This window comes from Aythya marila (genome assembly GCF_965140915.1).
Source record: "Aythya marila genome assembly, chromosome: 5".
Lineage (NCBI taxonomy): Eukaryota > Metazoa > Chordata > Aves > Anseriformes > Anatidae > Aythya > Aythya marila.
The window spans coordinates 39,594,628-39,738,806 of NC_139046.1; the positions used below are offsets into that span (position 1 = coordinate 39,594,628).

General features: G+C 37.6%; 1 protein-coding gene across 7 annotated transcripts; it reads right to left on the reverse strand.

Moving 5' to 3' along the window:
• Positions 1–1,472: 1,472 nt before the first annotated feature.
• Positions 1,473–61,669, reverse strand: SPRED1 (sprouty related EVH1 domain containing 1). 7 transcript variants are annotated; one of them, XM_082762693.1, is made up of 9 exons: positions 60,779–60,870; positions 33,621–33,777; positions 32,333–32,367; positions 26,060–26,234; positions 18,365–18,533; positions 16,998–17,047; positions 8,726–8,884; positions 6,826–7,022; positions 3,994–4,199 (listed from the first exon to the last, which is right to left on the reverse strand). In XM_082762693.1, exons 1-9 carry the CDS (start codon positions 60,808–60,810, stop codon positions 4,145–4,147), a joined length of 1,029 nt encoding a protein of 342 aa, XP_082618819.1. In that variant the 5' UTR covers positions 60,811–60,870; the 3' UTR covers positions 3,994–4,144. The 7 variants fall into 7 exon arrangements, with proteins under 7 accessions (XP_082618813.1, XP_082618814.1, XP_082618816.1 ...); XM_082762692.1 differs by lacking the exon at positions 3,994–4,199 and adding an exon at positions 6,178–6,539; XM_082762687.1 differs by lacking the exon at positions 6,826–7,022 and having other exon boundaries at positions 1,473–4,199.
• Positions 61,670–144,179: the final 82,510 nt, after the last annotated feature.

Sequence of the window (144,179 nt, forward strand, 5' to 3'; positions counted from 1 at the left end):
TACTAAGTGGTTACCATAGTAATTGTAGATTATTTTCAGAATATTGCTTTAATCTTGCACACAGCTGTAGATGCACCCTCGTAACTACTAAATTGCATGTGCAAGTGCACAGACACACCTGTGCATATTCAAACTTAATTCACATCACAAAGCAAAAAGCCAGATTTCTTCTGCATGAATATCCATATGCCTTCACTTGCTACTGGAAAGAACTCTAGGAGAAAGTAAAACTCTTACATCTACTGACAGAACCCAAAGAATTTTCGTTTCATTCCTGATTTTTAGGCTCTTATGTAATAGATTTAAAATAGTTACAACAGCCTAACAAGACATATTAAGTAATTTTTACTTCCAATTAAAACTATTAGTAAAATTTCAGAGGAAATTTAATAGGAACGATGAAATAAAGAATCCCCGTAAGATTCCAGGATACTATTTTGTAAATTCATAGTTATAAACTCAAAAATAAGTTGAGTGCTGCACCAACAGCCCGTTAAATTACCTCACAATCAGAGCTTGTGCCTGGATAAAGCCTGAATGTTTCTCCACCAGTAGATGGTGCACGAGTGCCGCTGTCATTTGGCTTCTTCCTTCACTTCCTTCCACGGGGAAATATTTAATTTTCATGGTAACTGAGGCTTCAGTAAGCGAGGGACTTAATATGCAATGATGGTTTCCCAAGGCTTAGGTCTCCCTTCTAAGCAACACAATGCTCTGCTACTACACGCCTGACAAGCTACAGCTCTGATACCCAGGGAGAGGAGAGAAGTAAAGGTTGGGGAAGGCAGTTCTCTTTTCCCAAATGCTTAATAAAGTAGTTCATAAGAGGAAAAATAAATTTTACTTGCTGTCAAAAACAAAAGATGCATGGATTTAAGAGCCAGTTCTGGACTGGGTTTGCTGTATTACACCTTTCATTACCCTTTGCATACCTGCAAACATGGATAAGATTCCTAATACCAGAAAAAGAAGAAAGTATATGTGAATCATTTTAAAACCAACCCTTCCGTAACTGTATTTTTGCACTGTTTTTCATTGATCTTAAAAACTGGCAGACTGCATATTCCACCACAAGAAGGAAAAGTGACCATGACATTTAATATATTTTTTTTTTTTTTTAGATGGATCAAGCCTTTAAAGAGGAAAACAAAAGATGAAAACATTTTAGCAGTGAAGTGGTTAAAAATGCAAGATGAAAATACTAAAGCACACACTAAAAAAATATTAAAGCATATATGTCATATAAAGTACAGTACAGGACTAGGAGTTACACTATGTTGTATAGTGCTCAGAGGAAATTGTTAAACTCATTTCTTTCTGAAGTATATACAGAACAGGATTCTACAGCATTTACCTATATACAGCCAGCAAGTTCTTTTCTTAGGTTGTTCATACCTCTCTTCACCTTGAGTTAGGAACCTATCACTTAAGGACTTACAAATATTCAATTTCTCTCATTCACAAGAAAGACATTTTACTTTTTTTTTTTTTAAAGTTAACAGTCTATTCCAGGCAACCAAGTTAAGCTGAAAATGTGTGAAGCATGAAAATCAAACAGAGTAGCAGCTTTCAAATATATAAACAGTAAAAACCAAGACTGCTGCTAGTGTCATATTCTTGGACTTAATTCATGCAGTCTTAATACAAAACTAGAAGCTCTTTCTTAACTTCTACAGTTATCAATATATGTTTCTTCTTTTCAATGTGAAATAATACTTTGAGATGATCTATGTACACAACGTGGTCAATTCAAGCTGTAATATAAATATAAATGTTTTCTTTTAAAAAGTATCTTACAGACAGATGATACACATTTGCTTCTTTTACTTCTGGGCTACAAAGGAAAATTCAGGGCACTGATATATGCAGAACAAAAAGCTACGGAAAATATACTGAAAATGCATAGGAAGGGAGAAAAGTAAGTCATGTGAATTTTTTTTTTTTTTTTTTTTTTTTTTTATAGTTTAACAAGAAGGGTACTCTGAGGACAATCTGTCCACTCCAGCCATGATAGCAAATAGGCACTTTCCCCAATGAACTATTTTTAGTGTTTCCCATATCTTCAATGAGAAGTAACTGTTTCTTACTTCATGACAGCAAAACATGAAATGTTCTTAAAAAAATCTCTAAAGGGCTAATTAGTTAATTCTTACTTGAAAGTTAAAAACTTAGTAAATACAAAGCCATAACAAACGTTGTGCTCAATATCACATGTGCATACATACACGTGCACGCGCACACACACACTTCTCACCCTCTTCCCATTCCCCGGCCTCCCTCCAAATTCACTCAATTAAGTTCACTCCAATTTTGCCTGGGCTGTAAGTTATTTTCAAGTCTTCTGTTGTCTTTTGTTGTTGTTCAAATAAACAGTAGTTTTGTTCAAGTAAGGAAAAGTTGCAGTTCAAAATAATGAAAACAATTTCAATTTTGTTATTAATCTTGTTTTAATCATAGTACTTGATAAACAGCTGAACAGGATCCTAGTTTAACAGAAGGATAAACAAGAACACTGATGACAACTCGTTACAACTGTCTTAATGTACCTTTTGCTTAATGAACACCTGCATATGTAAATAAAAGTATTTTTGGAGGATACCCCAAAAGAAAACAACTTGCTGGTTGAGCAACAGAAACAACTTCCTTTTTGCTATTATGTTGAAATCAAAGTCATTTATATATAAAAATAAATGTTATGTTCTAACAAGAACATTTTAGACAATTACATCTGTGCTTAACAAAAAATATTGGTCACTCGAGACTAGAATAATTAATATTTTAAAGGTTTTTAGATTATCAGAATGTATGGATACAACTCAACACAAACTGTAGCTGAAGGGAAACAGGACTGAACATATCAATTTGTCCATCTGGAATAAAAATGCAACTAAATTAACTAATTAAATATTTAAAATACTACCATGGAATGTGACAGTAGATATGGTCCATACCTACTAGATCAGAGGGGAGGGAAGTATAACATGTAATAATTCGTACCTTACACATTTAGTTAAATATAAACATTTGTTATTTATACATAAAGTCGCTTCCAAAAAACTATTAATAAGTGATTTAGTTGCACTTAAAATCAGTTTCATTTCTCATTTGCTGAGTATTAACTTTTCTTAATCTTAAATCAACTGTCACTAGTGCACTTTTAGTTAAAATTTCCCCTCAGATAAGTTTTAATCCTTTTAAAAGAGCCCCCTCACCTAAACCATGAATGTACAAAGTGGCAAAAGTTAATCCCTTTTAGTATAATCATAGTTTATATACTCATTTTATAGCCAATAATAAGAACAGGCTTTCCTTTGCAAAATCTCCTTCACAACTTGCAACAAATGCCACGCGCTTAAAGGAAATAGGCATGGCTAGCACTTGTAAAATGCCAAGGTCTGACAAGTCTCCTTGCTTCTTCCACATCAAGCATCTCTTATATGAAAGAAGATTCCCTTCAGCTTGCCAAAAAGCTTCTACAAATCCAAGTTAGATGCTTCCTGGAAACAAAGATTTTCAGCTCTGTTTGGCACAAGACTGATTCATCCTGCAGCTTTATGCTTCCCTCCACAGCACCCACATACCTCACCGCAGTGATGGCATGCTCTCAAGGGGAGGTAGCAGCACATACACGGAGCAATGAATGACAGCGCTACCAGTGCTAACCAGCGTAAGCAGAACTTGTCATCACTAGTGTCACATGAGCAAGGATCAGAGAAATCTCCTTCAGAGTCTGACATGCAGTGATACAGCATGCTCTCTGCGCAAAGCATGCAACTAACTTGGTAGATACATCTTTTAATAGGATCTGGAGCATCTTGACATTTTCCTCTGCCGTTATCTTCATGATTAAACCTTTCCTGGCAGTATATACAGCGGGAGCGCTCACCATCCTCTTTTCTTCTTTTAGAGTTTTTAAATTTTGATGAGGAAGGCTGAGTTTTAAATACCACAGAACTCTTTGAGTCTTTCAGGGAATTCAGCTTAGTTCCATCCCCACATGGGTATAAATAGTCAGATTTTTTACTGTCTGATTTAGAAAATGGTATATTTGAGTCTACATCATCCCTCTCCAGGTCGTTCTTCCACATGTCAGGATGCCTGTAGTCTGCATAACGACGTATCAAAATATCACGAGGGTTTATTCTTACGATTTCATCTTCATCCTGAAAGCTAACGTGTCTGATGGATTTCGGTGGGACCTGAAACGGCAAAGGCAAGATCAGTTTACTATAGAGAAGTTCTAGATTCATGTCCACCTACAATGTAAAAATTAGAGTGCAGGATTTCTTCCTTGCCTCATGAACATAAGTGTTTAACAACAGTGGCTTCTAAATGCCTCACCCTTACATACAAATACATACAATACTTTACTGAGATTGGTTAGGTTAGGATACCGGTGGACAAAGGAGTAAGAATTTTAAAATTCTCAACTTGTAAGGAACTGACCGTAATTTAAGGCTTTTTACCTTAATGGACAAGTAACAAGGAATGCGCTGAACACATACAAAGCAAACAACAGAGGTAAGAGCGTTCTTGTTTATTCTGTCTCAATGAAAGGGCAAGGGGGTATGAAAAAGTTTTTGAAGGTGATAAATTTGAAACATCAGAATTGAAATACTGCAGATCTTCGATACAAATGTAAGATAGCAGACTGCCATGGAATGTCACTGAAATCACATTACAAGTAGCTTCTAAGAAAATGTGCAAATAACGACAAATAGTGTAAAAATTTAGCACATGTATGGAAGGAGCTTCTGAAAACAGCAGATAATCCAGCAAAACAGCAAAAGTCTCAGTATGTCCCAGTATGCCTGCCTTACAGACAGGCAATTATTTTCCTACACTGTAGGGCTATTATAATCAGAGCCAGAATATAACTGAGCTTCAAGTCTAATTCCGCCTTTTTTTTCCCTCCTGTCAAGTGCACAGTCTGCAAAACATCTCACAGAAAAGACTGAAAAGCACTCCCTAACCTATTAGCCTGAAAAATTCTCCCAGATTCAGGAATTACTTGGGAACACATCTTTGGCATCCATATCATAGCTTTATTAGTACTGATGAACTTCATGAGAATTAGCATGTCCCTAATCCGCTGCAGTGTGAAACAAAGCGTTACTGAAGATGATGTTTTAAGTTTACACTTCAGTTTCACTTTGCATGTGTCCATGCTCCTACTACATGGAAGGTTGCATGTCTCAATATTGCGGTAGAAGGCAGAAGAGGATGGAATAGCTTCTTAAAATATTCTTACATAAACAGAAGTTGGCATATCTGTAGCCTGCTCTAATCACCACTTCCCTGCTTGGTAATCCTTGGGTGATATACATTAATTACAGAATTGTGATTAGAGCTGCTTTGCCCTCTGAGCTTCGACTGCAGTATGCTAACAAGAACAATTTTTATCTTGGCTCCAAGCCACTTGGTTGGATTTCCATGAGATCTAGAGGATATGGTGTGAAGAAAGGCCATATCCTACTCAGCTGACATCACTGCTCATCCTTATTTTCCCAGGCTCTGATACAAGCCGGCCAACCCTTTACTTATAAAAACAGACTGCTTCCAAACTCAACTTTGTTTTCAAAAACAAGAAAGAGTTATTGATGCTAAAACAATAGGCTATGGATAATTGTCTTTTTTTGAACCATTAACAGCATAAATTTAAGGGGAAAAAAATACCAAAAATGTCATTGCATATGTTACAACACAAAAGATCCTTACCCCACTACTCAAACAGAGCACTAAGCATGCATGTAAGATAGTAAATGAATTGTTTATATGAAAAAACAAACAAACAAAAAAACACTCAAATAAAGAAATCCACCCTAGACCTCCCATTTCCTGGACATTAAATAGCTGTTAAAGATCACTACAAATACCAACTACTCTAAAGTCTGATTTCTCCTCAGTCTTTTTTATTTGTTTGAGCATAACACATAACCAGAACTTATTTCTTTTAAATCTCCAGCCAAACACCTACTAAAATGCTTAAGGTTTGACATATTACAACTGTATGTAGGCAACTGATAACAAGAAATCATTAATTAAGAAAGGAAGTGACAAATTATGGAAAAATTGTGATAAATGCAGGAAAAATTTTGGAAGAGCTTTATTTATAAAATACTTACATATTGGGTATTTAATGTGATCTGTCTGAAAGCATAAGATACATAAACTTACAAACTACATGAAGCCCAGACTTCGTTTGGCATAACTACCAGCAAAATTCAATGAAAATAACAAACCTAGTCCTCTAGATGTTCACAATAATATCTCAGTGCAGGTCAAAACTCTCTGTAAGAGCTGAAGCAGGAAGGAAGGAAGAATATTACAGCCAAACTCCACAGAGAAGCTCATTATGAACATAATTAGCCAGCTGGAAATCAGGGAGAAAATTGTTGTTGACATGGCTGAACTTACTAGTACTACACCTTACTTGAAGGGTTTCACCTTTACACAAGGCATAGACACTTTCTCAGTACTGCAGCCTTCCCTGAGTTCCCTCAAACAAATGGATGCATGTGACTTCTCTAGTTGAAACTCTACGATACAAGGACAACACCAGCTGAATATAACATAGCAAAGCACAAAATTTAACTGAAACACACACCCAAAGATGAGAAACTGCAGGACTTAGGTATTACTATTTTTTTTAAATAACATCACTACAAGAAGGACATTGGAGTGCTGGAGTGTGTCCAAAGAAGGGCAATGAAGCTGGTGAAAGGTCTAGAGAACAAGTTTTATGAGGAGCAGCTGAGGAAGCTGGGGTTGTTTAGCTTGGAGAAGAGAAGGCCCAAAGGAGACCTTATTGTACTTTAGAATTACCTTAAAGGCAGTTGTAGCGAGGTGGGGAAATCAGGCTCTTCTCCCAAGCACCAAGTGATAAGATGAGGGGAAATGGCCTCAGGTTGTGCCAGGGGAGGTTTAGGCTGGATGTTAGAAGAAATTCCTTTACAGAAAGGGTTGTGTGGCATCGGAATAGGCTGCCCAGGGTAGTGGCTTGAGTCACCATCCCTGGAGGTCTTCAAGAAACGCGTAGATGTAAAACTTAATAACATGGTTTAGTGATGGACTTGTCAGTACTAGGTTAAAGGTTGGACTAGAGGATCTCAGAGGTCTTTTCCAACCTGACTGATTCTATGATTCTTACAGTATTATAGGAAAGGATTAATGGTCATTAATCACTTCTTTAGTTTCAGCATGTACTAGTTGACTTACAAGCACAGTAAGTGTTCAGATCTATTTATAGCTAATTGAAACAAAATTGGTATTTACCTCAAAATCTGCTGTGCCACATGGTCACATGCACGGAGCTCAGCAGAGAGCGCAGTGTGTGCACGTACAGACTGTGAGGTTTTGTTGACTTGTCTATGTTCTAATGTGCACTACATAGCTATCCAAAAAGCATGGTATATTTTATATCACAGCTTAAATTATTTCCTTACTAGCCTATTCTATATGTGCTCTTAGAGCATACATGCTGTTTAAACTAATGTACTTTTCTTTACAATGCAATGAAGACTAACTGCATATACATCACTAGTTAGCACAGCCAAAAAGTATTAGTTATCATAACCTCATCACCCATCTTGCTCAAATAAATTCTTAAATTCTCTTTGCAAGTAAATGGGAAGAGGGAGGAATACTTATCTTGACAAACAGAACAAGCAAACATATGAAGCGACTTATACAAGATGATAATTGGCACAGATCAACAATAAAAATTCTTAATTTTAAACTTTCATTAGTTCTCCAGATAGGACTGTTTCTTCTGCATAATAAGGCAGTTAGAAAGCAGAATGACCCAGCACACAAGTGTTTTTTCAAGGTGCAGAAATATTTTCTGATGAAGTGCTCACAACTACTTGAACTTTCATTGTACTTTGATGTGATATTGGGAAGCTTTTAGAAGAAGCTTAATTTGTTTGCTTCTAGGTATTAGACCCTCAAATTACTTGTTATCCCTCTCACTAATAAGTCTACCTCTACACTCCACCAAAACAATCAGTTCTGTGAGAGAAAAAAGCAAAATGTGTATTGTTAAAAAAAAAAAAAAAGCTGCAACATGCCTTTCTGAACTCATGTCATATAAACATGACTTCTTTTCAAAAATGTCAGTACTTCAGCCTTCTTCAAGTTAGTGATCTTTCCTCTTTTAAGAATGTCTGCTAAATGCTTAATACCTTTCATGCATAACGAATCTACAGTTTTTCCTTCTGTACCAATGCTGAATATTTCAGTTTAATAATCAGTTAGAGAGCATAAACAAAGTTTCAACTAAAAATATGCAGCAGAAGTGCCCCACTGTGTAATGCATCCTAAATACCCGTTTTCAAGATACTTTACAATATTTCTAATCAAATCACTATCATTAGTATACACATAACTGAGATTGAGTCCATGGCCAGTTTACATTTTCTAAACAAATTTAAATAACTGTTCAAAGCTGCAAATACAGAGGTCTGTAATACAGAAATTTGACTTTGAATAAAGTGGAGGACTTTTTCATGTAGTCTGCTACAAGTAAATACTTTTGCAATGCATTACCTCTGCCATAATAATGCTGTCATATTTCAGCTGCAAAGCTTATATTGATCACTTTGAGAAGTCCAGAGTATAATACTACAAACAGGGATTAGAATAAAAATGCTTTCCTGTCAGAAACTGCATCCTGTGCCAGTAGTGCAGCAAGCAAAGTAAGAATTGCTTTTGGTGGTGGTCTTACCTGGTTAGGTTGGCTAGGAAAACAGGCTCTCCTCGTGTTGAAATCCTCAAATGCTGAAGGCCTTAAATTTGAACTGTTGTAAGGTTCACTGGTTACTACAGTTTCATGTTGGAAAAGGTGATCTTTCATTAATGAACCTGATGTGTTTTCTTGAGTACTCTAGAATAAACAAGAACACTGCTGGAATACTTTTGCATTTACACAAAAACTGTACCAAACCCACCAAGTTCATGCATAAATGCATTAATACGCCACACAGTTAGAAGCATTTTAACAGATTTTTTTTAAATACATTTTTAAGTACATATAAATGTGCAAGTACTTTCTTAATGATGAGTCAGCCTTGGAAGCTGAGAGCTGACTCTCTGCAGAGCATACACAGCTTGGGTGTTAAAGACACAGGCCTTTAACTCGCTTGCCAAATCAGACATGAAGAATGTCTTGTAAGGTAGGAGGGGTTAAGCCTAGGCCCTGAGATGATGCTTTCTCTAGCTACCCACCCGGCTGACAATATTTACAAATACAGAACTGGAGGAAAACAATTCTGAGACTAATGTGGCTAAAGTTAATCAGACCTTTTAATAAATTAAAAAGCAATACTGCTTAAAAGATCAGCTGGAAAGGAACAGAAAGTCAATTTTAGCATATACTGGCTCAATTAAAATATCTAATTACAGCAAGTGTGTATTAAACAACTAATGGCTGTCTCTTTGAAATTAAGGTTACATCAGGCAGTTTGATACAAACATGCAACCATGTGGCAGTGTATAATGAGATATGTACAGGACGTATGCCACTCAGAATGAGGAAGAAGTATGTTTGGGTGGAACACAGGCTTGTAAGATGATCCAATTTTCTGAAAAGAATGGAAAAACAAACACTTCTCATTCTTTAAGCTAGCTGACTGGGGTATACTCAGGATACAGTGGAGCATATTGATATAAACCCCATTAGGTTGCCAAAAATGTTTTGTTGTACAACGTTTTGTTTGCATTGAAAGACACTGTAAAGTTAACTGGCTGTCATCATCTGATAGCACTGAGAAAAGTGGCATCATCCCACTTCCAGCAATAAGTGTTTCAGTTTTAGTATAAAGATTTCTTAATAAGGAATTGCACACATCAAGAAAACATGAATGGTGAAAACAACAAAACAAATACTGCAGAAAACTACTGAGGAATAGGCAAACCTGAAATTTTGGCAGGTTTAAGTACTAATACTGAATTGTTAGTCTTCGTTTATCAAAATACGTAAGAACTTATTCCGAGATTGCATTAGCACCTGATGTAGATAAAAGCCCCATGCATCAAATAATACATCTGGATTTAGTTGAAGCAGCTGCTCTGCTGCTAATGCTTAGAAGAAAATCATCTCATCACTAAGAATGTATATAATATTCAGAAGCACTGAGTGGAAAAAATTAAAATTGAGTACTTAATTAATGATCAGCTTTAATTAATACCAGCGAACATCCAGCCCATGAAAGGAAAGACAGTAGTTCAATGAGGTCAAAGTTCAGCTGAAAAATGATGAAGACTGAAAACCCTAAAAAAGAAGCACATTTTGCAGGTCCTTCAGCATGACAGCACTACTAAGCAATCAACCCTGTCTTTTCTGGTCAAATACTGCTGGGAAAGGAGTACAAAACAATGTTAAAATGACTGGCAAGAGTTAGATTTCAAGGAAGTATACTTATTTTAAGAGCAAAAAAGCATCAAATATTAGTGCAATATCAAGCATCTTGCCAGCAGGATGTACTCCTGCAGGTACATTGCCCAATGACATAAAAAGCTTGCAAAACATTGTTTCGAACCACAGGAGACCTGCATTCAGAACGAAGAAGAAATGCCTACAACTATTTTTGGTTTAAGCAATGTTATAAATGCTTACAAGCAGAAACTATTTAAGCTAGAAACACACTTAACAGCTAGAAGGCATTTTACAGAAACCACAGTAAAAAGCACTACCTAACCTACAAGTTGAGGTTCCTTAGAGCTACTATCAATTTGAGTGGTCTAGTGTGAAGGATGAAGGAGATGCAAAAACTGCTACTCCTTCCTTCCCAGGGAAAAACAGATACTTGCTCACATGCCAATCATTATTCCTGGGTAAGCTGTGCAATGAACAATTCAATTCATTGTTCAAAAAATAACAATGCTCAGCTTACCAACCTGGACACTGCAGGTAAGTAGATACAGCCTAACTTCTACTACAACCTAAAAGTGAGTAGGTCATTAACCATCTTTAGCCTATAAATATTCATTATGCAGAACTACAGAAATGCTAGATGAATATCCCGAACTCTGTGTTTTTAATCAAAGTGATAGTTTAGTCACAGCTAAAGCACATTTACTAGTATCAAAAAGGCTTTCTTTGGACAAAGACACTTTCTGCTCCAATATAATGTTTTATGACCAGGTTATAAACACCTGAAAACCCGTATTTATAATGGAAATACTGATGACCTGACAGAAGAGGCCCTAGAAACAAAAATGCTATTGTATTGGAAATGCATTCAAGTGAAAAGCAAATGTGAAGTTTTCCACAAGAACTAAACTTGGTACATTAAATATACAGAATATTACACACAAACACAGATGCACACATTCCCTTTTTCTACTGTCCAAAGCAATTACACCGCCCACATTCAATATCCTTTAACCACAGTCTGCAAAGTACAGTACTGGCATAGGTTATTCAGTATCATCTGTAAAGTAACCTACGCCAGTTTTTAATGCACAACGGAAATCTGGTTTGCTCCCAGCTGCTGGTATAATAATTACTGTCCTATGGTTGCTAAGAGATACACTGATTTTTTTTTCCAAGACTACTAAAACATTTCTGTGCGCACAGGCAAAAGGATGCTGGGTAAAGCAATAAAATGACTCCAGCTGTAGCTCTCCAGCAGAATTCAAAGCCAGATGACAGCTGTAGAGAAAATGAAAACCAGACTGAGCTTCTCTTCTTCTTCAAATTCTCTCTCCTTACTTCTCCCAGTTTGCCAGAGTTAAGTCTGGGAGAGAATTCAACATTGTTCTGCAAACATTGTTAAAAATGTTCTGCTCTAAGTAAGTTTAATGATTACACAGAAGGATGTATGAGACCACATTTCCGCTGCATCCCAGCTCTTGTTTTTACTTCCCATGAGGCCTGAAAATCTGCTGTTTGATGCTAACCAACACAAAAAGAGTTTAGATTTTTGTCTGTAACTTTTAATTGTGAATAAATGATACAGGTTTCAAAGACATTTGAATAATGTCTTTCTGTTTTAGCTACTTCTAAGATGGAGCAATTACTTCTATAGTTGGCAAAGAAATTCTATTACAAGCAGGTATGTATTTCTGACATGGACTGAGATATTACATAGATTAATCTGAATGTTTTATGCAGTTTAAAGTTAAAAATATATATATATATATATACGTCAAATACCATATATATATATATATATTATATATTATATATATAATAGAATATATATATGTCAAATACCATATATATATATATATGGTATTTGACATATTTCTTCCAAGGCTGTTCTACCTGAACATATAAAGCATACTAGAGGTTATTAGGGATTCCAAGGAAGAAGCTAGTAAATTAAGACACAAAGTGTAACTCTGAGGAAATAACAGGGATGGAGATGTAAACAGGCTGTTATTTCTTTTTTTTCTTGCCAGTATCTATACCTTTTCTTTGAACACTACACCACAAAAAGGTCTAATAAACCTAAATAATTTTAGCTCCTATATTATTAGGTATTTAGCTTCTATATTAAGTTAACATTACTTTTATTTCCAGGAATTACACCTAGTAAAATAACGTACACTGAATATTGCTAATCTTTAGTGCTCAATCATGTAGTAAATTTTTCTCCATACAAACAATAATGTCAAGTGTAAGTTATTTCAGATTTCCTTACAAATTATAGCGTCAAATTATATTTGTAAAATAAAACTTATTCAAACATTTGTTTACAGACAGAATAAAGCAAATGCTCACTAAAATAGCTTATTTGCAAAGAGGCACAGGAACCATTTAGGTCTTTTTTGACTGTACCAAAACCACTGAAGTTGTGTTTAATTTACAGGACTTTTCCCATTTGTATTTGCAAAAACATCAATGTACATATTTCTGAAAGACAATATTTTTTTTTTTTTTTTTTTTTAAATAACCCACAAGCTTAAAATTTATAAGCCTTCAGTTTTCTTCTGCCAGTAGTAAGAAACATGAGCTTAAGTGCTTCATTTCATTTTTATTACTTCAGAACTGTTAAAACGTTGATAGCCTCTAAATAACACCAATGTCTGAATCAACAAACTGACAAGACTCAAAATTTTTCAGTTCTCAAAAGACTTCTGCATTCTGGTTTCCGAAACCTACAGAAAAATATTTTTAAATGCAAGAACTCTATATTTAATTTAGTAGGATTTACTTCTAAGAAAAAAAACACCAATCCTGATTTTTTGTTTTGTTTTGTTAAGCTAGATCAGATTTAGAGTGAGAAGTTTGTATTTGGTAGAGGACAAGAATCTGAGCCAATCTCTAAGCAAACAAGCAAACTGACTTCAACAAGCTGCTTGCCTACTGCATTCAAAATAGCTGGTTTTATACCAAAAAAATCCAAGCCTCCTACCAAAACAAATTCCCAGTGTATGCTTCCATATAAATACATATACATTTGCAGTACTTATTTACAAACACTGCAGGAAGTCAGACAGCTCTGCATTAGCTCGCGTGTATATTTCTACTTCAAAATTAATCTAGTAGAACTATGAAAGGCTTATTTAATGATATGAACAATTCTTACATAGTATGTTCATTAAATAACTAAGAGTAATTTTCATCATTTAAGCAATCTTTAAAAGCAAGTATGAACACCTTAAATGATTTTTTTTTTTTAATACCAAGCTTTTAACATTATTTGTTAACATCTCTATGAAGCTACAATGAAACTATGTCTTCTTAAAAGACAGATTTGATCTTCATTAAAAAGGATGCCTTCTCTGTGAGACTGTACTTCAAGTACATAAAGTCTAGTAAGCCAAGATCCAACAACATGAGCAAAACACTATCCTAGAAAGTGCAATACAGGAGTTCAATCTTTTGATATACATTTAAGAGTTGCACGTACAAGTTTTGAGCAACCTGTATTTGTACCTGCTATATCTACAAGATGTGAAAATACCTACTACAGGTAGGTATCGAGGTAACAGCAATTTGCCTGACTAGATCAGAAGGCTATGTGTTTTGATAGTATTTAGATTTCCTTTCCTTTCTGTAGCACAGATTACAACTGGCCAGTAAAATAGTTAATGAAGTCTGTTTTGCTTTATTCATCACTAATCATTTTGATTTTTAAAAAATAAAGCCAACAAAATACAAGTAAAAAACACAAACCACTGCTAATGAAATTTATGTACAGAGTTAATACTATATTCATATTTCAAACGCATGCACTAAATATGGGATTCCTGGAACAGCATAGGCAAAACACCTTGACAGCAGATGATCTAACTGTTTAAGGATCTATTAAAAATCAAGCTTTCAAACATACCTCAATGACATACTGGGGACTTTATTTACCACACTAACTAATGATGTACAAATGAAACTGAAGAATACCAATAGATATGCCAGTTACTACAGGGCATAAACAGAAATAAATCCATAAACCAAGATGCTATGAAAAGTAAGCATGAAATAACCCTTTTCTCTTTCTGAGAAAAATATTTTCTGATATTTTAAAAACATTAAGTAGTCGTAAGTTCAACTGTTTGATCTTTTGTACTTCATTCCTCAGAGGTTACAAATGGCAGTTCTGGAATATTGTACTGATGGAACATTAGTGTACGAGGGCAGCTGAGATGCTTATATTCAGGTGTAAACCTCTATCCTTCTGCCCTCACTCTAAAACGTCCTTCCATAAATATACTTCAAAACTTTTAATATTTTAATTAAAACTACTATTAGATACTTGAGAGAACAGCTCATAGAATAAAAGAGAAAAAAAAGAAATCATTATGCCTTTAAACTATTTGTGTGTGTATGTACGTGTGTAGGGATTGAACATGTCAGGCTCTCCAATATGTAAGTTAAACCAAATGGTCTTACCAGTCTTTCAAGTAAACAAATATTTATTTATACACATGCACACATACAGTGGAGTAAATTCCACTTGCAAGAGAATCATTCTTGGAAGAAAGAAGGAATTAATCATTGAGCAGAATATGTCCACTATTTAGTATTTCCCAGGATTTTGTTCTCAATGACTAGACCTGTATTTTGTAACCAAAATTCTATGCTGACATTCATAACCCTGTAATTATGGATTAGTTATCGATACATAAAATTTATTTAGATGAGGCATAGCGAAACCAGGGATTATTCAGCCTCCCCTGTATTTATCCCTTTCCATCCCCCTTCTTTCCCCCTACCCTTCTGGTAGGGTAGTAGAAAAGCAATTCTGGTATTGTTCGTTTCACTTTGGTATGCAGAGAGATATGGTAAAAGAAATTGGCTGGCTAGCTTTATTGACTCTAGAAAACAGGTAATTCTTATCTACCCAGAGCATGAATCCACAATTAGGTAAAGTCTTGAAATTTGAAATATGTTTTGGTAAAGTCTTTGTTGTGGTGAAGTCTTGAAATATGTTTTCCTGTATAAAATGTGGCAGTGATAGTTTTACCAGCAGTTTGCACCAAACTGGACTGTACCCACAAGTACATATAAAAGATCTTGTAAATTATCTTTTTTCCACTTTTCTGAAACCAAACTTTGTAAACATGTGAAATCACAGATACTTGCTTCAATTTTGGCATCCTTATATAGAAACATTGTAACTAGGCAGCATAATCAAGAGGTAATTAGTTGCCTCTAATCTCATTAGGCCTGTAGAAATTGCTCAATGATTAATCTTTGCAATAAAGCATGTTTAAACAAGTCTTCTAAAGCTTATTAAGGATAGCATTAACTTTGGCCCACATTCCTCCACCCTGTCAAGAACTCATTCTTACTGTAAATCCAAAACATCCAATTTTAAAGCAATTTTAAACGCCGTAAGACAAAGCACTGCAAATAAAGAGGAACAACAGGTGGTTGAGTGGCCAACTCTTACACAAAGAAATTTCTTCCACCATAAAACAGAAGGAAATCAGGAGACACTTCTGCATTGCTACTGCATTGCAGCATTCCTTTCAAAATACTCCACTGCCTTGTTAACAATTTGCTTCTTCAAAATAGGCTGCTAATTTTCTGGATTTTGTGTTGCAGAGGTTCTACACTGCATCTATCCATACCGATAAAGAATTTAATATTACATAAATAACAAAACTCCTTTCCTCAAGAAACCTCTTGGGAATATTACTGGTTTTCTGAAAATTCACTAAGACCCCTGAGCCAACTTGTTTCTCCATCAGCTTCACATTAATTTAAATATCTTCAGTCTGAGAAGTCAGTGCTTGTGTAAATAAAGAAAAGGCTTTCTCTGAAACTATGAACAGGGAATACAAGATTACAGGCACACACAGAAACAAGTAGCTTTTACTCAGTTGAATTACAGCTATTTACTGTATATGTCTACAATATTTGTTTATATTACTAGCTTTTTACTTACACAGATTCTTGCATGTTACCAGGCAGTCCTGCAGTATTTGATATGGTATTTGTGTAAAGTATTTTAACTCTGAAGCATAATGGGTGGTAAGTTATCAACTCTCCTGCTATTATGACCTCTAGAAATCAAATACTGCAAGTAAGGATCTGTACAAAATTTGAATCTCAACAAATGACTACTTTATATTCAGTGATTTTTTTAAAATTATCTGAACTTCTGCCCTTGTTAGACTAGATTCCTCTGCCATTATCTCAGCATCTTTTCAACCCCAATCATTCAGTGTTGGAGGTGTGTATTGCTGCAGAGTGAAATCTAGGAAGACAAACAGCATATTCCTGTAAAAGAAAAAGATGATCCTGATCCCTCAAGCTAGTCTGAATAGAAACAATTTTATCTTTACTCCAAAGATGACATAACCTAGAAGATGCATTTTAAACTGAAACTCATGATGGTTAATTGTTCTATTGATTAAATATTGACTACTTATCTTAGGACAGACAATAACACAAATCTTCTAAATCACTCTTCTGGAACTTATTTCATTAAATTTAATTTTGCTGTGCCTCTTATTTGCTTATTTAGAATAATTAAACAAATTGATCAAACATTTTCTTCAAAAAATAACTGCATGATTAATATAAAAACTAAAGTACTTACTTGAAAGCAGTCTTCTGCCACTTCAACATCATTTTGGGAGGGTGGATAGCCTACAAAAAAGGTTAAAAAAATAAAATAGAAAAAGTTATTCTGAAAGCAGTATACAGTGAATAAAAGAATCAACAACATCCTTCAATATCTAACTATGATAAATAGGTTTGTTTACTTTTTTAACCAGAAGATCACCATATTTCAAGTTGATTTTATTAAGTATTATTAATTACTATTTTCTGAGATTTATTTTTTATTTTTTTACTAAATATTCCTACCCACACTATCTTCTTCACACCATTCTTATGAAGGATTTTCAAAGAGTCATTGTAAGTCTGAAGGAAAAAATTAATCCTTGTTAACGTAGCATTATGAAAATTAAAGACAGATATATTTGGTTATCATGAATGCATGTTGTGCTACGTTCTTTTGCTATAAATCAGAAGAAATAGCAACTGTGAGACCCTAAAACGGAAAAGGAGTCAGTGTCTCATCATTTCTCTTGCAGTGATCAGCACAATTCAAAGTCATTCTAGTATGACAAAAAGCATTTTCCTTCAAAAATATTTCACCCTTTGCTAATACAGTATCACACATTAAAGCCCCCCTAAATCCACAGCACGTTTTTTTTTTTTTTCAATTTTTTTTTTTTTTTTTTTTTTTTTTTTTTAAGCACAAGCCTGAAAGACATGCATTTTCCACTCTGGATACCTGTTCTCTGCCATTCCTCTCTCCCAACATCTAATACTATATATATGTCATATTTTCAAATATATTTTTCATACATCTCAAAATTGAGGTGTTAAAAACTTCAATTTGTTCCCTAGTTTCCATGAGGTCAGTGAAGCTCTAGAGCCAATTAGGCATATCATTATTAGAGAAAATTCTTCTACAGTCCCATCTAAATCTGTCCTCAGAGCTACTGTGTGAACTGTTAGTACACAAATTCAACTATGAACTGAATTTTTCAGTAGATAAAAAGAGATGTCAAAAGGTCTCAAGTCATTGAATTTTATACTTTAAGAACACTGAAGCTGTAACAAGCTTCCGAGAAGATGCAAGTAAGACACTGTAACACTCCAGCTTCCTCCATTTCATCATCTCTAAAAAAAAAAAAAAATAAGGCAATCCTTTTTCATGTAGAGATGTTTTGGGAATTACGTCAGTACTTTTTGTGAAACAATTTAAGATGCTTGGATGAATGGTACTTTCAAAATGCCAGAAATACTATTTTAAAACTGTTACAATCTCAATATGTTATTGATCAATACACATCTTTAAATATTGTTGGCACTGAATCAAAGGACTTTGCACAGTATCATCTCCATTATTAAACACAAGAAAAACCATCAATGCCCCTTCATCTGAATACATGCCTTGAGAAATATCCTCTACCGCTCTCCGAATACCTCTATCAAATGCTCTTGCATCAGCAGGACTCTGAAATGTGAGGCCAAACTTTTTGTCATCAATCTTCCAGTGGTAAAAAGTTGGAGTAACTTTGTTGTAAACGAGGTCCTTCTTCAACGTGCATTCCAAGACCACCTTCCAGAAATAAGACAGAAGGAAAAGGTATCACTAACTAATACAGCAAATTTGAGAACAAAATGTAGCCTTCAAGAATTACCTGAAAACATGCATCAAAAGAGCAGATAAAAGCCTCTGTTTAAATTTCTTCCTATGACAAGGACGTAATTTTAACTTAGTTGCCATTATGGCCAAATTATGCACTAACAGCTACTGATAGGGCAGTATGGTTTAGGGACACTGTGTACTGAGCAAATCGTCCCAGCCTCTGAGGTTTCTCATACCTGCAAGCAAGCACTTGTGTCAGTACACACTTACTAGAAGCTCAGCAAGTGAAATAAGCCACACTTTGAAAAAAAACAGTATGCTAATATCTAGTACTGGGAGTTTTATATGTGTACTTATTCTACACAATTTTTGAGTTTCAGATTTGTTATGTATGCATTTTTTTTTTTGGTGACAGAAAAATGAAAGATTTCTTATGACATGGGAAAATTAAGTTAATTAAAAACATAACAAAAATCTCTAAGTAAAAAAAAAAATCTGTCTGTACTTATTCTTACATATCCTTTGCATTCTTCCTTTCCTTGTCTATTTATTACATAGGCAAGTATTTTTTTTCCTCCTGCTCTTCATTAGTTATTCCCCCTAAACTTCATCCCACTGCTAATCATCTCCTTTCAAGTTTTACTGTCTCTTATCCCTGTCTCTATAAGGATTGCATTCTTTCCACACATACAAACCCTTTCAGCATTAAAATCTTTTTTTTTTTCTCAACTCTGAGTTCTATATATATAATTTTTTTTTTTTTTACTGCCTAAAAATTCCCTACAAGGTACTGCAGCAACAAAAATCATTCTGCAGTTCTACAGTGTAGTAACTGACCATTCTTTGTTATTTTTTGATGATTTTAATCTTGCCTCCTCCAAAAAGAAAAGCAGTTCAAAATGAAGACTTCTCACACCATCACATTTTCTTCATCTGTGATCACTTTGGGGGGATCTCTGCTATATTAGACACCAACTATTTTCACACTATATTTTGTATGCAGTTTCATCCAAAATCAGTAAACAGTATTATAAGGCTGATTTTTTAGTATCTCAATGAACACCTGCTCCTGGAGGAGTTAATACAGATTTCTTTACACTGAAAATACTTATCTGGAAGATAAATATTTTTACAAGATAGTAGCACTGAAGATAAACTAATGGAATAGAACTTCAGAGGGTATGATTTACAAACCAAACAATTCCTGCCACCCCCCAAACAAAAGCCCAACCTACACGACATTCTAGGAAACAATCATTAACAAAACAAGCAAGCATCCTATACACTAGCATAATTATTTTCAGCCTGATTTAAGGAAACAATGGATTTGACAGGACAAGACTGATTCTACAGCACTAGAAACATATGAAAACATACCAGTTAATACAGTAGATGTATGTTGAAAGGGGAAAAAACAGTTGCATCTTTCTGAGTTCTCAAATATCCCAAACTCCGATGAATTTTTACTACACTTTTTTTTTTATGGTTCTTATCTCTCCAGATTGTATGTGCAGAGTATCATAAAGTATCATGCTTTCCCATGTGGCTACTAAAATCTGTTTTCCCAAACTTTTTAAGTAGACCATCTCTAAGATTTCCAGTGATAGGCACAAGGAAAATCTGTGAAATTGTAAATTAAATGAATATGGCTCAAAATAATTGCATTTCTTAATAAACAAGGGCTACGGTTCTGATAGTTCTCTTCACTTGAAGACTTCCATGCCAGTATGAAGCAGACACCTCAGCATTCATTCATGTTGCAGAATTCTCAAACTCATGATAGCAAACTCCAGAAGCACACAGCTGCAGAAAAAAAACACTCGATTCCCAGAGCATATGTAGCACTGTGTACCTATTTACTACTACTTAATGTGAAAATACTTTGTTAATATAGCATCCAGATCTCATTGAGTGCAACACTAATGAGTTCATAATTATTCAAACATACTTGCCTGCTGTATGTTTCTTTCTTCACCTCTACAAGCCACATTCTTCAAAGGTATTAAATCTACTTGACTTGTATGGACAAATTTCTCAAAAATCAGAAATCTTAAAATTCCAAGACAAGTGTTTTCAAACAAATTTGAAATGAATATTCAAGATATTGGCATTTTTATCCTGCTTTGGAAACAAATATGAGAAAAACTTATCATATTTGACAGATATTTCTATTCTGGTAACAGACCCTATAATCAAGCATCTCTATAAACTGGAGCCAGTTACTATTTTACTGGTTTCTAGTGTTCTACACAGCTTACATTACATCCAGATAGTTTCACAGTTTCTCATTTACAGACCAAACTTAGAAACACATAAGCATATCGTTTTTTATCATATTTTTGAATCCTTTTACTGCTACATAGAATTGTTATATATGCAGTGGTAATTAGTGCCGAGAAAATGGTTGATAAAAAGGAGATTTGAGAGTGTGGCCATGGGGGTCGGAAAGCCCCCTGTTTAATGATAACATTAGACTCTTAACGATGAGGCCATCAGGAATGTAAAAGAGTTTAGAAGGAACAATGAAGAGAGACTCCTGTGATTCAGGAGACTCCATGCAGTCTCAGGTTTCTTGTTCTCCAGCCGTTAAGGCATGGAAGTTTCTGGGTGTTTGTTGTTGTTGTATTCAAAGTTGTTTGACCAATGAAAAGTTGTTTTGAGAAGAACTGCTGTGGGGAAAAGGTTATAAGAGGGGAGCCTGTCCTCAAGATATAAAAAAAAAAAAAAAAAAGGCAACCCAATGAAGTTATGTCATCAATAAAGAAGTAGAAAGAAGGAAAGAAAAGGAACAGGCTAGCAGAACGGAGACCAGGACGGGAACAGGCACATTGATTGTCTCATGAAGATAGGCTCGGCAAACTCAGCAAACCGCTCATACGCTGGAAATAGGTGCACCGGAGCTGGGAAGAAGCTCAAGCTGAGAGAAGCGGACCCATGCACACAACTGCCCCTCGCTGGTAAGCAGTTGCGCATTATGGGGAATCACACGTCCTTAGAAACAAAGACTGTCCTGGTAACCTTACAGCTTATTCTCCTTATTAACAATTGGACAGTTTATGAGCCTGAAATATGGGACCAAATTGAGGTCAAGGTGTGGGACTCTGCAATTAAAAACGACAAGGTTGCAGTGGGATTGCTCAGCACCTGGCAAATCTCTTAGGCCTTAAAGAGCCCTGTAGGACCACAGTCAGAAACGTGTGGTTTGCCAGACAGTGAGGGAGCTGCGGGCTCCTTTACTTGTTCAGGCTGGAGAAAAGGAGGCTCAGGGGGTGACCTTACCGCTCTCTACAGGTTCCTTAAAGGAGGCTGTAGCGAGGTGGGTGTTGGTCTATTCTCCCACGTGCCTGGTGACAGGACGAGGGGGAACGGGCTAAAGTTGCGCCAGGGGAGTTTTAGGTTGGATGTTAGGAAGAGGTCTAACAACCCTTTACCGAAAGGGTTGTTAGACATTGGAACGGGCTGCCCAGGGAAGTGGTGGAGTCACCATCCCTGGAGGTCTTTAAAAGATGTTTAGATGTAGAGCTTAGGGATATGGTTTAGTGGAGGACTCTTAGTGTTAGGTCAGAGGTTGGACTCGATGATCTTGAGGTCTCTGCCAACCTAGAAATTCTCTGATTCTGTGATTCTGTGTGACTGCTACGCCATCGCCCCCTCCCCCTCCTGCTACTGCCATCGCAGGCCTTTGCTGTTACGCCCCCTGGTGACCTGGACGTGCCTTTTGACCCAGGCCTTTTGGCCTTGAAAAGGAGATGGATATGCTTTTCTTCGATTCGGGAAGAACGGGATACATAAGGCTCAAAGACCGTATTGCTTGACAACTTAAAGCAAGACGTATTGCTCAAAAGGAATGGAAAACGGAGACTGTTAAGTCATGGAACTTAAAGGATTCTTTGTTACCTTTTCTGATTGTATAGGCATACTCGGGTTTAGTATGTAAAAGCAATGTTCTATATACTTAGAATGTTTGATATTTGTGTGTGCGTGTTGGCGGAGCATAGATTCTCCACACACCCAATGCTGTTTACTTGCCTTTTATACCTTTTATAAATATTCTTTTATAAATATTACTAAATTCAGATTGAGATGAGACTTCATTTATAACAGAATCAAAGACTTTTCTCTAGTCTTGGGACCAAGCAGCATGACCTGACCATATTACTATTACAAAGCATATGTACCTCAGCGCCACCATGACCCCATGACAATTATTTTTCTATGCGTGCTTTTTTCTCCCAATTCAGAAAGATGTGAGGACTATACTACAGCTATCAGAATCAATCTGTTAGTTTTTTAATTGGTATTGAAGTTTGAAATTAAGTAATTCAACAAGCAGATTTTTAGAATAGAGCAACATTTATATTCAGTTTCAGCTTTGCATCTTTCCATTTACACAATTACTTGCTGTTCAAAAGAAAGATTTTAAACTTAGACTTGCCACCCTGACTAGTGATCCAAAATTTATTAGACACATATTTCAGTAAAAGCTTGCAGAGGAAAGGACGGAAGAAGAACATAATGTACAACAAGAAACTCTGTTAGACTTTTCGTTTCAGAACGTAAGATTCTCAAAGTCTAAAAACCTGTAAGTGTAGTATATGTTTAACACTGCTGCCATTAAGATAGAAGAGAGCTACTGTAAACACAGTAAAACAGAGCAGCAGAGTGACCAGGTTAGAAGGGAGTGCAATTGTTCCCAGCAGACTGGCTGGAGCCAGATCTAGGAAGGTGGGTATAATAAAGGAGGAAACGTGTAATTATGTCAAGGGTATTTTGTGAAGACTTTACATTCCAACACAGATCTAAACAACCTGAGTAAACCAGCAGGAAGCATTCCCTCTTCTAAATTAATTCAGTGGTGCCACCACTTTGATTTCCTTCTCGGTTGACAAGAATGCTTTTTGTCAACCCAAGAGATGTTTAAATAGCTACATACTGCACAATATATATATATATTTTATGTTCTACATGCAATCTGAAGTTTGTTCATAGCAGTGCTGATAGTAATCTAACTCTCAGGTATATAAAGAAATGATGAGAAAAACCCCAGGGCAACTGCAATGAGGTACTTCAGTATTTTGATGTTCAATCCCAAATTATATAATTTATATAACGATGACCAAGATCTACAGTCTTAATTAGATGCCCACATATGCTAAAACATATATGAAGAGATTTGGCACTTTAGAATGGAATTGCAATTGTCAGTAGCATAAGATGCAGTAGTTGGAGAGGAAGCAACTAAGGCCAGTTTACAAGAAACAGTAAGAGAAACTCTCATTCTTTTGAATATAAGGGATCTAGCTACTTCTTCAATGGTTAATCTATTATCTTACGTATGGATTTTTTTGCTATGGAATAAATTCTTTCTTCAACATGTAGGCTTGAACAGTAATATTGTTTGTATTACTGTTCATGTTATACTGTTTATATATTGTCCACGTATCTTAGGTAAAAGCCATAGATCTAACTGTATTTGCTGAGGCATTTCAAAACCCATGTTTCCCCATCTCACAGAAAAAGTGCCCACATTTCCATGCTACAGTAGTTTTGTGGTTTATTTTTTTATTATTACCAGGATAAGGGAATTTCTGCACCTTTTCTGGAAGCTGGGGTAGCTCAAAAAAAAAAAAACAACAAACAACCTGCTGGTCAGAGGAAATCAAAATGTAATCCATTTAAAAAGATATTTTAACAGTGTATAATGTGACTGAAGAGGAGAAAAAAGATCATCTGTAAGGATTAGCTTTTTTCCTTTTTTTTGGTGTTAATCCATTGGAGTATTTTCAGAAATGCCTCTGTGTATCTTTAAAAACACATATTGAACAAACAATTACATTTCATCTTCTTGGTGTTTTCCTTGTGTTGCGTAACATAATTGTCTACTGTCAAATCTATTTGGACTAGAAAACCAGTTGTTTGGCTTCATTAAGAAAAGGTTATAAGCTGTGCTTTAAGTGAATCCACAGGAATATCACTAATAACAAACATAGGGCCATTATCTACACAGAAAATAAAGAGCAGAATTTTTTTTAGAATCGATGACCTGATCCTTATCTAACAAAAGTTCTCTTCCTGTCCCTGCTATGGGGGAGGAATCTGCAAACATATTTATACTAATATGGACTGGATTTTGGACAGGAAGATGAGCAGACACATTTAAGCCTTCTGCCAGAAGCGGAAACGAAACAAGGCTTGCCCAGGGGAATTGGGAGAGAGAACACAAACACTCATGCCTGCAACATTTTCATATGCATGCTGGAGAAACTTTAAGTCAGCCTTCAATTCTGAGCATTTTATTACCTTAGATTCTGAAGGCAAACAGTGAATGTTGAAAGTATTAGGAATTAAGAGAAAATTGTCAAGTACTTCTAAATGCAATTAAGCTGCTCAAAAACAGCTTCAGTACGGCTAAAAAAAGTTCTAAAGGGAACTACTGCAAAGTGAGGAAGGAACTGCAGGTGCACATAGCTGTGCGGGAACACAGGGTACTCTGCTAACAGCACTACGCCTCGCTGAAACAACTGAGTCAGCAGAATTTCTATTTATATGCTCTCTTCCTACAGCAGTCACAGTCAAGGCAGAAAACTCAGCAGTCCTGCCTCAAGGAAGAAATTGGTATGCTTGAGAAGAATCAGCAGCATGGCGTAGAGAAGTAATTCTACCTTTTAGGCTTACACAGCTTAAGTTTAGGGAGTTGTAGATTATTGGCAGAAAACAGTAAGCCTTTGATAGCAGTCATTAAGATAGAGATTTTGTGCTTTTCCCACTTTGTTTCCAGTGTAAGACATTCCCTTCAAAAATCGACTGGCATACAAGTAACCCAGCAAACATTAGTAAGCCAATTCCATCTTCCATAGGTCTGCAGGTAACAACAGCTGATACTCTACACCAGTTTTCCTTTTGGGAGGCTGACTTTCATGGTGCTATTTAAGACAAGTTTGTTACAGCTATTTATTGTAGTTGATAAATTAATACTGTCTACATATTTGTTAAACCAGATGAATTTTTGGACCTGCTAATAACTTCATGATTTCTTCCAATAGAGAAGTGGCTTTCATGTAAAAACAGCTACTTTTTAATTACCATAATCAATTACTGAGAAATTCCTTCTGATTTTGTGTTCTTAACAAGTTCTCATTTTCTAAATGCTGACAACACTGCTAATAAACACAGTATCATCAGTGTATAAACAGGTCAACAAACAGATTTTACTTTGACCCTCCATTGGAAAAAAATGACTAGCAAAATGTTTTTGCAAATGGATGAAAATCTACAGTGAAAAATTATGTTTTAAAGTTGCTGAAAGATCAAAATCTTTAATTCTAGAAATGTTTGGTATTACCTAAAATAAATAGTTGGATGTCTCGGTATATAGTCATATGAATAAGCTCAGCAACAGCATTAGATTGAGACTGTAAATTTACTTTCCAGTCTACAAGCAACAATATGCAAGCACTAGGTTCTTTGTTGAACACTAAACAGATCTAAATTGTTACCGTTTTATCCCTGAGTCGCTCTCCATGGATAAGAAAATCAGCACAGCTATTCTCTTCCTGGGGAATGACTTTGAAGACTGTGACACAGCTTAGTCCACCCCCTCCAAGCGGTAACCATCCACCACTTGAGTCATCCCGGGTCATCACCACAGCTCGCACTCGTGCATAACTATTACTGGAAGAGATGCAAAAGAAAAAATTAGTTTTACATAAATGCAAAACAGCTAAGTCTAGTTAAGAAACATGACAAAACAAATAAAGAAGCAAAACAAAACAAACATCACAACAAACCCACAACCAAGATCAAAATAATTCATGTAGTGGAGGTTCACTGCTTTCGTAACTGTCACCTAGGAGAAACCAGTCTAAGATTCTAATAAACATTCCTCCCTAGTTTTATGCCCTCATTAGGACGACTTCACAAGTATCCTCTTTTACTTAGAGTATACATGTGGGTTCCTTGCAAAGAAACTTAACCAGACAGTGCAGTACCTCAGAGTCAAAATTTATATTCTTCTAGAAACTTTGCAGTCAGTGATCTAGCTAGAGAGGGCCAGTGGCAGGAAGAGTACAAATCAGCTCTTGATTTATTTTAGACTAATCATGAACCGAGTCAGCCACCATGAAATCACACAGAAAAGAGAACAAGGAAGCAGAAAGAGGTCAGGCCTTCTGCCACTGAAATCTAAACAAGAACAGGCTTCTAGCCAGAAATGCTGCTCCCTCCTCCCTCCCTCCCACATAGAGAGCCCCTCCTTTGGAAGGGGTAAGTCAGAACACACGTGCTGTGGGGTTTGACAGCAGAATTGGTTATGACTACTTAAAAACTAGTATTTCTATTAGCTGGTTCTCTCCAGTGCTTGCAGCGTGTGGAAAATTACTTGAATTTTTACAATTTAATGGCTTTTTCCATCATCTAGCATTTTTATGAAATAAACAAATAGTTATCACTTCATTCCTTAAAAGCCCGATTTCTTTTGCAGAATCCCAGAAAAATAGTTTGTGGTAATCTTCTCTCTCACCTTTTATTTATTTCAATGACACGTTTTAGTTTTGAGTAGGAATTTGCTGCTACTTGTGTTGGAAAACCCTGTGGTTTGTCATGGAATTTATATGATCCTATCCTACATTTTACATATGGTTTACTGTATGAACAAGTATCCCACCACTTCAAGAAAAATAAGCTTCATGATACCTTGCTTGAGTACTTACACCAGTCAGCATTAGTTATGTAGAATTTAGTATTTCCTGTTCAGTCCTTAAAAGGGAACAAAGCTATTCCTTCTGTACATAAACATGCATTACAGCCATTACCAAACTGTTGTGTTTGAAAAAGACTAAGGTCTTTTCCCAAAATAATAGAAGGTAAGCTCTTTTGCATAATTAATATATTACATTTGCAGACACACGCATGATTCACACATGATTCACATATATATATATCTGTGTATAAATGTGTATGTAAATATAAAATAATTTTGCTGCTCAAATACATAAAGGTCTGCAAAATGGTGAAAAAACAAGACTATCTAATTTTAGCTTATAGGCAAGTGAAGTTGCTTGTAGAGACTTTGTTTACCCCACAAACTAACCTCCTCCTCCTAAACTCAGTTAAAATGACAGTTCAGTCAACATTTTACAGCATTTCTATACCAGTATCTCTTAATAACTTCTCCCATACAGCAGATAAAGGATTGGATTTTTCTTGATTATATTTATTGTATGCATCTATCAATTCTAATGTCTGAAAATAAAAATTGCTGTAATTTTGATGCTTAACAGTATTACCGAAAGTTGAATTGTTCATTGTTTTCAGTCACTACTTAACTCAGAGATAATTTCAGATTGCAACTGGCAAAAGTAATCATTTATCTCTTACTGTCCCAGGTGAAGAGCCTCCCCTGACAGAAACTGAAGACACCAGGACTTTTCTATGAAACAGTAAGAAATAGGATGCACTAACTGGTTAAACTATATTTCCACTATACTTCCTTCAAGCTAACTACAAATTTAGCTAAAAAAGTTATTTACTCTATAAATTTGGCTGTCAATTTAGCTGAATAAGTTTTCTTTGGCATACTAGAACTACTGAAGATGGTATTTAAGATGCAGTAAAGGTTCGGTTTAGTATCTTTTATGGACACTCACAGAACTTCACTTAGGCTAAATGAGAAAAATTAAAACACTACTTTTAAATGGTAGTTTGCACTCTACAACCATTTTCTTTTCAAGAATTGAAGGAGAAGCAAAGGTAGAAGATGCATATAACTTCAATAGATATCTCAGTATCAATATATCAATAGCTACTTCCATTTCCCAGAAGTCTTCCGGAATTTTTTGCCCCCCTTCCCTATTGCAAGAAGCCTATCTGTGTCTAGTTAACAATCTTACATTTCACTTCCATATTTTGTATTCTTTAGACTATTTGAAACAATATGTATCCTTTCAAATATTTTAGAAACTGTCAAATCCACTCCATTAATGCAAGAACAAAAATAAAAGTGCCCAGCAGGCAAATCTGTAGCATTTAATGAAAAACCTTTTAAATAAAAAAAAAAGATTATTTTTTATGACAACTACCTTATAAGTTAAGTAGATGGATTCATTACTGTGCTTGTTTAACAATACCCAAAACAATGAAGAGACTGCTTTATTTAGTTATTTTATTTTAAAGGAACTGACAATTATTAATGATAGCTATTTTTAGTAATGATACAAGCTGGCAAAGCAGCAGAAGGTCTTAAGAGTGATTTAAATTCCTAGAATCCCCTACAAATGAACTGAAGATGCTGAACCAAAGCACACCACTGCTGCTACTGAAGCCACCCAGCTCTCCTGTGTCTTCTTAAGTGAGAGCCCTATCTACATTTCAGAACGTCTATAACAAGTTGCTAAAATGCTGGGATGGTTTAGCTGGGAGAAAGAGCACAGACAGTGCTCCCGTATTTTTCAGCACCAACCCTACAGTATTTTTAAAACCTGAGAGCCTGACATGTTTACCTGCTCTTGCACGTTCAGGTATTGCTGATAGAGCAGCTAAACAAAAGAAAACCAGCCAAACATGGAAATCAATTGAGCACTGCTCTGATTAAACCTTTTATTAGAACTACCACAAATGTGAAGCATAGCATGAAGAGCAGCACTGCAAGAGCAGGTCCAGACCTACTGTATCACATTCAACGTTTACTGAGAAGCTCTGATTTTGGTTGTGGTCACTGGAAACTGTTGAGTCAAGGGCAAGCTTTATGGGAAACGCAAAACAGGATTTTGCCCATAGGAGACAGGTGCTCCTCAATAATAAACCCTGAACAGCAGCGAAGACTGGGGAAACCCAACAGCACATGGAAACCCAACACCAACTCACAGTTAGGGAAATGGGACTTCTCTCTGACAGAAGAGTGCCTCAGGTAAGGAGGTGAGTATTGCATTTTTATGTGATTACAACAAATTAGAAATTGTGATCACACTGATTTTCTCCTCATAGTTAGGTATCACTAAAAGTGCAGCATGTCTGATCTGTACTCCTATTAAACTTGAAAGAAAGTAATTTTAAGACAACACAGTATACTTTCTACTCAGCACTCAGATATTGGATCTGCAAAGTTTGATTTTAAAAATACTATCATAACACAATTACTGAAGATGATTCTTGTATTAAAACCAAATGATGGAAATGGGTGAGCTAAGTAACCTGAGAAAGTATTGGGAGGGCAGAAACAAAGAACTACAAACCGTAAGTGGACTAGGAAGATACCAAAGACACAGTCCTTGCTTGCTAACAACTTTAAGAACATCAAGCATTATGATCTGACCACAGGTTTTAAGGGCTCTCAGCTCCCTCCAAAATCTGTACTGTACATTGTTGTAATGCTCCTGGGCCCAAAGTGACTTATGACCTGAATGAACAAACTGCTGCTCCTTACTGGGAAACACTCCACTGACCCTGACCAGCAGAGATCTTCAGCCTAGCAACTCATGAATAACCCCTTTGGCAGGGGATTGGGTGATGTCAGGGGAAAAGACACACCCTCCCCCCCCCCCCCCCTTTTTTTTTTTTATAATAAAAATAAAGTTATTTTGTTAGTTCAGGGTATTTCTTACTTGTAATATCAAGCCAATTAAAGATACCAAAGCATTATTACAACATTTGTCCTTTCTTCCATTAGCGATCCAAAAGAGAATGAAGGTTAAGAAATTTCTGCCAAAATATTTTTCCCAGAGAAAAAGATGAAGAGATGTTGAAGGGTAGGAACAAAACCAAAAAAGCAGCTATCTTGTTGCATTCCATTTATTTTAACCCACTTTCTAGGAAAGGGAAGGCTTCCATGCTGATTTATATTATGCATTACGTATCTTTTTATATTGCATCTTGCACAGTTCTATTTTAAGGTAGGACTGAAAATTAATAAGTGGTCCCAAAAATGTTTGTAAAGGCAACCGAACTGTAATTGTATTTTTTTTTTTTCCAGTGCTATGAAACTACTACAGTCACCATCAAAAAATGGTTCTGCAACTTAAAAACTGAACCGTACAAGAAACTGACCCTCCTAGCTTAAGGAAAAATATTTAGTGTTATGGTTTCTTTCCAATCTGGAAAGCAGCTTTGCAGAAAAGGACCTCAGAGTCCTAGTAGACACCAAAGTTGAACACGAACCGTGAACGTGGCCTTGTTGCAAAGAAGGCCAGCAGTATCCTGGAGGAGACCTGCCCGCAGGTGGAGGGAGGTGCTCTCCTCTGCTCAGCACTGGTGAGGCTGCACCTGGAGTGCTGGGCTTCCCAGTTCAAGCGACATGGAGCTACTGGCCTACAATGGGTTACTAAGGTAATTCAGGGCCTGGAGCACCCTCATGCAACGCAAGAGGCTGTGGACACAAAGTGAAACACAGAAAGGGTCTAACTGAACATCAGGAAACACTTTCAGTAAAAAACAACAAAAACTCTGCTGAGCAGTGGCATAGGTTGCCCAGAGAGGTGTGGACTCTCCTCAGAGATCTTCAAAAGCCACCTGGACGTGGTCCTGGGCACCCTGCTCTGGGTGGCCTTGCCTGAGCAGCGTGTCGGACCTCCAGAGGTCTCTTCTAACCTCAAGCATTCTGCAATTTGTTTGCTTGTTTATTATAATATTTCAAAGCACAACAACTTCAATGAAACATCTTAAAAAAATAGCTATTATAGGTTAATTTATCATAAATTCACATATTTTGAAGTATGGGTTGTTATTGCACAGAACTACTAGATAAATACTTCTGACAAGGCTAAGGAAAAAAAGTGATTTTGAATTCTGAAAAATCTTGACACACTTCGCTATGAAAATACACTATATTTGCTGGCATACAAACAACAGCTCCAGGCTAATCTCTGTGTGAACTTGTCATGGATCAAGGCTCCTTACCTTTGGTTGGCACTTTACACACGTACTTTAACCCCTCCAGCTTCTGGTGCTTGTATGTTTTTAGCCTCACCCAAAGAGCTTGGCTTTTTATGGTTCTTATTATCTAAGCAGCTTTGCAGATGATTTTACTATTCCCAACTAGAGAAGTGTTCAATGAGTAAGTGCATGCCAGGAATACCAAAAGGTAATACCAAACCACCATAATAAAGTCTATTTGACTTGCAGATAACATTTGTTGAGTATCAATTCAATTTAGAAGAAAGTAAGTAATTTCATCAGTATCACTTGACCATATTGGTAACCTACTGATGATGAAAAGCCTTTTGTTACAAAAGGTTTAGAGAATGACTGCCACCAGCATGAAACATTAATGAATTATCTGCAACAGGAGATGCAAATATAGCACTAGTAGAATGCTGAGCAAAACATAATTTACAACAAGAAAATAAATGACAGCATATCCTGTTATTTTGTGTGTAAAAGAAAAAATGTATTTTTTTGCCCATAATAATAACTATACACGAGGCTTTGCCTGACATGTCTGTTACCATTCTCCTCAACATTATATCAGAACACATACCAAGCTGTCATACTCTTAAAAGGCGAAACTAGATTTTGTAGTATTTCTCTCTCTAGTATTTCTGTAGATTTTCCCTGTTAAGAAAAATCTCCTTTTCTCTTTTAAGAAATGGGAGGTAAAAGGTATGCTATAAGGACAGAAGGTACAGCAACCATGCCTGGTTGCCATGCTTAGGATTTTTTTTTTTTTAATTTATTTATTTTTATTTTTGAGAATCTTAGTAAGAAAAGACATGGAGTTTCAGGAGGAACCATAGACAAATGTTGGTATACTTAGGATGTTGGTACTCACACTAACTTACAAATGAATAGTTGGGTTCCCATCACACTTTGGACTCTGCAAAAAAAAAAAAAATGAATTGGACATTCCTGCTTGAGCAAAAAGATACCTACAGAAGCCTGAGCTACCAAGCAACCTAGCCTGAACCCAATATGGCAGATAGAAAAGGCTACATGGGAAACGATATTACCTAAGGAGGTAATAATTGGTATCCCAGAAGAGACAAAAAAAAAAAAATACATACAGTGCTTATTTAGTAGGAGAGGCAATATAACTTGTAAAACAATGTGTTTGACAGTCAAAAGGGAAAAATGAGACAGATGAAAAAGTGTCCAAAATGGGAAATTGTCTAAACAGTATACTGATGTTAAGTGTTGTCTTGCACATAACACGAGGAAAAAACAAACCAAAAAATGGTAGCACTAGAATCACATTCCTATCTGAATACAGAAAACTCAAGATTTGTGACAGTGCGAAATAACTGAGGCTGCAAGGAAGAATGGCTATTGTTGCAAGAGTTTTTACAAAAAGCAAGAATGCATGACGAACTGAGAAGCTGCTAAAAATTTTGAAAACCATGAAAATTACCAAGTAGAAATTTGACATTTGTGTGAATAATATTTAACCCTGCTTCTCAGCTCTTCTTGTTTAATAATAGTAGATAGTCTCTGTAACTATATATAACTGTATGTCATCCATGATCATAGGTTACATGAAATAACCTTTAAGTAGATTGAAGGAGGTCACATCACAAACCTGGGTTGCACCTCTTTCAAAGGAACTGCCTTCTGTAGGCTGAAGTTTTTGTAATGGTATGGCTTTCGTAACACAGTATGATAATAGCATATTATTTGGAAAATTGCATCTGATATCAAATACACAAGCAAATAAAAACTTTCCCAAATAAGTTAAAAAGAACCAAAGTAACATTCAAACATGGGGTAACATGTTTTAGATAAAGGGCAGAACTAAGAGAAGCAGCAGAAACAGTAAGGAGTACTCCTTCCTTGGAGAAGTGAGTGAAATGAGTGGGACTTCCACGGCTACCTGTTTAACAGAGGAGTGTTGGTACTAGGTGCTCCTGGCCTAAATTCCTTCCAATTTTAGGCAGGTGGGACAACATAATATAAGTGGTTAGATCCTGCTAATCATATGCTTCCCCAGGCCTAACAGACTTCCTGCAGAAAACTGTTACTTCTCCTTCTCTTTACACACTGACAGCCACGAACTCCAGAAATACCCAGTCTCTTCATCCCAGTCCTGCTTCTACTCTCTCTCTCTGTTCTCATTAGTTTCTTCCTCCACCTTACCCTGGAATTCCTGAAGATCCAGAGAAATATCTTCACTGCATTTATAGCACAGAACTGCCAATGACTCTTCAAAATCCACGGAATCACTACTTGTTTCTTACCACATAGCAGTTGAGGTATTGGGTACTGAGGCCATGTATTAATTGCAACTTGCTTACTATTGAAACGTAGAGAAAAAAAAATCCATTAAAAAAAAAAACAACAACAACAACAAACAACAACACAAAACAAGAGTAATTTAAGAAAAGTTTCTGTTCCTTCTCATCCTTGCAGAAGCAGAGGAATGTCTAAAGAAAAGATGGAAGATGAGCTCTGGCACTTCAGTAAACTTAAGACAAGGACAAGGTTGAAGCCTGAGGCAGATTCCACCAAAACTAACACAGCTTGACACTTTTAGTAAATACCCTCAGACAACATCCATCCAGTCAAATTTTTTTATTATTAATTTTTTTTTAAATAAAGCTTACATATTCAGTTGTGACTTATTTTCCTTGGAATAGCAATGCTTACTACAGTTGATAAAAAATAAAGTTCAGAGTCAATGAGTATCTGAAAAACAAGTCCGAATTCTCTCTTCTTGGGACCATTTTCCTCCACTCTTACATACAAAGCCCCTGAGCTTCACTCAAATATGTGAGTACAATTAGATTATGCTTGTAGTCAAAGCTATTAGTCATCTAGCCATCAAGATTAAGGATGACAGGACTCCGGAATCCCTGTTAACAGGAAATATGAATGCATTAATCAACAAGTCACTTTGCAATAACATTCTTGACCAGTAAAATAAGATGAAGGTAACTAATACACTGAAATAAAACCATGGAATTTTTTTATGAGCAGTTTTAGCTACCCTAAGAAGGTGTGACTGCCTGTACTGCATATATGTTATTTTCAAACAAGCATCTATGTAATTTTTATGCTTCTTGCAGTTAAAAATAGTACTCCACAAATGTCCAAAAAACTATTACTTGCCACCTAACACATCTAAGAAATTATTCTGCAAAAATAAGTACAAAAGAGACAAACTATGAACTGCTATACTTTCTCTAACACACTGGAAAACATAGTCTCCTATTTTACGTTCACTATATCTGAATTTATTTCAGCTTATCCTGGACTATGGGACAGCAACTGCCTGTAATAAATTTAATTCAATAAAGCCCTGAATGCATGATGATATTCAGTATATAGTTTAGCTGCTGAACTGCTACATACATCTTTTGCCAAGATATTTAGTGAAGGAAAAAAAAAAAAATACATGTCCCACTCAGTTTATTTTCCTCAAGCAACGCTTCATAGGGAGGGCAACCACAAATTTAAATTTAAACCTTGCAGTGTTAGAACGAATATGTAAAAGGCCTACCTAGATCATTCCTGACATTCATTTCCCATTTAGCCTGCACTGAAAACGTTCAGAATCAAAAATCAAATAAAGCACATCAGCTTATAAAAAAATAACTTTCCTTTAAGTGTCTTGCTGAGCTTTGATGTTACTAATGAATATGGAATAAAATGTTTTAAAACTATATGCTTTAAAACTGTAGTTGATATTGTTAAATCTAAAGCTTGTCTCAACATTTACATTGAAATGACTTTTCAGGGACCTTAACTTGTCCATAGGAAAATGATCCTGGAACACAATTTACTTTGCAAAACAATCACTAATGCTACTTTTTTTTTTTTTTTTTTTTTTTTTTAATGTAAGATGACAAAAAAAACAGGCTTCCAAAATTATGTTTCAAACAGAAACAAAGTGGACAAATCATAAATATCCACATTAACAAATCAGAAAGAAAAGAAGCCAAACTGCAAAATGCTTAACAGGATTTATTTACTCTGGCACCATAGCCAGAGTAAATAAGAAAATCTGAACCCAGTTTAAAGGACCATAACTTGTCAACTTCCAGCTCTATTTTAAGAGTTTCTGTTCAGCCATTGAAAGGAAGTTACCACTCCCCTGTTATGCAGCGCCACATGTTGCAGTCTGAATCATTTTTTTTTGTTGTTTTTTGTTTTTTTTTTTTGTATTTCCCCCCATCAAAAGACACACAAGAGGGAGAGACGAAGAACTGAGACAGATAAGTGAAAGACAAACGCGGAGACTTCTGTTACAATAATCCATCAAAGGAGAGGAAACAAGTTTAACAAGATTATACAAAATGTTTTAACAATGTGCCCTTCACATTTGCAATACTTCAGAATGAACACTGTGATTTACTTAGCCAATATGTAACTGTATGATCTATGTTTGATAATCTCAGTAATAATTAGTATCCTTAGCCAGCAGTCTCAAGCATAGAAGTGATTCACAAGTCCTAAGGTCAGAGAACATCGGAATGTTAACAGAGCATCAGAAAAAAAAATAAAAAATCAAATCCTGTTGTAACTGCATTCCCTACTCCAACTACAGTGTTCATGAGTTTCTACAAAAAGCAATACTTAATGAATACATAGTTCATGCATGAACACAACAAGCAGCAAAATAACTAAAAGGCCTCTCAGTACAAAAGGAAGACTACTTAAATTTTTTATTTGCTGCTATTCCAGAGGTTTAAAAGCTTATAACCAATTACTGAGAAAAAGAATACAAGTCATGCATGTGTTTTCCCCTGAAAATATATAACATCGAAATAAGAATATGTGCAAACTTCATAACTAATATCTAGTCATGAGAACTCCTATAATAATCACTGAATCTCTCAAAGTCTACTCAGCAACTGAAAATGGCTCCCTAAGCTAGTTTTTCCTTGTTTTGGCAACAACAAAGTCCTAAACAAAAAGTTACAACACTGAGATCATGAGATGATTTAGTGTAGTGATAACATCTTGTTGCTTCCTCTTTGAACTTTTCACAACCATTAATGCCATTAGAAGTTATGGGCCTGGGGTAGGACTTCACCATAAGGAGGAAGTGGTGAAAAGGGTGCTGGAGATAGTTAAGGGAAGCTGCACAAAACCTATGATTGGAGTACAGCAGGCCATAATGAAAGCTCAAAGCAATTGTTAGACAGCAGAATCCAGACAAGGAATAAAGAAGTCCTCCTGCTCCAGTCGATCTAAGAGACAAAAATGGCACATCAGAACAATTAGGCAGATTTTTGTGCAGCTGACATCTGTGTTGCACAGTTTTACTGGACAATACATACGGCAATCCACCCTAAAAATGTTTTAAGTACAACTATCTGCCATTTCTGTTACATAAAATACAGTATGATTAAATAACAAAGTAGTATAAAGTATAAATCTGAAAAAAATTACTAGATCAATGTAGTGAGATACATACTGAGCCATTCCACAAATATTTGTGGGCTTGTATTTAACAGAACTGCTAACAGTGAATCCTGACTGCATATCTGAAGAAATACAAACAGAAAATTAAAGACTCCTGCTTAGAGAGACAGAAGAAAAGATTATGTATTTGATAAATATAAGGAGAAAACAGACTGGCAGAATGGACAAAAATGGATGGTGAAGCTCAAATACAAGGAACAGAAATCTGAATTTGGTAAACTACCAATTTCATCTTTATTTTTTGCTACAGACTTCTGCTCTTCTAGCAAGAGAAGGGCCTTCTCTACTTATACCCCAAGCACAAGATCTAATAGGAAAAGTAGTTTGAATTACAAATAATTTTATCTTATTAAAAAATTAGACTGAGTACTTTTATCTGCAATGAGACTGTCTGAATAATCCCAATAAGCCAGGAAAAGTCATTAACTGCTTTACTAGCTAAAGAAAAGTAATCAGCATTTTATTAAGCATCCTGAAAAAATGAGGTCAAACGACCAATAACACATTACAAGTAGTTTTTTCCGTGATGCTAATAAATATATATTTTTTAAAACTACATAGAATTCCCTATTTAGGGATTTGAGCTTAAATGACCAACTGTATTATAAAAGTTCATCTGAGAACTCTCCAGACTTTGTTTACAACCCAAGATTAAGAATGCACTCGTCACATCTGAGCTTGTCATGGTGGATGGGGGTTTTTGAGGAGTCTGCTTCTTGAATTTGGTTGCACAAATGACAAAAAATTACTGTGTTTGAATGGATGAAAGAATACTCCCTGGTCATATAGTAATTCCTAGACAGAATTCATTTGGCTGTAATTTTTTAATAACACTTGCAGGAGAGGTTAAGACTTGTTTTTTATTGTTATTATTTTTAAGCTTATTGACTGCAAGAAAAATCAAGAGAGAAATGCTGGTTTGTGTTTACGGCTTCTAGAACCACCACTCCGCATTGTAACTACCTATGACTAAAGTACCTCTTTCTTACTTTCTTTGTCTGTATGTTGACTGGGAAGCGTTGTGCGACTGGTACTCAATGCAACCATTTATTTGAGGCATTTTCACAGAAGACTTAGTAAAAACCAGTATTGACTATTCCACATGAAAAGCTGATGTTTAAAGAAAAACAGCTGACACAGTTGTTTCTTTAGGAAGCGCAAAAAAGAAAAGATTGCCCAAGAGTTATTTAAGGGGAAGAAAGGGGAGCTAAAAATGCCAGAACTCAAGTAACAAAAATGAAGTAATAGATGTTTCAAAAGTCAGTTACATGAACAGATCAGGGTTGGGGGTGGTGGTAGGGAATACTGCTTGCATAAATTCCTCCCTACCACGTAAATTAAAAAACAAACACAAATAGCATCCCTTTTTCCAAAAAAAAAAAAGAAGCAGATAAATGAGGAAAAACTGGATGCCCTTCTTCAATGTATGCAGCACAAACACTAATTGTGCATCTGTGTATATATGTATGTGTGTATGTATGTATATATGATACAGGTACCTATATCCCTCCCGTGTGTGGGAGAAACATAATCACAAACCATATCCTTGTTCAGCATGCAATTTGTGTGCAGTGACTTTCTATAATATACTGATATCTTCTGCATTAAAAGGGAAGTATAAAATTTGTAGCTAAATCTAAACCAGTAAAAATTGTTTTAAATTGGTTCCAGAAAATAGGGGAAAAAGTGAAGCACTGAAATTTAAATTTGTAAGTGCATATGGATTAAATCCTTTCCAACAAATACAAGCTGCCCTATTACAACGTAGAGCTGTATCATGTTAATCTTTTTAAATAACATAGGTGGAAAACTGCTAGGGATAATGACTGAATGGAAAGAAAGGTTAAGATGCATTTATACAGCAAGTAAGCATGATGATGAAAATGACAGCAGTCAGAATCATCTCTTGCAACCACTTTCTGCATCCTGATTTCAGAAAGTCTTTCAATACTGCTGATAGTTCTCCACTATCTTCTACCAACAGGTCCAGGGCCCCCTTCATACCTGCACTAATGCTGCTGTTATCTCAAGCACTTAAAGTAAAATGACTTAGTACTGTTGCCAGAAGTACCAGCCTCTCTCTACTCCTCTCCTGTCCTAATAGTTTATTCTTGCCATGCGCTTTCTCCACTGCTTCTGCAAGTAGGCAGCAATCAACACCAGGATGCTGATGTGAATCAAAAGGATAACTTCAGTCCAGAACAATTATCCAATCTTAATCAGTAAACGACTGATTTTTGGTATCGAGGCTCTCTTGTAACTGCTCAAAATGGTTCTGGAAACAGAATATATATTCCACACAAGTTCTATGGCAGAGCCTGAACACATGTATGAGAGCTTGCTTCACATTCAGCAACTGCTGCCAAGCTCATTCACATAAACCTGTTTAGCTCAGGAAAGGATGGGGCAGTCACATTAAAGCCCAGTCAGAGCTTGGCTGTTTCTCTGCATTATGTATGGATTTTGAGATTAATCCACAACTAGCAATATGGATATTTAAGATTTAAGTCATAAATTTTGGCACATTCTTTCTGCAGTATCAACATAACTTAAATCTTAAATGTTCCCTTTTCTGGCTTCATACATGTGGAATGATGAGCACCAAACGTGTAAGGCAGTTATGAATAGTTTTCTTCCTCCCAAGAAACATACATTTACTTTCTCTAAATTCTTACTGCTAGAAGTTTTGGCCTTCATTGTATTTAGTAAATCCCAGTTTACATGCTAACAAAATAGACTGAGTTTCCTTTATGTAAGGACTGAATACACAAAGGGAAAGCCCTCTTGATTCCAGATGATGCAAGGGGATTAGCTCTGGTAGCACAGAAAATGGATCTTCTGAACACTGCAAAAAGTTTATCCCACAATGTGGTGAAAACTGAGAGGCAATGAAAACACAATTTTTGGGAAATACAACTGAAAATACATCACAATATGAGAATCAATTACAAGCACATGCTTGTAACTTTAAATTTTGATATAACTGATCCACCTGAAACAGTATAATAAGTACTATCTTGCTGCAGATTAAAACCAAAATTTTACTCTTAATAATATTACAGTAAATTAATACTAAAGTTTGTAGCCTTACTGTACAAATTAGGAAGTCTGGATCCAAACTCCAATGGCTTAGCAAAGCTTAAGAACACCAAATCTGGACCTTTTTAATGGAAAGGAATTATGGCAACCAGCATTTTGAATAAAGTTTAACATACAAATATGATTTGTTTGAAGTGATTCACCAGCTCATCTTCGCTGATACATTTTACAATCATGATCATTAAAGGATATTTCCTTTAAAATAATAATTAAAAAAAAGTTTTAAAATAGAAAAGTAGCTTTTAAGAACAACCTAGAAAATTTGACAGCTGACCTTTTTGCTAGAAAACATTTATTCATTTTAAGGGATAAAAAAAGATAAAGATGACTATACCAGTAGTGAACAATTTGTGGTGTAGATTCTTTACATTTTAATTGAGACTGGTTAATTTAGTGGTACAACATATTTTCCAAACTGCAGTGCTATTGGCATCATGAACCACTGCTGCTTGTTACCACTTCTTTAGTTTGTGCTCCTGCATTATTATGCCAGGCACATAAGGGAGAGGAAATACAAATCTCCTCTCCTCAAAAGAAGAAAAAAGTAGCTGCAAAACTTGAAGGGTTTTCATGTATTCATCCTTTAATAAGGATCATTATTTACAGAAGGTTATTCAGTATTTGTTGAGAATGCAAGGAAATACAAACCTCATGAATTTCAAGCTTTCAACACTGAGTTCCAGTACACTGGCACTCAGAAGAAAAGCAGCTTCCAGATTATACTCATGCAAGCATTTTGACACAGACAGACTATGCATCTCCATGAGACAAATTAAAGGGCGATGCTCCATTGAATAGTCATAAGGTAGGAGTACAGTATACCATGCAGAGCACATAAATGATATATACAACTCTCATTTTCAGACCTCCTGATTAATTGTAAGATTTTATTCATAGGAGTTGTCTAAACAGTCATATACACAGAATTCTACCAGTGATTCAGCATTTGTAGGTTTGCAGCAAAAATTATTTGATCTTGTGGGATAATAGGAAGGCAACTAAACCTGCTCACCTAAATCCAGCATGAATGAATCCCTACCCCTTTCTCCTCCCTCAGTCTCGGGGCACAATTCTGCTTCTTCCTTTGTGTTAGCTCAAACTATTATGCAACGGTGAAGAGAGCTGGTTGCGCAACCTAAGCAGAAAATCCAACAACCCAAAAACATTGCTTTGACAGATCAGTGCCCCAAATCACCTGCAGTCATTCTCCTCAGATCTAAGGCAAAGGCATTGTTGGTGAATGCAAACAAAGGTAACTCCCCCTTTCAGAGGGGGCCCAAAATGAAGCCCAAAGTTTCATCACGAGAAATGCAGATTTACAGATTTAAAAGCTTATGTTATTGTTATTATTTTTGCATTTATATAAATTCACCTTTAATCCAGAGGAAAGGCATAAAAGTTGTTCTCTATTCCATATATAAATTTTAATTCTAAATGGTTCTCCCCCAGCCCCCTTTCCTTTAAACTGCTTTAACTCTGGTTTAAATCAATCTGAAGCTGATGACCAATGGAGTAGCAGGGTGTCTAACATAAAAATCCATCTGTTCCTTCTATGCAGTATTGGAAATCTACTCAAAATTACCCCTTTCCTTTAAAAGGCCCAGAAAACAAGAAAAATTTCCTCTTGCATGTGACCTATTTCAATCAATATGGATATACTAAGCACACACTTCCACCACCAGGTGTGCATCTTAGCCAAATCTCATTCAGCCAGTACACTGCTACAACTGTTTTCTAGATATATCTATTAGTGCTAACATTCAGTTGCACTTAAAAAAAAAAATAAAAATCAAGCTAGAGGCTGAAAGCACTGCAGCCTTGTTTCAGAATAATAAGTAAATTATTTTACCATTCTGACTTGAAACAAGCCCTATAAGTGTGTTTATTCATTTGCTCTTGATCCTTACGTTCCAGCTTCCCAAGCAGCAGCTACACAGTTAAGAACTGATGCTATTAGAATAAACTTCTGGTGGGAAGTGCTAAGAATTCACCCCGCTGCCTACCAATCTATCCAGAAATCTGTTCTCACTCCTACTTCCTCCTGTCTGTTCCTCTCTGAAACAGCAGTAGGGGGGTAGGGAGTTTGCCTTTCCTCTACTGGATCACAGTTGTGTACATGAACTATACCAGACCATATGGCAATCTCTTACAATTTGTACGAGGCAAAACAAGCTCCCTAACAGCCCAATCCAAAGAGATCAAGATAAAAGAGAGCTACAGATACAGAGCGCTCACGTTTCTGCATCCACACAGACCAGTTCCTAAATTCTGCCCATTGATTGAGGTAACGTTTTGCTTCCAGAATTCTTCAGGACAGCAAGACACTTGCCATATCCACACACACATTCATACTTTTACATTTACAGCTGACATTACTGACATTTACAGCATGCTCCAGGTTTTCTCTCCCTTGTACACAAAACTAGCCGGCTGCCTACATGCAACTTGGAGTAGCTGGAGAAAAACTGAAGACTAGGATTTATAATTCAGCACACAGGAAGGCTCTGACTTGAGGAAAATTACATATTAAATGAAAAACAGTACCTGTTTAATGAACAACACATGCAGAGGACGATCCTGCTCACAAGAAAGTAAAGCTGAAGGGAAAGGTTGAAAGCTGAAAAGAGTCCTCTGTTGCTGCCTGGAACCTGATAGACTGAGGCAGGCCAACCAGAATCACATCAGGATGGATTTTAAACATTTTATTGAACACCAAAGTGCAAAAATCCAATAAAACCCAACCCTCAGTCACAGGACCTCACGAGAAATCCCATTACCCAGGCTCAACAAGAACGTGTAGGCATCTCACACGGGCACAACCTTTGCATATGTAAAGTTGTATTTAGCTCTTTGGTAAAATGGGGTAATGTGATCAAATACAATGGAATAGGATCTTGCTCATTTCCTTTTCTTTAAAGTTAAAAACAGATTGTTATAGAGACTTGATTTTCAATCTTACAAAGTAATAATTAAATTTTACAACATTTTTTAGCATGGCAACCAACTATTTTGAGTAAAATGGTACAAAACTTTGTCTACCTTGCCATACCAAAGTTTAGCAAACATTACTTAAATGAACATACAGGAAGCTGACTTGCCAGAAAACAGCTCCCTCAGCTAGAACTGCACAATTTTTACTTTTTAATAAAGAGTTGAATTAAACTTGTAGAGTCATTAAGTAATTAAATTATATTTGCATAACACAATAATCTAATTTTCTTACTGTCGTGGTTTAACCTGGCCGGCAGCTAAACACCACGCAGCCGTTCACTCACCCTCCCCCTCCCTCTCTGGGACGGGGGAGAGAAATGGAAAGTGAAGCCCGTGAGTTGAGATAAAGACAGTTTAATAAGACAGGAAAATAATAATAACAATAATAACAATAATAATAATAATAATAATACAATGGTGATAATAGTACTACTACTAATAATATGTACAAACAAGTGATGCACAATGCAATTGCTCACCACCCACTGACCGATGCCCAGCCTAACCCCGAGCAGTCCGGCCCCCTCCCCCCGGCTAGCCACCCCTATATATTGTTTAGCATGACGTCAGATGGTATGGAATACCCCTTTGGCTAGTTTGGGTCACCTGTCCTGGGTCTGTCCCCTCCCAGCTCTTACTGCACCCCCAGCCTGCCTGTTGGCAGGACAGAGCAAAAGGCTGAGATGTCCTTGGCTTGGCATAAGCACTGCTCTGCAACAATTAAAACATCGGGGTGTTATCAGCACTCTTCTCATCCTAAGCCAAAACACAGCATTCCACCAGCTACTAGGAAGAAAATTAATTCTGTTCTAACTGAAACCAGGACACTTACTTTGACTTTACTGTTCAGTATCACGTTTTGAACTTCTTTAATATCATATAGATAGCTTATTGAGAACAAGAAGCAAATTTATCATGGGGAGAGATGAGCAAACCAACAGCAGCTTAAGGGTAAAGGGCAAAAAACCCACACAGACAGGTGACTGCCAACTAACTGGACATACACCTGGGGCCTGTCTAAAATAAAATATAACTACAATAAGAATTGAAGCTTGACTGTAGCTTGCCATTGCTTCATTTCTTCTTCAGATTTAATGTTGTACATAATATAGAGACAGACACGGGCCTTACACGGTATGATTGACATTGTTCTGCCTTTAATTTACAGGTGCTAGTACACCTGTAAAGTGCAATCACAGATCGTGACACCTGTTATATTAATACCATCCACACTACATTAAGGTCAAATATTTATCCCTCTGGAAATTAAGAAATTCAAACATTTCTATCTGTGCACAGTTCATAAAAAAAAAAAAAAAAAAGAAAAAAAAAAGGACAGAGATAAGGAATCGGGTGGCTAAGATTTTAACACAATTGAGCCCTAAATTAAGAGGAAACCTAACCACAGCTGTACTTGCCCTAAAGATGCAAATGATTTACTGTAACACTCCTGTAGCCATGACTAAAGATTGCTACTTCCAGAATAACAAAGAAAAATAATTTTCTTGTACCTGATAAGCAGCAATTACATGAAGGAACCTTTTTATTTTCTTGGTTCTGCTTTTTGTTATAGTTGTGAATTACAACGATTAAGATCCAAAAACTTAAAAAGGTTCAAATGCTACTGTGAAAAAGCTTAAGGGTGTTAACTCTCCCTCACTTAAGCCTTACACTTAACACTGGCAAGTAGAAGATGTCACTAGCCTGTTAAATTTCCAATATTCAGAAGACAACTGTTAAAAAAACTCCAAAAGAAATCTTGAAATCGATGTTTAACAGCAACGAGTTAAAATATTAAGTAGTCTAAAAGTTAAAATTAAAATATTAAAAATGCAGAAGTCCAACAGGGTGATAAAGATTTCAGAAAGCTCACCAAACCTCTTTAGAAACAAGTTTCTCTAATTCACGCCACAATAATTTAAGGTTCAGTTAGTGTCAAGCACCATTATTTCTTAAGGGCTTTTCTCAGACAGATTATATGTCAAATAGATTTAACCCCAGAGATGTAACATGATCTTATAATAGTTATGACTAAATTACAAGTTTTAAAGTAGACAGCCATCAAAGTAAGGAGAACAGGCAATCACGGATTCAGGAAATGTACATTCCCCCATAGTCAGCTAATGGCAACTTTAATAGGATGTGATGGATTTTTCTCCACCAGGAGAAAATACTGCCTGCACTTCTGCTTCAACAACCCACGCCAGCTGACTAATGGAGTTATATTTTTGTCTCGTATGAGGATGGTTACTTGCCCATCCTCTAGCAGTTGCAGAATGAGTAACAGCAGCTGCGGGGTGAACAGAAAAGCTGCTCTATTTGGTAGCCGAGATCCAAAGCACAGGCCTTTTCCTCCAACAGTGGAGCTCATTTTCAGTCACAGGGTGACGAAAAGACACTGTGCAGAACAAGACCACTTTTAGGGTCAGTTAAACTGAAGGCACTTTTAAGGAGTCAAAAAAAAATAAATAAAAATAAATAAATCTTCATCGAGAAATACAGGATTCACAGGAATTAAAAATGGGGTTCTTAGACAGATAAGGGCTCTTAAAGCTTAGAAGTTGTTGGAAATATCCTCGTGGATCAAAACATATTTCTTAAAAACAACTCTTATCAAATGCTGTTGAATGTAAAAACTAATAATACTAAAAACTAATAATAAAATAAAAATAATAATAAAACTAATAATAAGCCTAATCATGAAAGACCCGTCCCAAAGAAAGACTTCTGCCATGCACTACTGAATAATCAGCATATGCCTGCACTAGAAACATCTTTTTATGCAAGTATTTGGGCTTCAGTCCTGCAAAAATTTAAATATATCAGTCTGAGTAGACCTACAGATCTCTGTGGAAGTCTACAGAGTTTATCACATACACAAATGCTAACACATATTTATAAGCCTTGCAGGATAATTGCTTTTGGCAGGATATAAATAACACCGCTATAACGTGTTTCAGAATCGTGGTCTCCTGCCTTCAGAAGCAGGAGCTCTGGTGAAGCCTGTCACTCGTCATATACAGAATGGCAGCTGCAGAGCCCACAGAGACATTTAAACTTCTCTTTGCATTTTCTTTAAAATCTCAGAATAGCGTATGGGCATTCTTTTAAACTAGCAAGAGAGCTAATGAATAAAGCCTATAAAAATTGCCTAGAAATGCCTTCTTACTAGTGCCATGGATTCCACCATGGACTGGAAGCAGTTCTTAGACAAACTATCTATAGCTTCCAAACAGCACATCAATTAGGCAGGGGGGTTTACTAGGTATTTTTCTAGAACCTAATGCACTGGGTGACAGGGCAATAACTCAATACGAGAAACAGTGTTAATAAAGGACTCTAATGTTCACTGTACTATACTTCAATGAAAGAAAAATTAAAAATCTGCTACAAGAAGAGCTATCAAATAACAAGACAGGCATCTGAAATAATTTTAGAAACCTAATGCTGGTAGTTTGCCTAATTGACTTTTAAATGCATACCTAAAGCTAGGCCTTAGATTTCTCTCCTTACTTGTCAGTCTTTTTCCTCTTTTCAGCATTGTCTTCCTGTCTCTTTTGCCTTTCATTTTAACTTCCAGTAGGGATAAACTCGAGCAAAAAGAGGGAGCTTTGGCGAGTGCCAACGCCACCGAGAATTGCACACAGAGCATCCATAACCTCCCACAGGCAGCACCACTCCTGCCAGCCCCGGCTGGGGTTGAGACCTCTATTGCAGGGGGCCCAGCTCTAAGAAGGGGAGAAGAATTAATATACTTTGTAGACACAGGTAGCTCTCACAGCACATTTACTCACCCTGCCATTTTTCCCCCTGCTTCACTCAATTTTTTTCCATGAGATACCTTCCTTTCTTTAATCCCACCTTGAAAAAAATGAGACGGATTTGCTGATGATACATCTTTGAGATTTTACAGTTGAGAAAGCATTGTGTGCAGCAAGATTTAAGGTACAATTTACTTCTGAGAAACCGCGTATAAGAAATTCAACAATACTAATAGCAACAAGGGGGAAAAGTAATTTAAAATACTTGGCAGCTATCATAATTGAATACAATTTCACATTTACAGTTTGTATTGCTTTGGCCCAAACAAAGAGAAATTCCTTTCATTCAATCAATTTCTATTAAATACATTTTGTTTCAGGTATAAAAATGACAGACCGACCTATGGAACACAGAGATAAATATGGATATATTTAACTTCTAAAATCTAGAAGCCTTCTCGTTGCATTTCAGACTACGTATCTAGTGTGAAGCTGCATCTCACAAAGTAGGTTAGATCTGACAATAAGCACGCACAGTCTTGGAAGCATAATGAAACTGCCCTTCTGATAGCTGAGGTAGAAACAAAGCAGCTTGGAAGCACTCATGAGCCAGCCCTGCCTGCCCCGGAAACTGAAGGAGAGGGCACAGAAGTCCCCTTCCCACTTCAGGAGGTGCTCGTACAAGGCCAAAGCCCAAGAGTGCCTGTACTGCCAATTTCCTTTCTCCTCCTAGTAGGATATTACTTTACATCAGAAAGCAAGCTGTTGACACTGACATGAACATAAATGCAATGCATTTCCTAACAAAACCTGAATTGATATGCTTTCCCCTTGAACCTTGTGTAGCTACTGGAAGCACTGCTGTTTCATCTCATCACCTTATTCACGTGGTTCTTGTGAAACGAACTGTTTCGAGAAAAGAAATATCCATGCAGTACACAATGCTCTGAAACAATCCATTTAGATACTAAAACTAATTTCAAGTTCTAATACACAAACATGAACAGCAAACTAAGTGTACCAAGAGACTGAAACTGAATGATCTGGCATAGCAGTTTCAGCTTACTTCAACTTCCAAATGCCTGAGAACACAACATTTACTCTGAGAACAGATACACCATCTAAAGCTAGACTGCTACTAAAGCAAAAATGAAGTACTACCAGACAACCACAAGGTAAAATTTTCCAACAAGGAATCAAGGAACAAATAATATAATCCATCCTGACGAGGAAACGGATATGCATGGAATTTAACCATGTATAGCAAGTGGGAGAAGTCAGAGAAAGGATGTCAACAAGAATTTTTGTCAGATCCTTTACAGCAATTCTTACATTTTTATGTAAAGCATTAACATCTTAAAATAGCAATGATTTAGTGCTGTATTTTACTGTTTTGTAATGTCCTCTAAATGCTTCGGGCAAATAGACCATCTCTGAAGAGCTTCATTATCTCGCGTTTCTCGAACATTTTCAAAGGGAGATTTCCAATGTCATTTCTAAGCAATGTCAAACTCAGAGAGGAAAAATTTTAGCTGACCCTTTTGCAGCTTTAAGGTAGTTCTGACCATCATCTTCTTTGTCACAAAAACTTCCCCAAACTGTTTCAAACCACAGATCTGCTTTACCATTAAAAAGCAAACAAGTGAGCAGTTAAGTTCAGTGGATTTCAAATAAATCTACTCCCACTCTCCCTCATTAACTAATCTCAACTGTAAATTTGCTTTAGATGCTTTAAGAGGTGGCTATTAACTACATAGAGGCAAAGTTATTTTGTGTGTCAAAATGACAGCACCAGTGCTGTTTATTCAGTGAAAACTGGATTTGTCAGTGTTGGTGAAACGCTGGGTATTAATGGAATTCTTTTTATTTCTATTTTAAAGGGCTTGTGTACTTATGTAACTTTACCTTATACTGAAACACTTCACAGTTTGACAGAAAGGATTAAAAAAAAAAAAAAAAAAAAAAAAGCATTCTGAAGAGTTAAGTATTTCAACTTATGTAAATAGTCTATCAAAACCCAATAAAACAAACCCACCTCTAGGACCTATCAGTCATACAACAACAAAACTTCATACTATTTGGGAAAGGCTTTTAAAAAGAAGTTCAGATTAACACCTCTTAAAACAAAAACAAAAAACTACACATCATAATTATGCAGATTTGCTTGTGAATACCCCTGTCCTGCATAGCTTTACAAAGGAATATCAACTTCCAGACCTTCAGAACTACAGACAGATAACTTCATGCACTCTCAAATGCTACCAGTAATACTGAATTCATCTCATCTCCTGTGGATCTTGGAACCTCACTTGGTAGCAGCCTCAACAACTAGATTTGTGAAGTGCCACTGCAAGGCTACAGATTGAAATTAATAATCCACACTCAAAACATTTTAATTTGTGAAGAACATGGTATGTAATGGAGTTCACAAGACAGGAGATTAATAAACAGAAGTTCTGTCATTAGGAAAAAAAAAAATGAAAAAAGATACAGAGGTAATATGTAATCCTGCCTACTTCCACTGACACATTAGAACAATTTCTGATCATGCTCTCTGTGGAGGTTGAAGGCATACAAATACTATCTGCCAATTTTAACCTTGAGAAGTATCAATCTGAACTTCCTGAGATGTACTGAAGTAATGCACTAAGAAAAGGTCAGACTAAGAGAACTTGCTACTTTTAGACCGGCACTGTTATTGCCAAAGGATATATTCCAAAGAAGCATTCTCTGACAAAACTCATAGCAGAGGAAAGCAGAAAGTCTTTTGAAGAACATCATTTTCCCGTTTAAATAAAGACAACAAAATTTGAATCCTAACTGAAAATGATACAACAAACTGATTTTCCTAGTCAATGATAAAAACTTGAATGGCACCTTTCAATTTAACTGCTAAGATTACATTTCTTTAGAATAAAATATACCTTTTTGACAATACAGGAAAATAAGGGAGCATACAAAAAGAAGTCCTCTCAAACACACCCTAGATCATAGATAGATGTTCATGCTAAAACTGGGAAATGACAGTTACGCTTTCTCCACTGTAAATATGCCTAACTATAATTGAGGCAAAGAAAAAAAGTAGAAAACAGGTCATGTTACTATAGGGTTACACTCAGTGCAGATACTGTGAAATCTGCGCTCTGCCAAAGATGTTACACTTACCTCTGATAAACTTCAAATATTTTGTACACTGCCAAGAAGTAAACCTTCAACTTCACAAGAAGTAAAGCCATGTATAAACAACCCTCCCCTAAAATGCTCAGATACCACTGGAGGCACTGACTGACATCTCAGCTGCTTGCTGGTTTCTTTTCTGGCTTTGGTGTCCAAGATAACATATGGGCTTCACAAGGTGAAGATAACTAACTCTTCAAGTTACCAGAAGCTGAAAAACGTGATTGATTTCAGCTGTAGTGACTTTCACTACTATTTCAATCCTCCTTTAAATTAGCAAACAATAAAATTATAATCTTCCTTGACATATATACTCCAATTTCCTAATGAAAGGCTTACTAGCACTGTTTGGTAACCATTTGGTAGCAAGATTGGTAACCTAAATATACTACTGATCTACCCCAGGATGTAACCTTGCAATAAATTATTTTTTTTAGTAATGTTTACTAGAGAAGGCATATTGCCTCCTTGTGTTTTTGTACTATTGTACGGTATATTTATATTCTTAATTTTTTACTTTAGGGTGGAAAACGGTGAATTATAGTTTTGTATCCTGGACACTGAAGCTTGAGAATTAAGTTAAACTGACTTGAATCACAGATGTGTGTTGTTATTATTAGGATTATGTTCTTCTTGTCCCAGACCAGCAGCGTTTCTCAACTTTGAATTATCTAAAACAAAACCAACACTTCCTAAGGAGACAACCACTAAGAAAACTTGGTTTAACACTCAGACTGTGGTTTTGTGCATCTCATCTGGCAATTTCTACACTTCAGCAAATGCAAGATAAAGAGCATAATGATTTAGAGCAATCTTTCAATTTTATAAACAATTAAATATTTCTTCAGAATATTTTAAGAGTACTCAGCTCCCACCCCCAAATATTGCTGTCACTGCCTGAGAAACAAACAGGGAAGCAACCTTAGAAAACATTTGGTCAAAATCACTCTGGCCCTTCAGAAATGATACTCCTTCCTTCCTTCGACATGTAAAAGTTACACAGGATCTCTCTTGTAACTTCTCTACTGAAATAATCTCTTCCTGAAGCACATGGCAGAGATTTGGATCATCATGCCTTATGTGGGATGGTATGTCGATCAAAGCTCATTGTTCGCACCCACAAGTTGGAAGGAGCACGAAGACCAAACATTAAAGCTTTTACTTCCACTTTTATCTTCAGTGGTAAGGATCAAGCTCATGCAGCACAGATAAGACGAAAGACAAAAAAGCCAAACCTGTACCTCCCAGTAATTGCTCACACCTAAAAACCAGCTGAAACAGTAACAGATTCAGTAAGCTTCTTTCTGGTTATTCCAGGAGTTTAATCTATAGATTTTGTTCAGAAGTGAGGTTACACACAATTCTATACACATAACTCATAGTGTGTATGAAGCATTTTGTCTTTCTACAACAAAGGAAACACATACTTTTATTTGGGTTCTGTTTGTACTGTCCCAGAGCATCCAAGAAAAAACAAAAACCAAAACGGTCTCACCACTTCAAAACCCAGAAAGATATACCACTTTTAGGAGGAAATGAAAGCAAAACCCAAGGAACAACAACAACCACCCCACACCCACAAATAATAAATGTCTAAGGCAAAACAAAAAACAAAATAACAAAACCACCGGAGCTAGAGTTTGAATAGGTGTAGCATAGAAGGAAAGGCCTGAAGAAAAGAACCTGAAAAGCTCCTCTCCTCAGGTAACCGAGCGTATCAGCTTTCCCCTAGTTAACCACAACTTACTTCAGAAGGAGAATAAAGACTCTCAACAGGAAATAACACTGTACTAAACTACAGCACTCTAAATTCATGTCTTATTCTGGAATAAATTCCTTTACTAGACCTGCTCTTCATCCAGATTTGGAGTAATATGAAGAGCTCATGTTTTCTGCCTTGCTTCACAGGGATAAACGTGGACGCATTCTCCCTTTGCAGGACTAGGCAAGAGAGAAATCAAAGTGGAAAACAACTGCTCCAGAAGCCAAAGAAGCTCACCAAAAACCAAACCTGCTAATGCACTGGTGACAAACATACTGGCAACACCTGTGCACAAGCCTGTTGGCGCTTCAACCCCTGCAGAGCACCCTAAAACCATGACACAAGGTGCTTAAAAGCATGCAGTAAGGCAACACTGCTTGAGCTTCTGACCTCAATTTGAAGAGGTCCCCTCGGCCCCACAGAGGCCCTGTAGGTTGAGCAGCACCTGCTCTCCCTGTGAGACCCAGGTGGCTCCTGTAGCATGCCCCAGGGAGATGCTGGGCTGCCTTCTGCAGACCCTCCATTACCTGACGCGGGGCTGCCGACGTGCACGATACTTCCCCATTGCCATGGAAACAAAGTGCGTACATTTTAAGGTGCTACGGGGGCTCTGGGAAAAGATGCTTCAAGCTGCATGCAGCTACGACAATGGGAGATATTTTGAGCTGGAACCGCTCGCTTGCACAGATACAGAGAGCACACAGGTAGTGTGCTAGGGATCAGCCCAACACTGATGGGGTAGTGGCTGTGGGTGCCCCCACAGCACATGTGCCTGTGTCAGCAGCCTAACTGGCACCATGGCTAACACGCAAGGTGTACATAGCTGCCAGTGTCATGACTTCTGCTAACAGACGTTGTTACTGCCTTGGAAGAAGTAAAGCAGAAGGAAAGTTCAACATAATATATTACTCCCTCAAATAACTTCTCACAGAGAGAGCCTCCAAACTGAGGGGAAAAAACAAGCCAAACCAACAAAACCAAGAGAAACCCATCTTTCAGATAAGGATTAAGAAAATCACGCTAGCAGAAGGGGTACAAGAAACAGGCAACAAGTCTGGATAGAATTACAGTAATATTACCAGCATCTGAAATACTCCCATTGCTGAAATGTGAAGATTAAAGACTAAAACCAGATGAAACTGGAGAAACAACCAAGCCAAAAAAAAAAATAAAATCTAACAAGCCTGTTAGAAGAACATTGCTCTACTTCTCATTATTAATAGTTACGGAATTTGCACCCTTATTAAGATGCAGTCTTCAATGAGAAAGAACCACCTGTGCTTGATCAGAAGGTGCTGCCCTCATTCCTGGCACAGGATGAACAACAAGTGAGGCAAGGGGCTGAAAAAAGGGAAAATGGGTGTTTCCTAGTGTGAAGGTTTGAGAGCAGAACCCAGGCTGTGTGATTACAGTGCTATCTCTGTCTCATTATCAAAATCATCAAAATTCATACCCCTTGGCCACATGGATTATAATTTCACAATTTCTCTTTGGAAGCTTGGAAATTCTCAACCATTTCATTTTACAACTTTACATTCTCTTAGCACACCCATTATATAATACTGGAACCAGTAATCGAAAAACTACCTTTTTTTTTTTTTTTTTTTTAATTTTGCAAGACTGAAGACAGATTTTTTTTTCCCATGACATCCACAGCACAGATCAGCAGCACTCAAACTACAAACAATATTTGTAATGAGATAGATAATTGCCCCTGAAGAGGGACAAAACGTGCTATTGTAAAGTTTACCCTACAAAGAAAGTTCCAATTTTTCTTGTTCTTAAAGGGAGTACAGACCAGGAACTAGAGCTAAAAAACACAGAAATTTCATACATAAGGTCAGCCACTCACCTAGAAAACAAACAAGCAAACAGATTTTCCTATTTTAGAGGCATGGGACCCAACTCCCACTCCTGAATTAGTCTCTACACCTTTTAAAACCACATTCCTCTCCAAGCTCAGCAGATACTGGCCTCAGTCGCAGGCTTCACGTTATGGCATGCTGTACTGGGAGCCAGAGCAAGCATGCCATGCTCAGGAAGAGAAATACCTGAGGGCACTGAGCACTTCGTCATGTCTGAGAGGCTGACAAGTTTCGAGGAAGCTACATAAAAATTCCTACATCAGAGCTGTCTCTGTACTCCCACCTTTCACTACCCTTATTGAAACTTTTCAAAAGGTTAAAGAGAGAAGTCACTTCTGCCCTCAAGGTTTATACCACTTCACCAAAACAATTCTGCAGTTTCTGAAAAAAAAAAAATAAAATTGCAGACAGGAGCCTTCACCAAGAACTCTCTCTTGCCAATTCTGCCTTTAATTAGGTTAGACAATCAGTTTCAGTGGCAATTTTTAATAAACTGCACCTTAGTTTTCAGTATTTGTTTTACTCATGAAATTCCTGATACTTCTTGTCATTACATTTGTTTATTGACAGTGTTTGACTTCACTAAAACTGAAATAACTCACTTTCATTTTTGCTTCGGCAAACTTCTGTCAGTGTCGCAACCTGTCAGTGCAAGTCAAAGAAGAAGAGCACGTGGCAACAGTGATTAGACCTTCTTGGGGAAGATCTAGGGTTTTTTTTTGTTTGTTTTTTGTTAATTATTTGTTAAGAAAAAATACTTTCCGTAGACTTTAAGGAAGCTTGCTCTCACAAACCATTCAAGCAAAATGGCTCACATCATGTCTGTAAGGCAGAGCAGCTGAAGTGTTTGACTTGTAGTAGAAGCATGGATTACAGGACTTCCTCACCCAACAAAAGTATCCCATGGAACAGTGGTCATATTTTTCGACCACAAGAATCTGGGGGGAATAACTTACCACCTCGTTTTTAATGTGGTTTAGATGTTTTGGTGGCATATATTTGGGCAATTCTCATGCAGCACATATTAGAAAAGTATTTTCTTATGCTCTGTTCTGCATTGCTGTTACCAAACTTATATTCATATCCATGGTGTATTTTCCTTGTTTGAAGTACTTACTATCACATGACAGTGAATTCTTGAAGACAAAAATGCGTGAGCTCCTTACATCGATACCATGACTGCACTGGGATTTTATTCTTTGCCTGCTTTAAGTTGGAGCAGTGGGAATTATGGATTGCAACAGTGTGCAACAAGTCTGCTATTATTTAATTAGAGGAACATTTATAATCAATTTCAGTACTCAAAACACTCAAATGCATATTTTCTGTCCCTCAGCATATCTAAAATTTTGTTGTTTGCTTTTTTAAATAAAATATTTTCTTGTCGCAAATAGAACAGTGAATATAACACAGAGAATATATATAAAAAAAAAAAAAAGTATTTTCTCAACAAATTCATACAAGAAACATCAGCATGAGCATAATGAATAAGATAAGCTGGAAAAGATGTGCAAACATGCACATAAAATGTCTGCTCAGTTCTTACAGGTAGGTGCTGTTCAAAACCACCATAGTCTTAGAGACCGACTTCTGTAACAGATACCATTCAAAGAGGAGGAGAGATATACCATGTTTACCATGGTACTGTATACCATAAAACATTACCGTATAGGACATGATACTGCATCATTTATGAAAAATGCACATGGAGTAGTGCCAGCCAACAGATTTCATGAAATCATATTTTAATCATCAGCAGAAGACTTAGTCTCTTACCAGGAATAGGAAAAGTAAATTAAAAAAAAAAAAAAAAAAAAAGCATGGATTGCCTTAAGTCTAGAAATATTGGTTAATACAACATACTGAAAGAGCACCCAGTTCTCTTCCTTCCTTTAAATGAGAAGTATTGCTGAAGATTATTTCTGCTGAATACTAAGGCTGGGTGGAGAACACCCCTAACAAGGTATCAAAGCACAGAAAAATGTTGCAAATACATGATACAAATATTGCAAAATAAAATACAATACTTTAATAAAGACATAAACATTGCCACCAATCATTAAATAAGTATTTTGCAACTAGAAGAGCTTTCAGATTGAGTAACAAGTATTTTCAAGGGAAAGGAGGAGTAGATTTTGAGGAACCACGATAGATCCATTCAATTTTTGTTTGCAACCAATTCCAGCAGTTCAGTAGCTGTGCAAGCTATGCTAGTTAAAATCTGTTTGCTTTAATACTGAACATGTGAGCAGAGAGGAAAAAGACAAATATGGGCCATTTTTAAAACACCAATAAAGAAACAGCAAACCTCAACAACATGGCAACCCCCAGCAAGCTCTCTGGGTCCTTTAAGGAAACTGCAACCCATTCAATCAGGAGAGACCAGTAAGAAGGAGAAAGCAAACATTTAAGCATCAGAAAATTCAGTTTAAGACAATGTATGTTGTAAACCACATCATAGGTTTTTTGTTTTGTTTATTTTTTATATCAGAATCAGAGGTAAAAACACAAACTGACAAAAGTATTCCCGTTGTCTCCTTTTTCAACTTGCATCATCATTCTGAATAGTATTTTTTGTTTCTGATGTTTGTCATATCCCATCAAGTCATCACCAATGCATATGATTTTCCCAAATGTTCACAAGAATGGCTAAACAAACAAAAAAAAGAAAAATGCCAGTGTTTAGCCTAAAAACACCATGAATGCCCTCAGCTTTAATCCTGTGACTTCTGATCCCGTAAAGATATATTCCTTTCAAGAAACATCTTTACTTTTGAAGCATACACTGATGCCGTCACTGCCATTTTAACAGCTCAGGCACATTAGATTTTAAACAAACAAACAATGAAAAAATTGTCATTTCAAAATTCAAATGTTATCACAGGTTCCAGTTACACTGAAACAGATGGAAAACATATTTTACGCAGTACCACAATAATCAAGTAATGTTGCTAAGTTGAACCTTCAAAAAAAATTAAATAAATAAATAAAGTCTTGGCTTCCAGATTATGTAATATGTAAATTCAGTTTCACCTTCAGAACAACACTGCGTAGCATAAAGCCAAAGAGACAGCAAGAAGCCATTCACAAAACTGGAAAAGCCTCCCAGGGACTCTAAATAAAGAGCCATCCCCACAAAAGAAAATATATCTGAATTTCAATGATTTCATCATGTAACTGAGTGGTTTAGAAGACATTTCCCCCAAAACAAACATTTTTTTTTTTAAACACAAATTCCTTATATTAAGGGATGAAGAATTCTGAAGCCTGTATATGCCCTCAGCAGCAGAAATAAAATTAGCCTGCTGAAACATGTTAAAATCCTTTCAGAACTAATAAAAACAAGCTAGATGGCTTCTCTGTCTCAGATATGATCTCATGCTCATCTTTCAGCATTTGGGCTTGTGCTACAAGGAATTCTGAAGCCCATATGAAGCATAAAAGTATCTTCATGAATATTCAAGGAAGATATATGAATAGGGCAAGAATTTTATTTCAAATCAACACGTGAGGCTGTTTAGACCATCATGATCTAGATATTGTTAAGCACACAGCATTAGGGTATACTCAGCATTAGAATTAAATTATCTAGGAAAATGAGCATGAGGTTGCCTATACCAGAGGAGCAGAACGATTCATGTATGACAGCCTGAATCTATACAAATGCAGTACATAAAAACCCCTCAAGATCCAATTCAGGAGCACAGACGTTCCCTCAGAAAGAGAAGAAGCCACCTGCACCCCAGAGGAAAGTCAACAAGCAGCGCTCCTACTTTTTAATGGAGCAACTTGGACTCCATCTTAATCCTATCATCCTTCATCCCTACTGAATAGGCACTACATAACGTAACATTTCTTCTGTATTACCCAACACTGAAGCCCAGCAGCGTTTCCAGACACCAATAAAATCTGCCATCAAATTAGGAATCGTGTGCAGTGCCTGCTGATCTGCTTACTTTGACATTATTATGTTAAGTTGCATGATTGACCCACAAGGCCACGCATCCTACTAATTCCTTCATTTAAAAACTAATGGCATCTGTGAGCACCACATTCTGTTCACACTGACCACACTGGTCACAGAACATCACCGAAGGAAAAGAAATAAATACAGATATGCATCTGGAAAAGTATAGCAGTACTCTCAGTTAACTAACACATAACTGACAAACACAATCAAAAGAACAACCAAAAAATCACATTGAAGAAGATTCAGCCACAGCAATCAGAATTTTATACAACTGCCTTCCATGTGCTCACAGCCAACAAGAAACCAAACAGTCCTTACTGCAGCTTTTTAATTAATCTTTCCCACCACACATTACAGCTTAAAAGACACTGAGAATTTAGTATTATTAACTGAGGTCAATTTCTAGACACCACAAATCTTTGTGTCTCACTCCATGAAACTAAGTTTTATAAACAAAGAATAATGCTCAATTACCAGAATATTCCTGATAGCCACAATGACACAAGTGTGTTGCAAAGTACCCGTATTCACCGTTGCATGTTGAGAGATTTGTTAATGAAATCGAGGCCATTGATGATATCAATTATACCAATACAATTAAACACAGTGAACTTTTAGTATACGATGTATTTCAATTTGTAGATGTGCCCTATTTCCACAAAGGATTTATTTAGAGCTTCAGTCATGTTTCTCCTCCATTTACAGTGGCAGTCTGTGCTACGTGCAAAATCAACCAAAGAGGAATGACGACTCTGGCCTTGCCAGAAATGCTGTCAAAACAGCAAAGGAAACTGAGAAATATTTTTTTTCCTCTCCAGTTAGAGCTGCTTTTGATATTCTAAGAACTGAAGTAAAAATATCTGTTCTGTGAGAAAAAGCCCTGCTGTTGATAATGCATTGTTAGGTTATATACATTTAGCAACACCGGATTAACTTAAACTAAATGCTGCATGTGAGCTTTCTTTTCTCATTTTAAGTAAAGATCAGTAACCTTTCAGGTGTTCTCTTAGCCTTCGATAACGACAAAGCCTCCTCCACTCCACAAATGTATAATTAAGGATCACTTCAGTATAATTTGTTAAGATAATGAAACAGTGTGTTCACGAGCGATGAACATCACCATTTTAACACTGGCAACCATAGAACAGTTGCATCAAACCACTGCACTGCCTGCCGTAGTGATCCTTCATCGCTGAATTACATTCAACTATTTTTAAAGGCACATTTCAGAATATTTAAAGCCAAAGTTAGTATTTTGACCTCCGGATAGCTTATGCCACGTTAAAAACATCCCTCTGTAATTCTGATATTTTAGAGGTGCTTTCTGTAAAGGTATAGGTTAAGGAGAAGCGCTGACACCTGATCTGCAATCAAATTCTTAAAGTAAACAGCCCACGACAGGCTGCATTGCCGATCTCTACCAACGTAGCAGCCTCCAGCGTCGCCTGCATTTCTTCCAGGCAACGTTTGCAACCGCCTCATTAGGTGTGCCCGCCTGCCTTCCACACTGCGCTGCTCCCATGCAGACACGAGTTAGCAGAGCTCAGTCAAGAACAAACGACCAAAAACCGGTTCAAAAATCGGCTCGGAAGCACGTCCCTACACCGAGGTCGGTTTTCACTGTTCCACGTTTGGGTAGCGCTGCCGGAGGGGGAGGCCCGGGGGTTTCCGAGAAGAGCTCCTCGGGGCCGGGCGGTCCGGGGAGGTAAATGCGCCGCGGGGACATTTACCGAAGCAGCCCTCCCTCGGACAACAGGGGCAGGGGGCAACCCTTTGCGGCACCCCCTCAGCCCCTCACGGATGCGAGCTGTCTGTCTGTCCGTCCGTCCGGGCCGGGAGCCCGCTGGGCGCCGGCACTGCGGCGCGCTGTGAATGGGCAGCCAGGTATTTTATGAATGGAGCGGGTCACGTGCTCGCGGCACCTCCCCGAGCTGCGCTTTCCCACAGCACCGCGTCAACGGGCGCCGAGCGGCAGCGCCGCGGGGCCCGGCGAGCCCCCGGCCCCCGCCGCCCGCTGCCCGGCCGCCCGCTGCTCCTCGGCAAGGTGGGCCTGGCCCCGCACGCCTCGCGAGGAGCCCTTGGCTGCAGGTCGGCGGTGCCGCCGCTTTTTTTTTTTTTATCCCATTATTATTTTTTTTTTTTTTTTTATGAATGGAGATTGTGGTATGCAAATGAGAGCGATTCACAAAAAAGAAAACATGGCGGCGGCGGCGGCTCCAGCGCCGGCCCCGCTGACACCGCAGTGGCGCGGCCCGCATCGCATCGCCAACCCGGCCCCGACCCCAAAACCAACCCCAAAAGCAACCCCAACCCCGGCCCTACCGGGACCCGGGGCGCGCTCGCGGGCATCGTCATCCCCGCGCCGGGTGGGAGGAGGGAAACGGGAGGAAGGGGTGCGGACGGGGGGCGCCCCTCGGGCCCGACCCCCGCGGCAGGGAGCGGCTCCCCCCGGCCCGTGTTCGGGCGCTGCCCCGCACCATTCATAACGAGAGGGCCGCCCCGCGCAGCTCCGCCGGGCAGCGAGCAGCCACGCACCTCAACTTTCTTCTAATAATCATAAAACAAAAGTTTCAAAATATCTTCTGCTTGTTTTTCAGGCCACAAACAACTCCCGTATTTTCTGACAAGTATTTTCCCCCTCCTATCCCCGTATTTATTTTTTTTTAAGCCATTACATGCACTGGGCTACGGCCGCACGCATACACATTCTCTGGATTTCCTCCAGACCAGTCACGTTAAAAATATTAAGAGATCCTTGAACTGTCCCCTTCCTCTTTTTAAAAAAAAGAAGTCCCAAGTGCCCATTTAAAAAAAAAAAAAAAAAAAAAAAAAAAAAAGCAGGGCTTTAGGGTAGGTTTAAGCTGTATTTACACTGCCTGACTCATCCAATTAAAATTCAGGAGCAGTTTCCTGCAGGATGAAGCTCCCACACACTAGTTTCCATGCGAAACGTCTACGAGCAGTGGGTTGCTAGCGGGGCCGGGCCGTGCCCGCACCTCCCCGGGCGCTGCGAGCCCCCTGCCCGCAGCCTCCTTACCTGCGCCGGCCTCTCCCCCTTCACCGAAGCCCGCTTTTTGGGCACTCCCCGCGCACCAGGCTCCCTCACAAAGGGCAGCCTCGGGGCTTCCACCTCCGCCAGCGAAATGCGCAGTGTGGACACGGCCACGCGTGAACGCGCACGGCCAGACACAGACAGACACACAGACCCACGGCCACCCGGACACGCGCGGCGCGGAGCTTACTCGTTGTTAGAAGCCGCCGTCTCTTCGCTCATTTTCTCCTCACCGTGATCCGAGGCGGAGCCGGAGCAGCACCGAGGCGGCCAGGGCGCAGCAAGAACTCACCAGAAACTTCACCATTGTTACCCCCCCGGTCCGCCCTCCCCGGCGAGGGCCAGAGCCGCGGCCCGAGGCGGGGGACGGCGACCTCGATCCGGGAAAAGCCCCAGATCCCGCTGTCGGGCGCTGGAGCGGATCCCCTCCTGTTCGCTGGGGCTGGGGCCGGGGCCGGTGCAGACGGCGCTGGGTAGAGCCCACCCCGGCTAGAGGGGCGCGGAGCGGCGGCGCCGAGGCAGGGCTGCCCGCCGCCAAAGGCTGCACCGCGCCGTCCTCCCGCTGCGGCTCATCTCCCGCTGCAGCCGCCTTCGCTGCCCCCCCTCTTCCTCCTCCTCCTCCTCCTCCTCCTCCTCCCGGCGGCAGTGCCGCCTCCCGCGCCCCGCCGGGGCACAAATTCCTCCGGACGCCGGCGCCGCCACGGGCCGGGGGAAGGGAGGGGAAGGAAGGAAGGAAGGGAAGAGAAGGGGCCGAGCGGCGGGGCCCGGCGCTGCCGCCCCCTCGGAAGCGAGGCCGGGAGCTGCGGAGGGAGGGAGCGGAGCCGGCCCCGCGGAGAAGGCTGGCGGCGGGGGGAGGGAGGCGATTTAAGGCAGCCCGGCGGGGGGAGCCGGGGGGAGAGGGGCTGCGTCACGGCCCCTGGCCGAGGGGAGCCGGGGCTGCGGGGCACGGGAAGCCCCCGGCCGCCGGACGGGGCTGCGGGCGGCCTGCGGCGAGTTCAGCAGCGCCGCTCCCTCCCCGGCCTCAACTCCATTAGCGGCCTCCTCCTCCTCCTCGCAGGAAAACTGGGCGGAAGCGTTGGCTTCAAGCTCCTTCCGCCGCCACAGCTTGATCCAAAATAACCGCGGGGAGGGGAGGGAGGGGGGAGGGAAGGCAAAGGAAAGGAAAAAGAGGGGAGGAGGGACGAGCGAGGGTAAGAAAGCAGCCCCCTCGCCCGCTCTCCCTCCCGGCGGCTGCCCAGCGCCGGAGTTTCCCGAAAGTAGTCCCCGTGCCCTCCGGCCCCCCCGGGGCGGCTTCTTCACGCCGTTCCTGGGCCTCCGCCGCCGCGGAGGGATCCGCGCCCTGCGCAGCCGCCGCCTCCCCCCTGCTGTGGTGGTCCGGGGGCAACCCGGGTCGGGGTGGGCGCACCCCGAGGTGGCAGCACTCAGTGGTGGCAGCACCCTCGGGTGAGAGCACCCCGTACCGGGGGGCTCCCGGTGGGGTGCGGGGGGAGCCTGGCGCGGCTCCGTCTCTAGCTTCCAGTTTTGGGGTGAAAAACACAGAACATGGTGAAGCCGGAGGCGCCGCGGGCCATAGGAACGAGGCGAGCGGAGTGGGGCGCGGTAACGGCGGGGTGCGGGCAGGGGTCGCCGCGGGGCTCTGGAGTTTAAGGCATCGATCGTCTCCCAGGAGCGTCCGCCCGGCTCTGCCCCGGAGCCTGCCCCGTCAGCTCTCGGCCCGTGCCAGTTTCCCCTGGAAATGCCAGCTTTCTTCCCAGCTCTGCCTTCCTGCTTGGAAACGACGGGGCGAGCTCTCCCGGGGGTCGCCTCGGCTGCTTTCCCTAAGGAGGCAGAGGAAGGAGGTGTCGCTGCTTCTAGGGCACCCGGGTGGCCCACAGCATCGCAGGCCACGCTGCAAACGGGCAGCACCGCCTTTACCAGGGGTTAAGGAAAAACTTCGTTTCTGCTTCAGGATGAAAGTAAAATTTGGCTCAATGGTGTCCCGAGATTTTTCCTGAGGACTTTTTCTTTGTAATTGAAACTACAAGAAAATATTAAAGTAAGAAAAATAAATAAATAAATAAATAAAAACAAACAAACAAAAAAAAACATATACAGCTTCTGTCTTTTTTTTTCTTTTTTTTTTTTTCTTTTTTTTTTTTTTTCTGGGAGGGGTATGTAAAGCATTGAAGCATTTTAATCAGAAAACCTATTTTTATCATACATTGCAAGAAAAGGCACACGGCATTTCTCGGTGGTTTCTGTTCTTGGTAATATTCCCGCGGATCAAAATTCCATGTGTCTGTAGAAGAGTCCTACCATGAGCATAATGGAACAATTATAGTAAACTGCTATCATGCCTGCCCTGATAAATGGCCCGTAGCACGTGTTTCAAGCAGCACACATTTCAAACCCGCAGTAATAACGCTTGCTTCCTTATCTGGGCCACTTTTGGAGGAAAATTTCTAATTGTTTTATAAAAATATTTTTTTTTCCTAAAATGGTACACTCAAATGGATCAGTTTTTCATGGCACAATCTCAGCTAAATACTAAAAATACATTAGAAACCCAGTTTTGTACAATTTGACGGTTCTCATTGATTCAAATACACAATTTGATTCTAGGAACCTCACTCCCACCTTTGAAAAAACGTGTTTTGAAGCTTAGCTGTGGGGACTTGATATTCTACTTAACAATGAGAATTCCTTTCGCGTATTCTGTCTTGTGACTGGCAGATACTGTGACTTCCTGTTACTTTCTGATTTTCTACTGACTTCAAAGTCATTATATTTACCATTCTGTAAGCTAAGTTTATTAAGATAATTTGATTAACATTATCCTCTACAAGAATGTTCAGCAATCAGCTCAGTTTGTAAGACAGTGATATAGCTCTGTGCAGAGCCAGCTCAGGAGAAGAGACATGATGATGACAATAAACATTAACCTGTTGCTGTTTTTTAATTCTTTAAATATATTTGTTGTAATAATGCTTTTCACCATAACAATTCAATAAAATTAACTGTTTTCTAACATACCTCAAATGATGTCAGTCTCCTTAAGGTTTTCAGGAATGTCCACATTAAGAATAAAGTGTGTATTCAGTTATGAAAATGTGTTATTCATCCCACAGCTTGTAGTGGTCTACATGGAGAGGGTAAGAGGAGAGAGGCCCACTGCTTCTTCACCTGGGGAAGCTCTTCAGCTTCTGAAGGCAATCTCATGCCACAAAGGCCTTATGAGCAGTTTCCGTCCCTTTATCTGAACGTCACAAAGAAGACAGAAAATCTGTTTTGGTCTGTGTCTTGGTTTCAAAATCCTCTTTGTCTTGGCCCAGGTTGGAAAGATCAGAGAACACAGTCCTGGAGTATTAGTCTTTTGCTGAGAAGCAGTTTGTTTCAGGGCCTTCCAGGTTTGGGGGCTTTTTTTTTAAGCAGAAGTAAGTGATCGGGCATTTTCAGTGTACATGGCTTATGTGAAAAGTATGCGTGAGCCCTGCCCATGCAAACAAGGCAGAAGTGCCCTAAGCACAGGTGACACCATTCAGAAACATCAGACAAATGACCACTTCATGTCACAAGTGCCACACGTTTCAGGGGCTTGTCTTCCTTTGTAATCACACAAACTCAAACAGATCCAGGACCAGTCTGTGCCTTTATGCTGTTGGTTGTTACAGACCTTGCAGTTAAAACATCCTGAATTGTAGTCTGGCCTTCTCAGATTTGAAAAAGATCTTTAGCTCCACCTTACAAAAACTAGTTTATACCTCAAAGCCATTGCTCTGCTGCAACATTTTAATAGCTGTGGACCTCTGAGGTGTAAATATTCTGTCTCTGGTTCTAGAGACCTTTCTAAATGGGAAACGGAGGGGCAGTAGTTACCACTGAGGGAAAATGAAGTCAATGTATTTAATTAGGAAGTTATGTAATGTGCAAGGCTGCCTTTTCATATGTAGAAATGAAATAATAACCAGAATTCTGATTTATTTATTTATTTATTTATATATTGTAATTTTCACATATGTTAACATGCAAAACTCATCTGCTTTTGCCTTCCTTAGTCTTCAAAATGGTCAGGTAACCAGGAGTGCTTGACTTAGGCAATCCATTCAACATTGGAAAACACATTTGTTTGACTAAGCAAGACTAAGATATATATCCTATATTAACAATGTAGAGCCAGCATGCATCTGGCCCAATATGCTTATATACAATTCCTTAAAATGACTACACCTGTGTTTGTGAATATTTCTAATGAAACAGATGGTCAGGCGTGGCCATGTCATGTAGCAGGCCACAAATCTGTGGCAGAAGAATTATATATAGAAGATGTATTACAGGGGTTAGGTTGCATAATTCTGATCAGCGTGGCATTCACATCTTAAAATCCATAATAGGATCAGTGGAAGTAATGCTGTCCAGATTAGTTAGTCATTGCAGAACTTAAGTGACCAATTCTTGCTTGAGGTTTTAACTCCCAAGGATAAAAGTTGCAAAATCTGCCTCCACAAAACAGCGGTCTATTTACATATATCCAGATCCTAATGATAAGTTTACAAAAATTGGAAATAGTATGGGTGCCCCACCACCTTGGGGTAAAATTACTAGTGGTCATTAGGGAATTTCTTTTGTAATAGCTTTCATCCAGAGTCCTAGTATGAGTTAAACGCTGGGTGGTCATTGCACACATCCCAGTAAGGATTTAGCTAAAGTGAGCTGATTAAATCTGTATTAATATTTCAGCAAAGTCAGATTTTGTTAAGTTCTAACCAGGAATCCTGCTACTGCATACAGGATAAAAACATGTTCTGTTTGATCCCATTTTCTCCAAGATGTTCTCTAGCAAGATTTAAAAAAGAAAAAAACAAAAAAAAAACAACAACAACAAAAAAAAACACCCACAACACATTAGAATCCAATTTGTATACATAATTTGTGTATATTTTAGTGTATTTTAGATGGCTGTTACCCAACAGAATATCCGAATTTCATAAATTATACCAGTTATGTATTTGGAATAGCTTAGTATTTACAGTACAGAGAAAAATGCTAGCAATTGGTGCTTTGTGTTGGAAGAACAGAGGCTCAGCTAGGGAGGTGGGGGACATCTTGTGAATTTTCAGATGTATCAGCTGGTCTGACTCTGATGCACAACAATCTTGTTGGTGCACAACAATCACAGTGGTGATCTGTGATAGCTCTTGTTCAGGAACTTTATTCCATCTTTTCTTGCTGGGTGTTTGGGGATAAACGTGTGGTATTTGTGAGTGCTTAGGTATGGAGGTCAGACTTGACCTCTTTCTTCTTTTGTCAACATTCAGATAAGGCCAATGACGGGAAAGGGGAGACTGAAGGTTACCCTGGCTCCTCCTTGCTGCTGAAGCCCTGCTGGCCCTAAGGTGTGGGTCAGCATTGCTTCTGGAAGACGCAGCCTCACCTTCCTCCTACTCTGCTCCCTTCCTTACCTTGCATCTTACCTAGGGGCCCAAATAGTTGTGTGCTGAGCAATGAACTGCACTGGTAAATGCACCAAGGCTAACACCAGTGTAGGAAATAAAACCTGATTAGTCTTTCAATAGGTCCAGTAAAATATGCAACTGGGTAAACACCCATGCTTGCCCAAGATAAGGGATAACACAGAAGGGTGAACAAGAAAACGATGGTAGTGCAAAACTGCTTTTCATGAAGGCCGTGCCAATTTGTGCTGCCCTGAAGTGCAGCACTTGTGTGTGTCAAACAAGGCAAACTGGGGCCTTAGAATTGGGCTGCTGTTTCAAGCGCTGCAGCTGAATGCTGTATTCAGGATCAGGTGGAATAAAAATAAGAGATGTTTTCTTGCTCGGGGGAAGCAATCAGAAAATACGATGAGAAAATGTTTTGCTTTTAATTCAGGATATATGTTTCCTGTTTCTGTCTGTGTTTACATGCCAGCAGTAGTACTTAATTCTAAGTAGTTCTTCAAGGCAAAGGTAGAGCCGGAAACAAAAATGTCTCCTTTGTACACCAGTCTTCCTTCAGCTAGAAAGCATACTTCTCCTTACATCTATTTCTTTGTGAATACTGTGACTGTAATTGCAATATGTGCAGGAGCACTCCTTGCATGTGTTTGGGAAGAGACAGAGTGGCTGCTGCTTGCAACTGGGGCTCCCTGGGTTTCCCTGGCTCCCTGCTGCCGTCCGGCTGGAGGAGGTGCATCCGTCCCTGCCAAGCACAAAACCAGTGAAATATCTGAGTCATCTTCTGGAGATGCTTTGCTCTCTTCATTGACTCCATAGAAAGCCTAAGGCAAGCATACTTCTAATTTAGATTATTTGGAAGGTTAAAGTTAGAAGGAGGACAGCACAAGCCAGAATAATTTATGCCTCTCATAGTATACTCCAAATCTTTGCTAAGGTTGATTATGCTAAAGAACAGCACAGATGGAAGAATATCCTCTCATCTTCTAACCTTTCCCCTACCTTCCCCTTTTCTTCCCCTAGTTATTTCTAGTCAAGATGGGTGATTACAAGCCCAGAGTGGTGCATTTACAGAGCAGGACACTATTTTATTGTTTCTCAATAGTGGATGCATTTTGTCACTTTAATTAGACTAAGCCACACTGTCCAGATTCATGGGATGCACACATACACAAAAAATGCCAAGTGGGAAAACCCAGTGGTCTGTAGTTTCAGCCCTTTGCTTTGAGACTGGGCAAAATACTGCAAAATGTGCATAAATAGAAGGAAAAAAACAGACAATCTAAGTACACGGAAAATTACTAAAGTTTTTTTTTTTTTTTTTTTTTTTTTTTTCCCTTTGCTAATTGTTCTATTAAGAAGTAAATATTCTGTGAAGAACAAAAATCTTATTTAGAATCTCATTCTAAATTTAATATAATATTTCACATATTTATCTTTTGGCCTTTTGGGGCCATATTATCAATGCTCACTCAGAAAAAAACACTCCTCGGGATCCTCAGAAGGGAAAGTCCCAAAGATACTCAGATATTAATGGAAGGTCTGTTGGCCAGCAGCAGAGGACAGATTCGCTGTAGTACTTTCAGTCTATATAAAATAGGAGCCAAGGGCAGATTTCTGTCTCATACGCAGAAACATGTTATCTAGGGGAAACTGTGGTCTGATACACTGAACAATGTATACTGGGTCAGCAGCTCTGGGTCTTTTCCCAGCCTGGCCACCCCTGGGCTGGGCGATCATTGTCAATTCATGTAGAAATCCGTGCTGTATGGTGTGGTTGAAGAGATCACAGCTGAGATGCTGTGGTCAATTGTATGCACACTTTTCAGTGCACAGCTGGAAATTAGCTTAAACCTGCCATTGAAGGGAGTTACAGCAAACCTGTTTATTTCATGCTGAAATGGCCAGGGAGCATTTACGCAGCTGTAACCACCATGGGAGGACAATACTTACTCCACCCTAATTTCTCTCACTTCAAAACACGAGACAGGATGTGCCCGCTCTGTTTTTAAAGGTGCTTCAGAGATTCAAACAGATACATAACTGTGAAGGAGCCCTTTCTCCCAAGCTCCTCCTTTCCAGTACTATCAAAAAGAAATCAGAAATGGATACACAGGACCTGAAAGGAATGGTAGCTCACGTGCAGACAGATGCTGCAGGTATCCTGCACTTCAGGAAATATTCTGCCCAGCACTGGCAATGCAGAGAAAGAACTTGCCTTGCACCACAGCCACCACCTAGCTACCTTCTCCCACCATGTCTGCTACTCTCATTTTAATGAAATGGATTAATTTAAATTAATGTTAAAGCCTGAGTCTTCCCATGTGGGGTTTGTTTCTTTTCCTTCCTTCTTGCTTGTGCTGCAGAACAGTGTGACAACTAAGCTGTGTGTACCATTATTCCTAGGACCCACACAGAGTTGTGCTAAATTAACTAATGGCATGATTATAACATCAAACAAATTCAATTAAATTGTTATGCATGTGTGCTGCCTCTTGTAGAAAAGCTTTAACTTGGGGAGGAGACTTGCAATTTAAAACAGCAATATAATTTTAAAATTAAGCACACAGTATAGAAGGCTTTTGGTATTTATATTGGATGTTTAAATTCCTCCTTACAAAGGAAAGGAGTGAATTTCCTTTACGATGAAGCAAATCAATCATTTTATTTAAAATAGCACTCTCACTCTTCTTGAATAATAGAGATTATGAATGTTATCTTATAACTGTAATGTACTTCAGACCTGGGCTATTTTTAATGTCAATTGCCTAAGAGATTTTTCTTTTGAATTAGAAGGTTTTGAAGGAAAAAGTCCTCTTGCTTACTTCCCCAATTCAAGCTCAGGACATGTAACCCTTGAATCTCACCACTGTGAGTTAGTAGCGCTGGGACTAGGGTGGATCTCTGGTTTAGTGCCTAGCTTAGACCAGACATCCAACTTTGAGATGGCTGAATGAACCCTACTTGCAAGCGCTTCCTATAATTTAAAAAATGAACAGTCTATCAATCGGTGTAATACTTCAGGGTATCTCAGAGCCACAATTGCTCTGATGTCTCTGAGCTTAGAAATGACACAAGGTCTTGATTAGTAGTGTTTATTAAAAGCCCTGTGGCACTTTTTACCCAAGCTGACTATAGATGGGTAATCACATCCACAGTTACATAATGAAGATAAACATTTCACGGCATTATAAACTCTCCTGCTGTGAAGCATAAGCCACCCACTAACTGCCTGATTTTAGGAAGAACCCTCTCTATTACATAAGTGTTTGATATGGGGGTTTCTTGCACCTGCCTCTGAAGCATCTGGTACTTGTCACCTTCACCAACAGGATTCTAGACTCGATGGACAACGAATGTGAGGCAATGTGGCAATTTTAATGTAATTTTTATGAAGCCTCTTGCTGACATGAGTACAAGTCGTTGTTCTCACTGATGTATCCACTGAGTTCCTAAGGCTATTTAAAATGTATATTGTATACTCTGCCTTAAAAGTTCATTTTTAAACTGCTTGATACAAGGTAATATTCGAGGAATTGCTGTACAAATGTGCAAACGAGTGGGCCTATATTCATATGTGTGATTGTGGGTGACTTCTGAGTACATTGCTGTTCATGAAGAAGCAATGAATCGCTGGCAGAGACGGTGGGAGTACTATTACATAAGCTGGAGCTATCCGGGATATATTTGACTTGTTCTCATATGCTTTGTGCATTTTTTCTTTCTTCAAAGAAAGGGCAGAGCAGGTGTAACTATTGAACATTGGCCATATCTTACCCTTGATTGAGCTCCTCCCTACAGAGTTGAGCTAGCGTAGATTCCTGAGTGCTCTCAAAAGTAGATCACAAAAGTACTACCAAAATGCTTGTTAGTCATTTGAAAGAATTTACAAAAGAGATCTCTATCAGGGAATTTTTATGGGCAGAAAAATGATGGATACCTTTATTACTGAAACAATATCATTGATTTCAAAACATTCTTCAAATCCTTGGCAGGAAACTTGTGAAATGAAAATTCACATTTTCATGAGAATCTATCAGGCTCTGGGATAGTAAATGGCAATGTATAAATCAAATTATTTCCTATCTAGTTCACATCTAAATCTCAGTGGTATTTCTGAGAATTAAGCAAATACATCAAGTTAAGCACATCCTTGATGTTTTTTGTTTGTTTGTTTGTTTTTTATATATATATATATATTTTACAATGGGACATTAACAATATCGTATCTAATCAAACAATACTTTTTAAGTATAAAAATTGACAGCATTAGATACTGCATATGTTCATTGTTAGCGGTACTGAATTTTTTAAACCTCAGATTAAATCTGAAGCTCTCCAACCAATAGACTTTGTGAAAAGCTCTCCAAACATTTTCATCCGTAGCTGTGGCTTCCCAATGTATTAGTTCTTTGTCTTTTTCCTGGTGCACTGATTGCAACTGTCACTGAGTCACACAGCTTGCTTTGGGCCTGCAGCCAACTTGATTACAACAGCAACTTGTGAACCATAAAAAGGTACTCTTGGATCTCAAGGAGCACTGAATGCTAAAGAAAAAGGACACGCTAAATCTGTTTGAAAAAAAGGGTGGGCTCAAAAGTATTTTTGCATCATTCTCTCTCCTGTATCAAAAAAGAAATTAATCAGTAATGGTCATATTAATTCTTTTGAGACATCACAGACAGCTACAAATGAAAAAGATTTTGAAGCTGTCTGGAGTTCATCAGGCTGCTGAGGCAGTGCCTGATAGTACAATGCTTGCAGGCATACAGGTTTAGTGGGAAATGCCACAAAATAATCTTAGTTACTTTCAATGTATTTCAGGAATATGAAAGTAAAATGAGTGCTTGCCAGCTGTCTAGGAATATTGAACATCTTCAGAATGTAAACAATAAAACTTATAAAAAAAATTTTATATGCTGACAGTTGCACAGATGATCTTTGTACAATGGTTGATAAACATACCAAGTAGGAAAGAACTAAGTTATTGTCCATTGGGGGGCCCTGGAAAGCAATATTATTAGAAATAATATCACAGCTTTTTCAGATGACTGACTAAAAAGTCTTTCCCTCAGCTTCCACATCACAGTGTGGCTCCCATCAATAATTTGGGGAAAAATGCTTGAGTTCCCAATGTTTTAATCCATATATTTTAATTATATGAATTAAAAGGGAGTTGGATATATAGATGACCTTAAAATGTTTCAGTCCAGCCTGTGAAACACTAATTTAAAAAGTCAGTGTTGCATTAGATAAGCAAAAAATATTCTATAGAGCATTGAGGAGCAAGATATTAATTTGACTTATGTAGCTGTGCCGTGCTGACATGAGCAACCACATTATATAATTTTTCTTCTATATTAACCAAACTTCATGTTACAACTCCCTAGCATGTTTCCCCTCCATACTCACAGTGGGAAGCTGATCTCTATCTTCATTCCCTAATTAGGAGGAAACATCTGAATTTCCAGCATAAAGTTATTCACGATCAGATTATACTCATGTATTCTCATGACAACATTGCTGGCTAGCTTAAACAGTTATTTTCCCTCTTGAGGCATTTCTAGACCATCATAATATCAGTCACCATACTTCTGGATAAACCAGACCACGATCTTCCAGTCTTTTCTCATGACAGGCTCTCCATTTCCAGGACTGGTTGAACAACCCATCTCAGCACCTTCCTGGAGCTTGAATTCACACTTCTTGAGCATGAAACACAGAAACTTTACAGAATATTTTATATTAAATATTGCCAGAGATCTGCACTAAAGGTATTAGTCCTTCCAATACAGCCTGTGAAAACATTTCTCTTTTTCTTCAGTTACAGCAGATCAGTAGCTCAGAATAATTTTGTGTCCAGTTAATGCATACATACAGTTTTCCTCCTGAGTTGTTTCTAGCTGAAGAGCTCAAGATTTTGTAGTAAAGCTTTGTTCATAGTTCACAACCACTTGATTTTGGCCTTTGAATTTCACTTCATCTCTGTAAATCCAGTCCTCAAAGTTATCCAGTTCTTCCCGTTCCTGTGTGATATCCTCCTCTGTGGTGATCACTTCCCTCTGTTAGTACCTCTCCTAACCACAGACATGTTCTCTGACCCCCTACACTCATGTAGGTGCAAATGAGACCCATCCCAAGAACAGTACTGGAGGAACTCTGCTGGTTCCCTCCCTCCAGCTTCATGCTTTGCTTTCAGCATTTGATGAGAAACAAGTGCACTTTGTAAGCTGACATGGAGAACAATGCTCCTGCACGTATTTTATTTTTTTAATGAGATTTTGAAAAGCATTTTGTTAGGTTCAGAGGCTAGATTCTTTCATCTGAAGGCCTTAATGCCACTTCAGCCCTTCGATGTTCCCTCTGCTGCCACAGCTTGCTAACATTTGCTGTTGACCTGTTTATATTGGAGTGATTTAATGATTTCAGGACATTTAAAGACAAATAAATAATATTCCGAATAAGTATAAAGTAGAATATAATTTTGAGGCTTGATCTGATCTAGAATTCAGTTTGGAAGGCATGAGAAAATCTACAGCTTCTCTCCCCTTCTGTCCAAGTTTGAATCAAAACTCTGCAAGTCAAAATAAAGCCTTTGTGAGGAGAAAGGTTGTCAGGTTCATTCAGATCCAGAGATTCAAACACATCTTGGAACAGTAGGGCAGAAACCATACTTGCTGTTTCAGTTTAATCTGCAAATCACAAAGCTGCATCAGAACTAGCAACAATTTATATAATTCTTTACAGTTCCAGTATACAAGGCAAGACATAAAGACTAAACGAACACCTACTATCTGCTTTCTCTCATTTCTTAGATTGTAAACTGTTTGAGGTAGGGCTAGTTTTGAGATTATTCTGTTTCCATAGTGCTTAGCAAAATAGGGTCTTATTCTTAGTTGGCACTACCGTGGGAAATACCATTTCTAAAGAAGTAAGGACAAAAACTGCCCTGTTGTCAATGAATCATGGATAATACACATGTTTTACATATTTCCTCTTATCATCCATGTGTAAATATATATATATATTAATCTTACACTGCAAATAACAAAGTACATGTATTTGCTGTACAAATACCACTGTACAGTTAATATAATGACCAAATCTAGTTCACAAATATACAAAAATTTAATCAGGTTTTAGAAGCTATTTTTAATTCTTTCCATTGTACACACAAGCTGTGACATCTACTTATGAAATTCCTGGATCTCTGATTTGTATAAGAGAACAAGGGGGTTTAAAATTATATTCTTGATTTTCTGAGACTGATTAAAATGCTTCAGCATAGCTGAATAGTGCAGGTGTAAATTGTCTGTGTGCAGGAGGAAGTGATAGGATTGCTTCTCTTCAGCTTAATCTGACTTACACTACAGCAAACAGCCTATTCTCCTTCACAGATTGTGTGGCAGTCAAGAAGCATGCTGCTCCTCTTGTGATCTGGGATACTGACAGAGTGTTTCCAGTTATTCATCCTAAATGGGAAATGTAGACAAGCAAAATGCAGAACACATGGTGGGAAATGTGCTCTGTGTTTTTGGTGAATTCTTCTGTCCCTAAATCAGTCTTCTCCTAAATGTCTGCAAAGTGCCCTTGTTTTAAGCTTTCAGATACACACATGGCCATTCACAGACAGATGCATATGTAGCCATACCTGCATGCACACGGATTTGCACAGATATGCATACATATGCATGAACACCTATCTCAGTGGTTCCAGAAAAATGAAACATTTATAAATTAATAAACCTTCTCAGCACTTTTTTCCCCACAGTATTATACCTACTGGGCAGGCTTTGTTGCTGCTGGTGTCAGTGTGTCTACAGGACTCAAAGATATCATTGAGCTCGTCCTTGAATATGCAGAGGAATCCAATAAAGAGTGGAAGTCCAATAGTGGTTGCAGAGAGAAATGGGAGGTACCTACAACTATTATCTATCCATTGCCTACAGGAAATGCACAGGGAGACTAGATTGTAGCTGAGGTACCTAGATCACATGCTTAAAGATTTGTGTTGTACATTTTTTCCTGATGTGATTTGCCCAAGGTTGTAGTGAGTCTCTGTGGTAAGAACATGAATTGATTCCAGACCTCTTGATCTCAATCTAATATGTTAACCGCACATTATTCTCCTGCTGTTACTAGAAAATGCATACCTGAAGATGCCATATATCTGAAATTGCTGGGAACTGTTATTTGTCTTGACTGGCTATGAATCAATTTAGAACAGTAAGAGTAGGAATACTGAAAATGGATTGGTAAAGCATTTGGGGAAATTAAGAAAATTTAAAAGCCCTAAGAGAGAATCAAACAGCAAGATTTTCTTGGAAGTCAATGGAAACAGCAGTTGATTGGCATAAATTTTATAGAAGACTCCAATCAACCCAGTGTGCAAGAGCCATTTTTAATGTAAGAGAAAATAACCTTTGTTTTTTCAGCTACCTGTCTAGAAAGAAACTTGCTGTTTACAGCACAGACACTACATGGAGAGCTGCAGAAGGTCATCCAATGGAAAACAGCTTTTGATGCTGTCTTTCAAACTCTTGTCTTTTTAGATTCCTGTCAATGAAGTCTTGAGGTCTTGTTTGCTGATATGTCCTCCTGAATAAACTTAGCAATTACCTTTATTCAAATTGTGATTACCATCTCAGCAGCACTCCTGTAAGTATAGTTCAGGTTTCAAAACAGCAGAAGAAAGTACATTTATCTTCAGGAATGAGGAGGAGTCAAGCAAAACAGTCATTTAGCACATTCATCTGTTTTATGTTCCCTGATCTGAAACTATCAGGAAGATACTGCTGTGGTATGTTTCACGGTGTTAGTGGTCTCAGAGGATAAATTATATCTGTTAAAAAGTGTTTTAAGGTCCAGGAATAGAAAAACTGGGACAAAGACATAGTGGAATGAATCAGTAAGGGCATTTTCTTTGGTCTGGTGCTAAAGCTCTTATTACTTACAAGTTTTCGAAGGTTAGACGCTGCATTTTGCAGTGGATGCAATGCCTAGCAGTATATTTTCCAGGGTTTATTAGTTTAACATTTATGTAGTTAACATTGACTATAACAGCTAACTTGGACTTTCAGACAATAATTGTGTAAGGTTTTATTGCTATATTGGCTTTTCAGCTGCTATGAATCCTATTGGCAGGAAATTTCTATCCTCCACTGTATCTAATTTTTCTAAAAAATAGTACAAACATTCATACTGCCAAATATGGTTATGTTTATTTGTAAATTTTCAGTTTTCCTTTTAGAAATTTTATTCTGTTTTGTATAGCTTACAAAAGAATTGGCATCAAATTTTGGTTTGTATGAAGATGCGATGTTGTATTACCGGAGAAGCATTAGGTTATGGCAGCCACACATGTATATGAAACGTAAAGAGAACATATTCTTCTAAATTAAAGAACATATCTTTTTAAAATCTTTTTCAGCCCAGCCCAACAGTGCGTGAGACATTATCACAGGAAAGACATTGTTACTGGGAATTTATATTTTTGCAATAATTGGCCAACAAAATACTCTCTTGATCTTGTGATTTAGTAGGAAAGACACTGTTACTGGGAATTTATACTTTTGCAATAGTTTGCTAACAAAGTACTCTCTTGATCTTGTGATTTAGATTTACTTTAAGGGAGCCCTGAAGCGATCTGACTCTGGGACAAACAACTTCAAGAGCTAGTGAATGTAAAAGGAACATCTTCTCCCCACTACTAAACATTTGGACATTTCAGCTGGATTCACTCAGATTCAGCTAAATCAGATTGTTTTTTCTTTGTCCTTTAATCATTCCACAACTCTTTTTCCTTCTTCCTATAATGTCAATGCTGTTGATTTTTATTTTATCTTCCATTAGTAATAGAGTCATAATCAATGGCTTTCAGGATTTGTGAGAGCTGACATTTGCTTTGGGATTACCCCAAACTATCAGACTATTACTATCTCCTATGCTGGCCATGACCATATATATATATACACACACTATATGTATATATACATACACAGTATACATATATATATACTGGTTACATATATGCTAGCTACTGTATGGTGATTACTTATATTAAATGAAGTGCATGCAAGAAGCTTTGACAGCATTGTAGTAAATCTTCTGAGAACAGTTCTCTTGTGGTTCTTATGCCTTGCCATCATTCTCAGATCCTTCTTTCTCAAATCTACCATTTAGATTTCCACAGACTTTTTATTTGCTTGCAGATAAGGTGAAGAATTGTGAAGTCCGAGAGTTAATGCATGTTATGGCTTTCCCACAAAAGATCCCACAAAGATTCTTCAAAGACTATGGAGCAAAGCAAATTTCTTAGGCAAGTCAAGCTATTGTGAATGAAAAAGAAAAAGTCAAATGCCAAAAATGCTGATGTAAAATTATATATATATTTATGATCAAAAGGTTCTCATGGGATAGAGAAACACACAATATACGCCAATCTCAAATTACTCAGAGAACTGCTGAAGAAGTCATCCTGCTATTCTTAGAAACAGTTCTGAGAACATTCCCTTTGCTGTATAATCACAAATAAATCGTATTTTATCTCAAAACCCAGAGAGACTCAGAAGCCTTTTCTGTGCCACCTTCAGATCAGGATACCCCATTCCATGATTTTGGATGAATCATTGAACCTTTTTGAACAAAATTGTTACTATCACATAACTACTATGCTGACAATAGATATGATGCTCTCTCTTCTGATTGCTAACTGAATAATCACCAGCTGGAAAATGCAGTAGAAGGTATGAAGCTATGCACAGAAGGCAAGAAAGTCAGTATACATCAACCAATGTGATGAAGAACTCTGAGCTGGTGTTTTTCTCTAACTTCATATAGTTCTCTCTATTTTTAGTGTTAGATTTTTAACATGAGCCTGAATAAGTAGTCGTTACTCATGTGGAAGCTCTTTGCATATATCACAATTCTCAGACTGCACCTTACATAGTGTGACCAGCATTTAACGTAAAATCTGTTTCCTGATCACCTTGCCTGCAGAAAATATTTCAAGGAGAGACCTACTATACAGGGTATGACTTCTTCTACTCTTGCTCATAGTCACTTGAAAGCTGTCTTTCTAGATTTCAAAACTGTTCCTGAGTTCTCTTTGTACTTCTCTGATTTTGTATTCTGTTCTTCAACATTCAATCCTTTTATCAGTTTTAGGTTTTTCTCTCTTCTTTTTCTATCTTTTCTTCTGTGAATCATTCTTTTGTGTACCACACATCCTTTCTTCCAAACAAATGTGGTCTGTAATTCTTACATGGGAACTGGATTTGGTGAAATTTAGAGTAATACTCACGAAAAAAGCTACAAATGATTGATACTTTCTTCACAGTTTCACTGATCTTAATTTCTACTTCAGACACTCTTCTGCAATACACTAATGATTTATTATATTGAACATGATGTATACATCTGTCAGGTTTTCTAACGCAAAAATATGTGAACAAACAAGCTCCTAACAATCAGAAAGAGGAGTTGTAACTTCACAGAGAATAGAAATGCAAACCCTTTCCACTAAGATTGACACAAACGCTAGTACACTAGGCTGAGACTTCCAGCAGACTGTTTGCATGAGAAAGCTTTCTCTTTCACATTTTTTTTTAACCTCTTCCATGTTTTTCTATTTTGGCATGGCCATCTTTAGGCTTTTGAGGTCTGAAATAACCCTGCAATAATACCATCTGTATTTCTTGGTTGAGTTATAAAACACTTAAAACATGAAGTCCATAACTCCCTCATACATAACAAATTAGGAAATGTTGTGGGATCATATTTGTCTGTTGTGATTTTCTTAATGCCATTTGTATATTTTTTCAATTTTTAAGTTTTCATTTGAAGGAGGCTTAGCTACCAGAAGCCAACACACAAAAAGCTAAGCAAGATATATGATGAAGAGGAAAAAAGAAAAAAAAAAGTCTGTGGAGATCAGTGCTATGCTCTGTGAGAAGATGGCAGCGAAAGACACTGATAGAAAGTAAAGATCTGTGCCCACTCATCTTCCTTTTGTTTGAAACACAGTTTTAGATCCTATTTGAGATTAGAAAACACAAAACCAAATCTACATATGCAACTAATTTCCTCAAAGGGATGGGAGGGGTGAGTAGAAGAGATCAAATGCTGAAACCATACTTTGCCACAAGAAAAAGTGTGGAGCTTGGAGTGGAGGGGGTAAAAAATTTAGTCCATATGGTTTAATTATTGACATTCAATGCCTTTGTCATCTGCCAAGTGCAGGGAGGCATAACTGGAAGTATGTTGTCCTTGCTGAAATTCTTGATGGCTGCTTTCTCTATACTTCAGCTTAAAGAGTGATAAATCTTTATCCCAGTCCAGTGATACGGGACTACTGCATAAGAAAGTTTTCCTCTTAGTCAAGGCAAGGCTGTGCTTTCTAGCCCCCTCCATTTATCACTTAATACAGAGAAGAAGAGAGCATTGCTTACTGTGCAGGATGGTCTGCTTGTCTGTGGCATGTAGCGGAGTACTTTGGACAGCATATTTTTTCTTTTGATCCTGGAAAAGACCAATAACAAAACCACATTGTCCTTGTGAGAAGCCTCGGGTCAGGTCAAGCATCCTGCAGCCCGGATGCGTGGGGCTGTGCTGAGCTCACCAAGGGAAGTAGTGGAGGTTCCTGTGTCCAGGGAGCTGGGCCAAGCAGGCTCTAGGAAGTGCATGGGAGCCGTGTAGCACAGGGACCTTGCCCACAGCCTTATCCTTGGGATTCTCTTTGCCTGGGGGTGCGGGAAGAGGTTGGAGGGGCTGTAGGCCTGCTGGTTGGTAGCACAGCAGTGCTCATCCCCCAGGTTGTCTCATTGTTCTTCTGGTGCTTTATCATATCTGTGTGGGATGTGTTTTTCACCACTGTTAGAAATAAATTTAACTCACAGTACTCTTATTACTCAAATGGGGTGAGGCATACATATTTAATATCAGTGCTGGCATTTTTGGAAAGCTTTGTAGATTATGTTTCCTGCTGTGTTCAGAATTCTCATCTACTCAATAAAACAGTTTCTACCCCTGTCCACCCCTCAGGCAATCACATTTGCCAATTTTCAAATCAAAATACTCCAGCTCTTTTGAGCTTCTTCCTCTTAAAAAAACAAAAACAAACAAACAAACAACAACAACAACAACAAACAACAATAATAATCTATTGCCAATACTAACAAGCAGATTTATTGTCAAGCTTCTGCTTGGTTCAGTCACACATTTTAATCACAATTTCAGAATTGAGTAAAGGTGGGCCAATAGCTGACATCTCCAGGTACGGGCAAGAACTTTTTAATCCACCATAGGCTGTACCCACACAACTCATTTACAATATTTTTACCAGCAACTTCAGAAAGATCAAGATTAGCTCTCAAACAAACCACTGAAAATCGAAACCAATGCACTTTCATTACCCAGATTTTTATCACTTTTTTTGTTCTCAATTGCAGATAAGTTCAAGTTCATGAAAGGGCAACAGTCATTTAGCTCTCTAAGAAAGGTGTTTGTATATGAACTGCAGTTTTGCACTTCCTTATTTCAGGACAAGCAATAATAGCTCTGATTAGTTCAGGGAGCTGTGTCACTCACTAGAACAGTCCAATTAATTGACAGTTTTAGTACCCAAACAAAAGCTGTTTATTAGACATTCAAGTACAAATCCATACATGTGCAAAAGTCTAATTTTTAAAGGAACTAATTTAACTTAAAAATAATGCTGTTTACTAGGACAACAAGCAAACCCCAAGTCCTGAAAACCTGAGAAAACAAAAGTATTCTCAGGCTGAAAGTATTCTAAGTTCACATGGCCATTTAAGTGTTTCTATAATTTTGTGCAGAGCAGACAAAATATTACTGTTATAGTTCTGAACACTTGCCCTTCCTTTGCATGAGTGTTATGACAGTCAGACCTACACTGATCAGAATAATTAAATCACATGGTGATAATACTGTGAATAAACATTACAGAGAAAATTATATAATTTCTTTCATTAATTCTGCATAGTATATTCACTGGTTAAGTATAAGAATGTTAAGGAAATGCATAATGCCTAATCATACAAATATTACATGTTAAATGAACTGAAAACCTGATCATTTCATTAGCAATTATCGTGCTGTTTAAAAGACCTCAGCTATAGTTAAGTGTAATGGAACATACAGTAAAGATTGCTTAAGTTTTAAATCCACATTTCATGCAGTAAGCAGGGAAAAACTCTGCTTGTGCATTACATGACTATCCTGGAACTTCTGCTTCCTAGACAAGATCAGACGGGTTAGACTTTTGAGACTGAAGTGTTACCAATTTTGGGTGCCATTCGTAGATAGGATATCAGTGCATATTTACCCCTCTTCGTTCCAGTGTGTGTTTCTGTAGACACACACGTGCACACACGTATGCAGTGGAAGACGGAAAGGAATGTTGTAACTCAGCTGTAAATAAGTAACTTGATAGGACACCTGCGTACAAAGGGAATGCTACCTTAAGGACAAGGCAAAAGCTTTATCTATAGTTCTGCCACAGTGAAGCAGACTGCATCAATTGTCTGTTCTTTACAACGGGGATAGGAATATTCAAATAAGCCCCTGTAAGGAAAGTTTAGGCTGCTCATCGAAGGAGTTTTTGTGCTGTAGAGAGTTTATGCTCACAGTTAACCTGGATTTGCCCATTTTTAGCGCTGAGGAAAAGTGAATCAATGTAATTGTGTCACGACTTTTTTTTGTGTACGAAAAGTAGCAGCTTTTCCCAGAGGGAATGTAGTGCTGAAGGTAGCACAGTCACTAGGGGTTTCAAAAAGTGCTTAGTTTTGGTTAAAGGATGAAAAATACATTAATTGATTTTATATGAGAATAATAATAAAAAAAAAAAATAGGCCATTTCAGAATACAGACACATTTTAAAACTGAGCACAAATATATTGCCAGCTGATGCCTGACAGAACTTTTCAAATAATTGCATTGCCCCAAAAGAAAATAAATCCAGAAAGTTTTTTTTTGTTGTTGTTGTTGTTGTTTGTTTGTTTGTTTTTTGTTTTTTTCACTCTGATACTGACGGTGATTTGAGCTTAGTCACTCTTCTTTCCTAACGAGCAGCATCTGGCTGCTAATGTGTTAGCACTTATCTTAAGAACATTATTTTTAAGAGTTCAGGAAATACATCCTACAAAAACTGCTGCTGGTAACACGGTTAGCTCTAAACAGAAACCTGCAACAGTGCTTCCCTCCAACCGTAGTCAAATACCCAAGCTAGGTTTTGGTATTTCTGTAACCACAGCAACCTATGCACTTCCACACTGCTATAAATCAGTGCTGGTTAGCTTTTGTCAGGTGGCCCAACTTTTCTTAGGGGGACACTGAACCTTTGGATATTCTTGGGACTCAGAAGCTCTTTGGTATTTTGCACATGAAAGAAAGAATAACACAGACAAATGAAAACAAACAAAGTTTTTAGGTAAAAGGCATAGTGGTGATAGAAATTGCTTTCTGTAACAAAACTTTTATGGTGATCCTTTGATATTCTGAAACATGATTTCCCTCTGCCTATTTTGTAAGTCAATTAAAAAGAAGAAACTCAGTTCTTACTTGTGTGCTGAATACCTGCAGTACAACTCAAAAATGATGTTACCAACAAAAAATTAATCAAGTGAACATGTTCAGATTTTTTTTTTTTTTTAAAAACACAAGATCTTTCTAAAGCTAAGTTAGCATCAATCAGTTAATCCATTTTGTTCCTTGTTTTTTCTTCATAAACATAAAATACTTTCTAAACCCTGATTAATAGAATATTTGTCTTAAAGCAGTACACTAAATAATGAAGGTAAAAAATAAATGACAGTAAACAATCCTCTGTTTCTGTTTGGATTTGTACACATTTCAGCCCATTGAGCTTGTAGTGTAAGCAGAATAATACTTGCCTTGCATGTATAAAAAGAGACTTCCTGACTTTACTTTTTGAAGTCCCAGCTCTCCATTGTTCTTTATCTTGAACAATGACTTGCACTAGTACTGAGTGCAGAGTGTAAAATAGCATCTCCAGAGTTAGGAGCATTTTATACCCAGTTTAGGCTGGCAGTTGTGCAATTGCTATGCAAGAAGAACAATGAGTGAAGCCCTTCAACTGTAAAAATGGATGATTCAGCAAACTGTTGCTTATATGAGTCACTCCTACTCTGCTGAGTAGATTTTTGATTTTAATGACTGTCTACACTATCCTGAGAAATAGCCTGAAGAAGAGCTGTAAGGGAAGTATGTCCTACCCACTGCCTCCCTACTTTTCAGGCTATGTATCTCTATATATGACCCATAGAGAGCTTGTCTAGATCTAGCTGGCAAGTAATAAAGCCTCTGAACACTCTTGGGTCCAGATTCATCTTGGTTCAACAAAATCCACATTTTCAGGCTTATTGTGTACATAGGACATAAATCTTGATTTGAGGACAAGGCTATTTACATCACTAACATGGAGATATTGACAAAACTATTTACTTGACTACAGATATCAGGGAACATATCTTGACTTCAGATGCTGCATCAATGCACCCTATTTTTTGTTCGGTAATAGCATATTAAGCTATTTATCTGGTCTCTTAGGCTAAAGTTACATCCATACTAGTAAAATGCATAGTACCATAGTGTATCCTCTGGGCCTTAAGCCAACTGGCATGGTCTGGTCTTCTCAGTACTGTTAACCTCTCTTTATCCTTCCAAATCAGAGTGGCTGCTTGCAAACTACTATTGCAGGTGGTTACTCTCCTGTGTTTACTCCTAAATTGTGCTTCGGAGTTGTTTGGGAGAATGCTGCAACGGGCAGTGTAATTTAACAGCACAGACATTTGGGTTATAGACTAGGCATGGCCAAACATTCTACATATATTTGTTATTAAAACAAAGAGCAACTAGTCATCTTGTATGCTATATATCAAATTTGTTCTATGACCCATACATAAACCCAGCATCGGCAAGTAAATCTGCAGCACAGAATAGTTTTATTTAGCAAATGACCAATTTATCACTGCAACAAAGGCCATTCCTACCAGCCAATTTGAGCAGTTAGGCTGGTGACCTTGTCTTTGCATTGAAACCCTAGGTGGAGGACTTCTTATGCGCCTCATATAACATGAAAGGTCGTTTGCCTGAAATGCTTTTGAGGGACAGATTTACCAACTGACCCCTGAAAATTTAACTTTTTAGTCACAGAAATAAAAATAATCTATAATTGTCCCATTTGTAAAACCCTCTCTGGAATGACCTCCATGTAAATTGAATTGCCAAATCAATTGTTGCATCTGTATGAGCAAAACTCATCAGTTGAAACTGGAGCTTTTATTCTCAAATAGAGGTTTTTGACACAGGTCATAAAAAGTTCAGTCCTATATGAGAAACTTTTCAAAGGTTTTGTCCAATTACAAACCAGTAATTTAGGTTAGCATAACTGTGTAGCCAATTTGTAAGGCAACATGATGCAAGAGCTGGGTAACTGAGTTCACCGCAAAAATTGTAATTAAAAAAAAAAATAAGTCTAATTCTCTTACACTTGATTTATTATTATTATTATTATTTGTTGAATTATTTATTCTTGAAAGAGCACTGCCCCACCTAAGGTTCTTTGGTTTCTTACCTACCCTGTTTACATAATTGCCAATGTCCTGTGTGTACAAAGCAGCAAAGGATTCATTCATCGTCCCTTACTGTTGAGAAGCCAGATGTGCCAGATCTACACATTGCCTTTTAAAGTGGAGGTACTTTCTGATTAAAAAAATACCTTACAAATTCCAGTCTCAGTCCTACAAACACACATACCAATGTGGAAACCTTTTAAATCCACTGACTTTTCAATTATATGCCAGATTGTGGACTAAAGGTGAACAAGGGTATCCATTTTGCTGGAACTCATCAGGCAGAATACTCCTTCATGCTATACATCAGCCAGCAAGTATGTCCATCACTCATGAATGGGTAATTACTGGGAGGGCAACAAATGTGGTCTAGCCAGTTTTGACACCCACAAAAATGCTTTATTTTTGTGCCTATGATGAGTCATACATTTAAATATTTCTTCTTTTCTTTTATAGTTGGCACCCTACTTCTCACCTTGATGAGTAAATATACGTATCTCAAGCTTACAATATATTCAGCTTTAAAAAAAATCTTGCCTTACTACCTAAACAATAGTTTGGAATAGTCATTAGGCTGGTCCAAAGGAGATGGCTTTTTGTTGTTGTTGTTTTGTTTTGCTTTATATAAACCCACATCTCTGAGCAAGAATCTTTTGCTTATAGTCAGTGCAATTTTTAGGGTAACTTATTTTCTCAGTATTGTCCATGCTCGCTATAATAGCCAGGTACTATAAAAGCACTTTACTAGTTTATCTCATAATACTTAACAAAGGAGTAAGTTTAACGCTATTTTATAGATGGAGAAATTGAGTGTGAGAAAATCAAAGTGATGAGACCAAGGCCATGAAAAGAGCTAAGCAGAGACAGGAAATAATTGAAGCTGTTGTGTATTTCAGTATTTTAGACACATTCACAAGGGCTTTATATCATTTTGGATTGAAGAGATTCAAACATTGGATTCTGCTATGAGTTTTGCAATTTTGAGTTTTAAATCTCAATTGTGGTCTCAGTTGAGATCAGTCTCCAGCTGATTTACGGTTATTTTTGGAAGAATGAAAGTATACTTATTGTGTCATATATACTGGCTAACAGTAAAACATTCTTGAAATCAAAGGAAGTGAGGGTAGCAGAAGAGGGAGATGAACACAGCTAAATAAAAGTCTTTGTTTTTACTAAGTGTCATGGCTACAATACAATCCAGTCTCACAAGAAGGTCCCATTTGACTTCAAATGAAGTGATTCTGGAGAAGAAAGAGTGGACAAAGGAAAAGACTTTTAATTCAGAGAAATTAAAAAAGCACTACTCCCACTCCTGGCCAACTACTTAACCACTGCATTTCATGCCACAATGAAACCGACAGAAACATACTCAACCTTCTCCCAGATAACTGTTTATGCCAAGTCTTTGGAAAAGGGAAAGTGGAAGCTATCATAAGCACAGGAACTGCCCCTGAGAACTTGAGATTTGTCTTTATACAGAGCCTATCAGCAGTTAAAACTGTTTTTGTCTCACTGTCGTAATGCAGAGCTGCTAAACTTGCCTGAGGGTCAGTGTCTTCATATTACAGAAGAGAAATGTAGAGACTACTATAACATCAAGTAAAAACCCCTGATTTGTGGCGTTCATAAATCCAGTCTTCTATTTAAAGAAGAAAAGGGCTTTGGGATTGATTAACTGAGCCAAGGAGGGATTTGGAAATACCAGAGTAGAAACGTCTAGCATTGCTCTAGTTCAAAAAGATAATTGTTAAGTAAACAGAATTTTCAAAGCAAGAGCTTTGCTCTACATAGCAAATAAGCACTTAATCAGGCATGTAAATGGAAGAGAGGCATCTCAGGTATTTTCTGAAGGTAATTTAGGGGCACTTAGGACTGCTGTTATGTGCTCAAGTTGGTACCCCTAGTAGATTTATAGAAGTGGTCAAAAGAGATTTTGAGAAACCAGATAAAAGTTCTTTAGAGCTACACTGAAGACTGCAGATCATCCTGGAAGTGCCAAAATTGCTGGGAAGTGCTTCAGATTTATTTTTTCTATGTTATTCCTGGAAAAAGGGGCCTTTATTTTCCTTGATTAGTCCCATGTTTGAGGAACATGGAAAGATTCTTGCTAAGGCAGAAAAAGGGTAGTAGGAAAAATCACAGCAGAAGCTATGCAATGAAATACTGAATTATGCATGCATATATTTGAATTTATACATTCAGAAAGAAAAGATGACAAACTAGGACCATGAGGAAGTACTGGGAAGAAGATGACTATATTCTGAGGGGAATTACTATTGCTCATTTCTCTTCCTCAGCTGGCCAGTCTACTTTCGGGTGAAGTACTGAGAAGATGCGTCACAAATTACATCCCCACTGCTGCAGGAAATCTGCTTAAAGGCAGACTTCACACATGTAATTTGCTCATGTCTGTCAGTAGTGTGGGTACGGTTAGGAAAGATGCATTCCAGGCTGAGCAGGAAATGCAGTGTCACTGGGACCTGGAGCATGTCCTCTGGCTGGGGGCATGGCACACTGCACCCCCCACACCTCCCCTCTTCCTCACTAGGGCTGCTGTCTGGGGGTTTTCACGCCCTTCCAGCTGACATGGGGCCACCCTGCACAGCTGGGGCTCCTTTTATGTTTGGTGCAGTCACTGGAGAAGGACGCCAAGCTGGTGTTCTCCACAGAAAGGACCAAATGCACTTTTGTCCAGTAGCTCTCAAGTCCCTTGCACAGCTGAAGTATGACTTGAACTCCCTTTCTCCTGGTTCTAAGAAAATGTCTGGAGGCCATTTTGCCACGTTTTGTTCCCTGCTACGCATTTCCTGTTTGACAGCTGTCACCACCAGTTTCCACAAACACTGTCAGTTCCTTTGTAGGATGCAAGTCAGACATTTTATTTTTTTCCTGTATAAACATTGAACATATTTAGAATATTACTGATTTCACCCCAACTGCTATTTCCAAGTGTTGTGAGGGAAAGTGTTCTCACCTCCAAAACTGGAAGAAATATGTCCACCTTACATTTTTTCCAAACTTGGAATTATGCATCCATAAAAAGGAATTACATGCAAAACTAGCATAATTGTCTTGTTAACTATTCACATTTCCAAATGGAAATAATTTCCTTTTAGAAACTGTCTTCCAAATAAATAAAGCTACATTCAATGCATAAATTAAAATAATCTTTGACACTTTACACATCTCTTTAAATAAAAATATCCTCTTTTTGGCCAAAAATGAATATCATAAAAAGCACTTAGAGTAGACACAAACATTTAAAGCCACACTGAGAATTCAGACCATATAATAAAAGACAAGTACCACCAATGTAGGATAATTCAGTGGTTCTTAAAATTACAATCTAACGTAGTTTACCAATCATTTTCTAAATCTGCCATCAAAACCACATACCTCACTAAGATTTTTTTTTTTTTTTTTTTAATTTTTTTTTAGGACAGCAAACTTGTTATTTTCATGACTTAAAGCCATATGGTTCCTCTCAGACATTCTTCTCTAGCACAAATTCACTTATAATATTGAGGCTAATCCTCTGTTTGATAAATGTTTATGAATCATACCTTTACCCATCTGCCATCCTGTGTCAAAGAAGTAACACTCCTACATCTACAAACATTTCATTCACCTTAGTTTTTTGAGTGCTGCTCTCAGACTCTATTTTCCACAGATTTTATTTTTATGGAGTTCTTAGTTTCATGTCTGTTTGTATCAGGTGGTTCAGTAACGGGTGAAGTCACCAGACTGCTGACCTGATTCAAGGTCAATTTCCTGAGATCAGGCCAAATCAGACTACTATAATAGACAATAGAATTGCCCCCTATAGAAGTTCTTTGCACTGTCATTAAGTGCCCATGCTTGTAAATGTTGTAAATATTGCTTTATATTTTGTAATTAACTTTATTCTGACAAAAAACAACAACAAAAACAACTAATTTTCTGACTGCCCGATAATAATGTTCTCAGATTTTAACAAAATACTTTACAGAAAACCATTCTGTGTTGAATTTTTATTCTTTTTGAGCATATTTTGACAATGATGAGTACATGACAGGTTCCTGTCTCACACCGGGACAAAATAGGTGCAGTTGCTCTCTAGAGAGCAGACCAGCCTTTTCTCTGTGTGTGTCTGTACATGAGCAGAGCTTTCCATAGTCCTTGGTGACGTTAGTCCTCAGCTGGAGCTTGTAAAGTCAATTGTACAATGAGAATAAAATGACATTGGGAGGAGAATAAGAAGCATAAATCAACAGTGTTTTATGCTCCTAATGACTTGTAGTTTTTAACAGGCACAGGTTGAAACCAGGTTGGCACCTAACTTAAAACATCCCAAGACCTGTTCTTCTTCCTGTTTTCAGATGTCTTGACACTGTTATTATACAAGTTGAAACTATTGGCCTTAGTTCCCTTGCCTTTTAATTTTTGCTACCTAAAATGCTGCTGACATTTTGAATGACAAATCTGGTTTCCTCCAGTTCCCAGAAGAGGAAGGCCGGCTTCTGATAACATGTGAATCATTTTCTGCTGCCAAATGGAAATGGTGTCTTTTGGGGCTAAAGCTTCAAAGAAAGGATCTGAGATATACTGAGCTTGCTGTATATCTTGAACTTAAAGGCAGATAATGACCTTTGAATCTGAATATGCAGAAGATGCCTTTACTAATAGGTCTCCCAGCTCCCACAGGAAAAGAAGGTTTGGCAGTTGCACTAAGAGAGCTCTGCAGTCACTGCCACATCCATTAGACAAGGAAAAGCTGTACAGGGGCAATGTAGGTGGGTGGTAAGGTGGGGTGAATATTATTTCTACCTGTCCTTTCAAGCACTCACAGAAATCAATGAATGCTTAAATTTTGCCACAAGACACAGGCCCATTTGCTGAACCTCTTCCACCTTGTTAAACTTAGAGTGCTAGGAAATCAGGATTGTAGTTTATCTGTGCATTTACAGGGCCACTCATGAGTTTCATGGACAAAGCCTCTTGGTATTTGAAGAGGGAAAACTCCCGTGTTCTGGTGAAACAGCCAGCACAATTTTTCATTTCTCTCTCCAGTGTTCCCCCTTCATAAGCCTCACAATGATTGAGACGCAAAATAAAGGACAGGTTGGGGAAACAAATTATGACCTATGGGAGAGAAGTTTACAGAGGAGGGAAATTTAAATACAAGTGTAAATACAAAAAAGGCAGTATAAATAAAAGTAGAGGTCACATTACTCACCACAGTCACTGTTGTTTTTATTGTGGAAGTGCCAAGGCACTCCAGCGGTGGCAGAGATTCTCTCTGTGTTCATTTCTACTTGAAGACAAAATATAACAGGTATCTCTGCCCTAAAGAGCTTCTAAGTTCTAGGTAAAGTTTAATTTTATTCAGTATCTTTACAGAATAATGTTTTCTAAAAGAAAGTCATATTTCTTTGAAAGAAGGAAGACTAGAATATTACATACTGTCACAAAAGGAATAGTATCAGAAAAGCTTTCATGGATTCCACTGCAAAGAGTACAAATTTGTGTTTATATCTTTTTCACATTGATCTCTTTACAAATCACATTATTTGCTGTTCTCTGGAAAGTACAGCCTTTTCCAATCCCCTTTTGAGAAGACCTTATATAATTACGGAAGAGCACAGAGCAGCCTTAAAGCAGAAGTATCGAGCATGTTCCGAAAAGTCTTGTATACGTTTAAGACACTATATGAATCATCTTTATCATTACAGAAGGAAGCATCCAATTAGAAACAGACATCTGAAATTTAGAGTGAGGGCATGGTAGACCACAGAGGTTGGTAAAGCAAGGAAAAAGCATAATAACATGCTTGTGTTAGGCTGGTATATTATTTAGTACCAGTGCAACCATGGATCAGAAATGTGTTATGTGCCAAATAAAGTTTTTGCTTTAGTGGTTTGGATACAGTTACAAAGTAACTGTGAATGACAATTTTGGCATATAAATGGTTAGCAGATATTCATTCCCGAATTTAGGCAGCTGTCTGGTGCAACCTGATATATTTTGTAAGTAGTTTTCCACATAACATGTCTCACAGAAGGCTTTACAGCTAATCATCTTTTGTATATGCATACACAAGAGGATATTAGCTGCAATATAATCTACATTTGGCATATACAGACATAGTATAGGCAGAGGGCAATGAATTAGGATCTACTGTAAAAGCAGATACTGTAAATAGCAGCTAATTAAGAGTTTTTCAGCATGTCACTGTGCACAACAAACCCTAATATTTCAGTAAGACATAACTGTGTCTGCAAGCTCAGCTGTCACATCTTGTTGGAACAGAGGCTTATGCGAGGTGAGGACGTGATGCTGTCCCTAGCACTGTGCTTTATGTGGGAGTAGCAGGGTGCAGCAGCAGTATGACAGGATGGTTCTGCCATAACTCTTCATCATTGCTTACATTTTTTTGAACTAAAGCCTTCTGAAAATGCTTTTTCTAGGCAACCTCTTACCTTTAGCAAGGACATTGGGCTTGTTTTCTTAAAAACAGAAAGGAAGAACTAAGTGTAAGATATTAACATGAAACAGCATCTTATATTATTAGAAAACTGTTTTCACAACACTAAAGGAAGAGCTGAACAAAGGAACAATATCATTAATTACTGCTGGACATTCAACAGTATGTATAGGCAAGTATATAATATGATTACATGAAGTACCTTAATCCCATCATTCTTTCAGTGGGAGAAACATTGCAGAAATCCAGTGGAACTTGAGATGCCAATGTGAGGAAGAAATGCAGTGGAACTTGGAACACCAGTGTGAGGAATACTCTCCTTTTCTTTCCTTTTCTTTTAGTCCCATTGAATTCCCATTTTCCTCACCACAAAGCAACAAAGATTGCTCAGCTACAATGTGAAACATACTTTCTGTTTAATGCCTTCACTTGTGATGCCTCCGCCATGATCACTAATTGTGCAGCTCAGGGCTCATTCCAAGTGTCACAGCTTTGCAATACTGCTAAGGAGTCAGCAGGGACAGAGTTCTGCATGATCAGACTTCAGTGTGGCAGTTGTGAGTCTCCGGCTGCCTGGTATCACTATCATCACAAAAAGTCTTGTTTCTGAGACTTCCAGATCTCTAGCCTCAGGGTTGGAAGGTACTCATGCTTGAAATCTTTCAAGTGGACAGCCTGCCTTCTGGATTGCCAGGGGCATTTAGAAATCAAGAAATTCTGAAGGAATGAAAAGAGCCCTTGTTCTGGAAGACCTTCCAAAAGAAAGGAAAGAGGCTGTCTATTCTGTCAATGCAGACCTGATGGAGCTTATGGAGCCACTTGCTTTATAAAAAGGGGAAATGTGATTCTGAGCTACATCAGGATCCAACTGACTGTAATTTTAATCTTTTCAACATTTATTAGCAAGGGCCAAACCCTAGTTCTGAACCAACAAGGCTTTTCTGTTCTTATGTAAAGAAATCTCTGAATTATGAGGTACTGAATATGGGGGTCTTCCAAATAGTGGAGAATATGGACAATATACTTGTCTTGCTTTTACATTCTTCTGTAGGTATCTGCTATTGACCAGTGCTGGAGACAGGACATGGAGCTACAGGGACCTTCTGATCTAGTATCTCATGCTCAGGAATGATGATCTAATTCAGGATAGTACTTTTCCACTCACCTTTCTTATCATAACCTTTCAGGGGCATCTTGTGGTATATCCTACTACTTTTCATATGTCAAGCAATCTCTGTGGGTAATTCCAGAAAAAGGAAGTAAAAAAGGAGTACTTGGGAGAATGACTGTGATTGTGGCTTGGTTCCACAGCTGCAGAGCTTTGAAATCCCCCCACTATTCACAATCTCACAGAATATAAGACCATTACAAATGGTCTCAAAACTTTTAAGAACTGTTGTTTACATAAGCTACCTTTTTATCTTCAAACAGTGTCTTTTGGTATAAATGCTGTACCTATGATCACAAATGTCTGTTTATTTTGTCACTTAAAATAAACAAACACAGGACAATAGGAAAAAAAATGCAGTGGGCCCTTTTACTTAATTTCCTGAAAATACAGAAGTGGCTTCTTGGTGGGACTTTCCAGACGTGTGTACTCAAGTCAGTTTTCTCTGAAACCACAAAAATGTCTCAAAGTTTATGCCTGTTTGTAGTTGAACATTTTAGAACATTTCTGTTTCTCTGTTAGTCAGAACTTGATGAAATATTACAGGAATGTGTACTTCACTTTTTTTTTTTTTTTTTTTAATGCTAAAGCTAAGAAAGGATGATTTTCAAGAAACATCCAGGTCAGGCATCTAAGCTCTTTTTAAAAAGTGACTTCTGCATTCAGAAGCCTAAGTTCCAATGAAAATTGATGTTCTGTCTTCACGAGATGTTTAATCAAGGAAATAAATGTTTTAAGTAATTAACTGGGTCTGTTTTCAAACTGAAATGTAAAGTGTTATCTGAGGTCACCAACTAAGCTTGTAGGAAAGGTTTTTTTTCTATCCATATTAGTAACACATACAAAATATATGGGAAAAGGTATCTAGAAATTAACAGAATGGGAATTAAAAATGCAATTTTAATAATGTCAGAACAGAGAAACTTGTTTTTTTCACTGTCTTCTACTAATGTAAATTATGAAATGTATTTATATCTGTGCATATAAAACACAGTGAGCGGAAGTAAAGGTTTCCAAAGTTCCTTGGTGACTTTTACTGATAGCAAGCAACAAAGTAGCAAACACCCAATTTCAGCATCCTGTACATAGCCTCTACATATATGAAGTTCTTTTCATATTGACTCACTGAAATGAGTTCCTGGACTTTGTAAATGAAAATGTATTTGACCATGAAAAAATCCTGAGATAAATAGAAAAGAGGGAGAGCATAGGTAAAACTTCAGAATTAACAGCTATATTGAGGAAGCACGTAACAAGTGGCATAACTAGGGAATATTAAAATCCCTTAATCTATCTAAATCTGCATTTGATTTATGCATAAATGCTACAAAGGTTGTATTTCTGTATTACTCTAGCTTTCAACCAGATCAAGACAGTTTCTCAGTAAGGGCAAGAAGGCAGGAAGGAACTATGAGCCAGGAAGGAGAGCCAGTAATGTCTTTTTTTTTGTTGTTGTTGTTGTTTTTCCTCTCCTTAAAATAACATAATGGAAATGGATCTCAGAAGGCATCTGAGAAGGAATCAAGTATAAGAAGCTTTCAGGAGTTTACATGGGAATTGATCTGTTGTGAATGAATGTACCTGTCATTTTTTGGTATAATTTCCTGACGGAAGATGCAAAAGCACAGTCATTTATGGCTCTGATAATGTAGGAGTTCTTATACTCATTTTGCTATTTTAGCTCTTGCTAGCTATCTCCAAATGCTGATAAAGTTCCAAGTAAAAACTGAATAGAATGTCAGGTCTCAGACCAGAAAACCGAAGCTATTTTTAGATACTACAATTTCAGTACTGTTTTTAAGCATTTCTGAACATATGGCTCAGATTTTTGGCTGTTTTACAAATATCTTGAGAGTATCTGGTACAGAAATGGTCTAGTTCATCTGTGAGATGAAAGGCAAAAGGTTTACTCTGAAATTCAGTACATCTTATAGCTCCATTCATAAAATAAACATTGGGGGTAATTAAGAAACAGATAATATCTGCCTCCAGAAGTTGTTCTCTTCTAAAATGAGAAAGATTTTCCTAAATTTGAAGAATGACTAACAAAATCTATATATTTTTCATAGGTATCTTGACCAAAAACTGTTCACCATTATTGACATTCAATTTTGGCCTCTACATGCTCAATTAAACAGGGATACAGTTTCTATATTTTCTTCAAATCCAGCTGTGCATGGGTTTGTATTGGAATAGCTGAGTTAAGACAGAGACGACTCTTCAATATAGACTTTGAAAATATTAGAAGTGCAGCCTCCCAGGGAAGTACTGGGAAAACTGCTGTACAGTGAATATGTAACACACCTCAAGGATTTCCTGAAACTGGACTTGTGCATTCCTTTATGTCTACTGTATGTCCTTAATAGAGCAAGTATTTATGTAATTTAGCTTTTAGTCATCTGTTTAATACTATTGAAGAATTATGAAATTTTTAAAAGAAAGCATGGATGTTCTTTGCCCACGAGACATCCAGAAATTTGTCTCTCCACATTAAAACAACAACAACAATAACAACAAAAACTCATATTTTTTGGTAATGTTTACTAATAGGTAGACAGAGCAATATGGAATATGTCACTAAAGATGAAAGTCTTACCAACAACGAAATGCATTCTGGCATCTTGAGATGCTAGAATCATGATTCGGTTTCTCTGTTATGTAAAGTGTATCCATTTATTCCTATATAAGATATTGTTATCAAACCTGAGTTTCACTTTGATCACTGGATGCTGAAATCCCTAACGAATTTTTGCTCTATCTATTGTTAGGTTAAGTTTCCCAGCAACCCTGACTGGGAAGTCTTTATTCAGGGTGAGATACAAGGGAATCCTCTGGAGCCAATCAAAGGCAGCTTAGTACAGGCTGTGAAGTTGTAGCCATCCAGCCCTGTAGATCCTACCAACCAAAGAGAAAGAGATTTTCTCAATCTGTGACAGCAAAACTTCTTTGCTCACAATTGCAAATTGCAATTCTTTGCTCACAATTGCACCTCTACCACCATGCTAGTGAGTCCTTTTGGTAGCAGCTGCAGAGGTAGCTTCAAGGAATATATTTCTGCTCTAATAGTTATCTTCCTATGATTCTTTTAAAGAGAAATCCAGAGAGGATTGTGATTCAGAGACCAGCTGCTTCCTTGATTCGCCTCTTCCTGTTCTCACTCAGAGGCTGCAGTACGTAAGCAGAAGGCCATCTGGGGGGTCGCAGGCAGGCAGGGGTGGAAGCCGTGCCCTGAAATAAATACTGCTTTCCTCAAAACACAGGGAGAGGGAAACCTCAAGCAGATACATTCCTCTTTTTGTATTCAATTCCAAGAGGAATTTGGTTTGAGTGTAGCATAAAGGTTTTTGGACACTGAGTAATATCACAATTCCAAAGTAAGAAAGCAAAAGGAAATAGTGTCATTCTATCTAATGACTCCTACATTTAAAAATATCTGTGAAAATTCTTGACACAGTCAGTAAGGAACACACACTAATTGTTCAGAATTAGAAATCGTCTAAAAATCTTCAAGAAAATCTGGACTAGAGTTTATATCCAGCTCAAAATGATTTCCCTATGCTTCACCAGCACCTGGAATCTAGTATGCATATGAGTACCCATGGCAGGCAAAATTGTTTAATTTAGCTTTCTATATACAGCCTGTAGGTTAGGAACAGCAGACAGTACTCTGCAATTTTACTGATTGTTGTCTGTTTACCATAATTACAGAGATATTTTAAACTTCCGCATTTTGTTGTAGGCATAATATTAGGTAGGGAATAGCAGCAGAACATTTTGAGTAATCTGTTATTGTGGACACATCCTGAGGACTAGCTGATGCTATATTTAGTCACTATGTGGTTAACTGTGACTAGACTGAGAATGTTATTTTTTTGTTTTGTGTTTGAAGTTGCAAGTGTTGATTTTTGCAGTCTGAAATAGCTCAATTAAAAAAAAAAATCTTTAAAATCTCAGTTTTAATTAAAACCTGTGCATACAATACAATTTTCCTTTTACTTTGTTTAGACTGGTTTATACTGCTGTAGCTCTATTTAATTAAGTTTCAGTTGAAGCAAATTAGCTGAACAATACATACTTATAAATTCAAAGTCAATTCCAATGTATTCTTTGTTAAGGGTATATCCTTTATGTGTTCTTTACATATACAGATACAGATACAGATCCAGGGCCTGTATCTTGATCATTTCCCCTCTAAGTAGAATCAAAGAAAGAACATTTTAAAGCATCTGAAGCTTGAGAGAAAAGTATACAAATGATCTGCATTTACAAACATGGACTTTAAAAAGGACTTAAACATATTTAAAAAAAATCATTACAATTTAGTAATATTCCTGCCTGGGAGGATCTTAGCATTTTGGGTTAAGCTGTGACTTCCATAACCTCTTAGTTTTGTGGCTACTGTAAGTACCAGCAGCAGCTCAGCCTCTGTTCTGTGAAGTTCAGGAATCTTTTTTGTGCAGGATCAGGAGCCCAAAGACATGAAGAAGTAGGGAATGAAACAGATTCATGCTGCTACAACATTCCAACCTTAGATAAACAAAATCTTTGCCTTATATTATGTGTTGGCCACACCTGTATGATCTTGTAATGATCTCTGTGCTGTGGCTCACAAAAACCTTAGCTGAATTTCATAGAAACACAGAATGGCTGAGGCTGGAAGGGACCTCTTGTCACTTGGTCCAACCCCTTGTTCAAGCAGGGTCAGTTATAGCACATTGATCAGGGTCAGTTGAGTTTTGAGTGTCTCCAAGGATGGAAACAGCATGTCCTCTCTGGGCAACTCACTCCATGGTAAGTTTTTTCCTATGTGTAAATGGAATTCCTTGTATTTCAGTTCATGCCCATTGCTTATTCACTGAGCACCACTGAGAAGAGTCTTGTTCCATCCTGATCCTTCTCTTTTCCAGGCTGAAAAATACCAACTCTGTCAAACCCTCCTTGCATGGAAGATGCCCCAGTCCCTGAACCATTATCATGGCCCTTTGCTGGATTCGATCCATTCAGTCCATGCCTCTTGTACTGGGGAGGCCATAACTGGACCCAGCACTCCAAATACGGACTTTCCAATACTTACCCAATGCTCATCTTCCTTGACCTGTTGGAAATACTCTTCCTAACATAGCCCAGCCTTCTTTGCTACAAGGACACACTGCTGGCTTGTGCTATTATCCACCAGAATGTACAGCTCATTTTTTGCTAGACTGCTTTCAAGCCAATTGTCCCCAGCTTGTACTGGTGTACAAAGTTATTCTGCCCCAGGTGACAGAGCTTGAACTTTTTTTGTCAAATTTTATGAGATTTCCATCAGCCTGTTGAGATGTCTCTTAATGGTATCAAAACCATTTGGTGTGTCAACCACTCCTCATGATATTGTATCATCTGCAAAACTTGTGAGAGTACTTTCTAAGTACTCTCATCATCCAGATCATTAATGAAGATGCTAAATAATATGGAGCACTGGCTGTGGCACTAATTGATATGACCACACTAAGAAGAAAGTTAGTCTGGAAGTGTCTGGAATGGGAGATAGTACTCTGCTTCTGCTTGTGACAAAAAATTTGATTTTATAATTGCTTATTGGAAAAGATAAGATGCTATCATTTTTCTTCACCATCTTCCCGTATTCCCGTTCTCTTTCCAAGCAGGAAAACTCATACAGACCCATTCTTATCTGAGCAACCTTCTTAATTTTTCTTTGTTGTTCTTTTTCATGGTCTATCTCATTTATTGCACTTGGCCAGCACACCAGCGTCTACCAGCTGCCAGCTGTTTAAAGAAAATAAGAAGAAGAATCCGTACTAAACTCTTTCTCTGTCTGTCATGAAAACAGTTTGCATTCCTCACAGAAAATTCATTCGTGGTGTAAGGGAATTGACGTCAGTACTGTTACACCCAGGATGATTTTGGCCCTGCATATTTATTATGCAATACCTTCAGATGCACAATTCCACAATGAACAAATGACTGCCAGATGTGAGAGTAGGATTTTCTCCTTTTTTTGAGGTCCATGAACAAATTCCCATGTGTGGACTGTAAGCTTCCTCAGTGTATGTATGTGTATAATCTTTAAAAATTGTTCTGCAGAAAATATTTCAAATGGCCATATAAGAAAGAATATAAAAGGAAAGACTCTATTTTTTATTCTTAAAAACACACTCACACACACAAAAAAAAACCAACAAACAAAAACCCCCTCTTCTTTCTTTCACATATTTGATACAGGCTTCTCCTTCCTTCCTGCCATGCAGATACTGTCAACTTCTGTTGGTTGATGGGTCAGGCTCTAAGGGTTATACATGTACATGTAGTAAATGTGGTTACATCAGGCTAGTGGTCAGTAACTAGTGGGGTTCCCCAGGGCTCCATCTTGGGGCGAGATCTCTACAATGTTTTCATAAATAATCTGAACTTAGGACTCAAATGTATACTAAGTAAGTTTGCAGATGCTATTAAATTAAGAGGAGCTACTGATTCTCTCGAGGGTGGAGAGGCCTTGCAGAGGGGTCTTGACAGACTAGAGGGCTGGGCGATCACCAACTGCATTAAGTTTAACAAAAGCAAATGCCAGATTCTGCAGCTGGGAAGGGACAACCCTGCATATATATATGTACAGACGGGGATAAGAGGCTGGACAGCAGCCCTGCAGAGAGGAATCTGGGGGTTCTTGCTTGACAGCAAGTTGAGCATGAGCTATCAGCGTACCCTGCCAGCCAAAAGGGCCAACTGTACCCTGGGGTGCATCAGGCATGGCATTGCTAGCCAGTTGAGGGTAAGAATTGTCCCGCTCTGATCTGCCATGGTGAAGCCTCACCAAGAGTACTGTGTGCAGTTTTGGGTGCCACAATATAAGAAGGGCATGAAGCTATTAGAGAGTGCCCAAAGAAGGGCCTAGAGGACAAGATGTATCAGGAGCAGTTGAGGTCCCTTGGTTTGTTCAGCCCAGAGCAGAGCAGGCTGAGGGGAGGCCTCATGGTGCCCTGCAGCTTCCTCACGAGGGGAGCAGAGGGGCAGGTGCTGATCTCTGCTCTCTGGGGACAGCAACAGGACCTGTGGCCATGGCATGGAGCTGAGCCAGGGGAGGTTCAGGTCGGATGTTAGCAAAAGATTTTTCATCAGGATGGTGTTTGGGCACTGGAACAGGCTCCCCAAGGAAGTGGACATGGCACTAGGCTCGTCAGAGTTCAAGAAGCGTTTGGACAATGCACTCAGACATAGGGTCTGATTTTTAGGTGGTCCTTGGAAGAGAAGCCTCTGGAAATAGGAGACGATAAAACTGGTAGTTTGCCCTTCCCCTGAAGTCATGATGGAATGATGCACAAAGACACCTGTAGTTAAAGATGATAAACATCATAAGATATGTAGAAGAACCCAGTGGCATGAAGCCCTCAATTGGCTTTCCAAGTATATTCACAATGGTTTTCAATGAATCACAGAAAAAACTATAAAGTTTTCAAAGCTATATTTCATAGAATCACAGAATGGTTGAGGATGGAAGGGACCTCTGGAGGAGATCTGGTCTAACCTCCTTGCTCAAGCAGGGTCACCTAGGTAGAACAAGTTGCCCAGGACCATGTCCAAACAGCTTTTGATTATCTCCAAATAGGGAGACTTCATGACCTCTCTGGGCAACCTGTGCCAGTGCTTTGTCACCTGAAGAGTAAAGAAGCACCTCTTGATGTTTAGACAACCTCTTGTGTTCCAGTTTGTGCCCACTGCCTTTTGTACTTCTGCTTTTAAGCATCTAAGCAAAGATCTGAAAGTCCTGCATATTCATTGCTCCTATGGATTTCACCTTGATTTCATGAGACTAGGTCATTGTAATGACACAGTTTCAAAGGATATTTGACCAAACAGTGTTTTCTTTCCCTTATGTTGATTTCTGGCCTTTATGGCAACCTCTTGGACTGCCAGTTCATCCTGAAAAGATCCTCCCACCTAAACAGCTCACATTACAGTTGCTTTTTCTTGCCTACTTCATCGGATGCCAATACTACCAATACATGTATTGTCTCTTAGTAGTTTACTGCAGAAAGAAATAGCTCTAGTGAGAAAGAAAATATCTTTCCAGCTCATGCTTTCACTGTGTTTTATTGAAATTTCATCTGTAAATATGGGTGATAAGTAGAAAACATTACTTGTACTATCCTTTCCTCTATTTTAATTTGCTTTGTTCTAACCCTTTGCCCGAGTGCCAAACACATTGGACTCCCAGTATTTATGGCTGTGACTGAACTATCACACATGGAGTTAATTCTCATTCTGAAGAAACTGCAGGCAAAAGTCAACACATTACTACATGACTTAGGCTTTGCTTGCAGTACATTCAGCACTGAAGCTGAGTCAATCTCCTGCACAGACTGGTTCTACTCTAAATGATAACAGCTTAAGCTGACTCATCTTGCCCAATGTTAGCAGTAGAGTCTGCCTCCATGCACTAGCCCATTCCCATGGCCCTCACTGTTTACTACGTGTGTTGTAAAGCCAGACTAACAGATAAGATGATTTTTACAAAAGGCACTATTAATGAACATCATATTCAGCTATTGATAAATACAACAGCATGAATCAATATGAAAATCCTGATTTTAAGCCTTTCCCAGACTTATCAATAGTGGATTTTGGCCTAAAAATACCCAGACCACCAGTATTACTCAGGCATCCTAGTATGTATCTACTTTCCATGTCTGTTCTGCAGATATTGTGGAAATTCAAGAGAATTAGCAAAAGCAATGTTTTGCTAGTGAATAGCAGTGGGACGAGTAATATAGTATGACTTTTCAGTTTGTGGTGGTAGTGTGTTTCATTTCCCCTATCTTTCACCAACAATATGTTTCTCACAGGATTTCATCCTCAACCCTGCTTTCCAATGCAACATTTTATTTTTATAGTCTTTTCTCAATGCAAATGGCATTGTAGCCTTACCATATCCAAAAAGATTGGGATATAATTCCATTACTATGTCTGTTGCCCAGTGATTAGGTCCCTATTAATAATATATATTTTTTAAAGGTTTCTGGTCTCAGCTTTGGTTAAATACATCCATAAATTTTTCCATTATATGTCTGGTGACATATAGCATAAGGCTGAAGTAACCTTGTATTTCTAAATGCAGAAACACTGAGGATATCCGGTAAATTGAAGATTAGAATATTATGATTCTATTTAGAAGACTTTTGCTTTCTAATGAACTGTGCAATGTTTCTTCACCTTTAAGATAAAGACTGAAAACACGCAAAGTGTTATTTCGATACAGTCTGTCCTAAATTGCTTTTAGTTTTTCACTAGCTTTAAAGATCTGGACCTGGCTTAAGTTGTACATAAAAAGCAGATAAAATATAACAAAGAACTTCGGGACTGTGATGAAGCTGCACCAAAAGATCATTTGAACAAGAAAGGAGGGTTTTGGCACAGATTCCACCTGTTTGGTTTAACAATCAGGCAGGAGAACAGCTGAAAATAAGCCTATGCAGCTGTTGATCTTTCTGAATAGTAACCCCCCTTATTTGGGATTATGTCATATTTCCATCTCCAGTCTCTATTACAGCTAGGAAAAAATTGTAGAAGCTCATAGGAAATAATTAAAATAATTAAAACTTTAAAGCACCACTTCAGATGGATGTCTCAGGCACAGAAACATTTAAGCCTGCTGTAGAAAGTCAAAATTACTGCTGCATGTATCTTTTCAGACAGAAAATAGCTTTAATAAAACATGCTTTCCCTGCTAATCAGAATTAACTATTTGTTTCTCTACCTTTTGGCAGAAAAGAGAAGCACTGTCTACTTATGACAGACAGCAGGTAAGATTCTGGCTGAAGCAATTCTAGCCTCGTCATATGCTAACATATAGGGATGGTGAGGAGGAAATACGTATGGAAGGCAACAAAATCCTCTCACTGGCAATAGGAGAACTATCTTGAGAGATCCAAAGCAGTGAAATTAACCGCAAGGAAGGGGGCATAAAACAGAATTGCAGAAGCAGAAAAAGAGTCCCTAGGTGAGAATCACTCTTGGGTGGCTCAGCCCATTCTGTTTTTCACCTTACATGCATGTATGACTGGAAAGCATTCGTGCTTACAGAAGGGCTCAGGCAAAAGAAGGTCAGCATGCCTAAACTGAATTAAATCCTGAGATTTATTTCTAGTCAGTGCTCCACATCTGTATGAATAATATACACACTAGCCAGTTCACCACAGAATTAACAGCCTGAAGTCCTTCATGAGCAATCCAAAAGTAGAGCAGCAGTGGATGAAATCAGAACACCAGAGCTCTGGGAGCTGGGGAGTTGTGCAACACCGGCTTGCAATACCATTGGCTCTAGCTACCACTCCAAGATCATCACTTTCCAAGTTTTCTAAAAAAAGTGGAATATAAAAATGGTAAGACAAAAGCAGTGGTATTTCTGCAGAATTCCCTTTCCTTGTTCACAGCCATCACATAGTAACCAGTTTCTGAGATTTGGTATCCTGTGGAACGCCAATGAATTCAATGGAGTTATTTAGGGTATAAATCAGAGTAAATTTTGTTCTGAGTGTTTCCTGTAGATTTAATATGGTTATTACCCTCCAAACTCTGTAGCTGGTCCCTCCTCCTTTTATTTCTGCAACTCATTTCCCACAGCTGTAGTATTTATTCAAAATCCTTGGCTGCTTGTTTTGTCTCTCTTTCTGCTGCCTGGATAATTTGATCCTCTGGAGTATATTACTTTAAAATTCTGTTGTACAGACCAGATGAGGGACATTTTTGCTCCTTTTTTTTTTTTTTTTCCAAATGAAATTATTTCTGTTTAGATAGCTAAATATCGTTTTACAAACTTTTTTTTTTTTTCTTTTGTCTGTGTATATATCTTTTCAGTGTATATATTGAAACACAGTCTCTGACATCATTATTAGGGCCACAAGCAGGGAGTTGAATGGAAGCCAGAGTATCACTTACTGATTAGACATTTTGGGCTATCAGTGAGGAAAAAGCCAGTAACTTATTTTGTATATCAGGCTCCTCAATATTATTTTTGTTTGTCATGCTAGTATTGTTCTAGATCTTTGTTGTGTCAACTGCAGTCAGGAAACTAGTCAAGAGCAGTGTGTCCTTGACAAAAAGTACATTTAGTAACAATAAAAAATAATTACTTTGAAGATGCAGTAAAAGCAGTAATTGTTCATTTCTGAGGACCTTGTGGAGATATCTGTTTTTAGAAGTGCTAGCGATGAAAAGAAATGACCTAAAAACAGTTTCTCATCTGCTCTATTTGTTTAAATTCTTGAAAGAAAACGTACCAGATTTGCACGCTCATTGAGTGTGCAAGCTTTCATTTAAAAGAGAAATATAATATAGATACACATGATTAGCTCTAAATGTGAGGATTGAAAGTTCAGCCCCCTCTCCATGCTGACACCTTTTAACCACCTTCCATCAAAACACTGAACATCCTATATGTAGGATAGCTCTTTGTCTATTTCCTGGGAACTTACTAATTTTAGGTATTTATGGCTCCAGTCCTACAGCTTCAGGTCTATCAGAGTCCTGGATGAAAGTTCAATATGGTGTTTTCTTAAACTTTCTGATTAATCAGGTTGGTTTAACATCTGCTAGCCTGGATTCTGACAATATGTTTCAGGTAAATAGTGACCTATAGTGACTCAGAACTAGGAACTGGAATGAGGTTTGTCATAGATAAGAGTTGGAGGCAACCATATGAACTCAATTAGCTGATTAAAAATGTTTTCCCCAACGTTTTTATGAACCTCAGATATTTTGTGGTGCTTTCATCCACATGCTCTTTCTTTTATGTGTATGGATTTCTCTATATTTTGTATGTCTATATGTATCTGTCTGTATTTATATATGGATGAACTGTGTATGTGTATTTATATTGAAGTATTTTACACACTCATGCAAACATATGTGTATATATATGTACATATATATAAACATGTATATATGTATAATAGATGTGGCAATTTACATTTTGTTACTACTGTAACCATTACTTGGCATTGTGGAGATCTGGGTTAGTTCAGAACAGAAAAATCCACAGCAGCTGTCCTCTCTGCTCCCAGGAAGATTCTCAATTTCTTTTGGTAGATATACAAATTTTCTATCAGTTTGGCCCTTTCTCTGGTGCCTGTTAAAATCTGACAGATATTCCTTTGTTTTATTTTTGACCATTTTAAAAGTTAGCACCTCCTCTCTAGCTATATTGTTTTACCCTGATTTTTCCCAAAAGTAGTTGTGAAACAACTCTATGCATTCCCTTACACAGTTTTATTTTTTTTTGCTTATTACTCAGTGTAGTGAGTCAACTTATCTCTTCTGTCTTCTGTGGGACAAATACAAAGTGATGATAATCATTAGTTTTATAGTGACAGGGTGATCCAATTGTGGCTTTGGACATGAAACAATCAGGAGTTACTAGTTACTGGCCAATGCACAGTTTTTAGGTTGTAGCAGTAGTGCAAGATGCCTTGGGGCATACTTGATCTCATGTACTTCAGCAAAAATGGAATATGAGATAGGACAAATGAAAACAGCCTCTTTTCTAACTTCGTAGAGTATCTCTTTAATTTGGAGCAAAGTTTCATATTAAATATTTCTCACTACCACTGCCAATACAAAGCTAATGTTTAAGACAATGGCTAGCACATTAATCATCCAGAGAGTGGAAGAAATGTCCTAGCAGAGCTGACTAAGCTGAGGCATTCTGAAGAATGTTTGCACTAGGAGTTAGTCACCCTTCCACAGTCACAGAGCCGGCTTCCACTTACAGAGAGGTAGCTGGCTGTGGGGTTGGCTATTTTTAGTATGAATATATAAAGATGACTAACACTGCATCATGCCTTGGAGTGAACATGTAGAATTTGTCAGAAATACAATGTTCAATGGAATTTAAGAAATATCATAAGTGACTGCATCTGTGTCTTACAAATTTACCACTGAGAAGAAGTGATTGAGCACACAAGGCAACATCTAGGTATGAAGAAACAATGAGTTCTGTGAGCAGAGAGTAAGAAATGTGTCTCACGATGATCATCAAGGAACAGAAATTAATGAAGTGAGCCAGAAAGATCATCCCATTACAAACTGTCCCACTATCTATCATGGCACTAGTTAAAAAGAAGTCTGGTGGAAGTAGGTTTATGTATGAGATGAACCAAATCTCAGCAGGGAGTATGGCACCTAAGAACAAAGAATGAAAGGTGCACTTTGTGTAAGTACACATAAGATATAAGCCATGTAAAGATGAAAAATGAGGTATTGAAGGAGATATGAAATATATCAGCCTCTTTGTGCTACTATACATTTTTTTACATAGAATAAATATTACTGTGATAACATTTCGTGCCTGTGTTAAATCAAAAGAAGGAACAGAAAAACAATAAAAATAGTGAGGAAACCCCTAAATTACCCCTTCTCCATACACACACACGATACATCTTTTCAACAGTCAAAAGGGAAGTTCAGGTTCAGCTTCTAGTCCACGAAGAACTGTAGTGATATACTTGCATAAATATGAGAATATAGGAAGGTAAAACAGCCAACTTGTGTGACAGCACAAGGAGAACAAAAGAAGGAACAAAAGGAGAGCAAACAGATATCAGGCTGTCATGCAAATGGAAGTATTCTTTCCTGTTTCACATGTTAATCACTTGCAGATTTGCTTTTGTTGTGCTGTGTTCACCTACTTCTAACTTTGATTCTATACACAGGAGTTTGCTCTTCACGCCCTGAAGTACTGGAGAGTGGGTAGTGGCCAGTACATGTGAACCCACGGTGTCATGCTGACCCGAGGACCTTTGCAGTTGCTGGCTTGGCAGCATTGCTTGAAGCAGACTTGATTGATCTTCTGTTGAAATAAAAAAATATGTCAGACTACACAGACTCTTGGATACACATATTTAAGTGCAGCTCAGATATAATGAGGGCACTGGACAGGATGTGAAGCTGGCTAAATAAAGTTAGGTAAAAGGACTGGACAGAAATTATGTCTCAGATTTCACTTCATGTAATCCTGTGACTTTTGTACCGTGGTAACGGTAGATAACAGAGAGAATGTGGTCTGTAAAATCCATAGTGCAATGATGACTATTCTAATGTTTTTCTTCCCATTTACTCTAAAGGGTCCTGAAAGATTTCCCTAAAAATTCATCTTCTTAACAGAAACAGTACAAACTGTGCTGTCTGTATGTGAGAGTATAGTTATTTATATTAAAAGAAGGATACTTCTGTCTGAAATGACATAAATATGCCATCTTTTCCCCCCAAAATAATAAAAAGATGGGATGCAAACTGTCACAGATGTGATGGGATGATTACGATCTTCAGTTCTTTTTAGGGTGCTTGAGTGCCCATAGGAAACACTGTATAGCATATTGTAGGGTTGCAGCCAACAAGAAGAATCCTGCCATTTCTGTTTTGAAGAATATATGTGGGAGAGCATAAAACCAATGAAATTTCATTGTAAGTTTTCCTGATTTCTGATGTAGGTCCAAATGTGTGCATTGGAAAGATAAGGGGAAGAGATACCTCACTTTTTTGTTTGGGGAAGATTGCCTCACTTTTGCAGCTGGGCATGTTTCTGCTACAGCACATAAAGTAGGGGTTTGGAGACCAGGCATGCCATCCTTCCCACACAGCAGAAAGATGACCAAACACAACAGAAACTGAAAATATAGCTTTGGCATTGAGTCACTCGTTTGTGACATTCTCTGCTATGGTATGAGAAGAAACTTCAGCATATTCTTTCCCTGTCATGTTCAGCCATGGAGCTAATTTCAAATGAAGCCACACACATATCTGACACACCCAAACTCATACTTCATTATGAGGGACATCCCATGTTTTAGGCTCAAATTTACATCAGGCATGTAAGGACACAGTGTTCTCTTTGCAATTATAGTAAATTGCATAAGAAACACTGAATCACAAAGCTCAGGTTAAGAGTTTTCCTATTTAATTTTAAACCCTTGCACTCTAGGCTTGCATGATCATTTTAGAATTTGGGCTATATCATCAGGCTTGATTACAAAACCTCCCTAAGCCTTTCAGAATATTAGGAATAACTCATTTTATAGAAATTAAATCAGTAAATAAATGATCTTGTAAGATCGCTTCTACCTAAACCTTGCCTCAGAAAATACATTTTTAATCCTTTGTAATCAACATGAGGTAAAGGCATTTGAACTCACCAGTGGTATACCTACTTACCCGATTATCAAAGAAAGTCCTATAAGAACCAGTTTCTTCCCATTTGGGGAAGAAACACACTAGGGCCAACTATTCTAGTTTTGTAGAAAAATAAATCTATTGCCTATTTGTTGTTCACTTTTTCTTTTTTTCTGCTTTCTGAAAAAAAAAATTTTGAAAGCAATTTTTCTGAACAGCATTTCTGGATCATTTTCTTTAAAAATCCTTCATTCATTATATTAATGTTTATATCTTCTTTTGGAAGGGCTTATATACTTCATAACCACACCTTATGTATCTGTCACTGCAGTGCAGCCATCTCTGGGGTGAAACACAAAAGTTACTCTGGACAAGTAGGAAAAATGTTGACTTGTGAATTAAATAATACTTCTTCTCTTTTATTGCTCCTGCTTTAATAATATATTGGTTATTCAGGTGACTGAGAAACATCTATTAGCATTATTTTTCAGTAAATCAAAGCCTGTACAAGTAGCTGATCTCATAATGCTATAAATACTATTTGTTTTTCCAACTTAAGTCAGCTTTTCACAAATCCCCAAATGTCCAACTCATATAGAGATCACTGTAAACTTAGACAGCTGTGACTTCCTAAGAAACAAATGTACCAGAGAACTTCAGGGAAAAGGGACTGTTCTCCCAAGTTGTGCACATTCTTCACACACATATCTAATTTTTGTTCCTGCTGCTTGCCCCCTTTTGTACTAAACCATTCCATGTTCCTGTTTCTGACACCAAAGCTATGTCGGATGTAAGGAAGTGGACTGAGCTGACAAATCTGTATGCATCATCTCTCATGAGACCCAGAGAAATACAGTAAAAATGATATTGCACTACACTACCTGCTAACTACCCTTTATCCTTGTTAGAAAAAAGTGAAGTGTATAGAACAAAAGAGAGAAACTAGAAAAACAGAAAGCAGATTGATTACATTGCTTTTACTGTCTTCAACAGTAAATTTATTGAATGCAATAAATTCAATTCATTTGCTTTAATATTTTATCTTGGTGAATAACACAGAGCTGGGAAGAATATTGTGCAATCAAAGAAAGAGCATCAGCTGAAACGTATTCACATTGCCTAAAACACATATGCTGACAATACTAGACGTAACACACCATTGAGTCATAGTGAATGGCAAAACACATATATATTTTTCCCTACTTTAAATTTGTTTACATTAGCTTTTGACAGCACTTTTGCTTCTTTGCCTATAAAGTCTGTTTCCTTGTTGTTTTTGTGGATCTTCTACACAGCGCAATGGATCTTCAAGGGGAGAACAGGAGGAAAACAGGATTCTGAGTCATACTCTGGTGTTTGAAATGTCTTTAAACTTTTTTTAAGAGCTGAGATTTCAGTAACTGTGATACTTTAAGTAACAGATAGTAACTGTATATGCACATATACTGTTCTACTAATGCATCCACTTTTTGTATTCAAAACCTTATATAAACATTTATTTATTCATCTTGAATGCTCATCTGTGAGATTGGTCAGTACTGCCATTTCTTTCTGCCACCGTAGGAAAATGAGTGTAGAGAAATACCATGTCTTGTCAAAAGCTACAACAGATTTCAGGGAATTCTCAGACTTAGGAAAATTATCTGTATTTTAGGCCTGTGAGTGGTATGCAACACTGAGCTTCTTACAGCACAGACCATTTTTTTCCTTATTTAAATGCCCTGAAGCCTTCTTCCATTCTCCCCTCCCAAGAACGAACTGGGCAAGATGTAGTTTACTACAGGGATCAGACATATTTTAAATACCAGTTTCCTTCAGGAATGCTTTTAACTATAAAGAAGTGATCGAGTACCAATTAAACTGACCTTCCAGTTAACTGGAAAAGAAAAAAGAAGAATTTGATGTTCAGTTCTTGAAGAAATTACCTGGTTCTAACAGGCAGGACCCAAAGTGAATCTTGCCTTGCACAGGCTTTTCTAACAACAAAAAAAAAAGCACAAAGGAAAAAAAAAAAAAGGCAGTAACAGCAAATATGTGTCAGAAGAGAAGCCGAAATTAGAGTGGTAGGAAAAAAGTGCTCAGGATTTTCCTGTCCCAACTAGACAGATTTTTTCATGTCACTCCCCATACAGCAACTGTGCCATTGCCATAGATTGGTGCTGACGCTCACATAAACCTTGAACTTTTGATTCTTTTTCCTATATAGAACTTGACTGAATTCACGGAAGCAGGGATCTGTTTACATGAGTCTAAATACAGAATCTCAGCCACCATAAAAGATGTTGATATGTATAATTTTAAACACAAACAAAGAGAAAAAATATCCCCTTCAAATCATTAACATCGGATGGAAAAACAGGAAGAAATTTCAGGCAAGGACAGTCTTTATTTTATGTCTGTATAATACTGAGGACAGTGGAGCATTGGTCTCTAACTGGTGCCTGAAGGTGTTGCAGTGATTCAAATAATATTGATAAATAATAACCGTCACTGATCTTTTTTTTTTTTTTTCAGTGGAAGAACCAAGGTCACAAAGCTCTTTGGTACAGCTGCATCCAAGCATAGGAATAGTTGTGAGATTTTGATTTTTTTATTATTGTACTTAGAACTGTATAATGCACTACTATAATTCTATAATTTTATAATATAATATTGCACTTATAAATCTGGCTATGTTTTAAAGACAGACAAAGCCAATAACAACATGATCTCACACAGATGAAGACAGAATTTGGTACAAGGATAAAATTCCTGTACATAGATGCTGGCAAAAACATGATAAAACCATAGTGACTGAGTGACTGTGATAAATATCAGGTTTGTTCATGAATCTGAGTTGAAAGGTACTGATGCACTCTAAATGCATAGATTTATTACAGTTTTTCATTTGTAATTTCAGTTTGTTCTAACATTCCTATTCCTTCATAGACAGCCACATTGATTTCTTCCTCAGACAAACGTAAATGAACACTAGTATTCCCCTAAGATTAAGGATGGTATGGCTAATTAAAAGATCAAAATCCTCTAGGTACTCCATTTGCTGGACTCCATGAAGGTACAAGAAGAATTAAGATGCCTTTACAGCTCTATGTAGTATTTGCCAGGCCAGCACAGTAACATGTATCAGCTGGCTGATTGTTATAAGGTATTGTTATACACTTTTAGACATCAAGCTTAAGTTTGGAGTATTGAAATCTTTTCATACTCCTGCACCTATGGCAGAGGCAGAACTAGAGAGCATTACTACAGAAGGGTAAGTTGGTCAGGCAGAAATGGAGTTCTACGATGTAAAATATGATTAAAAATAACTGGTGAGATTGTGAACACGGGAACTCTCTACAGATGAAACTACCTGCAGGACCATTCTGTGGTGTGAAGAAAGACAGATCCTACAGCTAGAAGACCCAGAGTTCTAACAGTGTCACTGCAGCTGCACAGACCTGGAAATGTCCTTTGTTAGCTTTTCTATTTAAAACTGAGCATGATGATACTGCTCTACTATCTCACATTTGCAAGGATAAAATTTATTTGTAAGTTTTTATAAAATACTTTGACCACGTAAGTACCATGCCTGATGGAAAACTGATGCTGGACAGCTCTTAATTCAATGCAGTACTTATACAATCACTTATGTTTAAGCACGGAATGTCATGTTGATGAAAGTTTCCCTGTACTTATAAGTTGGGCTAATTCAATGCTGAAAAAAAAAAATAAAAATAAATAAATAAATAAATAAATATTTTGTTGAGTTTTACCCTGTAAGAATAACTTTTTTCTACCTGGTAGTTCACTGGTAATTCAGTGTCACCACATCTTACCCAGAACAATTTGTCAGCAGATGAATACACAACTGCCACAGAGAGGAGGGAAAGGTAGATTTACAAACCTTGTAGGCTGATAAAGGCATCAGTCTTGTATCTCCTGTGTTCTAAATAATATCACTAATCATTATCACAAACATGACCAACAGTGAATTAACTTCTGTTCTCTGTGTGAGAACGAACATAGGACCATCTCTATTACAGATGTTTCTCATGACTCTGGAGTGTCAATAGACAGACACTGAACTGTAACACTGTCCTACTACAAAGCCTAGAGATGGACAAGGTTTCCTTAACTTGCTCAGGACAAATGCAACCCTTCCTGTTATTAGAACAAATGTTAATGATACTCTTGTGTAAGTACAGTATCTGTAATAGCACGGAGGTTTTATCTTCAGTAAATAGCTTTACCTGGGTTTCACATGCTCCTGTAATCCATCCTGCACAATCTAGTAATTGCCAACAACAACAAGGAGAACATAAACCAAGCGGCATGGCAGCTTCGCAGTTAAGGAGGAGCAGCATAGAATGGTAAGTGCACAGCACTGAAAACCCGGTCTCCAGCTGAGATCTCCCTTACTGCTCCTTGTGTTGCCTGCTTGCTCACCATGCCATCTGGCATAAGCCTTCCCAGCCAAGGTTTCCACCAGCATGTATGGACTGAGTACTAGCTGTTGGACACACCGCAGGTAATGTCCACCCATCTATGCTGAAGAAGCAAACTAACTGCTGAAACTTTTCTCTGAGCAGAAATTGTCACCAGACCAGTGACAGTTTCCTATTTTAGTGGTGAAGGCACTCTAGCTGTAGTCTGACCTCTTCAGAAAACCACCACAGATTCTAGGGAAATGATTTAGCCTACAAACTTTAAAAGAGTGGTGTCTGTCCTGAAACAGGAGACTCAGCAAGATCCTCCTGGGAAGCTTCAGGTAACATGAAGTTGATCCTGTTAGACTCCTCTCTTCTTATGGATCAACAAAAGAGATGTTATGCTGTAATATGTAAATTTGAAACCAAGAATAATCATTTAAGACATCATTATAAATACTCATGAAAATGCATGCAACAAATCCATGCATTTAGAGTGCACCAGTACCTTCCAACTCACTGTTATAAATACTCATGAATGGGAAAAGGTGAAGACTCTAAAAAAAAAGTAAGAAATCAGTAAGTCAACTCCCCTTTCAAGAGCCAGAAAATATGTAAAAAGAAAAAAATCATTTATTGATTTTTTATTATTGATATTAGCCGTGTTTCGTTTCTACATAATGATAAAGCCAAACAGTGTAACATAATTAGTCAGTCCAAAAAGCCAAAGTAGAAAATAAAATAAAATAGTATAGAACAGACTGTGAACCAGCCAAAAATTGATAGGTAGGTGTTTTTTTTGTTGTTTGTTTTTGTTTTTGTTTTGTTTTGTTTGACCCAATCCTGGGTCAAAGATTTGAATCTCTTGCACCTTATCAAGGAAAATTCAAAGGACTGTGTGTGTTTTAAGCTAACTTAAGTAAGAGATGTTATGGTCCGACATAATTATAGAAATATAAGAATATGAATGTAAGACATTATTATATTGATCTTATTTTTAATGTGGGTAGGTATCCTACTTTTATATGGTCACTGCCCTATAGTTTTCCATTTTTGCTTCCAAGGTTCCATAAAGAAAACAGCAATGACTATTGTAAATCATGTAAACTACCTAATAGCATCCCACCAAATGCTAAAACATTATGTCTGCTCATGGTGTTACTGGTCATTCTTGGGAATTCAGCTTGTCAAAAATCCAGTTCTTCAGTGCTACAAAAGAATGAAAAGATGGCATTTTGCTGCTGTGGAATGGTGATATGATTTGCACAATGGAATCTCTAGTTCCACTCCTTTGATAAGTTTTGCCTCAGAACAACTTGAAAATTACTTGACATGAGCAAATAAAGGTAAACATGAAGTGCTTTTCAGTGAAGTTGACAATGCTTGGAAATAAATCTTTCTTGATACACAAAAGTAGGGGAGCACATGAAAGAATTCCAAAGCAATGCTGAGAAGCTCACTGAGAGCAGTTTTCAATACTCACACCAGTTGCTTAGACAATCTTTACAAAGTTCATGACAGTTACTTCTGTTCTGGGAATGACTACAGACCTTTTCTTAAAAGAAAAGACTATATGCATGATGCACTCAGTCTCAAATATTTAAAGCTAGATGCATTATATGAGATGCAAACTATGTTTAGGAAGAATGATGGATATTGAAATGTCATATATGTTTTATTTATGAGACCAGGTTTTGCACGTGCATATTTATAAAAGTCTGATCTTTAGCCTTCTGTCTCCCGGAGTTTGAATTAATGAGCTTTACTTAATTTGGCTTGGGCGAGGAGTTAGAGGCTTACCCAGAATGCAGAGATGTTTCAATAGGCTTGTCAGAGTATCAGAGCCCATCTTTCAACATGTCTAAAACTAGATTGAATACATAACAAATAGAATGAATTTTGTGAGTAAATTTAGAAGTAAATATAATTAGGGAAGAGTTTGAAAGGTCACAGAATAAGTGACTAATAGGGTTTTTCCCCAACTTGAATTTCTGTTTTCTTGTCACTGAAAGACTGTGAATGAATGAATTTCTAACTCTCATCACCTTGACTTGAATTTAAAATACAGCCTATGATTAAAAAAAAAAAAAAAAAAAAAAGGGATTTGGGATTGCAGACCTTAAACAAAGACAGACAAATGTCTTACTACTGCCATCCTACCTGAGCTTTATCTTTTATCTTCTGCTGTTATCAAAGAAAAAATTCAGCACTTCCTGGGGAGTGCTGAGCACCCGGAATGTCCCACAACCAGGACTCAATATTGCATCATAGAAGTAGGGCACTAGCTTCCTCCTAAAAGTGCTCAAGGATATCAAGATCAGGGCCTGCCTTGCCCTTCTGAAAAATTTGATGCCACATAGAGCTAAAAAATAGATTTCCACTTGAGGAAGCAAAAAGAATATGGTAATAATACAGAAGATATTACAAATTTTGTTGATAAAGACTGCTAATATTTCGAGAAGAGTTTTAAATTTCTACAAGGCATTCAACTTAATACTGAAAAAAAATGTTCCACTGTCATACAACACATGATCAATAGTTACTTACAATAAATTTTAAAAACTAAGTGATCTCACACAGTTTGTACTGGGCAAACACTTCTGACTCAAGCAGAAAAAATAGTTGCGAGTGTTTTGAAAATAATAACATATAAAAAAACACAACAAATTATGAAGGGCTTAAGCATCAGTTCATGGAGGTACTTTTAGTGATAGGTGGACATTCTATATGTTGTTACACTTTAAAAAAAAATAAATCATCAGAGTGGGTAAAGGACAGCCTTTCAGATTCTGTTTCTCTGTCTTCTCAGAAGCCATTCAGAAGCCAGGATACACCCTAGAATAAGGCAGGTTTTTAGTGGTCTTCTTCTCTATATCCAGATAGCAATTTTAATCACAAGTAAGTAAAAGTACTTCTACTTTAAAAGGTTCTTTTGTATATAAACAGTGCCTATTTATAATGCCTGTAAGCAAAAAGACACAGCAGGATGTGGGTTACTGGGAGATAACCACATGCCCAGTGCCTTTCCTTTTGTACCCATAAATATTCACTTAAGATGATCCCTTCTTATTGAAGTCAGTGACAAAACTCCCACTGAATTCAGTGGGAGCAGACTCAGGCCTTACTGTAAGAAACATAAAAGCTGTCTTCTTCTGATTATGGAAACCTTATGCAAACCTATGGGATTCTTAAGAAAATGCAGGACCAAAGTACACAGACCAGAATGATTCAATTTGTACTAGTAGGAGAGGATTTTTTTTGTAGGTGGTGTTGGTGTTTGTTGTTTGTTTGTTTTTTTTTTTTCTAATCATACCTGAGCTGAATGAAAATCAGCATGTCATCTGTTTGAGACTATAATATTTCAATAAATTATCTCATCTCAGAGTGAAACAAAAGCTGAATTTCCAATTTATTGTATGGAACATAATATTTAGAAAAAAAATCCAGTACAAAAATAAGGTAATACTTAATTTCAGTATTTTCACAACTGAAGTATTTTCATATGGCCAAACTGAAGTCATGCATTTAATACCCAAGTCATACGTCTTTGATGAAGCACCATCCATCTAGTTTGAAAAGAGAGAGTTTGGCCAAGAAACACTGGTCCATACGAGAGAACATGGATATGAGAGCAAAGCAGCTGCAGAGGGATACGCATTTCAGCATATGCTGACTTAAAATGAAACATTTCAGACTTGTTCAGCAAACCAGAATATTTGGTTTCATATTCAGCCAACTGGAAAGTATCTATTTCTTTTTTTGGTTTTCCTGATGGGAAAATGGAGGGAATCTACATAAAAGCTTTTTCCTGTAGAAAACAAAAACAAAAAACAAAAAACAAACAAAAGGTATTGCATCACTACATTTTCCATAAGTAGGAAATGAGAGGCCAAAACATGTAGATAGAAAATCCTCAGCCAGCTTGAAGTCCCATGAGAGTTGTGTGGGACAGGACCATTATGACTGTTCCTGAAGCATAGTCAACTATTTTTCTTATACAGGTTCTGTAAAGACTTTCTGATCTCAAACTTGGTAATACCACCAAAAATAAGTTGCTTCTTGACTGCTGCTCAGAAATTTTCATCAGACTAACAAAGATTCAAGGTTGCTTTTTTCGCATGGCTTTTTTTTTTTTTTTTTTTTTTTTTTTTGGTTTTGGATGGTCTGGAGAACTGATTTAAAGAACTTCCTATGATAAAAGATTTTAGGACATTTTCTTTTCCTCAGGTGATTAATAGACAATACAGCCAACCTGCATCAAAAGAGGTGTGACCAGAGAGAGTTGGATGATCTTTAAGGTCCCTTCCAACATGACCCATTCTATGATTCTATGAAAAGATTGCATTTTGATTAATTTCTCCGAACAACAAAAAAAGTGTGTGTCCCAAATATTGCAAATCTACTAGCAACAACTAGCTTTAAATGTATTTATAAACATTCTGAAAGGTCAGAAGAGAAGACAATAAAATAGACAGACTTTTTATTTGCTTATGCTCTCTGTCCCAGTGAAACAGGAAAGACTAATTCCTTGCTCTTTGCAAGCTCCTCAAGCCTAGCAAGGAATCCTTACTATAGCAGCATTATATTGGTTGCATCATTTGGCTTCCTGAAGACTTCTTCCTGAAGAATTTTTTTTTTTTTTTAATCAAACTCCCTTCGTCACAAACTCTCTTCAAACTCTCTTCATCACAAACATCTAACAAGAATTCAGCTGGTCATTTAAAAGTATGAAAGGAGAAGTAAAACTGAAACAATCAGATAGCTTTGCAGTCACCAAAATTTGCAGCACTCTTGTAGTCCGACAGCAGTGCCTCTATTAGATTCCATTAGAATTCACTGACTGAGTCTGCACATCCAGCAAATATACACCTGCCACATTGCCAGGGCTTTCTTTAGCAGAAAGTGTTATGAATACTGTTTGGACACATGTGTAACAGACTGCTGCTTAACGGTGGTGCAGGTGTGTACCTTTTAAGTGAAGCCTGCATAAGCTGGATTTCATAAAACAAAGTACAAATACGTGTGTGTGTGTGTGTTTATGTCTAAATACAGAAAACTGGAGTAGCAAATTAAATAATGGAGGACAAATCAAAATTTTTTTTTCTTTTTTCTTTTTTTTTTAACTGCCTGTTTGCAGTTTACCCTACATTGGTTCTGAAGAGCATGAAAGTTGATTACTCATTTTATGCAAATGATTGATCCACTTCTATTAATGACTTAGACTCGTTATTCTTTTGCAGGGAATATAAGAAGTACAACAAAAAATAAATTAAAAGACATAAGTTTTCAGCAATATCACTGTTAAAGATTATTTTCCTATCTTGGACTGGAATGCTGGTGCAACTGCTTCAAAAATCCTTCTTCACTCAACTGGAGAACTTTCATATGAGAATGTCGCCAAGTAAGGTGCAGCAGGATTCTGCCTCTAGTTTGTTGTAGTATAAATAATTAAGTCAGTAACAGTACCCTTAATAAATCTAGATATGCCACTTAGTCTAAGGACAAGTATACTACAACTTAGAGTTTGGCAAAAAAGTACAGAAAATCATTTGTCAGCAGTTCAGTTATCTTTCTATGTTATTATGTGCCAGTTAGGTTTTGCACTTTGTTCAAAGTGCCTTGTTCTTTGGAAAATGCTACTGGACAAATTATATTTGGTCAGCAAAGAAACTAGAAAAATTATTGTGTGGGAAGGAAATAGTTAGATCAGTCTACCTAGAATAAAATTAACCTGAACTTTGAGCCAACAGGAAGCAAATCTAGTCTTTTAAAAATGTTTTGCAAGCTATTGCAAAGTTATTTCTCATGCCTCGGCACTTCTCTGTTTCAGCCAGAACTGAAATAGGAAATGCCAAAATACTGTGAGAAAGGCTGTTCTTGCACTACAGCTGACCTGAATGAAACAAGGAAGTACTGCAAAATCACAAGACAGTCTGCTTTTAAGAGATTGCCATCCAGTTTCCAGACTGGAGAAGTTTGGATAAGATCAGATAAACTCTGGAAACCACTGAACTTCTGCATGCATATCTGAACTAAGCCACCAAGGCTTGGCGACTCATGCTTTACTGATGTACACATTTAGTGCAGATGAGTAGAAATAAATTAATTTTACTTTGGGAAATAAAGAAGGAAACACAACATACTGCACAAATCAGAGATTTGCTTGCACTATATGCCAGACTAGCAGTGCACCAGAAATCTGATTGCACTGATTGTAGCAGTTTAAATAAAAAGTATGTCCCTGAAATCAATGGAGCTAAACTGGTTCATCTGGGAGAAGATTTCTACCATATCTGTTAATGACATGTAGTTACACTGCAGACATGCTGGGCCTTATTCCTTCATGATCTAAATTTCAATTGCTTCAATGATATTCAATGGATTAGTTGGTTCGCTAATCCTAGCCTGATTTATTTTTCTTTTTAATTGCTGACTTCTGATGTTGTATTGCCACTGCTCATAATGGTGACTCTGTTGAAACTGTGTTTATGGTGGCTTAGCCTCTCTCAGCCATATCTGTTGTTTATCTGCAAAGCAATGCTTGACTTGCAAATCTAGTATTGGTACCATGTAATTTTGGGCTTGAAAATGAAAGCTGTGACCTGGTTTTGCTTATTAAAGAAACAGATATGTTAAAGGTTGTCATGAGTTCTTGCTAAGAAGTTTTAACAATTTTTTGTATGCTTTTCATCTACTTGAAGTCTGAAAAAGAACAAACACTATGAATAAGGTGTTTTTTCTTTAAATACTTATTTATAACTTAATCCTATTTTAATTATTTAAATCACTAAATGCCTACATTAATTTTCTTAAGCAAAATCCTAAACTAAAGAAAATGCTTTTATGGGTATAATCTAGGAAATAGATACAGGAAGATGCCTCAATTATATACTCAGTTAGAAATTTGCAGGGGGTGGGAACTTCCAAGGGACTGGGCTGCAGCAACACAAAAGTCAGGAAATGACCCCTGCAATGGGATTTCAGGGTGGCAGATTAGACACAATGTCTTCTTATAACTTGTGTAGCACTGGAACATACCACCCGAGAGCATTGCTGGGGTAGTGCCTCCAGCCAGCCTAGTGCTCAGGAGTGGCAGCTTTGCAAAGCCCACAGGATGCGTTTGTGTGCGTGAAGAGTGGAGGAACAGGGACAAGCTACAGCCGACCCTCATTGCCAGCAATGAAAAGGAAGTCTTCGTCCCAGTGGGCTCATTCAGCATGCTGAGAGGGCGTCCATGGGGAGTTTTGTTCAGCTGGTGAATCCCGTGTCTGTCGGAGAGCGTGCTCCAGCCAACCTCTCTGTGGTCGGAGAGTGGTGCGGAAGGGAAGCTGCTCTCCCAGCTGAATGGTGTCTTTGTTCCTCCGGCCGCAGTGGCTGCACTCTGCAGCCTTTGCAGATACAACAGTGGCTGTATGAGAGCGGAATAGAAATGAGATGCTGGCTCCCCCAAAAAGTCCTGCTTCTTTCCATTAAGACTGTGGAGGAATTCTGGCAACTGAAAAACAGCCCTTCCTACCGCGCAATATTTTCCTGCCTGTAACAGCCAGAGCAGCCAAAAGCATAAAGTGAAGCTAAAATATAGTGTAGACTGTATGTGAACACTTCATATATTGGTTACCTTGCAAAACAGAACCAAGGCCTGCTGGCAAATTAAAGGCAAAAATCTTACAGTGACTGAAGAGTACCTGCAAATCTGAAAATTCACCCAAGCTGTAAGTAACAGCAGAACTGCAGTGCACCCAGGACAGAACTGTTCACTAAACAAGTTCTTTGGTACATCGCAAAGTTTAACAAATTCACCCATCATCTGTACACTTTTCTCAATTTCTTTGTGGGCCAAAATCCCCATCTGCTAATTAAGAAAGCTGTCAGAAAATGTAAGTTGAGTTCTTCCAAGTTGGGGTAAACTGCAAGCAAGCTATGGGATGTCATATTATCTTCTAACTGGAGGTGGGGAATACCCTTCTCCAGTTTATGCTTAGTTGGATTTGGCCTATTAATGAAGAATCCTCTCATCTCTTTTCATAATTCATTTTAGAAAAGCAATATTCAGAGAGCTCTTTTTCAAAATTCTCTTATACAGAGACCTTGTACATATTTAAAGTGACAACATTTCTTTATAAGTGAGACTTCGGGTTAGTCAGTTCAGAGAAAACAGAACAGTATCGCAAATGCGAGGCAGGAACTGTATCAAGTATTAAGATGAAAACATATTACTACTGGTGGCACAACTTGTTTTTCTAAGCTATTTTATGTAATAAAAAGAGCAATATTTGTTTGCAGTAGCAGAGCTATTTACTATTGTGATCACTTAACTCCTCACATAGCTGTGATTTGCTTGATTCTCAAGTGTGTATTCTGGTTGTATGCCTCACAGAAGTTTTTAGACTCAGTGGTTCCTACAGCCTATACGATTTCCTTGATGTTTGTTTCAGTTGATTACAGTAATGAAAAACAAAACAAAACAAAACAAAACAAAAAACACCACAGTCACATGGAAAACCTTACAACTTGATTTTGGAAATGCTTATGTTACCAGCCCTTATTCAAACAAAAAGTCCCATTGGTGTAAATAAATACAGGATGCAGGATAGATAGAACTCTTGCTTTGTTGCAATTCACTCACAGGCCCCAGCTGTGTGTTTGCTGAGGGAAATAAAGGCAAAGAAACTCTTTTATTCCCCTGCATTTTACTAGAGCAAGCACAGCCACAGCAACAGTTCTACTTTTCAACCCTCAAGTAGCCATCAGCATGTTGACTGGGGCATTCACCACCTTCAAGGAGGTGCTCAGCTGCCCAGAAGATCAGGTCATAGATATTTAACTGTTCATGAGCACAAAATAACTGAAACTGTACTATTATGTACCTACAAGAAATACCATTAAAGTGAATGCTCTTAATTAGAGGTGGATGGAGTGCTTGAAAGGAAGATTTTCTGCCCACTAGACCCCAGAACTGTTAATGAAGACATTGCAGACTTTGAATTTCAGATGCAGGACTTTCCAGAGGGCTTTCTATGAAACTTTAAATATGTAATCCAAAGAGAGCTTCTCAAAGCTGACTGGTACATCAGATGCTGAGCTTTGAAAATCTGGAACAATGTTGCCACAAATGCATATTCAACCAAATCCATTCAGATAGCCTTCTAGAGATTGCCACTTAAACACATCAGTTCGTGTCCATCCTTGGTAAGTATTACGTCTTGGTCTATGTGAACATTATGGGACAGAAATTGAGCTGAACTTAAAAAGTAATCAAATGACAAATATCAACTGTTAAAAGTACATCTAGTTTTTTTTCACTTCAGTGTAACACAGATGGACCTTCTGCCTTTTGCTCGATGCTAAAAATATGTAGCTCTTGAAGACATACAGATAAACACAATGTAAAAAATAAGGCAAAGCACTCTTCATAAACTGGTGAAATCAGTAATATATTCATGATAACATCTGCTGCAGTATCTAACAGATAATTTTTGAAAAGTTAAAAGCTGTATTTGCTTATTAACTCGTGAGTGCTTTTCTACACTTGTTATTTACCTAGGCCCAAAAGAAGTAGAACAAAGCCGAGCCTTTATTTGCTCAGCAACCTATCAAGCAATTGCACAGAATTATTTTTAAGTAGGCCCAATGGTAGCTCTTTTGAGTTGTATGTCGAGTTTTTGTTTACCTTGCTGTTACGGCAATAATAGCAAGGTGGGGTCGTATTCACTCAGCAGGTAGGACCCTAAAATCCTGAATGCTCCACTGTTTACCAAGTCACTGGACACATGAGTGCTGGGTTGGACCATGTTTACCCAAATCCTGGGCCACTGACAACTAGGTGTGGCTTTACTGGACTGTTACTCATACAGTCCATACAGAAAAGTTAAACTTCTTAGATGCAGTGTTTTAAGGAAATTATAGAGATTTGCAAGGATGAACTAATATTTATGACAATACACATTAATTGGGAATGTTGTGCCTCTTGGACCTATATCTGGATACAGTGACCAAAGGCCAGAAATTAAATGGCTGTGACAAAGAAAAAAAATCTATTTGTGCTAACTTTGTGGGTAACAGTTAAATAAAGGGCACATCTGTTTATCAAAGGCAATGTGCTGCTTTTAATTAAACCATCATTTTGTATGATACTAAATTAGTAACCAGGGATGCAGCTTACACCCTTCAGCAGACAAACTTTAAGACTTCTGTCTCCAGTCTGCTGTACTGTAAGGGAAAAAAAAAAATATTTCATATTTTGAATAGATGTTGTCTCATAATAGTAGTTGTAAGACCGAGAGAGACATTATGTAATGCAGTCCTCGCAGCGATGTATGTTTAAAGTTACAGCTTAATAACTTGAGGGAAAATTGAATCAAACAGGAGTTTAGCTGCTGTTACCTTTAACTGAGGAAAGTCTTCATATTCTGTACAATGGCAAGAATTTTCAAATACTTTGAAGAATGATGAACAGTCTGAAGTACTCTGAGTTATGATGATAAGGCCTGAACCTTGGAAGGAAGTTATTACAGTTTTGAATGTCTCATGTCTTTCAGATGAAATAATTTCATTGCATGGTTGATCTACTCCAAAGGAATTACTGCATTTCCAAGAAAAAAGGAAAATGTTTTTAATAGTCATCATCTAAAACAGTAAGTCACAACATAATTATTATTTTTTTAATTCCCAGTGGGCTTATTCATACAGAAGAAAAAAATAATTATAGAATCTGTGCTCTGTTTTCTATGCAGAAACTTGGCAGGCAGGTGTGAATTTTGAATACATTTCAGAAGGCCTCTGTTTTGGCAAAGCTGGGATAAACTGGCTACAGTGCACAATCCTCTTTTCCCCTTTGCTTCCCGTACCATGAGAAATATCCTGCACAGTCAAATCTACAATAACACAGAAAGTCCCAATGCAGAACATATCTTAAAGACACTACATATCCAAGAATACATTTTTCAAGATGTTGGTAAAGCCATAAATTTTAACCATGTGATGTCCTGATTTACAACCTACTTTGGAGATCACTTGCTTCAAATCCTACCGAAGCCACTTTGAGCTTCTTTCCTCCTGTGCTTCCTTTTTTTAACAGGTGTCTGTCTTGAAACAACAGCCATATGCAAACATATGATTTTCTTTTGTGATCCTCTTGGTATTTGTAATGACAGTCTATGACCAATACACACAATACTTCTTCCTGTAGGGCCAAGCCTTGGGATCCCAATAAATAATCAAATTTTGTCCATCTTATATGTGTCCACAGCCATTGACACAAGACATTGCTGTCTACCCATGCTGGCATTCTTTGATTTAATTTCTGTTAAACAGATGTCTGAATTAGTGTAATTTTTGTATTTTTATAGTTTCAAGAAACCGTAATCTTATACTCTTGCAGAATATATTACACAGCATTGAGAGATCTTTTCTAAACTAACTGGAGAGGATAGAAATATGCTGCCCATCTACCATGTAGAATAACACTAACGAATGACTCCAGGAACATTTTCTCAGTAGCTGCTCTGGTGGTCACAGTCCATGCTTCCTCAAACTTTATATATTTATTTAAAGTTAGAATTTTTACTAGACTCTGTCACTTCATATTTGTTAAATACTCCCAAACAGCTGATCAGAATCACAAAGTATCTCCCAGCCTTGTATTAAATTTCAAATCATATTTTTTCTAGTTAAAAAAATCCACTTTCTTGGACACAGGTTATAATTCAGTAATACACCTCCTATAAACAAAAGAGGAATAGTAATAATAAGTAAGGTGAAAATTTCTATGACCATGGATTAAGTCCATGGATCATCTTCTCTGTGAGTATACTGACAGTTAATAATTATTAATGACTGCGATGCATAAACTACTGTCCTCCAATTCTGATGAAAGAAAGGTACTATTGCCTGAAATTTGGATTATCTATGGACAATTTAATTTTGTATTAGTTGGTACATTAGCATCACCTTATTGCCTCTTTGAGTGCAAGACAGCATTTGTATTGCAGTTAACTAACTCTCCATATCTGTTGGACATCTTTGCATGCTAATACTCCCAGGTTGCTAATTTGGTGACTTTGATTAGGCACATTTTTTTTTCACTGCAGTTCATGATCTCAGGGAATCTGTTTCCTTGTTATGCTGGGGTTTTTAGCTGCTCTACTTTTGCATTCAAAACACCTTTTTTGTACTGGTACTATATGTTGTTCACAAATTACTTAGAGCCAAGGAACTGGAGGACATCTGTTTCATTAACTGTCACAGTTCTTACTGATATACCTTACATAATTTAATTCTCTGCACATGTTAACAACCAATTCTGAATGGCTTACACTAGGGCTTTATAAAGGTGTGTTCCTCACAGGATAGAAATGCATATATTTATTGAATATCTTGTAATGGAAAATTCAGAAAGATGTAAACATTAGATTTAGAATACAGACTTATGCCATTTAATTATTTGCAGAAATAAATAATGGCAGTTCAGAATTGGTAAATACCTGCCTATTCACTTTAACAAAAGGAACCGTTACCTTTGTTCCAGTGAACAACAGACTTTCCTTTGGAAAGTGCAGTTTGGATGGAGTCCAAGGTGGGAAAATATACCAGAACACTGAACATCTACATTTCACATGGTCCAGGAAGCAGGCAGGTGGTTGGGGGTATTGGAGTTGGGAAGTTTGAGGTAGATAAGGTTAATGGTATAGTTAAGGGGAGTCTTTTTATATGTAAAAGCCTGAAAAAGATTTTCTGAGGTGTAAAACAGTCACTTAATTCCATAATATACATTTGCTAGCATGTTTGCTGTTGCTTCTAATGGTGTCCTGATTTTTTTTTTTGTACAGTCTAAAATGCACACATTTTGTGTCATGCCTATTTTGCTGAACAGTGAAGATGGGTCTATCAGGTACATGATCACAGAATGCACGTAAAATTCACATCTCAGTACCCAAGTGTGGATTCAACAACAACAACATCTCCTTTCTCTTTCCATGTCTTTTGTTTCCATGAGAAGAAAACACAAACATATAGTCTAGAAACTACATGCCAGACCCTGATCTGTATGGTTGCAGGACCAGAACTTTTTGGTATGTAAGCAGTGGAGCATACCTCAGGGTAGAAACAGACAAAGAAAGGCTCCCATCAGTGCAACAGCAAGTGAGATGAAATGTTTCTTATGGGAGGAAGGGATGAAGGTTTCATGGAAAGACAGGCACAGTAATCTTGTGCAATCACACAAGTACAAATTGCTGGCAGGATTGTCAGCATGGCAGGATCCTTATTATGGTTTTGTACACTAAGACAAAGAGTATAAAAATAACATGGGAGAAAGCACTGAACATTCTCAGGTAGACAATACTGTGTGCCATAAACTGTTTGCATAGATTGATTTTTTTTTCAGCTGAACTAATAGAAACTCATAGAAAGACAAGTTGCACGTAAGATGCCACATAAAACTCAGTAAATAAAATTTCTGAGCAGAAACTATTTACTGCAAGCTGAAAGCTGAGTTTGGAGGAGCAGTGTTGCTGGTGTCAAAGGGAAACACATAGTGAAATATATACTGAAAGATGTGTTGATGGATAAGCTTTCCGTAAATATGTTCTCCCAGCATTGAAGACAGAGTTTAAAAAAGCCAAATCAAAAGCAACAGATGGACAAACAATCTCACATGAGGAAAGGAAACAGCATATTCAAAGCAGGCAGGAATTTATTTGGAAACACAACAATTGCTGTTCAAAGCTCAGGCTTGGACAGTAGAGAATTACTGGTATGCAATATACCTGATGCTAGAAACACACAAAAAGTAACCAAGGCAAGCATATACAAAACAGTAGAACAGGTCCATTGAAACTCTCCCCATGCTATCTGGAGTGACTCTGGTTCAGGGAGGGAATAGTGTTAAAGACACATGGGGAGGATATATGGCATTTGTTTAGTACTATGCGAAGATACAGAAAGCCAAGGAATTTAGGCTATGCTTGACATTTACTGGAAAAAGAGATGCAAGATGTAACATCAAGTTTGCTTCAGGAATGTAGAAGCAGATTACAAAACCCAAAAGTGGATAGAAGCCTCACCAAATAATTATTTATAGAATGAAAAAAGTTTATAAATAAGGGGTACATGGCAGTTCTGTACACAGGAAACAAACTTCTACGTAATGCATTTCAAGCTAATGAAAGACAGCTCTGAGGGCCATGAACATATCACAGAATCACAGAATTTCTAGGTTGGAAGAGACCTCAAGATCATCGAGTCCAACCTCTGACCTAACACTAACAGTCCCCACTAAACCATATCCCTAAGCTCTACAACTAAACGTCTTTTAAAGACCTCCAGGGATGGTGACTCCACCACTTCCCTGGGCAGCCTGTTCCAATGTCTAACAACCCTCTCAGTAAAGAAGTTCTTCCTAAGATCCGACCTAAAACTCCCCTGGTGCAACTTAAGCGCATTCCCCCTCGTCCTGTCACCAGGCACGTGGGAGAACAGACCAACCCCCACCTCGCTACAGCCTCCTTTAAGGAACCTGTAGAGAGTGATAAGGTCGCCCCTGAGCCTCCTCTTCTCCAGGCTGAACAAACCCAGCTCCTCAGCCACTCCTCACAGGACTTGTTCTCCAGACCCCTCACCAGCTGCATTGCCCTTCTCTGGACTTGCTCAAGCACCTCGATGTCCTTCTTGTAGGGAGGGACCCAAAACTGAACACAGTACTCGAGGTACGGCCTCACCAGAGCCGAGTACAGGGGGACGATCACCTCCCTAGCCCTGCTGGCCACAGTGCTTCTTATGCAAGCCAGGATGCTGTTGGCCTTCTTGGCCACCTGAGCACACTGCTGGCTCATATTCAGCCGACTATCAACCATCACTCCCAGGTCCTTCTCTGCCTGGCAGCTCTCCAACCACTCATCTCCCAGCCTGTAGCTCTGCTTGGGGTTATTGTGCCCCAGGTGCAGGACCCGGCACTTGGCCTTGTTGAACTTCATGCAGTTGACCTCAGCCCATCGGTGCAGCCTATCCAGATCCTCCTGCAGAGCTTTCCTACCCTCAAGCAGATCGACACACACACCTAACTTGGTGTCATCTGCAAACTTACTGAGGGTGCACTCAATGCCCTCATCCAGATCATCGATGAAGATATTAAAGAGGACCGGCCCCAGCACCGAGCCCTGGGGAACGCCACTCGTGACCGGCCTCCAACTGGACTTGACTCCATTTACCACGACTCTTTGGGCCCAGCTATCCAGCCAGTTTCTAACCCAACGAAGCGTGTGCCAGTCCAAGCCAAGAGCAGCCAGTTTCTTGAGGAGAATGCTGTGGGAAACGGTGTCAAAAGCCATCTCATGCATGTTTTGGATCAACATCTCATGCATGAACTTTCTGTATCCACTACTGCTCATACTTCCATGTTTAAAACTCGAAGTTAGTCACACTTAGTGGTAAAGGCATAAATATTTTTCATAATGTTTGACAATAACAGCTCTTTCCCAGTCAATGAGAAAGAGTTGGACAAGATTCACTTATACATGGAGACTAGTACACTGTCTTGGGAGCTAGAGAGCATTGACTGCACTGCATGGCCTTTCATGTTTTGTTTTGTTTTTCTTTTTTATTTTTTTTCTTCATGTTTTCAGGTTTTGAATTATAACTTTATTAGAACTTCTGTAGACATATTTATGGAAAGGGAAAATAGTCCATACTTTAGAGTTTGGACAACAGGAGCTCTTACACATCTCTTTTAAAAATCACAGGAACTGGCAGAACTTTGGTATGTCCACAGAGTTGTGATGGCTGATTCTAAGTATACAACTATCAGATATTATGAGAAGAAGGGAAACGGATCCCACATCATTTTCACTCAGCAAATATTGACTATTTTACCATGCACTTCTGAAAAAGCTCAAGCATGAGTTTGGAGATATGCACAAGATATGGCTGGATAACTCCAGCAAAAATGAGTTTCAATAATGTGATAAGTGACTGCATTCTCAGCACCCAAAGCAACCCTGAGGTTTAGAAATGCAACTGTGTCCATTCCCTTCAAAACAATAAATTTCTATGTATTGGTAAATGAATGAAATGTACAGAAAACTATGAGCTTAAAAAAGAAATAACCAAAATATTGGTGATATAAAGGGAATTGATGATATGATAGCATGATAATTACAGCAATCTGTCCAGTAGTATATTTATATGCATGCATGATGGGATAATACTGTGTTATGTACTTATAGCTTTTGGTACAAGTAAGCAGTGAAAATATTTCAGTACTTTATAATAATGCAAAAACATTTTTAGCATGATAGGTGGTTGCTGTTGTTAATCCCGTAATTGACACAGAGCAACCACTCAGCAACACTAAGAACTCCAGTAAGCAGGTATCTTCAAAATGCACCACCAAATTTGGTACCTTGGGTAGATGCATCAGCTAATTTTTTAGCCTTGATTTATTGACTAACATGGTGGCATAGAAATAGGTGGAGATTTTCAGTATTGCTAGTTCTTTTACAACTAGTGTGTGTTTACATAAATCTTCAAAGCAATATAAGCTTAAAATGTATGTGGTTGCAATGACTTCTCTTTCTCAAAAGTAAAACTGAAGATATGGTAGGCCTCAACTTGGTTATCCATTTCACATGCACTTAACTTTGTTCCTCAAACAATTCTATCCAACAAAGCAGTACACATTTCTCCTGTCAATACTCATATACTGAATGTTAACCATGTGCTGTCTAAATCCTTGGGCTGGTGAAATTTATTCTTTGGCTTTATATCTACTACAAATTAATCTGGGAAAGATGAATGTCCATATTTTAAAAACTGTACTAAAAAAACAAGTCATTTCAACTACTTTCATCTATAAAGAGGTATGTATGTAGTCAACCAGCTGTCCCTGCTCATTGTTGGGGCAGGGAAAGAGAGAGACAGCAATTCCTTCCTTCTGTGCACTTACCTTAGAATGGGATGAATCACCCCTTGGGAATTTCTACCTCTCTTCATTTACTACAGAAGTGTACATGACTAGCTTAGACTCAGTGCCTAAATTTAGGTTGCTAAAATTAGATGGGATGCATTCCACCTTCATTCATTCATTTAATTAATCCAGTTAAAAGAATGATCTATTAGTTGTACTGGGAAAAAAAAAAAAAAAATGGTGTAATTTTGTTGAAAGCTGTGATAATACTGTCCTGCATTGAACAGCCTGGAGTTTAAGAAATGTGTGGGTGAAATGAAGTAACATCACCGTTTCACACATAGAGAATTCAGGATGCAGAAAGACGATGTGAATCACTATAACTTCCTCTAAAAATTTGTGACAAAGTTAAAAGATAGTAGTAGCCTGTTAGGTGGCACAGAAAGCATTAGTCCTCCAACAGAGCCCCTGTATTTCAGTTCACATGTAAGTGTTCTCTTATAAAAATACCTGTAATGGCTTGGACTATATCTGTCTAAAAGATTACTATCAACATTTGTTAATGTTGAATCAGCCTAAGATCCTGAGCCCCTGCCTGAATGCTGGAAGCTTGATGATGCTGGGAAATCCTCTGTTTTTGGATTTGCAGAACCAAAATCTGCTGTGTGACCAACATGCATTTATTCTAAAGCTACCTGTGGCACAAAAATATGTTTTCATCGTTTTAGAAAACATGGTATTATGCTTGCAGATTTGAAAAAAGTGATTTGTCTTTTCTATGTTTTCCATTCAATCATTGGCAATGCAGAAATGTTATCAACCATAAATATTTAACTTTGAGTAAAAGGCTTCCTGAATCTTACTCACCTTGACAATGTGTCTTGTAAATTCATCACATAATGAAGTCCTATAAAACAATGCTCTAGATATTAAACCAGTGAAGATTGTTGGAATGCTGTTTGGAGAAAGTTAAAATTGACCTATTTTTAAAATTGCTTTTTAGGGTATTTGTTCCAGTTATTAACAGAGAATACTGTTAAGGCAACAAATTAAACAACAAGATTGTGATATCAAATAAACGAAGGTCTTCTCGTTTAAATTTACTACAATGCATGACTCTTAGGCCATTCCAGAAAGATTATGTTTCATAGTCCCATTCTCATTACTCCATTTGTTCATGTAGGTGTATATACAAGCTTGTGTTTGCATGTAAGTATACATACATATGTATATGAACATATATATAAACATGAAGCATGAGCCTCATGAAAATTATCAGTGCCAGTTCCAAGCTCAAATGACAACTGTAGCAAATACAAACAAGTTTCATTCCTTTCTGGAAAGGAGAGTGGGAGACATTCCTGTTGACCTATATAGAACATATTTTGTAACATTAGTAGAATACTCAGTTTAAGCTGTTATATATAATAGACGTAATTAACAGGTGTAGTAAGACATTTTGGCCTTATTCATTTGCATCCCTAATTTGGTCAGCTGCACGCCATATTAACAAGGCTGCTCAACACCATATAGATAAAAAAAAAAAAGTAATAAAAAAGAAGTATTTTTTATCCCCGAATATGGAACTTTACAACCTGTTCTATTTCATTTAAATATATATTTCTGTTAAATTGGTCACAGTAAGCATAACTTTCAGGGGTTATCAAGATACCAACATATGGAAACATTGTCTTAATGCCTGATTTTGAGCAAACAGTGATCATAGATTCTTATAGGGGCTGCGTTATCAAATGAAATATAATGTTTCTCTGTTGGCTAGTGTAGTGTTAGAGATATATTCTGGACTGTATTTATCTCTAAAAATCCACATTACTTTTTTACTGCTGTTATCTGGAACCTCTTCTAACAGTTCAAACAATTTGCTTAAATCAAGATTAATAACAAAATGATATGGTGGCACAGTGTATCTTGCCAGGCTGAATCTTCTCTTTGTATTGTCTGTAAATACACACATATGTAGAATGGATAAGGTACGAGTTGCATTTTGGCAGACAGCTTATGTAAACCACTGGATCATCTGCAGAGTGGCATTAAAATATTTACAGTGGAGCCAAGGGCAATCTTTCATCAAATCTAATACGTGTGGCTAAAAGCACTATCTTGAAGATGATCTGATAACAAAGAAGTTGATAGATAAGGCTTATTTTTACTCAAAACCTCATTAGAGCATATTTATTACTGTGACGCTTGGCTATAATCGTAATAGGCTTGTATCTGTGCCTTGATACCACTGGCCCTTATCATTACTGAGCATTTATTTGTTACTCTGCTACATAGGCAATCTCAGTAATGATAGTGTCTCCCATTTCTTTGATCTTTTTCTTTTTTTTTTTTTCTTTTTTTTTTTTCTTTTTTTTTTCTTTTTTTCAGAATCAACATTACTACAGGCAGCTGGGTTTCTAGTAGGGGTGCTATATATATTCTGTGTATTTTACTAACTTCATGATCTTTCTTATTCAAAATAAAATAAAATAAAATAAAATAAAATAAAATAAAATAAAATAAAATAAAATAAAATAAATCTATACTCTCACAGATGCAGTAACATTTCTGGTTCAAGCACAACATGAAGATGTAGGATTTTCCAGTGCTTTTTTTTTTTGCTTCCCTTAGACTTAGCGTAAGTTACTTAATCTTTTTTATATAACTTTGACATCTTAATGTACAACATTGTGTTGTTGAATAAAATATTATATCTCATGTGTTTACTCCCAATATCCTCACAACATGGTAGTAATTTTACATTTCAGAAGACACCATCTGTTTCTCCTCTTTTTCTTGGAGGGTCCAGTTTATGCAGTCACACGTATCAAAACTGCAAATCCATCTTTGTACCAATAAGACCTTGGTACCCTGATAGTCTCTGAGATACCCTTTTGTGACAATTTGTCCTTGCTTTCACTAACACTGAACATACAGTAAGTAATATCTTGTTGATGCCAGTAAAATGTTCTTCTACTCAAATGCTGCCAACAGAACAGAACTATTTCAGATCATCCATTGAAACCAATTTTTATCCATGTAAAGCACGGATTGCTTCAGTGAGAACAAACAATCCTGCATAAACTCTTTGTTTTAGATAAAAGCAGCCTGCAAAGCCATCAGGTGGCACTGCTGTGGTTATGAAAGATTCCTCAGAAAAGCTGGGCAAATATATAAAAAAATCACATTAACAGAAGAAATCAAACCAGCAGTGATCAACCAAGCAAAGAGACTACAAATTTCCAACAGAGTACAGTTATCTAAGATGAACTGAACAGAAAAAACTAACTCTTTCATATTGTCTCTTCTTCACACTGTCTCTGTTTAACTGTCTTGGTTCAATTTTGGCAGATTTTAGTGTTCTGCGATCTGCATAGTTTCCTTAGGAGCCTAGACTGCTGAATCAAGGGCAGATGGGTAGTTTTGTTCCATTCTCAAGACTTTAACAATCCTTTTTGTACAATTATTTGTACTAGTATTGCAGCATTTGCACTGCAATACCAATCTGACTATGTTAAGGATTTATACAACCACTCCACTAAGCTCTAAGCTTCACTGTTATACCTTAGTTCATCGTTGCCATTCTACAGTGGCTACCTTAGTGCTATTTTTCTCAAAATGTTTTGAATTGTAAGAGAGCTAATGGCAGCATTTTTCCTCCAAAGGTTCCATTTAAAAGAAAAAATCCTCCCTCAGTACTAATACTTCTGAAGTCAGAAACATATGCTAATTCTATAATGCATTTATGTTTACATGTGAACCTTTTTGGGTCACATCTGATTGCTCTATTTGCCCATACATTATATACTGTGGGATATATCTTTTCAAGATGAATATGATACAGAGAAAATACAGGATAAATTAGCCGAGGGCTAAGGAATATGACTGACAAGGATAGTTTGAATGAAATCAAATCTATTTAGTTTATCAGAAGGAAGTTTTAGAAATGACTGTGATGTTTAGGAAGTACATTCATAGACAATACCAAGCAAAAACATTGATTTATTTTGATGAAGAAAGCTAAATAATTACTGGAGAAACTAATTAGTGGATTGTAAAGGTAGAAACTCACTTTCTAAAGATCACTTTTACTCAAAACAAAAAAACAAACAAACAAAAAAGTGAAAATACAAGCATAAAAATTATCTCCTATATCAAAGATGTCCTGATTGATATAAGAGATCAGACTTGGTGATCTAATTGAAGCTTCAAATACTTATAGCATTGAAAACAACTGAACGTCCTGCTACATTAGGTTGATATCAAAGAAAATCCAAGCCATTAACGATGCACTACTCATCTTATTCATTGCTATCTGCAATTGGAGATCATATAACATAAGTCTTAACAACAACGGGTTGCTATGGATTTGGTCAGATTCTGTTTTTGCAAAACTCTAAAGTACTTCCTCTTTTGGCACCTACTCCACTTATAGTACCATTTGGAGGGGATCACAATCTGCCAAAAATCTACAGAACTCTTTCCAATCTCCATCCTTCTCCCCTTTAAAACACTTTACCATTTGGCTTAAGAAAGATGAATTTTCATTTGATAACTTTAGTGTCTGTCAGTATTCCTGAACACATAATCATTTTCCTTACTGTAGGAGACCTACAGTAGCACTGAGGGAATTTCTTATAAGCATTATATTTTGGTTTCTAGGAATTATCTGAGTTAGAAGAAAACATTTGAGAATTAGTACTGATAAACCTAAAAGTTTTGGTAAGTACTTGAGACCATCCTGGAAAAAAACTCCTTATAATCAGTAATGAATAAGGATTTTCTGTTTCATTGACAGAAAGGAAAAAACTAACTTCACTCATTCTTTTATGGATCTCATAAACTTGAATGCCAAGTAGTAATTTATCATTTTTGAAACATGAAAATATTGTTTCAGATTACTATATAAATGAAGATGTACAATTGTTTATCTATTCATTTGTTATAATGCACCTAGACTACAGAAAATATCCTACAGAATCTTTACATTTATTCTTGTAGATTTATAAAGTTTCACCTAAAATTTTGAACTAAGTTGAAGTGTCTTCTTATAAGGGGTAGTTGATGATATAGACTTCTCCTGTCACTGTAATGAGGATATGAAAATGATTAATAGATGTATCCTTTATGTTTAAGGCATTTAAGGTCCTTTCCACTACATCCTGTTTGTAACTTTTCTGATTTAGTGATGACCTAGAATAACGATTCTCTGACACAAACCAGCTATTATTTTCTTCCAGGTCCTCTACCACAATTCATTAAAGGTTGCTCTGCCTAAAATTGTGGAACTTGGTAATTTCTGGTCATGATTTCATTTGTTTATGTATTTTCAAAATCTAACATTTGGAAATATTTTATAATAAAGCAGGAAATATGCCAGCTAAACAAGAGTTGGGCTTCTGCATCAGAGAAAGGATGCTTCAGCTTTCTTTTACATTTATTCCTGCACTCAGTTCCAGGGAAGATGGTACATAAAGATGATGCAGGAGCAATTCAAAACCAACTGTCTATATAACCCATACCACTCTGTCACTATGCTTGCCAGTTCCATGCCATCTGAAAGAAATTCCTTTGCCAAAGCATGTCCTGTTTGTGACTAACAAGAGCAAAGGTTCCTCACTATAAATATGTTAACAGGATAAATGATGGCAAATGCAGTATCTGACACAGAAACAGGCCAAGGGAATGATATAAGCATTTTGTATTTTTGCCCTTTACTGAAAAACAAACAAACAAACAAACAAACAAAAAAACCAACAAACTCAAACTCAAAACTTTAAACTCTCGTAATCTTAGATAAAAATATCTCAAAAATGCTAATGGACTTTCTATGTTTACAATGCTTAAAATATAACTCTTTTTTGTGTCATAATATAATATGACATGCTTAAATCCACCTGGAAAAAAGCACTCAGTTTATTCTTATTTCTCAAAAATTCAATATTATTAACATATATCAAATGCAATATCAAATGTATCTAAAATATAAGAACATATACAGATATGCATACATCCAAACACTGACTTTCTCAGTTTGTAGATGAATTACAATTTTTAAATAGTGAAATTTTACTTTGGATGCATTGTGAATAGTTGGTGATCTGTCATTCATATATAGCTCATTGAAAGTATGTGATATTTTGTATTTAAAATGATTGATTCTATAGATTACAGGATGGTCGTCTGTATGAGTTAGTCAGTGTTTGGTTTAGAATTAGATCTGTGTAACACTTGCAAATATAAATGCAAAATTTGGTTTATTAAATTAAAATTTAACACTGTGATTTAATAAATACCCTAGCAACATGAATACTGATTAGAATATATATGACACATACCAAAAAACTCACAAAAAATAAATAAATCAAAATATTAATTTATCTCCTGGAAGGTTGAAAGCTTCTAATGTTTATTACCAGAAAAGGACTCTTACCACTGTATTTTGCTTGGTCAGGTTGCTACTCTATGCACATTGAGACATCAGCACAACAGGAAACACAAAGGAAGCTAAACTTCCTTTGCAGACTTGCAATTTCAAATATGCAGAACACAGATATAAAAACACAACAAAATTGATGCTTCTTCCTTTAATTTCTCAGGAAAAAAAAAAATCTATTTTGTAAGACAATTTTGAAAACTCTTGTTTTCAAATTTGTATTATGGCATGTAATGTCCCTCAAGGAGATGGAATTGGGCTTGAAAGACAGCCCTCTGACATAAAAAATATGTACCAGTTAGTTATTTATATTGCTGTCCTGTGCTAGAGTCCTAGTTTAAGACCATGTCCCAGTTGCACCTGACACTGTTCAAGCACAAAACCATATTTCACCTTCCCCAGCTTACAACATAAAATGAAATAAAAGGTAACAGAAGTATGAGCAAAATGATGAGGCAATATTCTTCAGAAAGACAGATGGTAGTTTCAGCATGTCAACCACTGAAACATATTACACCTTTTCTAATTCTGAAAGACGATGCTTTATTAGCTCATGTGATCATATTTGAGTGGTCATGGAGACTTTCTCTCACGCATGAGAAGCAGCATGAGATGAGACACAAATATGTAATTATGTTGAAAATATTTCTGAGTCAAATGGAAGCTAATGTCATTGATCAGTTAAAGACCATACCCTCATGTTGAGAGGCAGAGCTTATGAAGGGCTTGAAAACCATATACAAATAATTTGAGTTGATACAGACGTATCAACTTAGACATGGTCATGTGCTGGATGAGGCAAATGACTTTGCAAAAATGTTCTGAGTAGGTGATAAGCAGTAAAAGCCTGTGTTGGGAAAAATGGGAGACGGATGAAAACATAAAACAAACACAAGATGGAAATACAGGCAAGAGTTTGTGCTGTGTGGATGGACAAAAAGGACTTATGTTACTTACACAGCAAGAATGAACAAAACCTAATCACTGAATTAATATGAAGACTTATAGAGAGGTAAGAAATGAAAAAACGTTCAGGTTAACAGCTTTAACAATGGGCAGGATGTGGTATTGCTCAGGATGAATGACAAAGGAAGTACTGAGGATGGCTGTGGGGAAAGAATAATAAATACTGTTTTGATCATGTTGAGCTTGTGCTGAACCTCCATAGTTACATCAGGTGGAAATTTGAATTTGGATAAGAAATATATTTCTAGTAACCAAAAAACAGATAATCAATATGAAGCATCAGCTAAGTAACTGAATTTGTGTTTATGGATTAGACTGCCATTAGTTAAGGTGCAAAGTAAGAAGAGAAATTGAACACTGAAAGGACTGTTGGAGAGCATGTGAAGAATACTTTGAGAGCAGTTCAAAGGGACTCTCATTATAGCTGTCTCAAAGAGGCAAAGAGAGGACAGGATTTCAAGAGGCACATGGGTGATATTGTCTAAAGTGGCTGCCAAGTCACAGAGAATGAGGTTGGAATACTAATCCCGAGACTTAGTTAGGAAGACGTAAGTATAGGCTTACCTGGGAGCATTTTCATCAGCGCCGTGGGAAGAAATCAGAGAACATCTAGCACAGAATTAGAAGAAAAAGTATAAGGCCTTGGTTGTTTAGGTATAAGACATATAAGATATAATAGTGGTTGAGTTTAGCACTAATGAAAGACAGAAAGCGGTTGCAGAGGCAGCTAGGAATGGAACAGCTTTTTGGGTGGGAGACATGGCAATATTGTGAATGATTCACTGAAAGAGAGTGAGAAAAAGAAATAAGAGAGGTGGGAACAGGAAATGGGATGTGGTCATCGGGCTGTGTAGAGAGAGCGACTGGAAGAGACAATCAGGCATCAGACTTCTATTTCTCCACATGAAAGATGAAAGATGGCAGTGTTGAAGCAGTATAGTGAGAAGTTAGAATTTAGACCAAGGAAAGATGGAAGGTCATTTTGTATTCTGTGGTTGTTTTTTTTTTGTTTGTTTTGTTTTGTTTTGTTTTGTTTGTTTGTTTGTTTGTCTGTTTGTTTTTTCTTTCTTTCTGGCAATAGTTGTGGCAGCAGAATGAGAATTAAAAAAATTAAAATATGAGAACTGCAGCTCACATTACAAATTTGCCAATTAATTAAATTGAAAAAGTAGTCAGTTGTTTTTTTTTTTTTTTTCCACAGGAAATACTAGTATAGATGAAAATATGAAAAAGCAACACTGGAATGAAAGAAAGTCCAGGTAGTAAGGCAGACATACTAGGCCTTCAGCCTGGAGCTACTGAGGCTCCTTGTCAAATCTTTCTCTTGCTGAAGTGCTGGTTTACAGAAAGTCTGAGAATAAGGAAGAGTCTGTAAAGGACACCAGAGAATAAGGGCTCACCTTTGTCTGTGTTCACAGCATACAAAGTTAGTTTATACAAAAACAGATCAACCCAAATCTGAGGACCAAGACTAAAGGGAACAGCTGTTTCCACCAGCCACTCAGCAGGAACTACACCACACACACTGTTATATTAATATAACTTTCTGCTCCCTGAAAAAGCTATCTTTGTATATCTCTTAAAACATGACTTCAACAAGGTCAATAAGTGATTGTATTTGCAACATGAATAAAATCCATCATCTCCTGTTTATTGGAGGAACTGTGAATGTTTTCAGACTTAACTATGGAGTGCTGAGAGTCATCTTCCCAAATTCAGTGACCCACATTCTAGTAAAATAGTATTCATATCAAATCAATGCACTACATATTCAAGTAATTCAGGCATGCAGTTAACAGTAAATTACATTAAGATCCTTCCAAAAGATTTAGGAAACAGCAGAACATCATGTGCCAGAAGCCAGAGTGATAAAGGAAGAAAATGTATTGATGTAATGTTAAGCACGTCGACTTACCCCCTTCAGCAGTCAAGCATTAAGACCATTTGACCTTTCTGCAGGTAGATGGGTAAAAAAAGAAGTGGAAAAAAATGTGGGTTTGTAAATAAAGAAGTGCTTGAGATACATTTGAATTTGAATTTATTGTCAAGGAGTATCTGTAAATGTGCACTTTAAAATCAGCATTAATTCTGTTGCTCAAACTATATGCAGGATTAGTCTCAGGGAAATCTAACAGAATTTAATTAAACAGAATTTAATGTGTCTGAAACTTCTGCATGTTTTATTGTTGGGCTGGTACAATGGTCCAGCTACTTTAATAGTTTCCGAACTAACTTCTCAAGTAGTTGTTTTTTTTTTAAAAAAAAAATTTAGAGCTTTTGACAGTGAAATGTATGGATGACCTTGGCTTTTTATAAACAAAATATTTTCTGAAAACTGAGATATATATTCCTTAAAGAAGGAATCTTTTCTACTATGTCAACCACTTAATTATTCTATATGCACTATGCCACACCATGTAACAATTAAAAGCAGCCCTGATGTTATCAAGCATTTATATTGTAATCATTGACACCATATCAGAGTTCAGAGTACAGAACGATGAAAAAGTCTCAAATCTTGAGAGTATTATAATCTATGGGCCTTTGATATCAAAGGAAATCTTGTATATAAACACAATATATACCAGAGGTACAAAATCATGCAGCATAGGCCTCATTTGTTATGCAAATTTTATGTTGGTTTAACTAGTAAATTAGAGAAATTAGTTATGGTGAAATTTTGCTCTTTAATGAGACTAACTTCTGTAAAAGTTTTGAAAAAGCACTTGCAGATAAAAGCAATTGCTTCGTTTGTGCACTTACATATTTCAAGAATAGATGAAATTCTAGTTCACTTGGGATAAAATTTGAAAAGAACAGAAAGAACTGCTGAACATATACTTTGCTACTTTGCTCTGATACTGTAAGAAACAGTTCTCACTCTCTAATTGAAATAATGTTTGACGGGATAAAGGGAGCGGTCAAAGATTATAAAAGAACACTGAGAATCAATTTATCTGTTGCCAGATCAGCAGAGCTTTCTCCCAGGAGGTAGGCACTATCTACGTTTGCTTCGATCCATTGCAAATCGTTGCCTGGTAACTTGTGCTGCTTCCCTTTCAGGTCAGTTTTTATTAGATAAAAACCTTTTAATTACAAGCTTGACTCCTGCAATTTTTGTTCTACAAAAATATGACTCTAAATACATAAACACTACATAGTTCCAGGCAGTGCCTTCCCACAGCCTCCACTACACCTATTTATTATCAGGATTCCCCCTATCTGAATAGCTCAATCTGTTCATCGGGATAAAGCAGTGGCTTTGAAACAAAGAGCTAAACATGCTTGTTTTCTTCTGAGAAGTTTTTCTGACTGTCTGCCTGTGCGGGGGATGCTTTCTGCTCTGCGCCAGTCAGAATTCAGCCCTTTGCACTAAATGGGCTCTTAATTTGGAATTTATCTGCTGAAGTATTCCCCTGGAATAGTGTGTAGCCAGGACAATCTGGATTAAAACCCTAATCTTACTACTGTGCATTATTTACTGCCCTAAATATAAATGTTGTTTGTTTTTCTCGAAAGTTACCCTTATCTTTTCAGTAATATTTAAGGGTCAGAAAGCTCAGCCTACCTATAAGAGGCACAAATTACGAGCTCTGATTAGGTCCTTCTGGACATACTTCAGCTCACGATTCAGTATGCCACATTTTTTCACAATGAAGCTCATACTACGTTTGAACAGAGCATGGGAAAGAGGTTTCCTGTTAGGAAAGGAGATGTGTGTGCCCTACTGAATGTTGCAATAATCAGGGGAGATTTCCTGATTCCCTAGTGAGGTCAAGTTATTACCACAACAGAGCTAGCATGAGGCAGCTCCTCCTCCCCTCCATGTGGCACCGGAAGAGTAAATGTCACGCTACCATATGTGAGGCTGCATTTTTCCAAGAGCTTTCTGAACTGGTGCAGCTTGCAGCATAAAGGATTTTTTTTTTTCTTCATGTTAAATATATTAGGACATGCAGGCGGTTTGTCCTGGTTTGATGAAGCCCCAGCTGTATGTTTTTGCATAGTTATGTTATCTTCTATCAGTCTACCATCTTACTAGTGTATTGATTTGCATAATTAATGTCCATGGCCAGACATTAATAGAAAATAGTATTATCTTACCAGCACTACCATATTTTCTTTGCAATCAGCCTGCTTTTCTGGAAGAACATTAGAAGAGCCAAACATGGAGCAATTTAATATACAAGTTACATTGCAGGCCCACATGTGGAAAGTCTTTATTCTTTTCTCTTTGATCATTATCCAACTTCAGTCACAGCAAACATGACTCAATACGTAAAAAACCGCTTCTAATAGGATTTATAACGTACAACAGATTATACAACCAAATTTACCTCAAATGGTTTAGAAGTTGCCTAGCTACAGGATTGGAAAGGTTGAGGAACTCCCTGCTACAGCGGCAGGAAATTCAGCTGATGAGCACTGAAGGATTGCAGCTTGACGCTCCACCTAGTGACAAAATTTTACCATTACCCTTGCAAAAAAAAACAGGGAAAGCATAGGGATGCCATGAAACATGTCTCTACATTTCTTTTATTTTTAAATACAAATGCAACTTAAAACAAACAAACAAACAAAAACAAAACAAACAAACAAATAAAGAAAAAAAAACAAAACCAAAACAAACAAAAAAAACAAACACAAACAAATAAAGAAAAAAACAAAACCAAAACAAACAAAAAAAAAAACAAACACAAAAAGAAAAAAAAAAAACACAAGCACTACTGTAACCTGTGAATAAAAGCTGACTGCTCAATAAAAGTCCCCACGAGTCACAAAAAAAATGTTTTGGGTAATTCTGCACAGGAGAATAATGTGTCCATAAAAGTAATTCATCAAAATATGCCCTTGGAAGGAGATTTTTGCATGAATAAAGACAAGAGAGAGCTCTTGCCACTCTTAACATTTTTCCCTGTGACAGGGCCTTACAACTCAGGTTTCCTACTGAGACGGCAGTGAGATTTTGCTCACTGCCTATGAAAACAAGTCCAACACTATTAAAAAAAAAAAAAAAAAAAAAAAAGGGAAGTGCTCATTGTATGCACAGTCATTCTTATTTCATGAACATTCCGAGACAGGTGTTACCTTAGAGCAGCCCAAATAAGATTTTGAAGTTCTTTGGGCTGCTAGTTACACATACAACCATGTAGGGCAAGCACAATTTCTTAGGGAAGTTACTGCTGGCTTTAGAAAAGATCTATCTATAAATAATATATTTTAGGTTATTCTTTACATTTATTTTACCTCTATGACATGACATTCCACCTTGCTCTGATGAACTGAAAATATAAATTGCACTACATTACCTTGACAGTTATGGATGTATTACATATTCTGTCAGTAGCAATGTTCTAATGATTCCCAAATTAATTTTGTTATATAAAAATCAAAAATATATACTTTATGTTTTTTATCCTATGAAGTAGATTTGGTAAGCATCCAATATTTATTTTAATTTTATGTATTCTATTGAATATCTAAATATTTGTGGTCTTCAAAACTGGGCAATAATTTTCCTGAAGAATGTGTTATGACCAGAGGAACCCGATGATATGGATTGAATTGCTGGCTTGCTCACAGATCACTATGTCACTTTAGGTTCAATAATGAAAATAGTAATACTTCCATACCTCAAAAAGTTAGTAAGGGTTATTTCACTCATTTTCATAAAGTGTTTGGACACGGGGACAGTTCTCTGTAATATAAAATATTATGTTTCTGGAAGTTCCACTGCTGGTTTTGATTTTAATGAAGAAATCTGGTGTAAAAGGAACACTTAGATTAATAAAACTTTTCCAAAGAAGAACCTGTTGGGGCTCAGATGGGACAAGGGATGGGTTTTGTTTTAATCTCACTATCCTTCCTGAGTTCTGCAATAGTAAAAATCAATGAACCAACACAATGGGGCTTGGGACATACTGTGAAAAACAACATTAAGCTGTGTTTGGAAAATATATAATTTGAAAGAAATGCTGACAAAATGTCCTTATATGTAATATTTTGTAGCCATTTACCACACTGAAAGTTGTTATATTCCTGTGTCTCGATTGAGGAAAAAGCTATACGAGCCATGTATTTACATGACAAATCAAGTGACAGAAGCACGTACTGGAATAGTGTTTGCTGTTAAATTCTGCCAAAGTTTCTCTTAATTTGTGGTAGTTTAATGCTATGTAGGGTGGTGCCTGTTAGCAGAATCTGGTGCTGAGCTGCTGTACTTATGTTGTTTGTCAAGGAATGTACTGTGTTAAGGATTGCAATGTAAAGGATAGATAATTGGGAGCTGATCTGTTACCATGTTGGAAAAAGATGGGTTCAGCAACAGACTTCTACTTATATGCTAGCCTAAACTGTTTACTGGCTGGATTCTGCACATAGAAGAGACTATATTATGTTAGAAGTCTTTGTACGAATTTGGCTACTCTCTAAGCCAGATGTATCTATGTGGGTGTAGACAGTGCAAGAATCCCTCTTTGTGTAGATAAGATTTGTATCAATGAAACATGATTTTTTGGATATATTTCATACTGACTAGGAGAGCAAAATAAGTTGTGACGATGGCAAAAAGCACATTTATGTTGTATAACTGCAATTGCACTTGGGATTATTCTTGAATAAAAGTCTTGCCAAGAAATCAGAAATGAATCAGCACTGCTAGAACATTTGGAAGGATTTTAGTTCTACAAATATGGAGGTCTAGCTTTAGGGTGAATAGACAGAGTACATACTTAGGCAGAAGAGGAGGTTAAATTAAGCAGAATGGCTATTCATTCAGATCAGAACAGGAAGAGAAAGGGGCTAACACATGAGGTTCTGCCAAAGCCCCAAGTACGTCACCAACCAGCTCACTCTGCCCAACAGCTGAGCTGCACAGGGGCGAGCTGAATGCTAATGGATTCTCCCAGCACTGGCTCCCAAACCCAGCCTGTCCGCATATGGAACTGGGTTTCTGCTCAGAAAAGCATCGTTTTGGAACTCCTGGAGGCTCATATGGCACTGGCTGCAGTTTTATATGGTTGGGAGGATTTTTCTCTGCCATTATTCAAGAAAATTGACTTACAAAAAATCTAAACATGGAGCCTAGGTTTTGGAGCAGTGGGCTGTGAACTACAGAACCAATAAGCAGATCAAGCCCTCACATTAAAAGTATATATTTTATGGGTTTCTTTTTACTGCTTTGCTTCCTGTGTTCCTAGGGCAATAATTATATTATTTTGGTCTAGTATACCACCTTTCTCAGTGCTAAGCATGTGCTTAAGTGTATTGCTGGATCAAGGCCAGAAACTGTGTCAAAATTAAATGGCATATGTAAGTACACATACATATGTGTAAATGATGCACTGGTGGTTAGGAGTGAATCTTGAATATCTGAGTGAGCCCAAGGGAAAGCAGATGGAATCTAAATGAATAAGGACATCGTTCACTGAGGAGACCAGAAAAAGGTTAAAGGACCTATTATACTTCACTATGATTCATTTATGGTAGACCTGGAGCTGGACAGCCCAGGTGCTGAAGCAGGGCTTCCTTGGTGTCCCCAGGACAGTGTCCCCGAGGGCAGTTTGCTGAGGTGCGTAGCTTTTCTTGCCATGACCTGTCCTCAGGCAACACCACTGGGCTGAATGGTTCTTACAGCATCTTTGTGCTAGTAGGGCAGAAACTGTGGTCTAGAAGCTGCCTCAAAGTCTTCGATCAGAGGCAGTTTCTGACATTGGAAATGGTTATGCAATGATTTGCAGCAAACTGCAAGTAGTCACAATATACAGAAGTTCTGTAATACTTTTAAGGGTGGACAGACTTTTAAAAATCCTTCCAATTATACTCTAATACACTGCATTACAGTTAGCAGCACTGCTGATTTGTTTTATCAGTGATCCATTTCAGTGATACAGCACTGCTTATCCACAGATCTCAACGCACTTAGATAAATATGATTATTGTCATTTTACTGAGGTAGTTTAAAACAAGACAGTCTTTGTGACTTGTCTAGAAGAAGTTAATTTCTTGTTGCCATGGGCAGGTGAACTAACAAAAGATGAAGAAATGCCGTAGGGTAGAAGCCACATCTTTTTTTGTACAAACCATCTGAGCCTGACCAGCTTAGGTGGGGCAGCAGGCCCATGCAGCTAGACCCAGCTGGGCTGGGGGAGCTCATGCCTCATATTTCTTGTTCTGGTGTTTGTGCTGATGGAGTAGACTAGCTCTGGCTGTACCTTGCAAAATGCATGGAAATCTGTCTGCCATTCCAGACAATGAAAGCATCATGGTGGCTTGCAATTGTTCATGTGCAAAAGGAAATGGCAGAATTACCAAGAGTGGCTGAGGATGGGATGCTCCCATTTCAACTCCAGGGCACATTACTTCCAATGTCACTTCATACAGATTTCAAGCACTGTGGTTTCTGTTTAATTTAGAGCTTAAATGAACTCAACAGTCAAAGCAAAAGACAGAGAAAAGCATTGAATTTCATGTGGTTTCATGTGGTTTCGATGAAACCATTTAGAGAGGACCGGGTTCACTCAAAACTTAAACCAGGATTTCCTTTAAGGGTTTACTAATTGCAGCTGAGCTTATTTTTCTGACTAATCCAGGCCAACCTAGTTTTGTAAGTGTTCAGAGCCTGTGAAGAATTTTTTGAAGGTATATTTCCAGTCACGGGTAATTTATTGAGATGTGACAAGGACAGCAGTGGTAATGGTGAAGTGCTGATAAAGTATCAACCCAAAAGAGAGGTTGTTCTTTTGCACAATGTTGGTCCGAAGCTTCAAAAATTTTCCATCCAATTTTGCAACTTAGCTTCCTTTCTCTTTTGCCTTGACTCTGCCCATACAGAAGTGTGCTGACACAGTCATAGGACACTGGACCGCTCTGATTTGGGTTTGCACAGCCACAGGTGCTCTATGTAATGAGCCAACTTTCTCATAAGACTAGAAACTAGTTCACTGGTTATCAGCTCTAAGCTCAGGTCAGCCTACACCTACCTACATGTGTAAGTGTACACTGTGCCTCTGTCTCTGTCTCTGTCTTTCTGTCTCTCTTCTCTACA

What these genes read in the sequence shown, in the direction of transcription:
- SPRED1 (XM_082762687.1), bottom strand. Translation starts at nt 60,810, where the DNA reads ATGAGCGAAGAGACGGCGGCTTCTAACAACGA. An exon ending in AGCGACTCAGGGATAAAACG is followed by an intron (nt 18,534 to 26,059) that starts GTAACAATTTAG and finishes TATTTCTGGAAG; the next exon opens with GTGGTCTTGGAATGCACGTT. An exon ending in GGTAGAGGATATTTCTCAAG is followed by an intron (nt 17,048 to 18,364) that starts GCATGTATTCAG and finishes CCTTTTTTGTAG; the next exon opens with GCTATCCACCCTCCCAAAAT.